General features: G+C 42.9%; 1 protein-coding gene across 1 annotated transcript; it reads left to right on the top strand.

Moving 5' to 3' along the window:
* Nucleotides 1-61,580: 61,580 nt before the first annotated feature.
* On the top strand, nucleotides 61,581-122,963 carry RSPO3 (R-spondin 3; the record flags this gene model as incomplete). Its single annotated transcript, XM_082307403.1, has 5 exons — nucleotides 61,581-61,677; nucleotides 96,255-96,446; nucleotides 97,941-98,087; nucleotides 100,483-100,680; nucleotides 122,552-122,963. 5 exons carry the CDS (start codon nucleotides 61,581-61,583, stop codon nucleotides 122,743-122,745), a joined length of 828 nt encoding a protein of 275 aa, XP_082163529.1. The 3' UTR covers nucleotides 122,746-122,963.
* Nucleotides 122,964-144,179: the final 21,216 nt, after the last annotated feature.

Here is a 144,179-nt window from a genome sequence, read left to right as displayed (position 1 = left end):
CTGCAGGGAGGGATTTGGTCTTTTGTCTTGAATTACATTAACCTAATGAGTAAAAGTTATTGATGCTGCAGTGACTTCCATGTTTTGAACAGTAATCTGTGTCAAATTTTAAAAGTAGTTAGGAATGTCATTCCAAATACAAAGTACACGTTGCAAGCCTACATATCTGGATAAGTCTGCTTTTTTGATTTTAACTTAAAATCCATGGGAGCGTGGCACTTTGTGAAATACGTCTGGCTGCTCTGTGACCCATTGAGCCCAGCACCTGTATCACCTGGTGTGCCATTCCCAGAGGGGTACTTGGAGACCTTCCATGGGGTTCCCCTCAGCTGCCCAACAGAGCAGCTTCACCAAGGGATCAGGATATTGAAGGCTGTAAAATAGGTGCACGCTGGAAGCGTGGAAGCTGGCAAGCTAACAAGAGAGCTTTCTGCTCCTGTGCTGCAGTGCTGTAAAAGGCTTCACACATCCCAAAGAGAAAAAAGCTGGGAAATGTATTACAGAGTCGCCCAACAGCATCAGTCACTTCTTACAGAGACACACCGCAAGCCAAGGAGGATACTTTTCTAATCCTCAGGCTTTCTATAGTATAAAACAGATGACCAGTTCTAGTCCTAAAAGGACCAAACAGACAGAGCTCAACTTTCCCCTTGCAGCAGGTTAAGCCTCCAGTGGCTCTGTCAAACTGCAACCTGAGCTCTGTCTTTTGGGGCCCCGGCCACCCATAGCATTATTTGTCCAATTAGGACAAAACTAAGCAGTTAGGAAAAGAGAAACACCTCTCGTATCTCGCCCCTTACAGGGCCTGTGGAAGTGCATTTCTTCCAGACAACTTGTGGGTCCCCCTGGGATCTCAAGAGCCAGCTGAGATTAATACATAATAACCACAAATTTGCTCACGAGGGCCTGACTTGACTAGGATTTTACCTGGTGCATTATTCTTAGACATATTCACTAGGTTTTATATTTGAGCTAAAAGCTATTCTGTCACGTATTCCTCTCAGAATCCTCTTGTTTGGCTTTTCTCTATGTTCCCTAAATCCATCAATGTACAACTGATTTAATTACTACCTAAAAACCAGCAACACTTCTAGCCTCATCTAATTGAGTATTATGTCTGTGACACATCAAAACTCACTGGTGAAAGACAACTTAGAAGAAACAACTGCTTATAGAAAAAATGTTTTCTCTCAGCTTTTCTGATAATCAGTGACTTGGGGAACTGCAGCCATTTGCAGTCACCTCCTGGTTTAACATCCAAGGCTTAATGTACAGAGTTCTGTATTTCTAGGAAAAAACAAGTCTCAAGGAAATGACTTGTCTGTGCAGCCAGTATAAGTTGTATATTTAGCTTTTCAAAATATCTGAAGGCAACCATGGTACAAAGAAGTATAAAGAAAGAGTGAAAAAGGTATTTTCTAATAAACTGTGTGTCAGATTCCCAAGGTAAAAAGCATATATTTAATTTCATGGGACATCTTAGAACAAGAGCAGTAAAAACACTGAAAATGTGCTGTGGAGTAATGTTGCATTAGCAAGGGGATGGTCTGCATACACTATTTCGGCTCTTCTGACTCTAATTTATCTGAGTCTACAAATTTTTTTTAATTGGCCTTTGCTTTCATCTCTCGCACTTTGCAGAAAAGCAAAGGATATGAACAGCTTTGGGGAAAGAGGGAGCTTGGAAGATTAAAATGCAATGTTTGGATTTTGTCTAGAACTAGTCCATAAGGATAGGTTTTTTGAAGACATCTTCAGTGGCATTTCAGTATTATGCATTAAGAATCCATACTTAAATATGCACACAGTTTTCTATGTCTTTTAACAACACTAAACCTAAACTGTAAGCTATTGGCAGTACCTCTTCTGAGCTATTTGTCTGAATTATTTCTGCAGTAAATCTCTAGAAATGTCCACTTAAACAGTAAGGGTCATAAATATCTCATGGAAGCCATAAAATACAACAGAATTTTGGAAGTCATAATTTTAATGGATAAAACTGTGCTATAAAAGAAGGGCCTCTGGGACCAAGGCTAAAGTAAAATTTATCTAAGCGAGCTGCGATGTTAATCCATCTGCAAGCGATAAATTATCTTATGTCCCAGGTGTGACATATTATCCAAAGGGTGCCTAGTGATTAAGGGCACAAAGGTATAGATGTGGCTGAGGTCCAAGAAAGCCCCAAGCAATTAGTGGTGAATGGAAATTGTCAACAATTGCTCTGAACGTTTGATAGTTTCCTCTGCGCTCAGGTTTGCCAAGGCACACCACACTCCCGAGCGGCTGTGGTCGGTTTCCAAAGCGTGCACAGGGTGCAGTGGCAGGGCCCGGCTGGGGACCCATGCAGCTCTGGGCAGGATGCTTACAGTCTTTGCGACAAGATACTACCACACCCCTCCCGGGCTCCTGTTGAAGTCAGAGGGTCGGGCCAAAAATTAGTAAAAAAAAAAAAAAAGAAAAAGAAACTGTGAGTGTTATTTTTAAAAGTACATAAATAGAAATATTACTGTTTGGTCAGAAACAGAAAAAAAAAACTTTAAGAAAGCCCTTTCTATTCTAAAGAAAACAAAAGTAATTCTTGGAAATGCTGAATTGCATTGTGGTATCATTATAAACTGCTGTGATTCTGAAAGGTCTTTCGAAGAGGCCAGCACAGTCCCCATAAATTAACAGCAATAAAATGTTTAGCCAGCAGGCAGGGTGTGCTGGACTGGATACCCAAATCGGTCCATATCATTATACAAACTGATTATGTTTCAAACAGTAAAAATGGTGAGCTGTTAACGGCAGCAAGCGTGTTTACATAACTTGGTGTCACTGGAGAAATCAGAGACAAACTCCTTGGATTCCCTTATTTGCAGGGAAGATGAACAGGATCCAGATGAACGGCTCCCACGGCGAAACCCTGAGCCCATGCGCTGGAGGAGCCACAGCGCTCCCAAAGCAGGCTGCCGCTCCGCCAGACGGCTTGGGTGAAGGCTTCATCTGGCTGATAAAACACTCATTTCTGGAACAGATCGACTGGATTATCAGCATTATTCAGGGGCTGCAGTGGGGGGAGGGAGAGCAGAGACATTTGGGGTTGCACTCGCCAGCCAAGAGCATCTGGTGTGAAGAAGGATGACATGAACTCAGTGGATTAGATGAAGCCTTCATCTTTGAAACCTGTGCTCCACTTCACACCCAAACCCACACTGCCACAGACAGCCAGGTCACACAACAGCCATTTTAAACCCTCCTTGTGCATCAAGTCCAACACGAGCCCAATCCGGGGCAGAGAGGGCTGGCGTGGTGCCTGCTGCGAGCAGTGCCTCGGTGCTCACCCCTTCTTCCCCCTGTTGCTCTCACCCAGTTCTCCCACTAACCTACAGCACACGGGCATGACAGCTGCAGCACTGCATGTGTGCTTTGGCCCTCGTGGAGCGTATTGCAGAGGGCACTGTCTAAAACTGGTCCTCACCACTTACATTCCCAAATCTCCATCAAACCAGGATCTGTAACGTCTACCATCTGTTTCCAGAACCCATGAGAAGGGAAAGCTTCAAAAGCAGCTCACGGGCAAGACATAACATATGATATTATGAACATACAAAGAGATAACACTGCTTCACTATATGACTAGGTTGGGCTAGATGCAGAGCTAGCTCCCAAACAGAAGAGAGAGTGCCAGATTCAGCCCCCGTGACAAGGTGTTTTCCACCCTTGCTGGAGGATTCAGGATACCCAGCAGACCCAGGATAACATAGTCACACTGAAAGTCACATTTGACATTTGGGAGTTCCCCTCAAACTGCCCATGAGCCTGTTGTAGCTCACAGTCTGGCCTCTCCTCGCCTAAATTGCTAGGTCTCTTCAGACCCTGCCTTAGCCATGTACAGGAGTGCTGACAGCCCAGTCAATGCCTTAACTACCAACCATCTGGCTGCTGTTATTCATCATATGCTTCTCTACCTTTTCACTTTTTACCTGAAATAAGTTGGTCCCTATTTACACAAGAGTATGTTATAGGTCCTATTAGAAGGGTTTGGAGCTGTTTAGCTGCCTTACTGTAGCTTCCCAAACCCCCGCTAACACTAGGGTTCTCATTTCCATACAATCACATAAGAGAGCTGTGCTCCTTCCCCAAGGAAAATGCTACCTATTGCACCGTTCTGCTCTTATACAAACAAAACCACCATCCATCTAAAGACCTTCTGGTAATTCTCACAAAATGGACTTAACTATGTTCTGTCCTCCTGGGCTTTGACATCCTTGTTGCTACTATTTCCAGTAACTTAATGTGGATTAGTTCACCCCTAGAAAAATTACTAGCATTTGAAAAGATGCCCTCATTAAACACTAATCAATATGAGGCTGTTTCTGCAGTCATTTTCCATTGAACTCTCTTTTTCCCCAATTAGTCTTGTTCTCTCCTTGCTGCAAACTCAGGGTTTTGATTAAAGGCTTCATTATCTTCTGACCTGTCATGGAGACAAAACCACACTTCTTCCCTATCCACTGAGAGTAATCTAGCACAGGTCAAGCTCCCTCCTGGGTGCCAGGGAGCCTGCTGTATGCCCCAAGGGGCTCAGTCACACGGAGAATGCCAGATATCGCGCAGTAATATGGAGAGGCTGAGGAGGAGCTGCTTCAGGGGAGAGCAGGGTCCATGGCTACCGCTCTTCTCTGCACCGCAGAGGAATTCACTCAGTTTTAGGCAGACTGCTTTTGCCACTTTGCTGAGTATGGGTGCCTTCTCTCACCTTTAGGGATCAGGGTAAAGAGGAGTCTACTTGGATTACTTTTGATGCATGTTTTAAATGATATTTTTTATAAGAAAATCAGCTTCAATGAAAATTAAAAGATCAAGACCCAGCAATTTCACCCTCCAGTCATCTTACTAGAACTATTTTTAGAAGTGACAGGCTGTGTTGAGGAGGAGAAGGACTCAGGGAGAAGAGGAGGGGGGGACTCTGTGTCCTGTCAGAGCACAATGGATTGCCACTTACATCCTGCTACAGTTCAGTTTATGAAATGCAAAGGGACCCTTCAGAGGCTCCATCTGAACCCAGTTTACCAGTATCGTCCCATGTCAAGTGGTTGAGACCTAATGAAAACAGGTGGGGGTCAGACTACTGCAGAGGGCTAAGCAATCCTCTGGTGCTGCTGACAATCTGCCCACTATGGAGCGGCGTCCGCCAAGCAGGGGGACAGGCAAAGCAAGCAGCTGAAGCCCCCACGTGAGAGCTACATGCAGCCATCATTGCTAATCAGTGCCTTTGACCAGACAGAGACACCCTTCTTACCTTGCCTCCGTTTGGTGTAGCTGTGGATATTGTTTGTTCATGCTCTGATACGGAGCTACAGGGTGGCTAAAAGAAAACTTATCAGGCTGGGTATCAGATCCTCACTGACAGGAGCAAAGAAGATGGGCTATAAGACTGTTAGAGAGGTTTCTTTGGGGTGCTTGCATAGCAACTGAGTTGTACTGGATATTTTGGCTTGCATATACCACACAGTTAAAAGTTAAAGATAATGTTTCATTTCATTTACTTCACTCCAGAAACTGGAGGGCTATGTGTAGACCTGAGTGAATGCATTTTTGGCAAATATAAAATATAAATATAAAATATATCGGCTTTGTAATGCAGCTATGAACTGAAAGACTTGCTGCAGTCAAAAAGATGAGAGGAAGATGTAGCCATTTCTAAAGTCTAAATGTTTTGTTTCAGTGGCCTTAAGACAAGAAAGTTTAATTTGTCATTTCAGAATACGAATTTTATTTTGATGTTGGGCTACAATTTTAAGTAAAAGAGATAAGAGTTCAATTGCCTGAAAGCAAAGTGTTTTATTTTGGGTTCCCACAAAATAATTCCTCTGGGTTATTTAGGGGCTGGTTGGCTTTGGCCAGGGACAGTAAACCCTTGCTGTCACTCAAGATCTGGGGAACTGGAATTGCCTTTGCCAGATCCTGGTTCTCCCAGCGACCTGCACAGGGACTCTTCCTGTGTCTCTCCTCCATTTTCTGCTTGCCTAGCTGGGCTGAGAGCTCCCTGGGGATGGGCACTGTTGCCACACACCTACTCGTGCACCTACTCTGTTTACATAGGTGCTGCTGCAGTGGGAGCACTTTAATAAATGTCTCCCCTTTCATATAAATGGTATTATAACTGCTGAGCATTGTAGAAAGTCCCACACCTGTCCTCTCCCAAGACTTGGAGAAAGAGAAGGGAACACGAACCAGCTGCAACTGGAAACCACAAAAGGTTTGATCAGAGTTCATCTCTGAGGTAGCAATACCAACCATGCTATTATAACCAACATTTGAACGTACATTCGTAAACAGAGCTGACATTTGTTCCCAGGAGAGGCTGCTGATATGCCATGCACACATGAGCCATATGGGTGTTTCTTCTGATTCTCACACGCTGGTTACAAAAGGCAAGTAGCAAATCCAAACTGATACCACCTCCCTGCTTCTGTCATGTAGATGCAGCAGGTGGCTGGTGCAGTTGGGTACGTAATGTTTGGATGTCTTCAGTCTTCCAGAATTAGCCATGAGGCTTCACTAAAAGACTCCCTGAACCGTAATATAAAAATAAAATGTCAAACATACGCTATACAAAAAAGGAAACAAAAGAAAGGCTGCAGTTATAAACGTAATATGAGCTTACCAAGGTCCGGGCTGCCACAGACATCACTGCTGTAGGTTTTAATGCTCTTTGAAATAGAAACCATTAGCATCTTATGTATAACAATTCTAAATATACAGTAATTTACAATCTTACCCCAGAGTCCATTGCGTAAATCATTAATGTATTTTACTGCTACTTTTTGTAGGCAGTGGAAGAAGGAATGGGATTCTCCTGCTCTCTGCCACAATCCCCATCACTACCACGATCTCCACGAACACCATGTGACAGAAAAGGACATAAATGGGGCAGACGAATCCAGTCTAAGCAGCTTTCACTCTTTTGGGTCTTTTATTTTCACAGCCTGTGACCCTTCTGCTTCTCCTAGAGCACAAGCACTGGCAATGGGGTCACTAAACAGGGCGCAAGCAGTCGAGGGGGCCCTTTCTCCTTGAGACCTCTGCAACTGCCTTTAGTATTTCAGCAAGTTGGAAAGTATGCAGTTGCAGGACTGTGTTTCAGTGCTCACTGTGGTCCCCTCTGCTGGTTTTGACAAGAGAGAGGAACAGAACAATCTGTCAAGCAGATCCAAAAATGTCCCAGGTCTGGTCCAAACCCAGAAACTCACAACTAAGGGTCAGACTTTAAATCTGGTCCAGAACTGCAGACTGTGAAAAACGTGGTGTGATGGTTGGGAGGAATGTCTGTGCAACCCCTGATAGGACTCTCCTGAAACCGCAAATCCCCCTCAAATCCCACTTAGACGATAAGGTCTCCAGACCATGGAGCATATCTTTTATATGACTGCAAGACCCCAGGCAAACTTATTAAAAAGCATGGAAAAAAAATCATCAGCTGTGGGATCTGCCATACCTATTTAATGAAACTTGAAATTGGAACCTTTGTCAGGGAAAACCAGGCTAGTGTGTAATATTACATACCCTACATGCTGAAAAACAGTGAAATGAGGAAACTTCAGTGGCTTAGCAAGTGACAGCTGTCACAAGAAAGAGGAGAGATATTGTTCTTCCATGTTTTTCCTGCGCCAGACCTAAGCAACCTTCCTCACAGGGTGGCACAACACGATGAGGTCCTTCTGCAAAAACTCATTGAGTTTTCAGATTCAGCTTTTTCCAGAAACGTTTCCTATTTACTACTTGTAAGATCCTCAACCCTCAGTCCACCGCTGCCATCACCCTTCCCCACGGCTCATCACCATGCTACCATCAGGCTGTTCTCCACCAAATCTCCTTCCCTCTCCCCAGCACAATTCCAGACCTCATTTCATGGGCTCCTATGTCACCTCCTCCAACACAGCTGCCAATTCCTTTCTCTTCTGCCCTGTCCACCCCTCACATCTGCCTTTCTGGCACTTTGCCTCTCCTGCTCTGCTCTGAATTCGGATCCCTCCCTTCAGCTGCTGTCTGAAATTCCTATGTCCTCTCCAAAAAGATTTCAGGGAACCAGGATTGCTTTATGCTGCCCTCTTCCTAGATCATGTCCCTTGGACGCCTATATCCCCTTCTCTGCCTGTCTGTACCCCTTTCCCCACCTCTCATCAGGACAGCCATGGTGGGCATGTTCTCTTCTACGTGGGATGTGTCCTCATGCTTTATCCTCCACACAGCACTGACTTGGGCTCCTCCCTGGCCACAGCTTCCTTCTACCTGCCCTTCTTCCAGGTACCCACTTCCCTCCCACCTTCTGGCTGCTGGTTCTCTTCCCTCCTCTCCAGCCATACCATTAAAGACCCAAAGAGGATCCTAGAGGGTCATTTCTTTCTTTTTTTTTCCCTGTAGTCCTCTGGCCCTGGTTTAAGTCCCTCACTCACCAGGAGTAGCTGACCTACAAATTCTGCTACATCTTATCAACAAGGACACAAGTTTGGGTGCCTTCTGAATAGTGCTAGAGTGCTACATTGATGATTTCAAAGAGAAATCACTGTTCAGCTCTAAAATTTATTGCTGTTTGTTTTGGTATGTGATAGCTAAAGACTATTCGGTACTAGTCCACTACAACTGACTTTTTGATTTTTTTTATGATGATGCAATCAGTTTAGTCATGTAGCCACACAGAGAGAAACAGTATGGCACATAGTGAATTTTGCATTCATGTAGGTAAGTAGTGGGCCAGACTGCAATATATTGCATTAACTGTGCTTGTCTGACAGCTCTGATTGAGGCATAAGTCAAAGATATACTCTGACTCTTCCCAGGTAAATTATTTCTGTAATTCGTTAAACTGCATGTGCACTTAAGTCTGGAGAAGCAAGAATTTCTGAATTTAAAGACTTAAAGAGAAGACTGCAGGGCAAAAAAGTTAAGTTGTCATGTGTAATGAAGATAAAGTACCTTTGCAATAAATTTAATTATGCAATAAAGTGCCAGTGTGGTGTGCAAGGAATTTGCTCAGGGTTCCCAAGGTAGGCTTTCATTCATTTTATCTTGCATTCTTGAGCACTAGCAGTCAGACTTCCGAGAGAATAGATTAAAGTATGTATATTACCTCCCTTCATTATTTGTCTTTTTAAAATGTACCAGAGACAACGTGTGCAAGTTGGTTAATGCAAACTCTTCAGTTTAAGAATGCAGAAGCCAAGAAGAATTCATTTAAAGGTAATTATTTATTTATTTGGTTTCTGCATAACATATTCAAATATAGCATCTCAGTTTCTTTGAATAAAAGTATCAGTGGTTTATGGCATTGTATACATACTTTTCTACAAACATACTGTCCCAAGTCTTTGGCACTCTGGTTTAGTAATACAGATGTAGATCTCGCAGATACTTTATCTGCATGACAAATATGATTCTAAACTCAGTGATAATGATTCTGTTTCTTGTGTATTCAGTCAGCTGCTATGAGTAGACAACTTGGGGAATGGCCATACAGCTTTTACAGAAACAAGATCGTAACTGAAATGGATGTGATTTTCCCTATTCATGTAATTTTTAACCACAAGACAACGACAGGCTTGTGCAAGTTTTTGGGTACAATGACCCACATTTTATGCTGATATATCCTGGCAGAGCCTCACTGCCTTCACTAGAGCTCAAATGAATTTGAACTTCCACGAAATTCAGCCCACTTTTCCCTAGGAGCATTTGTAAATATTCCCCTAAGAAGGCAAAAGTAGTCTCAGCATTTTCCTTGAACACAGTACCATGTGCTGCAGCCCCTTCTGTTACCTGTCATGTTGGTCATTCTAGAAGGTAATCAGGTGGTCTATGGGCATCCCACATTTCGTTCTGCGTTTGGCCTGCAAACTGGTGGTGTTCTGCTGTACAATCTTGTGGCTTGCTATATACAGATTTGGGCTTGGCTTGTACTCACTGTGGTCTAAAGTCATGTAGGAAGGATTAGAACCAGAGTCTCAAGTAAGAAGATATTTTAGAGCCCTATGGAGGTTTTCTCATGGAAGGGGAAAAAACCCTCCCACACAATCATCTCTAAAGAAGGGATTACCTGTTTTCCTTTACCACTGAAACAAACCCAAGCATCTCTGAGATGTTTTTGTGGCTAATGCACAGCTGGTATTGTGAGAAATACTGTAAGTTGTGGCTGAATCCTCCTCTCAGCAATGCCCATGTAAGGCTGAAATGACTACTTTTTGCTGAAGGACTAATCCAGTTTTACACCATCATAACTGAGGGCAGAATTTACCCCAATAGTTGAATGCCTTTGTCCCATCAAAGAGACTAAACACAGTCAAATCAAAGCAACAAATGAGTACTCCTCAGAGGCGTACTAATTTATATCAGTTAAAACTATCCTTCATATTAGGCCATTGCTCTGGAAAGTATTTGAGCATGTCCTTATCCTACGCCAGCTGAAGGCAGTAAAGCAGGTAAAACACATGCTGAATTTCAAGCTGATGCTCTGAGATTATAATGCTGGTAGTGAAGACTACTGATGAGCTTCTACCTGTGCTGCAGAGCAATGGAAATCAGGTAAATGTGTTGTGTCACTGCCTGCCCTCCACTCCTACAAAGCAACCACTGGACTGAGCACCAGGGGCCAAAGGGACTGCAAGTCAGTTGGAGCCAGCCAAGTCTGCAAGCATGGTAGGATCAGAGGAAGACCCTGGAGGCTGTGGGCAGGGCGGTGGCATGGACCAGTTCTGCCTCACATCTGTAACTGGGAGTGATTTGCTTGGGTTCATGGTATGTTCAGCATGGCATTACTCTGCCCCCTTAGAAAGTCTCTGTATGCTCTGTAGTCTCTTTCCAAGACCCCATTTTCTGGGCACTTGGGAAAGTGGTTGCTGCAAAAATGTGGCAAAAGCCATGTCCTTTTTATTTTCATATAGGACAAGGTATTTGGCTGTGTAATATGGAAAACTCTGTGTCACCCAGGATATTTGACAGCTCTTGCACTGGTGTGTGGGAGTTGGGAGCTGTATTAAACTGAACGTCCAGGCTCCATGGGCCCATGTTTTGACGCACAGCTGGGACAGGGTTCTCCCGAGCCCATATAAAAAGGAGTTGTTCCACTACGCTTTTAGTTTGGTTGCATGCAGGAAATATCCTTCCGTTGAGGAGCTGCATCTAGAACTAGCATCAGAGTAGGATATTGTCAATGTTATGTTCCCTGCAGAGCATAACTCACAACATGAGGATCATTCAGCTTTTGGTATTCAGCCTCTGAAACTCTTTGACAAAGATTTGCGAACCATGGATGTCTGTATAGTTTGGGAGATGTGGCTTTTTATAGATCCATAGGCTGAACTGTTGGATGGCTGTGTATCAATAGCTGAAAAAGAGTTTGCAGTCAATAATATCATGGTTCCTGTCTTTCCCCGTCACTAAAAACTGTTAGCGGAAGATATAACCCAGGAGTTATATCTTCAATAGTGGAAGATAACCCAGGTACTATGGAGGTTAGAGATTGCAGTGGGTGGGTTATACAACTTTCAAGAGTCCATAAAAATAACTAAATGCTTACCTACACTTTATATCTGAAAAATAAATATAATAAATATCTCCATTCCTCTGTGTTAAGCTTTTCCTGTTCCAGATCTCATATACTTCTCTCTTCAGCTGACAACATACAGAGATTTTTAAACAAATTTAATAGTCTTTTTGCATCCCTGCCTCTTTCCCAAAGGTGGACTTGACCCTTGTGTAGATGAGGAGCACTGCACTATACTGCTGTGCAGACATGCTTGCTGTGTAAGCAACATATCTACTTGAGACCATGTATGCTTTAAGTTTCATAACAGGACTGCTAAGGTCAGAGATAAAGCTTGCACACCATGCTGTTTGCAAAACATCTCAGAGTGCCTAGAAATGTGCTGGAACAGCCATATTATACCCTATGGAGCCACAAAGTTTTTCTTCCAGGAAGTTAGTCCTGCTTGGAACAAGAACTTGCACTGACCATTGTGTAGTAAATCACACATTTTTTCCAGCATAAACTTCATACTTTGGTTTTCCCTTGACACCTCTGATATTTTCACAGGCCGTGACCTGTTTGTGTATCTCATGTAGAGGACTAGTTTTATTACACATGTTAAAATGGTGTCATACTGACTAGGAACTTTTGACACGTGCTCTGAAACCAGCCTTTGTAACACATTGCAGTACCTTCTTTTTTCAGCACAGACGTTGTAGCAGCATACGGCCGTACATACCAGGGACACTCCTGGGACAGCACAGCACGACATGCAGTGACCGACCCAAGACAGTCCACGATGGGGTACGGTGGCTGTGCTGAAATCCTACCACTTTGCTAGAGCATCCTTTCAAAAACCTTCACTGCCTGACTCAAAGTCTGCTGGGAATCTTTTCGGGGTTTTGCATCAGAGCATCCTGGTTTGATTGTGAATTAAATGTGTTTAGGCGAATGTGCAGTATGGGACCTTTGAGAAAAGTCAAGGTACCACACAAGAACACCCATATCTATTAGGCAGTAGGCAGGATCAGCGAACTAACTGAACTTTAAGGAGTTACAGTAAAGTATGATTATTTTCACATACATGTTTGAAGGTAAGAAACTAGCTCTGTCTTTCCATACAAGGTTCAATGAGGAAAAAATATAATATATGAACTCAAACATTTATAAATCAGAGGCATCTTTTCAAAATTCCCTGTCAGAAAATTGGCAAAACTCTGCCTGTATGGATTTTTGTATATATCAAAGTGCAATAAGATGAAAAGTTGTCTTAGGATCAGAGAGACGGTTCCATGAAATCTCTCTGCAGAAATATGTGTTTTTCCTGAGAAATCCATGGAATAGATCACTTTGGAGTTTTTGATGACTTCTTTTTGTCCTGCTTGGCTTTAGCATGTACTCCCAGGTGCTCAGAGAGTGTTACCATATTGTTTTTGCCCTAGGTTGCATCACGAAAAAAAGGAAGGTAGTGTTGATGAATCCAGAACACATTTTGTGCAGAAAATTCCTCTCCTTCCCCTTCACGGTGAGGGAGCATGTTGAATTTTGAGGGTGTTTGAATGGCTTTAATGGAGCTGGTGTAAAGGCAGAAGTAGAGTTTATATATAGCAACTTAGAGCAGGGAGGGAAAGCAGCACATGTGCACTGGAGGGACAAGGACAGAGCTACCCAGAAACATCGTAAATTAACATGGTGTGATGACATATGAAAAAAAGGGACCTTGTTAACGAACCAAATTGTTATTGCAATGAATGTTTATATTTAGAGTTACAGGAGGTATGTTTTAGAGGTTATTAGTCAAAAAAAAAAAGAAAAGAAGCAGGCAGGGGATTTCGTTCAGCATCTAACCACATGCTTCTGCCTTGCACTGCAGGGAAACAAGGAGAGCATTGGATTTCACAGATAGCACCACAGACAGCTATTAAGGCCTAATCCAGTGTCACATTTCTGCCCAGTCCTGGCTAACTACCAGCCCAATTTGCTGGCTTCTCTCTCCCTGTGTTTCTTCATTGTTTCAAGCCATGCAGAGACTTATCCTAATAATGGGTCAACCCTCAGCCAAATGTGTTCAATTGAAGGCCACCATGGGAGAATGGCAGGATATTGTCTTTCCAACAGCAAGTGAATTTCAGGCAGCTTAAGGCGGTATCCATTTCACTATAATGCTGGTTTATGTTACAGCCCTTTTCAAACTTCTAATTGCCCTGTACTGCTGACATTTATAGACATCCCCGACTTTAAATGAAAACATAACACTGAGGTCAGGAGGAGGTTCTGGGACAGCAGAGATCCCAGGTGAGGCCAAGGGAGGAAATTACTTCAAAACTTCCAAATACCAAACATGTTGGGGTGGGGGGAGGAGAAGAGAGAGAAGAATAAAACCCAGAGGTGAGGGAGACCCTATTCACAGCCCCAAAGGTATGGATGTTTAATAGCAACTCTTACTTATCCACACATTCGAGGCCTGGAGCACAGCTAGTCCTCTCTCTCCTCAGTTTGGCCTGGAGCACAGCTAGTCCTCTCTCTCCTCAGTTTCTCCTCCCTAGGTATAATTTGGCTCAGCTCTTCAGCTGCATTACATTGGTGTAGCTCCAGCGAAGTGAGTGACTTTATGCCAGCAAGGAACCTGGTCTCACTGGAGTGAGAAAGTGCTCTGCCTATTACAGAGAAGAAAACTCCCAGATTTTCTTTCTTCTGTCCAGGTATCCTCACCTGAGGGAAACTGATTTAGCAGTGGCTGATGGTAGGAGATATTGTTACGTAGGGTGGTCCTTGCTTTCCAACACACTGCACAACCTGTCGGCCACAATATGAGGTGAAATCTGAGTTAAAGGGCCAAGGTGAAGAAACAAGTTGTGTCTCATTCACGCAGGGATCTGTTGGAGTGGTAGAGTTTGTCTGGTCCCATCACATTACCCCTGTGGTGTAAACGGCTCCATTATTCCTAGGTAAAAATATCTTGCAAGGACAAGATATGCTACTATGTTTTTGTGGAGTGTTATTTGTTCCCTTGTATCTACAACTGTTCTTATACATTTCCAGGGGGGCCGAAGCCTGGCCTGTGCTCCCCATCTGCTTGGCACCCCCGGGGCTGAGGGAGGCAGGGCAGGGTGGCAGAAAGTGGGGGCTGTACTGAGAAACACACTTTCTTCATTCAGCCTGTTCAAAAGATGCTTATACCTTCAAGGCATCATCCCATCATATGCAAGGGAAACTTGCATCAGTGGGAAATGGTAGGGAAGAAACTCTGCAGAGCCATAGCCTCAGTACCCAGTAAGAAAGGCTACAGCTCCTCGATGGGGCGCAGAAGCAGTGCATGATGCCAGGAAAGCTCACAGATCTGTGGAGCACATGCAAGGGGAGAAGACATGGCAGCTGCAGGGACCCCTTGGTGCTCTATCATGAGTGCCATGTCTCCTCAAGCAGTCTTAACAGGTCACCATTTTGTTCCTGCTGAAGGATTTCCTACTGCATCAACAGGCGATGACCTCTTCCTGCTACTGAACGGAGAGAAATTCAAGGGGAAAAGAAACAGAGAAGAGGCTGCAGAGATGATGACCTTGCTAATGCCACTAAGTGATGGTAGCCTGGGAATTTATTCTTTCTCTGTCTTTGATTTAACAAACACAGGCAGGCAAGGAATAAGACTGCAATCCACAGTTAGACTGGGAGGAAAGATTATGCCAGGTTGGATGGGGCTTTGAGCAACCTGATCTAGAGGAAGGTATCCTTGCCCATGGCAGGGGGGTTGGAACCAGATGGTCTTTCAAGTCCCTTCCAACCCAAACCATTCTGTGATTCTATGATTCTGTGGTTGAGATGTGAAAAATTCCTGTGCTGTTTGATCTGCTGCTTGGTGCTGTGCTTTATTTTTTCCCTTGTGTCACTCTCACCTTTTGAAAGACAGGATTATGAACTATGAGACTGTGATGGAGGATACATGATATTGGACTAGAACTTGGACAATAAACTCAGATTACTATTCTAGAACTGGACAAAATTAAGATAATTGTGTATCAATTATGTGAACATTTGCTAAATGGCAATGTAGACAGATGAATAATGGAAAAAAATCTGGCTTGTGTTTCAAATACTTTATTACAAATATGTTTAAAACTTTCAGTTACATAGTATTTTTTACCTGAAATACAGTCAAGTTTATATATAATTCTATATTTCTGTGATTACAGGTTGATATTACTAATGAATATTTATAATGTTTTTATATAGCAATAAAAAAAAATCTTCTAAACATAGTCAACTGTCTGCTGATTTTAAAGTCCTGTGTTTTATCCTGCCCATAGATACACTTCTACACCTTTCCTGGTGTCTTGAAAATTATCTAGTACACATGCACCAGATATTATGCAAGAAGTTCAATAGCTGCATGGTGGCAGGTTAGAGTACTTTAGGCCACTTATTTAGGTTGCTAATGATGATAATGGTTCAAATGCACCTCCAGTGACTTTCAGTGGGAGACAAGTGACAAAACGTTTTTGAAAATCCTGTGACAACTGTCTTAATGGGTTTGATTCTGTTGCTCATACATAGATACTTAGTGTCACTCCAGAGACCTTACAATATCTGAGAGAGGGTATCTGCCAGACAGGACTGGCAGACATAAATAGGACCGCCAAGAGAATCATACATTTCTGGACCAACAGCTTGAATATCTTTATGATAAGGGCGGAGGGAGGTACTCTCCTATGTTTAGGAGAACTGAGCCCTGGATATCTGACAATGCTTATAGATCTGACCTCTCCTGATCATAGCAAGTTTAAATTTGAAATTATCAACCCAAAGGCAGTTTCTGATAAAGAAATGAGGCTTTCATTGTGCAGAAAGATGTTCACTTACTTTTATTCCTCATGGAAAAGAAGCATCGGTGCCACGTAGCCAGCCAGTAAAATTCAGAGGAGATCCACTCACTTTAGTGGGGAGATGTTAATCTGCCACACTTAAGGAAAGGGCCTGGCAAGATTCCTCTTCCTGGGAGTTTTGCAATTATATAGAATCATAGCATGGAATATCATTCAACCTGTTGCAGGGATAGACAATGAGGAGAAACTCAAATTCCTTTGACTTGGTGTTTGCCTCGATTTTGGAAATGCAGTTCAAGTTTTAAATAATATCCTATTAATACAGTGAAGTTTAAGACCTCAGTGAAGTTTTTGACCTTATAAAGCAAACCTGGACCTAAAGTAGCTGTTTCTTCCTATGCTTTTATCTGTTCCTATCTCCAGGCATCAGCAGAAGATACTGAAGCACCTCTTTACAGAGAGGACATTGAAGTCCCATGGAACTGGTGTGGTACTTTGCAAGCTGGGACATAGGTTTGAAAGTGACTACTGAGTAGAATGCACAAGACAGTCCTCCTTCTCCTTCACTCCTGCAACACCTCATCATGCTTCTGCTTCTCACTTACAGAACTGAGACTTAAAAACCTTGTCTGTCTTTCAGCAACGCACTGTTGTGTCAAGGTTAGTCAAGTAACATTTGCGCTACGTTAAGTTTTCAGTGGCTTTTCTGCTGATACCTTGGAAGGCCTGGGCCACAGCAATCTTGTCCAGCTTTGCTTTCTGCCTGATCCATCCTTGCCTCACACTGCACAGGAAACTCCAGAGCTGGAGAGAGGGAAAGGAGAGGGAGAACTCTTGCAAGTGCATTCATGCAGTATCTCATCTTTGACTTTTTTTTCCAGAGTGGTGACAACCTGAGTCTGTGTTATTAGTAGATTCAGTGACTGCAAACAAACTTGCCCGTTATTTTATTTTATTTTTGTGACAGCCGATATTTCCGTTAAAATTTCTCCAACTCAAATTTATTACCAGAGTATAGATTACATTTTGTATTTTCTCTCTCCCCTCTTAATTTCTGCTAAGTGACAATACTGTCTCAGAAGGAAAAATGTCATTTTCCTAATGGGACATGTCAGTTCCCTTAAGCCCTAGTAGGTTTTAGTTGATGCTTTTGTTCCTTTCTTATTCTAGCTGTTCATGAAAAAAAGGTCTCTTCAAAACAATGTTTAACATAAAGATATTTATGAATGGGAAACCCATTTCTAATGCAGCTCCTTGTTCTTACACTATCATTTCTGAGCAGAAACTCTGACCTATGTTTCCACTGTTTTCAGATTTCAGCTTGTTAAGGGGAGTATTTGGTATGCAGCACAACGTTCAGCCAACATTTCATTACATTTTGGGATCCAATTACTCATGCAGAGGGTTTTTTTTGTAATTTGGTGTAAGTTTCCTTTTCCTGGGGAGGTTTTATTTTAATTCCCCTCAGTCTGCAATCTCCTACAAGTATTTAGTGATAATTTTTAAATCGTGGCAGAGCTACAAAATAAATATATTTTTTTTCCTTCCTTTTTTTTTTAAACAAACCTGGAAGAGAACCAAATCCAGATGAAATGCATCTCCAAGATTTTTGAGTGAAAGCAACATTAAAGGATATCTAATTAGACCTACAGTAATAACATCACCATCCTAGTTATGGGACATATATGTATCTAAAGGCCTGTGATCTGCTGAGTTAGGAAGTTAGCAAGCTGGAGGGTCTACCACAATTTCTGAGCGCCCAATCAGCTACACCACATATTACACACACCATGGAAATTATAACCTACTCTATAGCTTTTGTGTAATCAATTTGGAATGACCAGATTTGCTCTCAAAACAAGACTTCCAGGATGAAAAACCACAGATCTGAACAAAACCACAACTCCCTATATGCAAACTATCACATTTTTATATAGTACAGTGAATCTAAAGAATTTAAAACAAGATGCAGAAAATCTGAAATGCCAGCAAACTAGTTGTGCTGTTTACCTATGACCACAGAAAATTACTCTGGATGTCCTATACAGCCTGTAACTTTTTAAAGAACATTTAATGAGTACATAGGAATTGCCATCTATATATTGCCAGGCATATAGCCTCACCAAATCCTAATATAGCATCTCTTCTGCCTGCTGTTGCTTGGCTCCTGAATTCCAACACAATCTTGAAATGATAAACTTCCTTACTCTCTGAAATGTTGATCTGTGCTTGTGAATTTTAAGTAACATCTGTTCTTAAGAATTTCAATTACTTTGCTCAGCACTGATGTAAATTGGTTTTTTTTTTGTTTTTTTTTTTTAATTTTTCCCTTCTACTGCACCTATTTGCCATTTTATGCAACATTGAGTTTTGATGCTTTTATTAACCTTGGCAAAAGCCAGGAAATTTAATATCATAAATAAGTAAGTCTGGTCAATTTGGAATAGCCCATGACTGCCAGGCACTGAAGGAGGCATTATGGACCAGTTCTGTTCGAACAAAGGTACTAGGCAGCATCTTACCTTGTAAAAGCCCCATCTATTTTGCCACATTTGTTGCCTTATCCCATATGTTGTGAATATGGTGAAGTTAGTGAAGGGAAAAAGAACACCAGAGGATAAATTTATCCCAGGCATTGTGGAGTCTGCATTCAACCTATATTCTGGACTAAATCTTTTTCTGTTTAACATTTCCGTGCTGAGGTTTTAATAGGGAATGTTACTTGTTTTCACATCCAACAAAGCATTTTTACTCATTAATTTCTCCATAAATAATCATCTTCTTTCTTTTTCTTTATTTTTGCCTGAGGGGTCTAGATCTGAAGCCACCAACTTAAAGCTCCAAAGACCTGGACCTAACTCCCGGGCTCTTAAATAGCCCACTTGTATTGCATGGGGAAAATCCCTCTGTTTTTATGGACATGGGCAGAAACAGGGGAAGAATGGAGAATGTTGTCCTTCTCTCCTGCACCACACTGTCCTCCTTCTGGCATTAGGAGAGCTGAACCCGTCTGGCCTTTCTCTTTTAAAGATGCAGTCACTGCTGCTGCCTCAGAGGATAGACAGATGTACCTTTGCAGCACTTGTGAGTGTGGTTTGAAAACTGCAAATAAGGTCTAAGTTACCAGCACTGAGAAGGCTCTAAGGCAAACTAAGAGAGCTCATACGGACAGTCATGTCATCCCAGCAAGGAATGTGACAATAAGCTCTGGTGGTCTTGTGGTAAATAATTGACAGGGCAGCGAACTGATAAACTACTCTGGCTAGTTAAGTTAAAGTACATCTGCCCATATCCTTGGTTCTTCAAGCATAAATAGGAATTATGTAATTTTCCCTTCTAACACACATTAAGGATAGAAACTTTGATGCCTGTGGTGGTTCTGCACTACAGGAATAGCGACCATACTCACTTCTGAAGAGGTACATTTCTGCACAGCAACTGGCCCCCACAATTTTGAGGCCAAATTTTCAATATTCTAAATTCCAGTAATTCACATCACACTAATAGTACCCTCATTTTCAGACCATTTTATGCTGTCATAAATATTAGAAGTTTCTTAAGGTCATGAAACTCTAGTCATTTGACTATAAATATCTAAACGGTAGATATCAGTCCTTGAGCTGCCCATTCTTGCTTCCCTTTACAGCCATTTGGGAGGAAAAAAATATGTTTACAATGGATTTTTTTATGACACGTTTTAAAATTGCCCAAATCCCTTCTGCAAGGAGGGATAAGAGAGTGTACAGAAACTAGCTGGCAGTTGTCTTTATATATTTTATTATTCAAATCTTATCCACAGAGGCAGCTGGGATGAGGCTTTTGGAAGGGCAATGCTTTGAAGACAGAGGTAGCTGAAACCCTGATCTGAATGGAAGGGCTGCACAGCTATGGGGCCACAACTGCCTCATGTAATGCAGGACCATGTATTGGCCTAGCTGACGGCTCAGGGAACTAAAGCTCTTTCCTCTCACCTCTGTGATAAATCCATGCTTGCAAGTTATGGATGCTTTAGATCAGAGAAACAAAAGACAGGGAGCAATAAGTGTCTGGTTAGAAAAAATAACCAAGTAACCTGAATTAACTTGCAACAGAGAGGTGTCTATTTTGACACATAATAGCACAGTATTTATAGATCTTTTCTGGGCTCCAGGGAAATGTTCTGCTTTCTGTTGAGCTCATTGAAATAGATCTGGATGCTCTGCACCCCTCCTGTAACCACTAATGTATTTAAACATCTAACCCCTTATCTCCATCATGCTGTGGATCAAAATAACTGAGTGAATGTTCTGAAACTTTAAGCCATTACTCTGGAGTTATTAAAAAAAATATTTTCAGATAGAGCCAATAATGAAACAGATTTACCACTTTTTAGGAAAATATGATGGAGAGAAGGGGGCAAGATTTCCTTCAGTGTTTGATCCATACTGGGCCAAAAAATGGTTAAGCCCAAATCATCTCTTCCTCTATCCTGCAGCTATTTAGAGAAATCAGCACTTTTCCTGAGCGCTAACAGGAGGTTCTGATGGCTCACTGTTCTCAGACAAAACTGATTGCCCAAGTCTGGGGATCCAACGGTCTTGTCCTTGGGGCAGAGCTGTCAAGAAGGAAGAGAATTTGCAGAACACTTCTTTGTTTTGCTGAAAGTGTCTCAAATGCATTACATTTTCAAGAAAACAAGTGCACACATTACACAGAGGTCACTCTGCCATCAGGAAAATGTTGAAAATGTTGACCGGATGCATTCACAGTAAAGAACAAAGGCATAAAGATAAACAAGACCCTGACAAAGAAAAGTATTTAAACATTTTGAAGGATGTGTTCAGAGTTAAACATCTCCATAGTCACTTTGTTGAAGTGTATCCAAAATACAAACCTAACCTACTTATTTTTCTAGAAGTGAAGTTGGACAATGTGGTCCCAGTTTTCTTGCATGTCCTGTTATATCAACCACATAGCCCAGGAGAGTACAAAACCTCTGTCAGATGAGAACCATTGCATTTAACATGCAGTTTCAACCCATAGAAATATATCAAGCTCAGCAAACAGTTTTTGCATGCATATATGTTCAAACTCATCTAAACATATTCAGTGTACCTGTGTTTGTGTTACTTCCTAAGCTGTTGCAAGGCATACGAAGACAACACAGTCAAGTGGCCTACCATAGGATATCCCACTATCAAACAGAATGTGACATAAATAAAAACTGCAGTGTAGCTTCACACAGCTTAAGCAAATGCATTATTTAGTGGTGAATTTCCTGGGAGATCTGGTGGAGCCCTAAGGAGGTCCTAAAATTCCTCTTGCACCAGCACCCTGAGTGGTGTTTCCCGGGGTAGCAGCCACACCATTGATCAGTTTATTTGCTCCCACAATAGCTGCACACAGCACTGTCATGTCTCTTCTCTATGTCCAGACACTTCCTTTTACCTTGCTGTAATGTACGAAGAACACTCTAGTATGATTTTCATCCTACAAAGGCAAATACTTTAAGGAGATGGTCCTTGTGTAACCCATAAACTCTGAAGTTTTCCTACCACAGGTAGCATCTACTCATTGCGGGGGGGGGGGGGGCAGTCTGAACTGCAGCAACCACAGCTCAGTTACACCTTATGTAACCTACCCTTCTGTAGGAATATATGTGGAAAGATGTGAAGGTAATACGTGCAACCTTCCCTACGCTTGCAAACAGTTGCGCTTTCACTCACCCCCCCTAACTTTAGACATCTGCTTCTGGCACTGTTCCTCTCTCTCTCCTCTGACAGAAAAAGAAATTTAGCAAGTCTCTGCCCATAACTTAAGCACCACTGTCAAGGACCTGAAATAAGGTAGGATGATTCCAGGTTTCTGTGATGAACTGCCATGGTCCATCTCCACTTAAATTTCTAGGTGCAGCTTCAGTAATGAGGCATTTTAATCATTGAAACTGTCCTTGCCCTGCCAAATATTACACACTGTTACATACCTATTTGTTCATGATGGTCAATGCTGCAAATGAGCCTAGCAGGTAGTCTTGCATGGCACTTCATGATCATGCACCTTGGACACGTATCCTAAGACTTTCTCCTAGCTTTCACGCTGACACAGTAGCTAATTATAAATGCAAACTGTAAACCTATCTGTTTGCCCTTGCCTGTTGCCAAGTAATGTTTAGTTTGACGTGTGACAATAGTATCAAGATGCTTGAACCAAGGTTGATATATAATAAGAGAATGATGTTAAGAGGAAACAATTGCAATAAGTAACTTTCCTCATAAGGAAAAGAATCAGAAAACTGTACACAGTCTTAACATTTTAAATGCTCTTTCACTTTAGCAATAGCTTGCATGTTAGAGGATAAATTTTACTTCAGGTATTAAAATTACAACTATAATTTCACTTTCTTTGATGTTTATAACGAATAAAGAAATATGTAGCTCTCTATAGACTTACAAAAACCCTATAGTTTCTTGAGGGCTGAGTCCAGCCCTGAAAGATCAGGTGAAGGTTTTTATTTATAAAACAGAAGAAAAAGAAGAAGAAAATACACTTATAAACTATCCAAGTAAAGTTTTGGTTCCATGATTCTAGAGCTGTCTGGTTCTTTTGTCTGTGACTTTGATCCAGCCAATGTCTACAGCTATGCATAATTTTATATATTCTGACCTTCATGCAGCCAGTGACAAAGAAGATATGGCTAATGCAAAACCGATTGCAGATTCACATCCTAATCAGTATCTCAGCGCAGCAGAGATCATCCTTTTCACCTTCGTACACCTCTTTGAGTTGTGATAACCTGACTAAAATTAACATACTTTCTAAGGCATCAGAAAGCAAACAAAAATGAAGCCTTGCTCAGAATATGTAGGAATTTTTTGTCTTCAGGATTTCTGGCGAAAAACTGAATCTACCAATTCCAAAATTTCTGAAACCTTTTCCTAGTTTAGCCATTTATTTTTATATGTGTCATGTTTAGTTTTATATCCTAAACCCACAAGTTTTTAAATCGAGCCACTTAGAAGCATATGGGAGCATTGAGCTGGCATTCCTAGTAATACTACTCCAGTACTGAAAAGTTCCTAACATGCAATCTTTTGCTTTTTAAACTCTACTTGGTTGTGAAACCCAGGCATAGATTAGAATAGTCTGTCCATATATAAATTTCCTAAATTCCCATTCAGTTGATAATATCATATTCTTTTGGAAGCCCTGACAATTGAGAATAATTATTATTTTCCTTGCTCAGCAGTCAAAGGAAATCCCTGTGGCTTCTACTCAAGTCACTGAAACACAGAGGAGAAAAATAAGTGCCACTGTCTGATATTCATGTGCCTTTAGTGTTAGGTGATACAAGTGGATCTTGTTTGATGAAAGAATGGTACCAATATCAAGGTGCTGAATGCCTATTAATTTCTAATGGAGATGCACCGTGGCTTCAAAAAAAAGCAGGAAAGCAAATCTCTTCTTCATTCTCTCCGATTCATAACTGTTTCAGCTATTTATGGCTTGCTCTTTCCACCCAACCTTCTGGAGGAGTTTTTGTTCCTCCTGACCCTTCAGCACTTTCTCTGGATGCCTCTGCCTGTAAAGAAGAGTAGGATTGGCTTTTGATTTATCAGCTAAGTCCCTGATGGGTATGAAAATACTTTTGCTGTTGTGGGTGGAGCAGGAGTGCTTGCAATGGCTTGACCTGCCCTGACAGCTCTCTGTGTTTAGTAACTTGTCCGAAACATTTGTTTTGGGATGTCAGCCATTTATCTCAATCAGTGTTGAAATTTTTAATATGATACTACTGGAAAACAACCTTCTGTTAGAACTGTTGTACCTTTACGTAACAAGCAATAAAATACTTAACATTCATACGGAAAAATCTGAAGCAGAATGGATGATATATTTTAATATTTTACTAACATTATGTATTATTGGGCTGTTTCTAATTTAAATGAAAATCTGGGTCCTCACTGCATCCAGAAGAAAAAATACTTTCACCTCCACCATGTTGTGTACAAAGACACAATAGCAGGTTCAAGAGACAGTACAGTCTATTTCTGGATGGCAGATGCTCTGTAGTATAATCATTGTTCATTGGCTGCAGGGATTTTCAGGCAGGCTGCCAAACAGCCCATGTGCCTCTGCTTATTGCCACATTTCTTAAAGGTAGGCTTTTTAATTGGAAAAGAAAGAGATCATGTGTGATTTTCTATGCAGTTCTTGACAAGTAGTTTTTAAAATAAATTAAATGCTATGCTATTTTTTCACATGCAGGAAACTTTGGAGAATGTGATCTGCCTCTCCAACAGTCACACATTAAACTATAAACCTCCATAGAAAACAACTGTTGATAAGAAGAGAGGAAAACTGGGAAATGATTTACATTGGGCTGCAGTTCGGGCCTTTAGATAAGTGCATGCAAAATGTAATGCACATATCCACCATAAAGAGTAAGCGGTATATTCACTAATGCATTCCTTTTCCAATGCAAAGTGCTCTTACCAGCTACTCTTCATCTCTACCTAGACCTGTATCTTCATCTATACTTTGTACAATATACCCCTCCCATATGGCAGTGGATAAAACACAGATCTACAGATTAGTCTAATTCCAGGATTTGATGGGCATGACAAACATATGGTTTGCATCTTCTAGACCCTATCTAAGATTTTACAGCTGTCCAGACCACCAGATCCTTAGGTCTTGATCTGCAGATATAGGATGTAGCCCTGTAGGGACAAAAATATAGGATTTTGTCTTAGAGGAACTTGAATATGGTGAAAAGATGAATACATTTCCTCACTGTGAACTGAAAGGCCCAATTTTCACATTTGAATGTCTAGAACCCATAAATCCATTTTTAGCTTTTAGCTTATTTCAGGTTTGTAAGACTTGCTTTCAGCACCTCCAAGTGAAAATGTCATCCAGATGTATAGATGTCTTCATAGGTACCTAGTTGGGCTTCCTCTTACTTCATGTGTGTGTCAGCAGTGTAAATATGTACACCTGAGCTCGTCATCTAAGCTCTTCTTTTGGACAGTCAGAGGAAGAGGCTCCTGTAAGGCACTGCTCATCTCTTCCTGAAGTAGATTTCTAAAGTAAGTCTGTTAACCACACCCTAAAAATGCCTTTTTTTTTTTTTTTTTTTTTTTACATAGACAATAAAGAGAAGCTAGGGAACTAGCCCACATGTAGACATCTGCATTGCAGACACTGCACACACCTTGCATACTAACCCACAGAGCGAATGAAACACAACCAAGCTTAAAAACTGGAAGCAAGAGGGACTATCTGTGAGGAAAGACTAGAAGTGTTAACAAATTAACACAACCTGCTTAAGCTGTGACACAAGCCCTCCTTCATGTTCTTCAGCATCACAGGTACCAAGAAAGAAAAAGAAATTTTCCTGATGTGCTGGGGTTGCCCAGCTTTGTCTACATCAGCTGACTGGCAATAAGACTGAGCTCGCCTGCAGGCTGCTGGGATAGCCCAATCTCTGAATGTGGGAGGAAGGAGACCAGAGGGTACCAGCATCCCACCTGCACTGTAATGCAGCCATGGGGCCCTGTAGGAGCCACTGCCACCTCCTGTGCTTGCACCCACTCCTGGAAGCTCCCTTTCACCATCCCTCCTGCATCTATCTTGTGTTTCAGCACCTTATGAAGAGTTTGTGATACATCACCAGAGGTCAAGAAGACTGTGCTAAGATATGTAGCTAGAAATAATGAAGTAGAAATAAGAACAGACAGAATAAGGAAAAAAAACCTTCCTAAAGCTTCCTGACAGTGAACTCTCAACAGGTATAAAACAGAAGCAGCTCATTACTTACAGACATTTTCTTCATTGTCTTCAAACCTGACCATCAAAGGCGTTATGCAGCAGATGATAGACACACAGGGCACTCACAGATTTCCAGACCTGGTTGTGATCAAAAGGTGTGAGGTCCCCTGACACTTCTGAAAATATCCCTGCAGGTAATCTGCTGCTTTAGCTACTTTAATAACTTTAGATATCTGGCACTTTTCTCCACCTCCTTTAACCATATTAGTGCACCTGCTCAATTCTCTCCACAAGATCTCCTGTGAAGCCGCATTAGATTACTGCTTTCCACAAAATTACTAAGATATGAATAAAGACATCCTGACTCTCATGCTCACTCCCTCTCTGACTTATCTTCTCCTTTTAGGAAAGCTGCCTGACTGAAGCTATTGGTTTAAATTATGTAGACCAAATCTGCTAAGCTTCCAAACAATATTTTATGAATAGGTGTTGTCTTCCTTCCACTTGGAGAACACCACCTTGGTTTTCCTCTTGCTTTTGCACCCTGATTGTTAAGGTTAGGGTATGCCTCAACATAGATTTTTTTAGACCATGTGAAAAATTAGGTGTGTAAAGCCTACAAAGGACGGAGAAGCTCCATTGAAGGCTATGATGCTGAACTGTCACAGGATAAAGTCATAGTGGCCAAAGCTGGGCATCTGGGGGCTGCTGCGTGTTATTCAGTTAGCAGGGATTTTCATGTGTACATTATGGCAGGAAAGCATCTGACAGGTGAAGTGGTGGGACAGAAGCTCTTTCCCATCCTTCTGGGAGCCCAAGGGGGTATTGGGGCTGGCGAGGTATGGAAGGAAGAAGGGGGATGGACCCACCAGTCAGGAACATCAGGACCTCCAAGGTGCTGGCCCTGCTCCTCACTTCCCCTGCTAAATAAGGGATCTGAGATGTTCAAGAAGGAAGGAAAGGAACATCTCAGAACAAAAGAGTCTGTGAAATGTTCTCAGATGCCAGAGAAATCCTTGCAGAAAAAAATATTTTTTAAAAAAAAAAAAAAGGGTTGTGTCTGGCTTGAATGATTAAGCAGCTTTTTCCATCTCTAATTTCTATGACTTCATACTTGTGTGTTGAAGTCCAGACCCCACTGAAACTGATGATGAAACTCCCACTGAATTCCAGGAGCCAGGCTTTTATCTGCAGTGTCTAAGGAGAACTTATGCTAATGCTAAAAGTCCTAAGTGCTATTTGAGGAATTTCCAGCTGCCATAAAAGCTATTGTGTTCTTCCTAGTACTGCAAGCACAATTCCATTTGAAAAGAGATCTGTACAAGTATAAATATTTGTGCAGGTATAAGGCTCCCTTTCTGTTTCTCATTGGCTTTAACAAGAGATATTTCCACTAATCAGTCTGAGAGTTAAAAACTAGTTATCTTACAGATGGGTAAGTAAATGTTAATGTGATCAAAGATTGTCTCTCCAAGTCTATTTGGTCTGTATGCTACCTACCAGCTTTTTTTATGCTGACAGTTCCTGCTACTCACAGCTGACAGCCTGAAGTGAAGCTCTCAGGCTCCACCAGCCTATAGCTACAAAGGGAATAAGGGAGATCTGCAGGGAATTTGGAGAAGCCAGTTTGTTCCACACAGACGTGCCCATTGCAACTACTATGAAATGTGGAACGCAGGAGAATACTTTCGATGCTCTTTTTTGCTCTATGCTAGACTCTCTTCTCAGTACCACTGCAGCACAGATGTCCTTTTGGGTTTGGTTTCCTTCCCTGGCTGAAAAATGGTCACACCACGTCTCCCATGTTCCTGCAATTCTTTCATTTTTGGGAACTAATGAGGGGAATGCAACATATCATTTCCCTTTAGCTGCAGCAGTTTAACTTTTCATTTTAGGAATGAAATATTCATGAACATGGTAAGAATGAACCAGTATGAGTGCATCTCTGCGGTTTAGTGGCTCTCCCTTGATGATGGAAAGGAGAGTGAGAATACCCCCCTCTCAGGGGCAGGAGGGTATTCAATAATGCTCTCGCTTCTTGAATGCTGTCACCCACAGCACGTTCTCTGAAAAGGGTGAGAAGGACTGATACCTCTTCCAGTTGTCATGAGGGGGAATGGCTAAAGACACTGCCTTGCACAGACCTGGTTTGTGTAGGCATTTTCTCACCTTTGGGTGAGGAAGGCAAAGCAATGTCCAGCCGTGGATCCCAGGATGATTCAGACCATCAGTCACTTGGGCTTTCTGGACTTTCTGATTTTCTTAGAACACATATCCTTCTCATAGTGTTTCCCTTTTCACAATGGCAGCAGGCACTGGAGTATTTCCAGTCCATCCTCTGACTCTGGAAATGCTCGGGCTTCCAGTTCTGGAAGGACCCAGCTGTTGTGTGGACCAGCATCAGTCTCAAAAGGGAGGGCAGGCCAATGTTTCCTCATCTGTGCCCAGGTTTCCCATGCCACCTGGGCAGCCTTGGACAAATGATCTCAGCCCCCAGGAAGCAGCAAATGCCTAAAGCAAATCAAAAAAGTTAGGTGTTCTGAGTCATCCTAGTTTGTAATTAAAGATAACAAAAAATACATGTGTAACAATGTTGACACATTGCCACAGCTCAGCCCAGCACTGTAGGGTTGTGCTTGCTGTTGGCTTTATCCAGGCATCATCATTTGGTGGGACTCCTTTCCACATCATCTGTATGGCAGAGCCAACGTCACTTACGGTCCTTTCTCACTGTTGTGGTTTGGATAATATCTGCATAGTTTCACTCCTACAAAATACTAGTGGCTCTTGACATTGATTCTTTGCAAGACACTCTTCCAGGTTCTTTCATTTTTAATTCATTCTCTTCCTTGACTGCCTTGAAAGTTCCCATGTGCTTATAATTGCTTTTAGCGAATCCATGTTCCTTAAAAGAAGCATACAAGTCAGTACACTGTCATGGCCCACAACAAATGGATTGGAAAGTTGTGTTCAAGTTTGTTGTGGTTTCTTTCTTTACTGACAAAAGTGGAAGAGGATATATGAAAAGAGCAAAGCTAACTTCAGAAAATCCTTGTGACAACTGTTTCGTCCTGCAAATGCCAATTTAATATGCTATTTTATTCATCTGATACGTAAAATGGTGTAAAAAATGGATTTGGTCAGAACCATGTGCACAACAATATGAATAACAGATTATTTGAATATCGTTAATAATCTTTCTATCAAAGGCTTGGGGATTTTGTTCTTTAGTTTTCCATTTTATATAAATTACCCTTATTGCCTGTTTTTTTCAGACATCAAGGCCTCCTAAAAAATCCTTAGATAAGGATTGAATTTAGCAAGCATAAAGCAAAGCAGATACCTGTTGATGATGATGTAGAAGAAACACTGTTGTGCAGAAAAGAATCTTGTATTGCAACCAGCCTTCCATTTACATTTCCCCAGATAAATAACTGTAAGACTACAGTTTTTGACACCTCTGAATTTATTCTTGATCACCTCTTCCTTAGGTATTTAACATGAGACATATGAATTGATCAAAATGATACATATACACCAACCTTCCACATATTGTGAAATAATTAATCTAAAATGCCTTAGATTATCACCATATAAATTAGTAATATGTCATTGTCTCGAATGAATTTATATCAAGTTGGATGTGCTGCAAGTCTGGCCAAACAAACAAAAATTCCCTGCTCTGGGAAAATTCCTTGGCATCAGCTCTATCCATATTCTAAGAATAAGCAATTAGCTGCTTGTGTTTAAAACAGCAAAGAAAAAATTCATGGAAGCGAATAGCTCTTCTCCACAAATGCTTACAGACTGAATATTCATGAGACAAATGAGAATATTCAGTAAAATAGCATGAGACAGAAGAAATTTTTTTGGCCAGAAAAATGAGCAAGAAAACAACCAAAATGATCTCTTGCATGTAACAGAAAGCAGAAGTGCCAGGGAAGATTTTTGCCATATAACAGATTGATTTCTAGCAAGAAAGAAGAGCTGAAGTTTATGTAAATAAGTTTATGTAAAATAATTTACGTAAATAAGTCAAGAAAATAAAGGTTAATAAATTAAACTTCATTAACACAAAGTACAAATAAATCCCATATTTATATTTGAATGCTGAAAGAAGTACCGACGCTTAAATGAAAAAGAGTTTTTCCATTGCTATCAGTACTACAATACCTTAGCAGATTGCCTAGAAAATCATCCAGACAAGACAGCAAAGCCTGCCTGTGCTCACTGGAATCATATTTGCTGGAGAGAACTAGGGTCACGCTATTAAAGAGAAATAAACTGCTATGGCGGGTTTAGTAGCCAAACAGCAGAGAATACATTGGAAACGTATAGTGTATTTGTCAGCTAGACTGTGGTTTTCTGAATACTTCCAAACTATAGACATGGAAAAAAGCTTCCAGGAAATAAGATCTCAGTATACTTCCCAAAAAACCCAGACAAAATATGGAAAGACATTTATGAAAAGCTTAGATTTCCTTCTTCTATATATTAGTGTTTGGACACCATACCCCTGAGAAGCCCCAAAGAATGTATAGCTTACAAGCTAATATGCCGTCTTCATACGCAATTAATTATGATATGGATAAGTTTTGCAAATCTGTGTACAGGAAAGTGTACTGTGGTGGCATCAAGGTTGTCTGGGAGATCACTTGGCTTCCTTTCCCATGAGACTGTCCCTTCCCTGCAATCCCCTGCTTTGTCTACTACAAACTTGTCATATTCTGCAGCAAAGGAGCCAGGAACCCAAACAGATAAAAACTTTGGTCTTACCATATGATTCTGTTTCAATCTCAGTATACGTATGAGGGCCTGCTTAACCTCTTGATCTGGTTTAGCAAAAAGAGGAGGAAAGGAAAGAAGAAAAATGAAACAATGAAATAATTAAATGAAATAATGAAATGAAATTAAATGAAATTAAATGAAAGAGAATGGGAAAAATGCAAACTTTAGGTAGATTTCCCAGTGTCTTCTTTAACAGGCATCTTAAAGTAGCCATGTCTGGGAGAATTTTGGTTTTTTCTTTCCTTGTTAAGCAATTCTATTATTTTTTTTAAATTGGGATAACTTCACAGTAGCTTGGTTCATAGTGTGGACCCACAAGTAGCTTTCCCTGGCCTCCCTGAAAGAGTCATGAGCTGCAGTGCAGGATGAGAAGGTGTAATGAGGAAATGAGCGTGGGGAAAGGAAGTAGAGAGTATGCATACACTGGCTTCACCATCAAAACTGTTGTTCATGTAACTCTCCTGAGGAAGTATGATATTCTAACAATACATTTCAGAGATCCTTTAAAATTTTCTGAAGAAGGTGTTGTTTGTGTTGTTATTTTCAGTTCCATTCTCTTGGTGATTTCCAGATCTACAAGTAAACCCACCCACAACCTTCTGGGAAACTTGGACTCACCTATTCTAAATTACTCCCATTCTTGCTCTAATGAATAAGGCTGAGAAAAAACTGGTATTTCTGCTTTATAAGAAATGTAGAAGTTCTGTTATTAGCTTTAATTTAGAATTGCAACAAATGTATTTTTTAATTTCCTATGAAATGCAATTTTTAAAAAACATTGTGATACTTATTTTGTCAGCATGGCAAAACGTCATATCAGAAGTGTAAGAATTTTTGAAATCTTTACTAAAATTTGGGTTTAAGCAACACATGACAAAGCTCAATGGCATCTGTAATTTGTGTAAACCTAATAAATCAGTTGTGCCATACACGACAAACAGATACTTCATCAGCTTCAGTGAGACTTCCTATAAGAGTGGGAACTTCTTCACTGATTAAAGGAAAGATAAATACTGAGTGCTGTTCTCAGATATATTAAAACAAATCTGGAATGATTCCAGTTAAAGTCAATCAAATTACTTTAGCTTCCCAAAGAAGTCGCACTGTGATGCAATTGATATCATCACTCATGCAGAACATAAGAATACTGTCCACAATCTGCAAGTCTCTTCTAAAAAATCTATTCATACAAATCTATATACAAGTGGAAAAGATTTTTGAGGCTTGTAATTAATCATTTTGCTCTCTGAATTGTGAAGTTTTCCTGCATTGTATCATGGCCATGCTTTGCATACCAAGAGATATTAGTAATGGCCATCATTTAAAAAAAAAAAAAATTACAAAATCGCCGTGACATTTGACAGGATTACCATTTATAAGAAGAGAATTACACAAATGCAAGAAGCTGAAAGGGTGATTGCTTTCTTCATTTGTTCATATTAACTTCATTGGATATTAATCTTCCTAAGGTGTTTGCAACACAGGGAATTATGTGGGGGAGACTGTCAAAAGTGCTTTCTGCCTGCTATTAATTGGCTTCTGTTGATGCTCATGAATTTAGACATTCACTTTAATAGCAGACTTTGTCCATCATTTAGCATGTTTGAAAATTGCTCCTGCAAGTTACTAGTGACTGGGAAAAATGTTTTCCTCAGGCTGAGCCCTTCTTTGGTTAAGTATTGTCTCAAAATAGATCCCACAGTGGGACAAATGTGTTTGTTGCTTAGATATGGTCTGCCAGATTTTCATGTGGAATATTTCAAGCTGAGGAGGGAGAATGACCTGTACCGTGCAAGTTCTTCATGGGCGTTTAACACCCACAGTTTGAAACTCTAGCTGTGTTTATTTTCTCAAATAAAAAACAAGGGCTTGTTTCTGGGTCCTAGGTTTGGACCAGACCTCCCTGCCAGTGAGGCCTGGCAGGAATGACTGAATAAGCAACCGCTTTGGGTCATGCTAAAGTAACCCCGGGTTACTGGCTGGAGAGAGCAGCCAGAACTTGCAGTTGCTCCTGGGCTGGCTGACAACTGAAGCCTGTTGTTACTAGCCCTTCCCCTGACCTTCAGCTTGGCTTTTGGCTACCGACTTTGTTTTGGTCCCTGAATCCAGATCTTCATCCTAAACATTGACTTGGACCATATGCTTCCTATTGCTTAAACAAATGTCATGTGATAGGTTTTTCAAGTGCGGAAAGTAAATCTTAAGAGTCTCACGTCTTCACGGAGTGCTTCAGAATATGCCACCCCTGGTGAATTTAATTCAGGTGCTCCCTGGCATCTGGGTTAGCTGACTGTGGATGTCAACAGCTACAGCAGAAAGCCATCCTCTCATTACTGCATCCAGATGTGCACAGCTCTCATATGAGGTGCTAGGACTCATAAGGACAGATCCTGTGACTCACAGCGCTGTATGAAGTGGCACTACTCTGAATTGTTTTCATGATGTATTAGGAGAGACCCTGTTCCTTTCCAGATGCCTACGCTGAAGTGCTCACAGCCCACCAACTCAGTAACATTTCCTTCTTATTTGTTATGCTCCATATTTCTGTCTAGGATTTTTATTCTAACAGATGGCAAGACACAGACTCTACAGACCTGTTCTAGCTGTCATTTTGTAGCCCCAGAGCAGATTTCGTGACGTGAGGTGTACAGTAGAGCAACCTGGCATCCAAAGAAGGCAGCTTGGCTTTGTTAAGAAGATCACACAGATTACAAGTGGATACAGCAGGTTTTAATAACTACAGCATTTCCTCGTGCTGATTGTCAATATTGGAACAGAGTGCCAGTACTGTATCACCGTGCTTTCTCGGGTAGCCTTTAAGAAGCTGCATGAGGGACATGCTCCAACCCAGATAAGGACGCACAAATCAGAAAGACCCTATCAAGCCAGAAATGGGTGGTTATTAAACATCTCCCTAGAAATTGGCCTCTAAATGGCCAAAGGTTTGCAGTTTACAACAGTTTAGTGCTGAAAGTTGCAGGGATTGTAATGAAAGGTGAGCTATTGCTGTGGTATTGGTACTGTTGAAGACGTGTAAAATTCCTGAAATCCTGAAACAAATCAAATATCGGGGCTTCCATCTAGTTTGTTGAGCTGAACTTTGTGAGGGAAGAGACAAGGAACATCTTACTAGCCTACAGTACTAACATTTTGAGGCTGAGGTGGCACTGGAAGAGCTGAATTTAGCCAAGGAACGGGACCTTGGTAGGAGTATAGCTACCTGTGTTTGTACCTCTTATGAGATTTGATGACAGAGTACACTGAAGACTGAGGAAATTTGTATGTTACAAGAACACGCTAGAAGTTCATTCTCCAACATGCCGACTTGAAATTTTCTGCTGCAAAGGAAATTGCCCCGCACAACTGTGCAGGCAGGGATTGAAATTTGGGCTAATAGGAACAGGATGCTAAGTGAGGTTGCAGGAGCCCTGTTCATGGCAAGCTGCTGTGGGATTTGTGCACTTTGCAAGTGCTTGAGGCTTAAAATTATCTCACGTCAGCCAGCAGATTGAAATTACACACTGGGCTTCCAACCCAAATTTCGTCTGAAAACTCACGTGAGGTAAAAACAACCCACATGGATCAATACACCTATGCTTGTGCATCTTGCATTTTCACTTGCAAGAATTGCTGTATTTCTATCACTAATGCTTCTATTGTGCTCTGTTTGATACTGTAAACCACTTTTTACATATTTGAAAATATGGTTTCTCTACTTAGAGGTTGTCCTGAGTCCCATCTGCTAGGGACCAAGAGTGAAATAAAGAAAATGGAGGCCCTGCCTTCAACTAAAGCTTCATGTGAAAAACCTCACTTTAGCTCAGGGAATATTTTACACTCAAATAAGTGATTTGTCAGTACTAGGCAAAAGCTGGACCAGTTAATGGCCCCCCAGTAAGAGTAAAGACAGTAGTCTCTGGGTTGCTGTGTGGCTGGCTTTTCTCCATTGTCCTCTCCAGTCTGGTCTTCCTTCTTGTCCTTCCAAAGGACAAAGAATCCCAGTTTGGGGTTGTCTTGACTGAAAGCTGCTTACTTCCCTCTGGTCCCAAAGCTGCTAGTGACTCTTCTTGTCTTTCTGCTCCTAAATGAGTTTTAGTAACTACCATTTTTCAGAATGAAAATGGGCTTTCTTCTTGGGGAAATGGTAAGCAATTGGTCCAGCTCATCATTGTATAGATGGAATCTTAGTGAGCTACCAGACAAAACACTGGTCAGGCTTACGGACACCAAGAATGTCAGGTGCAACAGATTTGCAGGGGTGTACTGGGGCAACTCCAAGTGCAAGACGGTACAGGCAGATTATTAGGAACAGTTCTGAGAAAGTCTTGGATGAAGTTCAAATCATTGAAATGACTAATGCGTTTCAGATTTGGCCAAGAAACGGCATTAAGCCTTCATTTTCAACAGAAGGGCACCTACCATTAAACAACGTGTTCTCTCTGACACATCACTTTTTACCAACTTCACTGTTGCAGCAATTTAATCGCTGGTTACTTTTACTACCAAGGAAAACTGTTATGTGAGTTTTGTGTGCAGATAGGATGATTCGTTTCGTATGTCCAAAATATGTTTGCTGCAGGCTGGGTTTGCTGCTAAGTAGATAAACCACATCTGAAGTGCTAATGCTCTCATAAACTGGCTTGTGCTTTCTGATCATTTCTTTTAAACACAGCTTCTACTCAGCATCAAAAAACATTAGCACTTTTCAGAGAAACCAGATCCCTCAGCTTTGACACATGATTTAGCACTCTGATCATTACACAACACATGGTTTCAAAGTGTCTGTTGCAATTTTAAACATGTGTGATGCTACTTGAACTACACTGTCTTTTTCACAAACTGCCCTGGGGAGTTTATTGAACATATTTTTGACCAGGTTTCCTTGCACTTTAAGTATAGTTTTCTCAAATAGTAGGGAACGCTGAAGCACTACATGAAACAAAATAATGCAGTGTGGACTAAGCAGGTGCAACTTTCATAGCCTGTACTCAGAGGTGTTGTGAATTCACAAGTGTTTTGAGTTATTTCAAGTTAGTTTTGATCTGTCTTATCTCATTTTGCCATCTGGAGAGAGTCTGAAATTGAGTATAACACAAATGCCATGACTGCTGGAAAGCAACAAGAAGTTGCTTCCTGCCACTTTAATTTCCTCCTTCAGTATCCTGAGCCATTTATGGGAGGCAAACTCCTAGCAGAGGCAGATCCAGCACTTCCGAGGTAGCACTTGCTTATACCAGTATGGAGTTTTTCATGGTCAAAGGAGTGGGTGAGAGAGTTTAGTTTGCAGTGGGATGCCCTCTTTGATCCAGCTTACCACAGGCCCACATAAGTGCTAGTGACAGCACTAGGGAGGGATGTGGGAGTGAAAGACTGAGCCCACAGGACAGGATGAGACCACTGCTTTCAGCAGCAGATTAGATTTATACCAGATTCAAATGATCCTGGAGGTGCAGCATGAGTAATACCCATTGCTCATAGCCACTGAAAAACCAAATCAGCCCAGGCTATGCTTATTGCTGAATCAACTCCTGTCTTACAGCTTCAGAAACACAAAGCTGTGCTGCCGGCCAGCAACAGGAAAGAGCAAAACGTGGATCAGAAACTCCAGCCCGCAAGAGGATGAAGGAACTGGAGCTCTCTGCTCTCCCCTGAGCATCACTGACTGCAGCACACTGGGAAGAGGAGGCAGGATATTAGGGCTGATGGGAGCAGAGTCACTGTGTTGATCAGCAAATGCTGGCAAGGATTTCTCCTTGAGAGCAGGTTTCTGTGCTGGCTATCTTGACTGCTCATCCCTCCCAGTGACAGGTTTTTTGGATCCACAACACTGTGCAACAACTCCCATGCTGCAGGCAGCTGAGGCAACAGCCTCGCATCCCTGCTTCAGCAGGGAAGCTGAGTGGGCACAAGGGATCCCGGCACTGCCTTGTGGCACGCACCTACCCCATGGCAATGGCCTGGCTGGGGCTATCTGAAAGCCAGCTGGGCACTTCACAGCTGTGAATTGGGCTTTTCTAGCAAAACCTGTGTTCTGTGAAGCCCCTTGATTGTGTCAGCCTTGCTCACTTCAGCCAGACAAAAGAAACGATGGAACTTCTGCAAAAAAAACTTTTTCTGAGAGCACATTCAGTTCCCACCAACTTCAGTATCAAAGTTTGTGCTAAATAAGGGGCAGAATTTAGTCCTACCTATGCTAATTTGGGCAGGTACTATTTCCAGGGCTATTCCAAAGTAAATGGGGTACCTGCTAAAATATCAACCCCCTTCACCTTGTGATTGCTCCCTGGTGTGCCCCTGTTTCAGGAGGAGTAGGTTAATAAGGAAAGAGCCTGCTGCATTACCTTAACCAGCTGAAAGGGGGATACGGTGCCCTGGGGGCTAAGTCCAGTCATCCAAGTTTTCCTGCAGACACTAGTACTAATTGGCCATGAAACCAAAAGACATACCTATTCTGAAATGTAGCTTAGCGAGATGAGCAAATTGCCATGGGCTGCTTCAAACCCACTGTTCCAGATCTATAGACAGATGAAGAAAAACCTCTCCCCCTGAAGAACAAAAGCAAATCTCACCTCGTGGGTGAAAGTATGTAATGGTACCTTTGTCATTGGTATTTTACTAGACTAAGAGTTCTGTGTTGTGAAGGCTCAGCTGGAAGACATACACTTGCTTTTTTTGGAGACTGAAAAGATCTGGTTTATAATCACACAATAATCAAAAGTTGCAGAAAGATGAACAATTAATTAAATCCAAAATTCTCAAACACTCAAAAAAGTGTTGTTAGTTTGCATACACAAGTAGAATATGAAGGTCTAATCTCAACTGATTTTTACCTTTTCTTAGGCAAGACACATAGACCAGGGATCTGCCACTGTGAAACTTTGACAAAAATTGTATTTTGAGTCATGACAATAAAGTCTACTGATCAAGATAAGTTCTGGCACTTTTGAAACATGGTTGCCTGACCCTTGGAAGCACTTCTTGTCACTCTAAAACTTGTTATCCCACTCACACTGTTTTATTCTCTTCCGCTATTTGTCAGTAAGGCACATATCACTGTCACCAGTATGCACACAAGTTGACCTGGCATTTTGTTTCTCACATGGGAGAGCTGTTTCATTGTAGGCAGTCATGGTGATATAAGATGATACGGGGTTCAGAAGATAGCAATCATATCAATGGAATCATCATCTGGTTAAAGCAGAAAGCAAAACATATGTGAAATAAATTTTAAGCCAGCAGAAAGAAAATCCAGTGCTGTCATCACCCCAGTACTCTATCACCTGTACAGAAACAGTGCATGTGCACTGCGTGTTCTTGCCACCCACCTCATAAAATCGTGTGCATGCTGACCAGTCCTATCGTGCTATCATAAAACAGAATTTACGCATGCTACAGCAACTGTGGCAAGAGCGCGAACCATCCTCATCCAACGTGCTTTCAGAGAATGTGCAAAGAAAACAATCAAAGGCTTTGGAAGGTTTTGGGTTGGATTCCTGAGCAAGCAAGAAGCCTACATTCATGAGGGAAGTGTTCTTTGACATAAATAGCTATATATCTCTTGAGTCTTCTTCCCACCTTCATAACCACTTCTTTGCTCTTGAGGACTGTTACTGTTCTATGGGGAATCCAGCATCTGGGCAGTGGGGTTTAATTATGAGAGAACTACCACGTAATATAGAAGCAGCTATTTTTATTAAGCTTTGGTGTCAGGTGGTTTGTTTTTTTTTTTCCACAAGGGCTGCCGTAGGATGATTGTGAGGCTAATGTAAAAGCCCTGACTGAGTGAGGTGGAGGGCCAGCAGAGCACACAGCACTGAGACCCTGACCACAGTGTGTGCCTGGAACCGTAGCCAGCTCCTGCTCAGACATTTAACACCTCCACTCCCTTCCAAGCTCCTGCTGTGCCTGGCCATGGGTCCACAATGATAACACCAGATCTGAGCCCCCCCAGCTGATCCACATGCAAACATTTCATCTGGATCAAATGTGGAGATGCAACCCTTCTTCCAACACGTGAACTGGAGCCCATCATTTAAAATTTTTTAGTTTTATGCTTCCAAGGTAGCAATCACAGGACAGACAATGCCTGAGCCACATAAACCTAACTGATGGAAAGATAAGCCAGTGCAATTGACTCAACAAATTGGTATTAGCAAAATTAGTTTGTTCACTATCAAAGTTGATCAGTACTTTGTGTCATGTTTTTGTGGTACCTCTCGATCTCGTAGGAAGAACCCTTAAGATGAGGTTGCTGTATTGGCGAACCCCAGCCTCAAGCAAAGTATTGCAGTGCCCAAGCCATAATAAACCCTGTGGACCCCAGTATGCCAGGAGTGCAGAGCAGAGACCTTCATTTTGCCCCTGCATGGAATCAGAATAAGCTTGTCAGGGTTTATTACCTGGATCAACATTGGAAAGTGGCTGAGTGGCCTTGGAAGTAGAATAGCTGACTGACTTATTGTGAAGCCTGACTTAATAAATCCTGCTAAATTGGAATTAGTGATGCACGGGCCTGCTCTGGGGTTTCTGCACCCATGACACAGCTAATTAATAGTATAGGTAAACCATCTATAGATAAAGACTGGCAAGATCAAAGGTACCCATTTCAAATATCTGCTGTCTCTAGCTTCCTATTCATCAGTTTCTTGATATTTCCTCCCCCTTCTGCAGTCTCCAGCATTACTAGCACAGGCATGTGCAGCATGCAGTGCAATGCCTTTGGCATACTGGAGAAAGCAGTTGAGTGGGAAAAGACGTCTGGGCAGCACATCCTTCCTCTCCAGCCACACATATTCCCTGAGAAAAAGGAAAGGATTACTTTGGTACATGCTGTGTTGGCTCCATCTACGCTCTTCTGGGAGGAGAGATCAAATCTACAGGCCAGATTCTGCCTGCAAGCCTCTAGCTGAGCATCCCTGTTCTGCATGTTAGACCAGTGCTGAAAAGCAAAAGCTTACTAAATAAAGATTTGGGGTTTGTCTAATGAAAGGGAATACAAGAAGAGAAAGGAAACAAAACCCTCTGCATCCTACAGCAAAGACTGTTTAAAGACCCCCATTGATTTTGCACCGGCAGCAACGAGGGCTGTTTCCTCTACCGTTCTGCCCTGGGAAACGTAACTTCCAGACAGACCTTATGCCCTTGCCTTACCTCAGAGCCCACTCGCGTTGCTACATGGCACCATGCAGCACCACGCACAGAGATGAGCAACGATGCCAGAAACAAGATAACCAGCGCAGTGCAGCACTGCACTGAGCAGCTTCTCCAAGCACAGCTCATTTGCTTGGGTCCCGTGCCATACCGATGTGGTGACGCTGTTTCTGTTCCTGGAGCAACTTCATCCAGTGCCAGCCCAGACATCTGACACCGAATCTCATCACACAAGCTTGCGTTAACTGTGAAATTTATGAATGGTAGTTACCAGTCCACATTTCTAATTCACTTTACTACTTATGTGTCCACTAAAAACTAGGGAGGCTTAACCATAGGCCCCCATGGAAGGGTTGTAGTTGGACTTACATCTCTGAACCTGAAATTTGATGCACACAGTGAAGCTTCATGTCTGTTAATGTCTCTCATATTTCTTCTTCGACCCTTCTTCCTTCTCCCAGCATATGCTGGCCAGATCTTCTCATATAGGCACAAAACCACCCGCAAGAGGCACTGATGTCATTTGTTCATGGAGTTTGCAAGACTGACTGACTCTTTGGTTTGCTTATAGACACAGCAGAACCAGCAATCAATACGGTCACCAAAAACCTGTACCAGCCTGGTCCGTCTCAGCAGCTCCTATTTCTTATCTCTGAGGTTTCAACAGCACACATTCATTTTACCAAGGCAGGTTCTTTTCTCCATGACACCCACTGAAAACATATCTGTGACCAGGGCAATGCTCAGCATTGTTATGCCACAAAACATGAAAACATGTCCCTAGGGGATTTTGGCAGCAGTAAAGGCTTGAAAGCTGAAGGAATATATTTAAAATGTCACCTATGTGAGAGCCTCACTGGTTTACTGCCTCTCTGAGGAACCCAGCAACCACACAAGCCCAGATGAAGCAGCAGTCTTGAGGTGGACTCTGTCACCAAAGCTTTCTTTCCCCTGTTGATGGTAACGTGACTCATATGTCCTTGAACCTGAGGGCAAACAATCTGTGAAAACCTCTGAGAAATTCAGAAGCGGTGGCAGTGTTTTGCAGCATTGAATGCCAGCACAGCAAACTCATCTTTGTAAAATGTTCCAACTTCACAATATTTCAGCTACAGACTACTAGAAAGCATCTAATATTAAGCCATACATCACCAGGGGCAGAGGTTTCTCATTCCTTTGCTGCAAAGGCAAAAGTAGGTAACTTGTGTGTGATTTATAGGGAAAACCCTAACTAGATGAGTGCAACACATACCCCATGCCAGCAGTAGTAAATCCAAGTCCTCTGTGCTCTCAAGGGAATGTTTCATGCAGTAGCTTGAAAAATATGTGCAATGCCTTTGAAAATCCTGCGGTTGAGGGTTGGTAGAAAATTTCTCACCACCGTCCTATGTGGCTACCTGCCTGTGCTGAGAGACCACTACAACAGCAGCAACTGCAAAAATCAGGCCTTATATCAGACTCGCCAAATCACTTTTTCATATAGTCAGGTTAAAAAGTTTATCTATGTTTATGAAGTCTGTCTTACTAGAAAAAAGAAAAGAGATGATTATATCTAGTCTTGAAAAGAAAGACATTTTAATTGTAAGACTGAAATGTTTAAAAGTGTTACTCCAGGACTTTGGAAAAGTCCTGTTCAAATTACTAAGAGGAGAGCAAAACAAGCTCTGAGGCTGGTAAAGGACTAGCCTTAAAAGACAAGTATCAGTATAACGCATTTTTCTCCAGCAGGGTCCTGAGAATGTGGAACCAATGAGCAGGTAAATTGGCTGGAGCAGGAAGCACAATGTACTGGGGAGGAGGAGGAATTCAGCTGGCTATCATCAACTGTAAGTTGTTTTCCATTTTTATTTATGGAAATGGGTTAAAAAAAAATTTTTTTTAAACTCTGCTCAGACCTGAGTAAGAAAAGGAGCTCATCCCTTGCCATTTAAATAACGCCCACAAAGAGTGGAGGGAAACCTGGGAGGTGAATGACTTGTCCAAAGTCAAGCTGTGGGATAGCAGAAGAGCTAAGGAGCAAGCAGATCAAGCAAGCTGAGCATCCTGACGGAGGACGTGTCTCCACCACATCCAGCAGCCAGGCTGCAGCGGGGCAGGTCATCCTCGGGACGGAGAGGCAGCAAGGCAGCTGCCTCCCACCCTCCCCAAAGGAAAGGTCTGGCCCTGCTGGGTTCAGAGGCTGCTGCCCCCACTTCTGCTCCTGAAGCAAGGGTTTATTTCTCCCTCTGCTCAGAACAGACTGCTCCAGGTACAGTCTCCTGGGAAGATAAAGTAGACACCAGTCTTTAGAGTAATGGCCTTTGCCCCCACCCGGAGCAATATAACCCCTGCAAAGGGGAAGGAAAAATTAAACCACTCTCAGAAATCTGGGAGATGGCAGGTGTTAGACTCTTTAATAGGAGTAATAAAAATAATGACTTCTATTAATATTAGGTATCTGATTTCCAGTGTTGAACAAGAAAAGTGCCATACCTGCCATTTTAAATTACTCTGTCATGTTTTCATTCCTTCCTTTCCCCCTGGGATTTAAAAAATCTTGACGAAATGTGTGTGCACTCTTCAAATATTTCCTGAGGCCAGCAGGGTCCATATGTTCTTAGGAACAAGTTTTTCACTCTATGGGTCATTCCTGATGACATTTAGATTTTCTGATTGGTATATATTGGCAGCACAGAGCTAGAAGATGATGGGGATTTCCCCTTGCAAATATAATGCAGTATTTTATATAGTTTAAGGGCAGCGCAAAAGTAATATAGCATTTTACAAAGATTAAGCAGAACACTTCAGTGTTTGCATTTTGATTACAGCCATGGCTCCTAAATTAGAGTGTCATTGTCAAGGTAAGAATGATATTTTATTTAAACTGCTGCTGAACATATGGTGTTATTTATGCCTCAGATATCCACAGCAGAAAGAATTTTCTAAGTCTAATTTATGCTGTTAGCGAGTAGCCAGCAAAACGATGAGACCTCGCTGTTTTTACTAGCTAACAGAGTGCTGTTTTAGATTAAAATAGTTAAGGGATGTATTTTTTTGAAGGAAAAAAAAATTCTACACGGATTTGTACAGAAACCATGACTAATGTAAGTGTACATCTGTATCCTTCCTCTGCTGTCAGATCTTGCCCATGACACCATCTCTGGTTGTCCTCAGCTACCCATTGCACACCATAGCCTGTGACCTTCCCCTCTGTCAGTAGGTTTTGATGAAAGTATTATGTGAACAGGTTGGGGCGGGTTATGTGTGTCAGGGGATGGACATGTCCATATTCATCTGTGCACGTGTTGAGAATCATTTACTCTTTTGCTTATATGGAAGACGAAACTGAGCTGAAGTCGAATTTCAGGTCAACTTTACTCCTAAGTAGTGGCAAATGATGTAGGAGGTTTTGTGAGTCAGTGCACTCCGGGGAATGTTTTTTTTTTTTTTTTTTTCTTCAGAAAAACAGGAAATGAGAGAGTACTTTAGAAAAAGCCTTATTTTTTATAAACAATTTAAATATATTTCAGTTCTGAGTCCTCTCTCCCTTCCTCACCTTCCCAGTACCGAGGGAGGACTTGAGCCTGTATATTTCACCTTGATGCACTTCTTAACTCAGCTTTGTAGTTGGCCTTTAGAGCTACAAATCTCACTTCATTCAAAGCTTCATCCACCTAATTGCTTCCAGCAGAAAATAGATTTATTTTGTTTAAATGTTAGCACTTGCTCATATTAGAGAGCTAGACAGGGATCTGCAATACAACAGACAATGCTAAAGAAAAGCTTGATGCAAAGTTGCAATATTAATCATTCAAAGGAAGCTGCTAAGGGTGCAAACAGGTGGGAACAGACATAAGAACTTTACTTTTCAGCCAGAACTTCTAAGTATTATCTTGATTTACATTTTTTTGTATTTTAGTTATGTAGAAAACATATATTATATATGCATGTATTGAAAAAAAGTTTTAATTTAGGCTGTCCACCATACCATTCATTTGCACTATGCAGTGGCCAGTGGGCTAAGGAAGAGGGACAGGCAGGAGAGGCAACGAGACAGAGGTCCCTGAGCTGGCCCTGCCATGAAAGGTGTCCATGAAACTGCATCTCCTGCAGGGCACGTAACAGGTCAAGAGCTGGATTTGGTGCTGCCCTCATGCTCCCAGATATGGCCCTAACTTCTAGAGCAAGGGCTTCTAGCCCTTTTCCACTTGCAGGCTCACTGGTGGCCATCCCCCTGCCCGTGCACCGTCCCACCATGGGCGCAGGGAAGCGCCAGGCTTGCAGCAGGGCACTGCCACCTCCATCCTTGGCCAGCATGGAGAAAAGTCAGTGAGAACCAGCCAAAATGACCAGCAGGACTGGGTAGCTCAAAGTTTCTAAAGTATGTTTTGTCAAGAGAGCCTGTTCATAAAAAACAGACATAGCGTTTCTGCCTGTTGTTTAAAAGAAAACGCACATGTTATTGCCACTTATTTCAGCTAATCTTTGCAAAGTGCTTAAGTTTCATGTTCAAAGACATTAAGCACATGTTTATATCCAATTCCGCACCGTTATTAAGAATTTTCAACAGGACACGAGCAAAGTCAATAAATCTGGAAAGCAGCCATTTGACAAGTCCTACGACTTGCAGTAAGGACATCCAGTAATAACACAAAAAGGGGCTGTGATGCTTTCAAAGCCAGTGTACAGTAACACCAGACTACGTCAGTAGGTAGTGTTATTACCCCAACACCCACGTGGGCCAGCACACTGTTTCTTTCTCACAGCATCGAGAGATAAGGACTTTATTTCTCAAATTACTGTGTTGAATGAAGTGACTTTGGGCTAAATTCTCCAGTCCGTTTCTTAGCAGGCTCCCAGCTCCATCAGAAGTGGTTTTGCTCAGGTACCAGAACTAAGAGGAGCAGGACCGGACATCCCATCAACTCTGAGAATGAATCCAGACCTCACCTTATTGCTGCTTTTTCACGTTCTTTTTTTTTCCTGTTTGTTCCCCTATCCTCATCATTCTCCTTCGAAGCCTTCTAAAAAGGTCTTTTCATTTCTTTAGAGAGCATTTGTTCAAAATTCTAATGCACAGGATATGCTTTTCAAGTCACTTATCCTCAAATTCTGTGTGTACAGAGCAAGTGTGAGACACAGACGCGTGCCTGTGCGCGAAGCAGATGTACACCTGCAGACTTGGGCAGGGGAAGTCTCTCAAACTGGTATTTCACACACCATGGTCTGTGTAAAATGGCCAAATTTCACCAGAATCTGCAGTTTTATTTATGCCAAGGCCACTATCTTTTAAAATACTTGATTATTTTAAACTCTAGTATGTGATTATATTTTTTGCTGTCATTTAGACTCATGTAAGCCCCAAATAACTTCACTGAAGCAGATGTTGGTGAAAATCTGTAATAGGTCGGATCTGGCTCTGACAAACCTCCTTGGCTCTAGAGGTGAATAATGGTTTAATTCTGCCATGAGATGCCAGTTCCTCTGTTTGTTTCCCATGCTTTGATGAGTGGGGATGAATCCAGGGCTTTGTTCTGACAGCGAAGGCCTGATAGCGCTAAAGCCATTTGCAAACAGCCCCTGACTTCCAGCCTACAAAACGCGAGCTATTCCCATCCTGAACTTCTCCCCGGCAGATTTTGCCAATCATGACAAATTGTGTGAAATTTGTGGTGAATTTGTGATGTGGAGAAAAGTCCACTAGGGACTAATTTGACACCATCAGATGCAATTTTCCTTTATTACCCTAAGGCAAGATTTAAACTAGTTTCCAGGGGTGAGAGGTTACTCCATTAACCCACGGCGCTCGCCCCAGCAGGCTGCCATCTAGACAGTCTGCAGCATCATTAAGTGGATGTATTTCTCCTGTTTCCTCAGTCTTTTCTGGGGTTTTCATTTTAGGGTGGCACTTTTATTCTTAGCCTTCAGATGGACACCTCTTCTCATAGTCAGACCAATCTCTACCAAAGCCTTTTCTGCGGCCTTTTTTTGCAGGAGAAAATGAAGATTTAGGCTCAGTCATTCCAACAGATCCGGTTAACCCTGTGTTGTCTGGAGAGGGGAGTGGGGAGTGAGGAGGGTAGGGATGCGAGGCCCCAGGTGAAGCTCAAAATATAGGGAGGCAGAGATGGGAGAGGGTGTATGGAGACATGGAGCAGTCAGCTCAGGTCCCACGGCGCACTGTCAGCCATCCCAAACCGAAGCCACCTCTGCACACACTTACCCCATGACTATATGGGTGCCCGGCAGGAGACCAGAGCTTTTGCACCGGGCCAGGCTTCAGCTGAGCATCTGCCTTTGTGTGACCTTGTGCCTGAGGCACTACATCCCCTGGCGTCCTGGGTCAGCACCGGGCTCTCCAAGCAGGCTCCCCGCAGCACCAGCCCAGGCCCAGCAGGGCTTCCGAGCTTGGGGCTCATCCTCAACCAAAGCCACTACTTTGCTTCTGGATCCCAGCAGGCGCTGGAAGCGGTACAGCTGTATTCTCTTGAAATCACCCCTGAGTTATAAATCTTTAGCTTGGTGTTTGTTTGTGTGTCTGTTTATCCATGGCACAGTTACCCTGCTATCCACGTAAACTGCAGACCAATAACAAATAACTGTGCAGATATTAATGCTGACCAACAACAGGTGAGATTGCAGAATCATGTGTAATACCCATCTTATACCCATTCAGGACCCAGTTCCACCAAAGTCCACCATAGAAAGTCAATACCACAAGTAAGAATGGCACTTGCAAAAGAGCTCAGGTTGCATATGCTTTTTTTTTCCTTCTGTTTCTTCAGGGTTTTTTCCTCTTCCCTTCAACTTCAAAAAAGTTGAGTTTAGTTTAGTTCTGAGTCCTTGTTCTTCTCCCTTTCACACAGGCACTGACTGCCAGGGGACATGTTGCTTATGTGAGATTTTGCAAAGGACAGGGATTTCAGTAATGAGTCAGAAAAGCAAGGACAAAAAACGAGAACTTTCCCCTTTAAGCCTGGGCATGAAACAGGCACTTCTAAGGATGCTGTGTGTAAAAGTGGTTTAGCTGAACCAGGGACTTCTGGTGCAGCAGAGGCATAACTACCCGGAATCTGCAAATATTGCAGTGTTTGTCTTTGGCAATAATTTGGAAAAGGCACTGCAGAGGCAGGAACAAGAATCCCCAGGAGGGCAGATGCAACATTCTCCATGGTTTTAATAGCTGGCATAAATCCCGAATGGTGAGGTAGTTCCGCCTCTTTTAAAATGCCTTTTTAATTGTCAGGGAGAGCTGTTATGTGAATTAAAATGAGCTCGTTTTAAGAAATGAAATAAAAATATTTATGTAGGGCCTTGGATGGGTTTGATTTCACCTCTTTAACTAAATTAGGTGAAGGCAAAATGTTGGGGACTGATGATTATTGCAAAATAATCTGGATGAAGGCTGGTTATAAATTTAAAGTTAATTAGCTATCCCTAAATGGTTTTATACACACATGGACATTCTTGTCCTGAGGCAGACAACTGGAAAGACTCTGCAGGCTGGATCACCTGAGAGTAGATATCTGGGCCACAGTACTTCTGATGACAGCATCGCATTTCTATCATTAACTAGAACCTCATGGGTCTAATGCTAATCACTGTCCTTCGAGAACTGCCCAACATCCCCGATTTTTGCCACATGCCCCCTGCCTTTTTCCCCCTCCACGGCCCTGTGGGAGGCAGGTCCCATTGCCATGTAAGAGTGTGTGCAACACACTCCTCCAGGAGAGAGAACACAGGCTTGGAGGCATCTGCTTTCAAGATCAACAATTGCTTTGGGAGAAAAAGAAAAAAAAAAAAAACCCAAACAGGAAAAGCCATTTAAACTGAATTACTGGCACTACTATTTTCACCTCTCCACAACCTAGCCATGACTTACAGAGCATCCTGAGTAAGAGTTCAGAATTCCAGCTGAACTTAATGGGAGTATTTACACAAGAATTGTGTTGCAATAGCTAATAGGCTTGGTTGTGGGCAAGTCTGTTTTGCTGCGTCTGTACTGATTTTGGTCCAAAGAATGTTCTCACTGCTGCAGTTCCACCAATAGGTAGGAATAATTGTAACACTGCTGTGACTGATCACTGCTAATTCAACATCCATGCCATCTAATTGTGGCCCAGGGCAGACTGCAGTGTTTGCAATCCATGCTGGTGGCTGTTGCTGGCTTGTCCACACCAGATCTCCCATCATCAGTACCACAACAGAAGTTCTGCTGGTGCATAAGTTGCAAGGAAAATGTGATTTTTGTCAGGTCCTCGCTGTCTCTGTTTTCTTCATGGACACGATAGCAGTAATGATATTTCTCAAGGTTACTATGAAGACTAATGATTAAATGCTTAGAAAGTGCTTTGAAGATGAAAAGTGTGAAATATTCTATTTAGTTATAAATGCATAGGTGAGGCAAAGGCAGCACCCAACCATCTAATTTAAATAAAATATCCTTTTATAACATTATAGTGATGCTGATTTTTGAATGTGACAGAGGGCAGTCAATCTCTGCACATACACAAGACAGCAGGAGGTGCACTTCCTCTTCATGAACTTCAGAAACCCTGATCCATCTCATTTAATAACGAAAAGAAAAATAAGGAAAGGAGAGAAAGAAGGAGAGAGACAGAGAATGAAAATATGTTCTTTGAGCCAATATGAGGTGTGGGGTGATGTTTCATATTAACCCCAACTTCCTCTTCATCCAGCTGATTTCTTTGAAAAACACAGCCATAGTTCATCCACTGGTCCTACAGCCCATGTTGCTCCTCAGGGAGGCTCAATGTTATGGTTAGAAAGAGCTAAAGGAAAAGTATTGCTGAGGAATTTAACTAGATTTTTCAATCTAGCAGCTTTGTAAGAAAAGAGGATGCATTGAAGCTAAAGTTTCTAATGGAAATCGTGGGGGGTTTATTGATACTATCAGGAAAGTTTGGACAATTTCCAAGCAGGACCAGACAGAAACCTTTGGATTGCACTGGGTTGGGTTCAGTTGGATTGGGTTAGGTAGGGTAGGGTAGATTAAGGCACCTTCTGAGGATACAGAGAGCTGGAAATCAACCCCCTGTCCCTCCTGGGTCCAAACAGGAATACCAAGGTGGCTCTCCCCTGCCATAACCAGTGATTTCTGACCGTACTTCCTTTTTCCCAAATCAGCTAGGACTTTTCCAGCCAGAAGACTGTCACAGAGGAAGGGAGATCCTCCAGCCTGCAGTGACAGGGATGCTCAGCTGCCGTGCAGAGACCTGGTCACCCACCCCTGGTGCTGGTCAGGCAGGCAGTGAGAGCAACCGGAGCAATGTGCTGCTCTCAAAAGCTGGGAAGAGCATTGATGGTAAGCTGCAGATGATGGGCTGGGAAAGCCCATGTCCACGTGATGAACACTGTTAGGTAAGATGTCCTGTTCAATTTCTTGCTGCAGGGTCCATAGTAAATGTAATGGCAAAGAGGGACACGAGCATGGTTTTCCCACAGAATAGACAAGCACCCTTGTTACCCTAGGAGGCACAGGCATAAGAGGGGAAGAGAGCAGTGCTTTCCAGGGGTTTCTTCAAACCCCTGTGTGAAACAAAGCCCAAAACAATAATTTTGGAAATCAGAAATATCAATGAGCTAGAATTTAATTTCCCATACTCCACCAGTTGCCTGACCTTCCCTCTACACATTCCTTTGTCTATACACAACAGTGCAGAAGGGAAGTTATTTCATCTAACTTCAGGCATTTACATATTTTAGGACACAATTCAACTCAGCTTTTAGACATCTATCACAAGACAAATAAATCAGTTATAAAATACCTGTGTCTTTCCACTGACTACAAAAGCAGTCTAGATGACAAGTTCATATGCAGATATGTGGTCAGATGAATTCTAACCCCCACATCCTTCCCATTTCCCCCATGAAAAAATACAGATCCCCTCACAGCACAAGGCTCAGCACAAGCAGGGCTTTGCTTGCAGTCACACCAGGATGTGTTCATTGATGAGTGAAACCAGGTTGAAATTCAACTGCTAGCTCTGGCCTCCCATTCATTATCTCCGCTGGGTGTTTAGATCTCAGGGAATTTGTGGAGTTTCTGGGTTTCCAGATACCGGAGTCTTTTCCATGAGGCAGTGGGCGTAATTCCTTCAATGATTGTGGAGGAATCTCTAGAAGGGAACCTCATGAGCATTGCTCTCTCTCTCCTCTAAGGGAAGAAATTGAATTCATGGTTTTCTGACAAATGCTTGTTTTCTGCTGTTGTCAGAAAGCCAGGAGACATTTAGCAGCTGTAACTGTGGAAGCTAAATAAAAGCAGAAAATTTCCAGCCTGCTTCTACACTGGATACATACCCAAAGTGAGGTTAAAGAGAGGTAGCTCTGCTCCAGGAGAGACTGTCACCCAGAATAATTTTTGAAGTGGCACAGCCCTCCTTCCCCTCCCACCTCAATATAAGTTTAATTCTTAAAAACACTGTTCAGTGACCACTGCAAAGCAAGGATAGGTGCATATTCAAACCACAAAACATTGTTAAAAGTGGACTCACTTTTTTAAATAGAATATGTCCACAACCTTCACCCAAGATCCTAGTGTGTAATTGATGGGATGTTATATCTGATTCAGAGTTATGTTTCTAACATGAAGTTATCATGCAATAGACTTAGTGTGTCACCAGATACTGAAGTCATACAAAGCACTGTAGAAAATCATCTTCAATACAAGCAATACCTCCATTTCTTTGGGATGTGAAACTCTTCCACTTTCTTTTCTGCTTTTGTTTCCCAGGGCTCAGTTTCCTTCAAAGTTAAAACTGGTATTTGCTGGTCTCAAGGGCTATTTATTGCTGTGACAGTGACACATCACTCCAAGTAATGCCTCTTAAGTACTATTAGCACATATCTGATCTGAAAATGTACAAACACATTCAAACAAAAATGCTGTATTAATAGACAGCCCTAAAATAAATAAACAGGAAACAAACAGGACTTTTTAAAAGAAGGAACTGCAGTTGCAATACTTTAAAGACAAATAAACTTTTAGATTTGACTCCCTCTAGAGTATTTTTAAGGAAAAGCTTGGTACAGGAGATTCCTTTTTTGTTGCAGAAATTCTTGCACGGCAGTCCCGCCGAAACGTACTTCTCTCCAAATGCAATGACGCCTTTGTGCCCAGCAGCCTCTCTTCAGCAGAGGCCTCTGGCTGGTGCTGGTCATAGCCAGGCCCAGCAGGGCTCAGCCCAGAGCATCTCAGCACCTCACTGAGACCAGAAACCAAAGGAAGATCTTCTCTTTTAATAAGAGGTGAAAGAGCCATAATAGTGCATGCCTACATTTTCCAGAAAGGCGACCAAATCCTGCCTGTCTTCATCAACTAAAGGCAGTAGGAGGGCTTTCATTTGGTCTGTAGTGACGAGTCAGAACATGGTGGATCCATGTCTGTAGGGACCTGTTGTCGTACAGTTCTGTACTGTAGTACAGTTCTCTTTGACCCTTGCGGATTCGAACAAACTCAACACAGTGTTGCGACATCCGCAGATCCGAAATGTCTATTTTTTCTAGAAGGAGGATCAGTTACCTATTTCAAAAGGAGCAGTGACGGTGTAGTTACCAAGGTCTTCACAACCCTTTTAGTTAAACTCCCTCAGTCCCCTTGTGCACGACACAACAAGAAACACCAATGTTCAGCCATGCTCTCTATCCACTAATGCTCCCACTTCTGCTCACTCAGAGGGAGCCACAAAGGATTACAAGTAGTAGTGACATATTGAACAGTAGAAAAGGTAACACAGAAAAAGCAACTGAATTTTCAAGAAAGGGCCCAGTGGAAACAAGATACAAAGTCTTCCAAAGCATTTGTATCCATGTTTCTAATGAAAAACAAACAGAACAGCAAATACATTCCATAAGTTTCATATGTAATAATGAAGAGGGAATAAAGGACACGCACAATTTTTTTTCTCTCTTTGCCAGGCAGTAAGACGGAAAGATACCTGGAGGAAAAAAATGTGTAAATGTACTGTAGCTGTCTGGATCTGGAAACACAGAAACTGGATTTCTTGCTAACTAGCTCCGTCACTTCCCAGCATGTGATGGGTTCTCAGTTACTAGTTTTCTAAAGCCACAAAAGAAAAAAAAAAAAAAAAATACCAAACGCTAGCATCTTTTTAGCTGCAGAAATGTGTAGATAAATTCAGTCTGACTACAACTCATGTACTGCGCTGCAGTCCCTCCAGGAATAAATTTGGATCACTATGCCATAGACTCCGAAGGGTCAACATGACATATTGCATCATATCCCCCTACACGAAAAAGAATTCACTAACAAACATCACTTCCAAAAGTGCTCCTTTATTCCCCTTTCACATTATAATTTCTCATGAAATATTTTAGTGGATGTCTTTGGTGCTTTGCCACATTTCTCTCAATCTATTTATAAATGTTTGGTTGGAAAGAAAGTAAACATTACAGGACAAACACTTTATAAACCTTTGCTATTTTCATATAATACTCGAACTGGAATTGGTTTTACTTAAAAAACATAATAATGCTGGAGTGCTGTGGAAAATGACATAAAATCTCCCATGCTTGTTAAAATGCAAAAAGGAAAAAAATCAAAAAGCATAAATCAAACTATTTATATCTCATCTGAGAACACAGAAATTATGTCTTTCATGAGGAAAAAAAAAAAAAAGGCCTGCCAGGTAGACTCCATCCTGCATAGTATGTAGCTGGTAACAGCCTTCAGGGCAATCACTGCTGTTTGATTATAAGTAGAATTGACTAACATGCCACTAGAAAAGCGGCAGCAACAGTGACTGTGTGATTTCCCCCCCACACCTCCCGATAACGGATTAAACAAATGTTTCACACTTTAAGGCTCCGGCTGCATTTGGAAAAGCACAACTGGTTTCTCACAGGCAGAGAAGCACTGGCTAATGTGCATGCTGCTGCAGCGATGGCTGCTAATGCAGCCTTCCCACCCCACACACCCAGTGACTTGCTGCTTGTTTATTTAAATGACACTGTTGTTTGAAATGATGGGGGCTTCTTATCCTCTTGAGTCATGCATGCTCTGTCTGGGATCCTCTGTTTAGGCACTTTTAGCACCTCATTAATTACTAACTGCAACAAAGTCATGCTGTTTTGCAACTCTATTGCCTTTGTTAAGAAATCTCAATCCTGTGTTAGAATGTGAAAGGGGACTGTTATCTACCATATGCCCGGCTTGACTCCATATTACAAAATTAGCTTTCTAGTTCCTGAAATACATATACATGTGCTCTTTATAGCCATACCCCATGGTTAAACAGCCTGGCTTCTGTTAAATAGCCTGCCAGTAACAATTGTAGAAGCTACTGTTGCAGATAAAAACCACTCTTAACTCCACACGTTATAAATAAATGTTTTATCCAGGAAGACACAAATTCTTAACAATGATCGTTAAGTCCTGCTACAAAATGCTACTTTAGAGGCCTTTTTATGAATCTGTGGGTACTAAAACCCTCTCAAACAGTTAACTATTAAAGATAAGTAACTAACAGGTTAAGCAGTCGGAGATTTTATTTCACTTTTAGTTGGCAGGTTGGTGGGACAGTGTCACGTAAGGAACAGTGAAACTCTTCCCTGCAATGTCCTGCATGTTATTACTGTAAGTAACTCTGCAGGCACATTAAAGCAGGTTGGTACGGGGAGTTTGATCCAAACAGGGACTTTGATGGCTATGTAGAAAGCTGTGATCTAAGAATCATCTTCAGCAGCAGCTTAGCCTGGAAGCACCTAATTAAATTCAGTGTTCTTCCTTCTTTGGGGTGAATGCTCCTCGGAGTTCAGCCGCTGCAGACACCCAGAGCCAGCCCAGGCAGGACTCCTGGGTGAGCAGCTTGTGGGCCAAAGCTGAGCATAGCAGAGCTAAATTCACTGAGGAGCTAGACCCAGCCACCAGCGGGACCAGACCCCTCTCAGCAAGCAATGTGCAATAGCTTCTTTATGAAACAGGGACAGAAAAAAAGAAATGATAATGATAATGCCTTTGCTTAGGGGTTAGGATATATGCAGCCAGGAGATACCAGCTTCTGCTCATAAATTTCCGTTTAATGTGAAAAGTGCAAGCAATCTTAAAAGAAAAGAGATATAAATTAAGACTTCCCTTCGTGTGCTTTAAAATCTGTTCCTTCTTATGGTCTGATACCAAGAATCTGGTCTCCGTTGCTACTTGGTGGCATGGCTGCAGCAAGCAGCCTGTGGAGTGACCCCAGCTAAAGAATCCCCTAACCAGGAGCCTAGGGTGTGGGGTGTGATTGCACTCTAAATCACACTTACACTGAAGGTACGCATGGAGCATAGTCCACACTCTGGCCAAGTTTTATTGCCATTGGGCTTTTATACTAAAGGGGACTCTGAAAGAAAAGAGAAAGCTGACGCAATTCTTTGAAAGAAAGGATCTGAATTTCTCCTCTGATGGAGGAGGCTGGCTGGCTTGAGGCATGGCAGATATTCAGCTAGGCAGAAAATCCCAGCTGGGCTGGGTGTTTCCTTATTGCCAGCTCCTGCTGGCTCTCAGTTCAGGATGAATGTTGGTTCTCACAGCAGTCTAGAGGGGTGCACCTATTCCCACAGTTTATTTGGGGAGTTTAGGCACCTAACTGTCGAGTGCTGGATGTCACTTGCAAAGTCCTATGCCTAAAATATAAGAATTGTTGTTCCAAGATTGAAGATGCCAGCATTTATTTCATTAAACCTTGGGTTTCAAGTTGTAGCTGTCTGATGCCTGGTTTGTAGCTTGTTCAGTGTAGTAAATGTTGATACTAGCTTAGTAGGAGCTCCACATCACTAAATCATTGCTGTTCCACTATCAACCATCAGCCCCATAAGACAAAGGACTAAGTCCTGAATTAAAATGCAGAGTGGTTCTTTCCAGTTATGAGTAGTGGTCAGAAACATGCTGGAAGGTACACAAAAATGGTAAGGCTCTGACTGAGGAAGATATGTCTCTTTGGACAAGTGCAAGGGCTTATTTCAGTTCTGATGATGTCAACACAACATATGCATCTGGTTCATGCTCTCCAGGCATAGGGACTGACATCAGCTTGTGCTTAAAAGTTCTTCTCAACAGAGGACCTTGTCTCTGGTGCACCAGAGTTAAGCAGAGAACATCCTTCTTCAGGACTACTGTTTTGCAGTCTTTCAGGACCTTCAATTTACACCTTGAAATAAGCAACAAGAGCATTTGAGTACAGAAGTGCTTCTTGATTGCTCAACATTATCTGCTTAATACAATCATATGTTACTGAAATATCTCATAGAATAAGTATCAGTGACACATTTACCAATGTTTAGTGAAGGATCATCTCTTGTAACATTTTAAATCGCATAATAATTGTCTTCACCTGATAAAATTGTAATTCAGTGCCACAAAGTATGGCCAGTGGAACTTTTCCTCCTGTGCCAACCCTGATGGCTTGTTTAAGAAGGACAGTGCTGCTGTTTCACTATATTTATTAACATGGGACCCAAGACCCATTTCACGTTGCTCAGCCAGATTCCTGTTGCCCTTCCCTGCTAGCACAGGGCAGGGCACACCATGCTTGCACCCTCTGTGCCTCATGTTGTGACAGTGGCTGTCCAGTGCCTCATCAGAGCACAGCTACTACCAGCCTCGTAGTGCCTCTTATGCCTTCAGGTCACCTGGGCTGAACTGCTCCAGGACTTCCTGGCAACGGGATGGAGCTGCTGAGGACAGCTGGTACTGCAGCACATGAACTCCATCCACGCTGTGCACCATCGTCCTTCTTCACGCCCACCTGTTCCTTTATATGCACACCAGACAACACGCCCATTACCCACACTGGGGTGTGAGCACACACATTTAGAAACAGGCTTCTTCTCTACTCCCTGCCTTTCCAAAGGACCCTACATCTGTAATTGCACCTTCAGCAGTGAGATTGCTTCACTGACCCCTTTGAGACACTCCCTGCCTTTACTGTTTTACATGTCAGGCTTTTCATTCCCATTTCCTCATGGTGTACCAGATCAGGGAACAAAATCTGCTGGAAAAAAACTTTTTTTTTTTTTTCAGGATTTCATTTTTTCAGCCCGATATTTCCCTAATCCAGTGTACAACTGCTAACGCTTGCACCAGCACAGCCCAGGAAGTGGGAATGATCGAGTCCCTTGGGCAGGTGTGGCATCTACTTAGGCTGACATTACCACCAAAGAAATTCACAGGAAACACTGCTGAAGTGAGAAAACAGCTCCTAAGTTAGGTGTTGTGAATCACCCTCCCAAATACTCAAATCATAGAGAAGTCAATGCCTAGACAAATGGATGTGTTAGAGTCCTGTGAAACCTTTGTTGTTGGTTACTCATGTCCTCCAGCTTTACCCAGTTATAGTTCTACCTTATGGGCTGTCACCACAGGAGAAGTATACTTGGGCAAATTGATGTGTGAATTTAAACCAGTGCAGTTATTCTGGTACTGCCTTCTGGGTGGTTAAAGTTAGTCTAGACCAAAAGTTTTGTTTTTTTTTTTTTCAACTTAGCATACGTTACAAAAACACTTATGCTAATCAATTCTGTTCCAGGTTGAGTATTTACATCCAAAATACACAGACACTTCCATGGAAATGCTGAGATTTTTTCTTGTAGATACAGTTGCTCTAGGCACAGATTCTGCAAACACAGAACAAAAAGTTGGTCTGCATCCCAAAGGTTTTACAATCTGATCGCAAGTCCAAGAGATGACCAACTGATAGATGAATACAGGGAAACAATGACTTAGTGAGGTTTGATCATCCTCATATTAACTGCTAAAACTTCCTTTATGCCAAAAAGTTCTCAGTTTCATTTTGAGGCCTTCCTGTTGGACTTTCTTAACTGAACTGCATCTGGAAGGATTGTACTGCAGAATTTGCCCATGTGTTTTTCCCACAAATATGCTTTTTTTTCCTATGTACAATAAAACAACAATTCATCTGTCTTCCAGTGCGATCCAGAAGATCAGATCCAAACTTCTCTCGAACTGATGAAGGGTCAAGCTGACAGCAGCAGGCTTTGGACCCGGCCCAGGCTGAGGGATAGTCCAGACTGACTTGCTAATTCAGGGCCTGATGCTGCAGTCTTTGATTACACTGGAATTTTATTACAATGACGGAATTGCACAAGTTGGAGATGGGAAAAATCAATTAGGTCATCTACTCTATTTGTTGTCAGTGTAGGATTGTTCCCTACTGCACATTTTGTTAATGTTCTGCCATTACATCTTTTAAATATCTGAAGCATAAAGACATTATTGAAGATATTGGGACTGGATCTTTAAGAACCAGTTTATTTTTTTAAAAAGTACACATATTCTCATAGGTTCAATTTATTGTGAGCAAAGCATTTCTCATCACTCACTTCTTTTGGTTTATTTAGACTATGCAATTATAACCTTCTCTTTGTGATATTAACAGCTTTTGAAAATGCTCATGATGTTACAGAAGATTAACCTCCTAACTGAACATGACTAAAGCACAAATGGGTTATGGTAGGAAACACAGAAAAATGTAACAACTGTCAGATCTGGAAATATGGAAAAGAGTAGTAACAGACACACACACATACTTATATACATGTGTGTGTGTGTGTGTCTGTGTGTTTTGGGTAATTTCTTACATATTTGTGTCTCTGCATGCCTTGCCCACTCTGTGCCTGCTTCTAAATTTGTACAGGGTAAAAAAAAAACATCTGGGGCAAAGACTATCATGATTTGGGGTCCTGTGCAGTGCCAAGAATATTGTTGGTGTTTAACAACTAGTAGACGTGTCGGATTGTGCAACCTTTACTCAAGATGACTGCTCCAGTCCTCTAACCCTTCTCCCTTCAGCAGACATTACTGACCCAGGTCTGCGGGGACACTACCGTGGATACCTCCTTGGTGATGAAGTCTGACCTATGCTGTCTACACCCTGAGCAGCACCTGAAAAATAAGGATATTGTATTGGACATGGTATGCTTCATTTTCAAGTTATGTATCAGTGGTAATCCAGGGCCTTTATTTCTTTACTGTGTTTCCCAAGTTGAAAAGGCAAATTAGTGACCCTTTTGTTCACTTACACAAACTATTTCCAGTCTAGAGAAGAATGACAAAGGGTTAGCATTCAGCTGTCCTGTTCACATGGCTAGTTTTTATGACCAGGGTGCCATTTCAAGCAAGCATCATATCACCTATTATTTGGATATTATTATCTTATTTTGGATATAATCTGAGCATCTTGAGCCCATCTCCTTTTTTCCCCAATTTGTTAGCTATTCTGAAAACTGAAATTAACTTTTTCTAACTATGTAAAGTTGCACAGAGAAACCGCTGGGCAGAAATTGCAATAGTGAAACCATCACACACTATTCCTCTTCAATTAACTTCTTTTTTTTAAACAAAAAACCACCACTTAGCTGATTCTACAGTCTCCTGCTGCTGGTTTTAACGTGGTTCAGTAAAACAGAGGGCTCAGACATCTTTGACTTTCCGGCAACAATAATGACCATCAGCCATTCTCCCCCTCCCCACCGGCTTTAATAAACCCCAAAATAGAGAGGCTCACAAAACCACCCTGGGAGCTGTTTCTGATTCACCCGTTTGAGTCGCAAGGAAATACTACATCCAGCTCCCTTCGCCGTGTGCGCTGCTGCTGGCTCCTCACGCCCCCAGGCCTGGCGAGAGGAGGCTTTCTTGCAAGCCCCCCCAGCGCCGATGCCGGCAGCCCACCGGCCGCAGGCCCGCGCGCAGCTGTGCAGCCCCGCGCAGCCCAGCGCGGCCGCTGGCTCTGCCTCCCGAGGGCTGATGTCAGCCTGAACTTTGCCACCGATATCTCATCAGGATGAGCGACATAAACAGAGAATTGCACGCCAGAGTTTTGCTCTGGAACAAGCTCCTTCCACACATTTCAGCAACATAAATCTTCTCCTTTTATCGCAGAATGGCAGTAACTGTTTATGGGTTTGGTTTGTTATTGTTGTTGGGTGTTTTTCCCCCCCCCAACGGAGCTGGCTTGCTGGGGTAACCTGGCTCTCAAGCATCCTTTTGCCCTGCTTCTTTTCAGATCCCATCTCGAGTCAAGGCACAGCTTTTGTTTTCTCCCGGTCTATGCCTCTGCCCCTCTTCCACAGCAAATAAGCGACCTCTCCCCCCCGCCGCTGGTCACTCATGCATACCCTGCCCTTCTGCTTGGCCCTCGGTCGGCACACACGGCACAAGTCGGTTCCACCAAGGCTCTCAGGCGACCCGTGCAATCCCCGAGACTCCCAACACATCTGCCCCACGCGTCCCCGCTGTCGCGGGAACACATGGAAGGGAAGAGGCTAGAGAGGCAGCGAGCGGAGTTTCTCAGCCGTGCTTTGTCAGGGCAAGGAGAGGGAGTGCACTCTCCGTTTGTTTAATGTTTTCCTTATGTTTCTCGTGGAGCGTTTATTTTTTGACATGCTTTCTCTGCCCACTGGTGCTAATGCTGCTTGAGCGAGCTGGCTGGCTGGCTGCAGGTTGGCTCACACGCGTGTCCCGTCCTTTCTCTGCAGCCTTATTTATTTATGCCACTCGCCTGGCTTGCTCAGAAATTTCCACGCAGGCACTAGCACACGAGAAGTCTCCATCTCCAACAAAACAAAACACTGAGGTGAATGAGCTTTCTTCATGTCAGCGTAGCCCCTCGGCTTGTCTGCCGAATGACTTTTATTTTATGCCTCTCTGGCAATCCCACCCCATCCGGCTCAAGTATCCTGGATTAGAAAGACTTTCCCCAGAGTCCTTTTCAAAGGGAGCCTCCCACAGACCTTTAAATCCCCCACATTTTATGGTACAGATATTTAACAGCTCTGAGAGGGGGCAGCGGGGGGGAGAGACTGAGGAAAACAGTTACAAATAGAGTGGCTGCTCCTCACACCACTGAGGTTCCTGATGCGATCAGCGTCGTTTTATCCGGCTTTCTCTCTCATCCCAGCGATAGCCACCGAGATAAGAAACGAAGCAAGAAAGGGTTCAGAGAAGTCGCCGGTTTTCTCCTGAATCAGCTTCACCTCCCCCTTTCTAGCCCTCTCCTTCCCCCCCCAAAAAGAAACCCTTGCCGGAGAAAAGAAACGCGATACCCTTCTGTCAAACAGGCGGCTGTGCCTCGCCTAGGTGCTGCCGAGCTGCGCCTTTGCCGCCGGGCCTCTGGTGAGGGTCCCGCCGGCGGCGGGGAGGCGGCTGCGGGCACCCCCGGGCGCTGGCCTGGGCTCGGCTCAGCTCGGCTCAGCTCGGATCGGCTCAGCTGGGCTCGGCCCGGCTGGGTTCGGCTCGGCACGGCCCCGGCCCGTGGCCCAGCCCCGCGTCTCCCCCGCTGCCAGCCGGCCGTGGGGACGGCCCCGGCCCCGACGGGACTCGCGGCTTCGCTCTGCCCCGTCCCGCCGAAGCCACCCCAGAAGATGCCTGTCCCGCGGGGAAAAGGCAACAAGGGAGAAAATCCCGAGGAGAAGGAGAGACTGGAGTCTCCCCACCCCCTCCCGTCTCCCCGTCTCCGTTTGAGCAGGGATGTGGGGGCAGCTTCAGGCAGGAGGGGGGTGCCGCGCTGCATCCCCCTCCGCGGGGCAGGGGCCGAGCACACCGCCCCGTCCCCCCCGCCAAGTGGGGGGCTCCTCCCCACGGAGGGGCCGGGGCGCGGGGGGCAGCGGCATCTCCGCGGGGGCCCCGGGAAGGCCGGCGGCGGCGGGGAGGCGAGCGGAGCCCTCCGGGCGGGGGCTGCCAGCGAGGCTACGGAGCCCGGCCGCCCGCCCCGGCCCCGGGCCCGGGCCCGCCCCGCCCCGCCGCGGGGGGCAGCGCAGCCGCGGGGCCGGCGCGGAGCGGCGTCCCCCGCCCGGCCCCGCCGCTGGAGGATGCTCGGGCGCTGATGCCCCGAGGGGGCTCGGCCGGGCGCGGGGAGCCTCCCCCCGCCGTGCCGGGGCGCTGGGGCTCGCCTCCTCCCGCCCCGCCCCGCCCCGGGGCCTCTCCCCCGGGGCCCCGCTCCGGAGCAGCTCCCGCATGAAGCCCGGGGGCTCCTGGTCGGCGGGCGGGAGAGCCGGGGGGGCCCGGCCCACCTGCGCCGGGCGGCTGGCCGTGCCCGCGGCGCAGAGCGCGGCTGCTCCGGAGCAGCGGCGGCGGCGGGGCTGGGTCCTCCTCCTGCCCCCCCGCCGCTCCCGCCCTCGCACACTCCTCTCCCACCGCCATCCATCCATCCGTCCTGTCGGCACCTCGCCCGCCCGGCGCACACACGGGCGCGCACAGCCGCACGCACCCCGGCACCCCCACAACATGCTGCCGGCCACCGGCCCGGCATGGACCCCGGCGGCGGCTGCTCGGCTCCTCTCCGCTGCTGACTCCCCTCTGAGGTTTGCGGCAGGTAGCGGGGCGGACGGTTGGAAAGTGCAATAGGAAAAGCGGAGGGGAAAAAAAAAAAAAAAAAAAAAGGAAGAAAAAAAAGGCAAAAGCCATCAAGCCGGCCAAGCCCAGCTTTGGATCCCAGTGCAGGTATTTCTGCTGCTGTGTTCATCCCTTGCCGACTACCACCCCGGTTTATTTTTTTTTTTAAAGGAAAGAAAAAAAGAACGAAAAGGAGAAGTCGAACTCTCAAAGGGTTACTATGCAATTGCGACTGATTTCTTGGTTTTTTATCACTTTGAACTTTATGGAATACATTGGCAGCCAGCACGCCTCCAGGGTACGGCGACAGGGAAGAAGTAAGTGCGAAGAGATTTATACTTTGATAACTTCTGCCTCCTCTCGCTGTGCTGTTCACCTGTCCGGGGGCTCCTGCGCCCCCGCCGCCCCCGCGCTGGGCAGCAAGTCCCGCGCCCGCGGGGCGGCCGAGCGGCTCTGCCGGCAGCGGCATTGAGTCGGAGGGGCTGAAGGCGGTTTTTCATCTCTTTCTGCTTTTCTCTCTCACCTCACCGGGATGAGCAGAGCTGGCTCCGGGAAGATCTGCGTCTGCTCCTTTCTGGTTTAATGTCTGGTAAAGGGGAACGTCCTTTCTTAGCTCTTTCCATGTCCTAAAGGGAAAGCGCGGTGACACCACAGGTAACTTGTTGCCGTGACGCCTTTCTCCGCGCCGGTCACCATTTAGCGCCCTGGGGGAGGACGGAGAGAGAGAGAAGCCCCCACCCCAAGAAGCAGCGGCACAGATTATCGCTATGGGTTAAGCCTGGCGCCCGGCGATGCGGAGTGGGGGGCTGGGGTGCCGCGGCGCTGCCCGGCCCGCTGACTACCAGCCTTCACTCGCCACCAGTCACCTCGGTGGCAGCGTCCGGGAAGCCCCCGGGTCCATCGGCACTGCCCCGGGTCTGTGGCCCCTGATATTTTATGTTTGGGGTTCTTTTTAAATCCCACGGGATGGAGGGAGTTCGTCCCCTCTGACTTAGCCAGCCCCTGACCAGCGTCGCCTGGGTTGGCAGCCGGGAGGCCCGGGACCTCCCCGCAGGCCGGGGGCGAGGGTCAGTAACCGGGGGTGCTGGCAGCAGCTCCGCGGGCGCTGCCGTCCGGAGGAGGCGATGTGGGAGAGCGGAGGCGAGGAGAGCCCCCCGGCACCGGGGCAGGGGGGAACCCAGGCAGAAGCCAGCCGCCCCCTCGGGAAGGCGCTGTCCAGGCGGCGGGGCGCTGCCCGGGGCGGGCGGGCTCGGCGTCCGGCGCGGGGCTCCGGCGTGGCCGGCGGCACCGGGCGGCTCCCGGGACCCGGGTCCGCGGGGACCCCCGCGCAGGGCCGCCGGTCGGAGCCCTGCCGGGGCGCCGCAAGGAGCCGGCGGCGGCGGCGGGCTGCGGCAGCGGGGGGCAGCGGGACCTGCCCCCGATCCCGCCTCGGCACCCCGCCCGCACCGGACCCGTCGCCGTTTCTGGGGAGGCATTTTCTGCGCACCTCCCGCGGAGGGGCTGCTCACGCCTGTCCGCTGTCCCTGACAGCTGCAGATACCGAGAAATGTCACAAAACACGGCAGCCTGCGTTCGATCAGCGAGAAGTAACTGAGTTACTTCCTCAGGGAGGGGACGGGGCATTACTATTATTTTAATTTTTTTTTTCTCGCTCAGCGCTCGCTCCCTTCCCCTGCTTGGCATGGCTAGCCCTTGAAAGCCTCCTTTGTATGGTTTGCCTCCTGCACACAAGGTTTGATTCACCTAAAGTGCCCCTAAAGCGGAGCCGAGGACGGGAGAGACCGGGGCTCCAGCCCTCCCATCCCCACGGCCGCGCAGCGAGGGATCACTAAGGGCTAAGTAAAACATGTCAGGGCATCCGATTTATTATCCTTGGCAAGGGAGGGCTCCGCAGCCTCCATCACTTCCCACCCACTCCTTTAACCCCTGGCAGCCGCCGGCCCACGAGCTGCGGCTGCCCCCCCCAGCCGCCCCCCACGGGAGCACCCCGACGGGTGGTCGGGGGGCACAGCGGGGGTAGGGGGGCAGGACCCCCCCCTCCGTGGGGCGAGGGCCGGGGAGCGGGCCCCCCACCTCCGCCCCGCTTTGCTCCGGCACCTGGTGCTCGCCGCGCCGGGCCAGCGCCGGGCCGGCGGCGACCTCTGCTGTCCTGTGCCGCGGCGGGCAGCCCGCGGCGGCAGGTGCGGCCCCGCTCCGCTCCGCGGCTCGGCACGGCTCGGCACGGCCGCTGCCCCCCTCCCGCCGCCGTCCTTTCGGCGGGGGTGGGCAGGCCGCCCTCCTGCCCCCCGGCCGGTCGGGGCGCTGGGTGGGCGCAGGGCAGCCGCGATTTCCCGGCACCGGGGCTGCGGCGCGGGGGTGCGGGGCGGTGCGGGGCGCTCCTCAGGCGAGCGCCGGCCCACCTGGGCCCCCTCTTCAGCAGCGTAATTTTCGGGAAATAGAGGTGGAAGTGTTGGCTGCAAATAATTAGCTGGTTGGGACAACGAGGAGAAGGTACCGAGTACTTGCTCAAAGTTTTCCGGTTGAAATGCAAGACTTAAGTTAAATTCACAGCAGAACAAGTGGCTGAAAAACCACAGCTAGAAAGAGTCAGAATGGAAGTCTGGCTCATTATTTTGGCAGCGAAGACAAATAACCGTCAGAACACCTCACCTGGACGTGGTGTACGTCAGCCACTGGCTGAAGTCGTCAAAGCGGGATGGTTGTGAAACACGCTTTGGTATAGCTAGTGGTTATATGGTGTGAAGCAAAAATCAGAGCGTGAGTGTTTATGAAAGTTATTACAAAAGAGGTTACGGTTGCCACTTGCACTGATCATTTTGGCTTTAAAAATCTATGAATCGCTATTAGTGAATACTGGAACTTGAAAAAAATGATAGCGTGCAGATAAAAAAGACACCTGTCAAATTCATCTGTTACATGGGAGACTTTCTCTAGATTTCTATTTCTCCTGCCCAGTTAGACCCCTTTAAGCATAAGTCCTAAACCCATTGCTAGGGAAGTGTTAAGTGTTTTCAAATTTCCATTTAACTTATGTATTTTTAAATACAGTACAAACCAGTTGCCATCAAGCAGTCAGTGAACCAGTGTTCCTTCATTTTGTTTAATACTCAAGTGCCCCATTCTGTGTATTATAGACTCCCACATTTTAAGATAAAGGAGTAATGAAGCCTGAACTAATTCAGAATACGCTGGGCCAGGCTCTCAGCCGGTATAAACTGAAGTGTCTTTGTTAATTTACCCCATCAGAAGGACCTGGTCTTGAAGCATTACTTATTTTGTACCTATTGCCAAAGTAATCTGTACCAGAAGAAAAGTCTGGTCTGCAGTCCTTTCACTCCCCAAACTCCTGCTGAAGTTTCTAGTTTGAGCATCCTAAATTTCAGTCTCATGATCAGTAGTAAATGCGTAGTTGGCTGTACAGAGGCAAAACTCCTCTGCAGTCCACTACGGAATGCAGAGGATTGGATCCATAATTAGACATAGCAGAAAAGATCAATAAAAGTTCAAAAGCAAACATATCATAAGCAAACAGATTTGTTTTTATTCTGATAAGAGCAATTAAGATTAGCAAATTACGTTGTGTGTTGGGGTCCTACAAGAGAGGTTAATATGCAGCTGAGCATAGACTAGCATACCAATAAATAAGAAGTTCTATGTATCTGCCAGTGATTACAGTTTGCTTAGGAAAAATGTAGGATTAAGCCAATAGTTCCAAAATATTTTGGCTCCACAGGCCACCACCAACCCCCAAAACTTAGTACTGACAGTTGTGCACCTTTCTCATTGACCTTTTCACTGACGGAAATGAAGTATTCTTTACTATGGGTCTGTGAATGACCGGCAGACCATTTGCAATGACCCTGTGGACTACCAGTGAGCCACGGACTAAATTTGGAAGTTGCTAGAATAAGCAAAGTGATAGAAAATTCTGCATTTGTACCGCAACTCCTACATCTGGGAGTAAAACTACCAGTATGACTTAGTGGAACTGCAATTCGAATGTAGAGCTGCCATGATGTATATTATTGGTAGCCCATCAGTATCTGATGTTGGCAATCGCCTCCTGCCTTTTGCTGTAATGGCACGTTCATGATACCCGGTGTTCGTTCATTCCTTCGGTCGCTCCTTCGGTTGCTCTGTTGGTTCCTCTGTTGACATGGGACTGCAGGTCTTCCAGCATCTGCTTCTGGTCACAGTCACGAGTGGAGGGCCCCACCCTGCAAACCTCTGTCTCCCTGCCTTGGTTTGCATGCAACTACTCAGGGATTCAAAATTAAGCGGATGTGTAACAGCCCGTTTGAAAACATAGCTATATAAAATAAAACAAAACAGGAAAGAACTGACAAGACACAAACTGGTAAAATTATGCCTTCAGTTTTTTATACCCTCGTGGAGGGTGTCATTCACATGGAGGTAAAATGTCAACAAGAAAAGAGGAATTACGTTATTAGTTAAAATAACAGTGCATTTTGGAAGCAATTTCTTTCATAGTTCACTATCGCTATATATTACTGACAGCTACATGTATGTTTAGGGTTGGCATGGCACAGATGGTAATGCTACATGCTCTATATATAATATAGGTGTTGTTACCAATTTTTTGAGAGAGAAGTGATTTACTATCTGAGTGCAATAATTTAAAGCAGAAGTTAGCCAAGCAAGCAGCCATCAAGTAAACTGAATCTGTCCTTGGGCAGGATTATATTATTCAGTGTTAGTTCTCTTTCAAAGTATTTGTATGCCGCTGATAATTTTTTTTTTTTTCTGTGATGTTTTCGTATTAGTATTGTCAGGGTAAATACTTTGCTGGTGACAAGTGCATCTTTTTTTGCAATGAAATTATATTTCTTATTTTTGGATGAGATCCTGTTTGTTTCGAAATAGACTGTAAAATTCCTATTGCAGTCATTAGAAACAAAAGCAGATGGAGAACCGTTTCATCGTATTTTCATAAACTGTGAATGTATTTTGTTGTAGCAATATCTTAAATAATTAAATATTAGAAAATCACTACCCACTGCTGAAAACGTTAGGAGCATTTTAGGGATAGCCTGCTTGCGTTGTTTTTTTTGTAACTCTATGTGCCAGTAGATCTGTGCTTGAAGTATACCAGCTGCATGTGGAACGATACGTGTTATTATCCCAAGAGACTAAAGGACGTTACAGACCAGTTCCCATTTCATACCTGATATCTTAAAAGGGGATAATTTCAAATTTTGTTTCTTTCAGCTGCTGAAGACATTTCTTATACTATCTAAAATTTATGTTAAACTGTAAATATATATATTACCACAACTTCTCAAAGCCAGTGATGTAGGACGGTATATCAGCAAATATATAAAAGGTCCTATTTCTTTTTGCAGGCAGAATAAAATATTGCTATTATTAATGAGATGGTTTTAGAGCTCGAACCTGCCTCCTTTGCTTTCAGTGGAGAAAGTCCCATGGACTTCACTGGAGCTCGAGAAGGCTCTTTTTCTGCAGGACCTCAGGAAACATTTTGAGTTCGGAAGAATTCCTATGCTAGAGTACTTGCAAAATTGCATGATCCAAATATGTGCGATACCTATCTAGGAAAAAACAATGCTCTGTACCTTTCAAAACTGTGATATATAGCCTGCTTGGGAGGCAATCTCTTTCTTACGCATATGAAACTATTTTACTACTTCCACCTATTGAGCCAACTGAAGTCAATAAAGTTAACTCTGAGATTAATTTCTTCTTTTAAGCTTTGTTATTAGTGTATCAAGCCTTTGCAAATCCCCGGTCTGCTGCTGCTTCTTGCTGTAAATTTTTCACTGAAGATAATGGAAGTTATGCCTAATAAAATCTGAGCTAGGACTTAAAAATCAGACTTACTCATTATCTCTTGCTTAGCGTGCTCATTTTGCTTTCTGGTTAATAAAGCTAGTGTGCTGGCTTGACCACTGCTGTTTATTGCTAACATTAATAAGCTGTCTACTATTTCATATTCAATCATTTATAGACAGTGACTACTAGGAAAACTCATCCATTAAAACTACGGAGGTTCTTAAGAAGTTTTTTCCCCAACAGTACATTGTCCCTTTTGCTCTTGAAATTAAATGAAAAGTTGCGAAAGCCTGGTGGAGGAGATATAAAAGCTAATAAAAAAATAATATTTTTGTCTCATTTCTAATTTTGGAGTCTGAACTACTCAAAATCACTTTGCCAATTTTTTACCAAAATAATGCAGAACAAAGCAATCTTATCAGATGACAAAAGGCAGCTGAAACCATGTACGTTTTTATACAAAAGTCTGTCTGTCTGCTATTACCACAAACAATGCCACAGATAAAAATATTCAGAGAATATTTATTCATGAAAAACATGCTATAGCTCTCAAAAAAACCTCCAGAAGAGCTACAACTTTTTTATAAATAATTGAATAACTGAGCTTCTGGCAATGGCAGAACGATTACTTATTAGAGGCTTTGTTATAATAAAATCCAACAGATTTTAGTAATGATTACTTTAACCCTGTTTCTGTTGTTAGCAGTGAGCAGTGCGATGAGCAATGCTACTTAAAAAGAAGGAACGATTGTACTATGGTTATACGACAGCTGACTAATAAACATTGTAGTGTGTTTCGATTTCTAGATTATGAGCTATAGACCATGCATTTTAAAATGTCAGCGTTATTTACTTGTGTGATCAAAAATAGCACCCACCGAAGCAAAGGAGCCACAAAACTTATATCCCTCCTGTGCTGCTAGGGAAGAACTCAGCTATGGGGACCGGAGCTGAACCCCCACCTGCTCTGAGCAGCCCCCCGGCATTGCACCAATACTTCAGCTCCACACAACAGAGTAATTAGGGGGAAGAACATAAAGAAATGCATATAGTGATACTTTTAAATGAAAGTAAAACCCTGAACCACAGGTCTACACCAAGTTCTGGTAGCGCACTGCTATAAACATTATCCTTTCAAGCTTCTTATTGTGTGTCAGTTTTACGTCCTGACACATTTCATGTTTAAACTTGAAAGGTCCTAGATGGGATTTCAGACGTTTGATATTTCCTGCAGGGTAAAGCAGATTTTGGGGCACTGTAAAATAAAACAGGAGCTCATTGATGGGTGTTGGAATAGCAACGATGTGTGATTCCTGCGGCTTCCTGTAAAGCGCGAGGGCAGACACAGCAAGGCTCAGATCCAAGAACAGGACTTAGGTGCCTAAGGTGTGTCTGGGGCAGGATTTAAACACCTGAGACCCTCACCTTCAAAGCCCTGCTTAATTGCCACCTCACCCTTGACGCACAGGCATGTTTTGTCGTTTCAAACATGAGACTTCAGCTTACTGACATTGAGGGTCCACCTGGCGTGGGAGACTTCTGAGCTCAGGTCCCTTCTGCAGAGACTTTTAGATTTTCTCTTAAAGAAACCCTGGGTAAAAAAGGCAATAAATCGTAACAAATAATGAAAATAGCAATACAAAGTTCTTCCACAGGGAGCACAGGACTGCAGGCGATCGCTCACTGACACTGGAATATAGTCACATGCATCCCTGCTCCCATACCCGGGCCCCCCGAGCCCTTTCCTCTTCTGTGCTAACTAAAATGGATGCAAGCAAATGACCTGAGATTACTTGCAAATCCAGGTGATAAAAAGTCAGTTTATTAGAGCAGATCAACACAGGCTAGAGTCACACTAGACAGAAGAATTAATTTAACTTAGATTTTCTACTCCTGGCCGAATATTTTAGCTGCTAAGGTTTCAGATATGTTAAGGGCAGGAAGGCTGCTGCTCCCTTCTTGATGTGTTTCAAAAGAAAAGGGTGAGGTCTCCTTTTTTTTGTTAAAGAACATATTGGCTTGCAGGGCTGGGTAGCAGTGCCAGGGCACCTAAACCCCCTGGACAGCCAGGATTTAGAGATAGTTTCTGACCCCAGCATTTCCACGTGACTAGGCTGAAAATCCCTTGTTCAGCTTGCTGGGTTTTGTCCATCCCTTTTGGAGGCACCCAACTCTTCCCACTTACTGAAAGGCAACCCAAATGCCTCGCTCAGGGCTGCCAACTGTATTTGGATGGAGGCGTCGATGGAGGGCATCGCTACACAAAGCAGGGATGTTCAGAATAGCATAAATCCTTTATCGAGCACCAGCTCATCCACCCCACTTCTCTTCAAATAACTAACCAGGTGTGCAGCTTCTCTGGTGATAGCATTTTGGTGGGAAGTTACAGCAGAGGTAGGGCTTGAGCCCTTTTTCCTCACCTCCTCTACAAAGTGAGGTTCTGTTTCAGGGGGAAGGAAGAGGAGAAGGCTCTCATGTGAATCAGAAACGTAGGAGCAACCAGCTGGTGGAACAAGATTTCTATTGCATTTCTCGACTAACATTTACAATCATCCACATGAACCAGAGCTACTAAAACCTGACACTTTAATATGTTTACAAAGTTTATGTATGTTATCAGCACATGTAATACTCCCATTAGGATTTATTACAGGTTTCTTTAGCAACAACATTTTTTATTCATAACAGCTCAACTGGTCAGAGAGAGGAAAACAGCCAGTTTCTTCAGAGCGGGCCTCCCACGCACACTTGCCCTGCATTATTGCATTGCTTATTCATGAAGATTACAAACACCAGTGTCGGCGAGTGTTTCATAACCTTGTTTCCTTTTCCTAGAATGTTCATGATTAATTTCACTTTTTTTCTATGCCACTGAATAAGGAGTTGCTGGTTTTATTTTACTTTATGTTACACTGCCGAGTGAAGAATTACCCCTCCAATATAGAACCAAGTGGGACCAAAGGATATTTATTTATTTAACATGGGAGTCAGAAGATGTTAAGTGCATGTATTTAGCAAGTACCTGGAGATGGATGAAGATTCCAGAAAGTTTTAGTATAACACAGAACTGAAAGTAATCAACTAAGATGAGACCTCCTTGTGCTGGGCACAATGGCCACAGATGTCATAAAATCTAATAGACAAGATCTCGAAGGCAGAAAAGGTAAATAAATTACACAATGTGGTATTTTGCAAAAAAACAGCTTCTGTTTTGCCGTCCAAAATGAAGTCACACATTCGTCTTTTGTGTTTATGTTTTATGAAGAGTTGAGCAATAAACAAGTTTTAGAGTTGAGGGTGTATTAAAAGAGAAAGTAGAATTCTGTACAAGACTGTAGAATTTATAATTTGTGCTATGTCCTGGACAAACATTTTTAAGCCCAAGGCCACGGCTTTAGGAATGAAACAACTTAAATGTGCTATTTAAGCTACCCATTGAGGGGAAGTTTCAGTGGTGTAAGAATTTATCAGTAGGATTCAGTTGTGAGTGAATGTCAGGAAGAGGACATCCACATGGCTGCTTAGGTCATATACTATTTCCTAAGAAAAGACCAAAGTTATTTTGAGGAACAAGTAAATATAAAACCAAATTGACCTGGACAGATTGTGGACAAAAATATTTCCCTTTCTCTGTTGGCATCATTTATTTCTGATAACAACCTATAAAATTAGCATGATTTGAGAATGCTTATTGTCTTCCGTCACTGGCTACCATGTTCTTTCATCTGACTAATTCACACTTTAAACCCCCAGCTTCTTTCAAATGTATGTCTTAGAACAAGTAAGCTGTTACATTACTAACTCTGAGTTCAGTATATTTCAGGAAATAACATAACAAGTGGTGACATATATTATGGTTCTGTGGTCTCTTAGAGGTCAAAGTGGGCTCAGTCACTCCATGGACGTGGAAATTTTGGAGGAGGTTTCAAACAGGCTTTCTTTTACAATTTTTCTGTGTACTGTGGATGGATACTCTGATGAACACAAGTCTTCCCAAGCTTTATGGTGGTTAGAAGCACTGGGTGGGGAGCAACTGGAGTTGCGGGGGGTCTTATTCCTATTTGCCAGGATCTGGCTGGCCACAAAGGAAACTGTACCCTTTCAAGATGAGGACAGGCTGCTATTCACCTCTTTCTGAAATCACACCATTTCCCAGCTACCTAGTGAGCAGAGAAGGTCGTTTCTTCCTCAGTATAAATCACACCTGAATCCAGATAAATAGATTAATCCAGAGAGCAGTCTTTTCTTGCATTTCTATGCTTCATTGATTATGTAAAAAAGGAGGATTCTAACTACAGCTACCACTAAAAGACCACCAAGCATTATGAAAGTCAACCCACAATCCTTTCTGAAGCCTTGCATAGTTTGTTGAAAAATAAGTTATTCATCTATGGAACTTGCTGATTGAGCCTTCCACTCAGGTTCCCTGACTGACTGTGGTTACTGCTGCGTGCACCCAAAAAGGGCCTGTGTTTTTCATCTGGAAGTCCGCAGAGACCTTGGACGCATCTTGTCCAAAAGACATCAGCCACAGAAATTGCAGTACTGCATAAAAGAGAGCTTATTCAGAAGCATCTTCCATCTCATACTCCCTGACTCCTACATAACCCTTCTCCAGCTTATATACTTCATCCCCTGGAACCCCCTAAGCCTACAGCTGTAGTCCTAGAGCTGGAAAAACTCCTTTACTCAGCCTGTGCCCATGATCCACTAAAAAGACCTTTATGACCATCAGCGTATATAACACTTGACAAAGGTGTCAGAAAACTGTAAACCTACCAAAAGTGCAGGGTGGTGTTTAACACCGTTCATAAAATATTGACAAAATTCATAATTTTGATGGAAAATTTAATAACATTTTATAAAACATAAAAATATCATTATCAAATTAAAAATATAAATGATAAATAAAAAGAATATAAATGCTCATACATTTAGTCATCTCTCCCTTCTCCCCTACACATTCATATCTACATCTGTATATACACATTCACATATATACATACAAATTCACACAGACACAAGCAAGAATTAAAGGTCTTGACTTGTTCTTAAAGTATTTTCCCTTTGAAATTGTCTTAAAATACAGATAAAAAGGATACTGATAACACCAGACAGAAGAAGTTTTGTTTTAAGCCACACAAAGCCCTTTGGTTTGTCTGAAAACTCCATCTCTTCTCCCACTTCTTATGGTCTGTTCGGTCACAGAAGAAAAAAAAATCACTAGTTTTATATAGGTTAAACCAAACACTAAATTAAAAAAGAAATGCACGGGAAGCTTGGTAGGGGACCCTCTTCTCTTTCTGTTGAGCCTGGCATGCCTAAAACTACACTAGAAAGTTATATGGATCCTTCCCTTTTCGTTTGTGTACAGGTGAAATCTTTATGGCTTTTCATATGACATGTATCATTAGGCTGGAAATTTTTCTTCAGCCAGTGAGGAGGAAAATAATGTTCCGTAGGCTGGGCTCCGGGCAGGGGAAATCGGTGATGCCAGAGAAGAAGCATCTTTCTTTGCCCCCGCAACAACCCAGCAGCATCGCTGCTGATGTTCCCTGGGGGGATGTCCATGCATATGGGTGTATTTGTGTACCTGCATCTGTGCATCTGCTGAAGGAACAGCAAGAAGAGTTAATATTCCTCCCGTTTATCAGAGAACAGAAATGTCATGATCATAAGGCACATGCAGACTAATACGAGGTTTTCAATTAGAGCCTCTGCATTGTTTTTAACGGGAGTTGGTTTAGGCAGAATAAACATCTCGTAAAGGTTAAGGGATTGATTCTGCTTCTAGTTGCAACTCGTGTCAGGAAGCAAATAACTCACAGAGCTCTGCCAGCATAAAATTTGCATGTGCTCAGAATCCAGCCTAAATGTTTATACAAGGCTATTAAAAAAACATGATAGTTGGTGGGGGATTTTTGTTCTCACTCACTGAGAAAAGGAGCAGCATTGCAATCTGCACTTCTCTTCCCAAGGTGCTGGTAAAGGTCGTGAGGGTATTCCACCGTCTTTTGTAAGAGAACAGCTGCAATTTGCCACTTGAAAGTGTGGGATGGATACTTTTACTGCTTTCCCCATGCTGTACTTATTCACCCTGCCCAGCACCGTGTACGCATGAGCTTTCTCCTACTTCACCATCTGCTCAGTTACAATTGTCAAGCTTCCCTCTTCCCTCTTTTCCTGCAGATATTGAACTCAGGCACTATTTCTCAAAGTAGTGACTGAAGTAATCCACAGAGTGAGAACATACATCAAATCAGACTAGCTAAATAAGTAAGCACAGGGACAGACCCAAAATGCTGCATTTTCTGAAGTGGCAAGTGGTAGAGGAACTCTAGATCAGCTCCATTAGCCTGCCTGATTTAATACAGGCATGGTCCATGTCCTCCTCACTATCCATAACATGACTGGATCCAACCCAAGACCACTGGAAACAAGAACTAGCAGGTGAATGTATTGAACCAGAGCAGACCTGCCAGAATTCTCATGTGACAATGTTATGTAGGATATATGATAATGTGCCCTTTGTGAAATTATTTTTTTAAATAATTTTTTTCTCATCATCCTATCAATTCCTGTTCTTCCTTGGTGTCACCCCAAAGGAACACTCCCTTAGTGTTCCCTCTCCCTCACTCCCCTATTTGTACTTATAAGCAAGTTTCCTCCTCGGCACACTTTTCCCTTTTGATGCCAAACCACAACTTATTGCAACTTACAGTTCTGAGCCCAGGGTTTTGAGGAGAAATGGTGGAAAGAGAACAGATGCCCTTGAGCTGTGGTGTGATGACTTGATGATAGCAGTGCGTTTCTTGGTGAGAGAAAAGAAACAGCTTCTTTGATTTACAAAGACCCATTGTAAAAACAAGCTATGAATCTTTGCATATACAAATAGATGTGAATCCTTGGAGCCTTTGTCAGACATGGCCTGGTAGAAGTAAGGAAGGAGATGGAAAAGTTTGCATACTGTAATAGAGTACGTAGCCCTGAGGTCTATCAAATACAAGAATATGAAGGGTGAAGTTTGGAAAGTGGTGAACTATTCTGAATGTGTGAGTTGACATCAAACATGGCTATGGCTGTTTGACCAAGCACAGATACCAAAATGTTCACTCAGTTTGTCTACTGCTCTCCAAGCAGCAGTGCAAGACCCTTCAGGGACCAGTGGAAAAAGTTCACTGTTTGCAAAAATATTGGGAGGGGAGGAAAAGTCCCCTCCATAATGCTTTGCATTTCCCCACAACTTTGTCAGGGAGTGCCACGATGGATGGCAGGGGAACTGGCCTCAATTTAGGACAACTTACAAAATCCTCCTCCTCAGCTGCAGAGCTATGCAGTGTCACAGAAGGGATGGGCAGCAGAGTTCATCAGCCGAACTGCAATGCACAGCACTGCTTGCTGCACTCTATAAGCAATTCCCAGTTTCCTAATGTGTGATGGTCCTAACTTTCCCTATGGCATGCCCTTTCTCCAACACATTTAATTCCTCAAAGCTCTGCACATCTCTATTCTCTCTTGTGACAGCAGTTGAATAATGTCTACAAATGGAAATATCTACTCCTCCTCTTGGCTTGCTGTGGAGCCATAACCCCCTCCCCCAATATATTCAGTCTAAGTGGATTTACAGAGTTAGTCTGACAGTTTCTGAAATAGAAAGCTGCTGGTTAACAGCAGAGCCCAAGCACTGCTCTCTCTATAGGCAAGCCAGTGCTTCTTGCTTCTCTTTAATATGGACTCCCTCTGATGACGTGGGGACAGAGGGGATACCACAGCCCATCCAGCCGTCGGCCTCTTGCTAAGACAGCTATCATGACTGCCAGCTCTTCTTGAAGGTTTTACAACGCGTACAGTTTCAAACAAACATCAGATGAAAGCAATTTTGAGTCTAAACCAAGCACAGCCAGGTTTGCGTTGGTGATTTATTGGCGAAAATCATCAGCTCCTATTACCTATCTCTTGAGCCATCCAGTTCTTTGGCTTCCAGCCATTTCTAGGGCCTGATTCTGTTCCTGTTGAAGTTAATGGGAGGTTTTGTCACTGGTTTCAATAGGAGGCCTTTAACTTTCCAACTTTCTGTCTATAGAGGCTTGAAGTGCTTCCAGGTTTCCATCATAGTCTGCGGTTCTCCTCTTTAAGTCAATTGGATATTAACAGATTGCCTGGGCCCACACCTTGGATATAGGAAAGCTCTAGATCTGATTCAGCTCCCACTCACACACCAGCTTTATATCTCAGTGGAGTCCCTCCTGATTTATACTGGCAGGAGAGCAAGGTCCAACGTTACTTATGCCTGGGTCACTGCCAGCAGAACGCAGAGAGAATTCAAGTCACTTGTTATCCCCTTCCCTGCACCTCTCAATCACAGCATATATGTATGTATATATATGTGGATATATTAGAATCATCTGGACTCTTTTAAGTTATTCACCATCAAAAATGACTTCAAATTCAAGTTTTAAAGTTGAAATAACAAAGAGGGAAAAAAGAGCCAGAAGGGAGCCAGCTGCAAGGGTACTCACAATTTTCATCAGTCTACGGGACACTCCTAATAACATATTTTACTACTTTGTAGTGAACTTTCTTTGCTTCTGCCATAAATATATTCCCTATGCTGTAAATGAACAGCTTGCAAGCTCAGTAAAGTTAATATAGAAGAATAAATCTTAACTACCTAATGTCAGGTCAGAAATATAAATCTTATCTAATATGCCAGGTCAGAAGGAAAGAATACTTTTAGCTGAAAAAAGCAAATACTTTCCAGTGCAGAGTAGGAACTTATTTTTCTCTTTAAAAAAATATGCTGCCCCTAATAAGATGAGTTGAACAGTCTTCTTTTAGAATCTCCAAAAGAAAAATAAACACATAGAGCAGAGTTAATTTATAAAATGCTCCAAAGTTTATCTTGGCAGGACAGTTTTAGGCAGTGAGATTTCTCTCCCTCTCGCACATGCATTCATACACATACACACTGACACACACACACGTCTCAAAATTAGGACAGGCCCTTACAATAGCAAATACTACAGAAAACTTCTATATCTGGATAAATTCACAGGTCCTTATTCAGGCAAAGCTCTCACTTTCAAATCAATGGAAATTTTTCCAAAGCAAGACAACAATCCTTCAAGACTTTTTGTCTAAGTACAGACCTGCTGTGTCACAGTGGGAGATAGTGAGCCGCACAAGTGCCTCCTGTCTCAGGTCCCCCTCCCATGCGCCAGCACTTCTGCCAGCTGTAAAGCAGCGATGCAGCTGCCATCCCCTCCTCCTGCCTGCCCGGGGCCCCACTTGTTGGGCACAGCTGGATAGCCTGGTGGGTGACCTGCCAGCCAGCTGCTGCTGGCACATGGGTTCCCCCCAGGAGCCACAGGCTCCCGTTGCCGCCCATCTTCTTGTTCCTCCTCTGCACCTTCCTCACACACAACTTGCACATCAGAGCCAAGGCAACTTCAGAGGCTGTGGAGGTAAAGCCCACCAAAGGCTTGCTTTCAGCCTCATGGGCTTAGCTTTTTTTTTTTTTTCATAGTCTGTGCACCTGCAATCAGCCTGTGCCGGGGAGCCACAACAACAGGGAACACTGCAGGCTCCAGATCTAACAGCCAAGAGACTGCCCAAGTGCAGCCAACAGCAAACAGCACCGTGCCCTGTGCTGACACCCCCAAACAGTTTGGAGCTCCTCCACCTCTTGCAGCAGCCACTGGCCTTTCAGTTTATTTACTTCAGGGTCTGCAAAACAAACAGTCACTTCCCTCAAGATTAGCAAGAATAGAGGCAGTTTTACGTGGCTGAAGCACAACTCGAGGCTGGTGCGTGCACAATTCTCTGGACCATCCTTGCTCAATGCCACCAAGTTACAGAATGCAGACGCCGACTTACTAAAACCCCACAGAAGAGTGCAACCACAAGTAGGTTTTTCTCTTCTCTTCTCTTCTCTTCTCTTTCCTTTTTGGCTGCTGGGAAGTTGCCAGTAATTTCCAGCATTTGGTCTGACAACTGTTCTACTGTAAATATTTAGAAGAATCCATTAGAGATTAAACAAAGTGTAAGTAACTGCTCCTAAGTGATAGCTCTTATTAACGTTTGCAGCAATAGGCGCTTTACAAACGTGTATGAAAGTCCTGCCTCTAGGCTGCTTGTAGGAAAGGGCAAGATAGAAGGCAGCAGCCAGAACACAGTGTAATTTGAGCATCAGTGTGTTATCATTATAAATAATCAGGGCAGAGACAGCATTCTGTAACGTGTGCACCATGCTTGCAGATCTTCTAGACAGCAACGGGTAGAGTCTGCTATCCTGACCAATGTATTTTCAATGATCTGTATCAGGCTGCAAAAGTACTCAGAGTCCCAGTTTGGACTCCTTTGCCTTTCTCTGGTCTGCCCCAAAAATATTAAAAAAACCCAAACCAAAAACCCCAAGCTCCCTTCCACCCCAAAAGGTATCAAGAATCATTGTGTGTTACAGGGGAAAAGACAAGCACTGCTCTCGTGGAATTTGTAACTTTTATTGTATTCTAAAATTATCCTGACTATATGGTGTCCTAAATGTTCACTGCTCAGTGTGATATTAGTAGCAGAGAAGGGATAAACACTAACAGTGTTCTAGGGCTGACAATGAGATACTTAAGAAGTAACGCTGACAGAAGTCACTTTCCAGTGGACTCAATTTTGAGGATAAAAAAGGCTGTATTTACCACAAACTGAGATGAATGAAGATGTATAAATGCATCTACACTCCAGCCAATTCCTTTGCTGAAAAAATACATAATATTCTAGGAACACAATGAACATCAGGTATATGTCTATGCATGTGCATACCATAGCAGAATTTTGTATCCCAACAAAGGTTGGTGATACTGATTTTTTTTTATTTAAATTACATTATATATTGTCAGTTTGCAGTGAGTAGAGTGTGCTGGTTCCAATACAGAAGAGGTAAAAAATGGATCACAAGACTTTGCTTCAGTGTCCACCTTGCACTGGTTAGGTCCTGCAAGCAAAAAGGATGGTGCTTTCCTAGGGTGGTATGTCTGATACTCAGAAATAATGCATGTAAGGCATCATTTCTAATTTTTCAAGCTGGCAGCCCTCTTCTACTTTCCTGTCCCCTTTCTTAAAGAAAAGGTCTAGATAGTCTCTAGGAGTTACCTGTGTTGTTCATTCTTTCATTTTAGTTCCATAGCCACATCTGACTTTTCAAACTTAGAGTGACCATTTTCTGTATGCGAGTTTAGACCTTTACTGAAGAAATAAATAAAAGCAAGCTGCGTAACTGGGAGAGCTGGGTGTGAGCTGCTGAGGAGGAACATGCTGACTTGCCAGGTACTCCCATCACTGATCGTGGCGGCTTATGGAGTTGCTGGACTCAGTGTTACAGCAGGGAAGAAGAATGAAACTTGTTAAGGTAAAGTTTGGTGCTGCAGGTTTCCCATAGAAAGAAAAGGGGAAGATACAATGCTTGTGATCGCTTGAAGCAGGCTTCAGCAAGTTAAACAGAAAGGGTGGTGGCAAAAGTTGTTATTAACAGCCTCCTCACTAGTTCAGATGTTGGGCTGATGTCAAGAGTGAAGAGGACGGTAACATTTGCTCCAGCTTCCCCTCTGCACAGTCAACTAGTACCCAGCACAAGTGAAGTAAATGTGTTGTTATCACCGGTTCCCAAGCATGAGATGGACTCGAAGCATAGGCAGCGATGTGCCTGACTCCAGTGGGTGCAGCACATTTTTTAAGGTGCTGCTGAGGCAGGGCCATTTCTGACATTTGGCTGAAGTCAGTAGCCATCTGCCAGAGAATGACTGCTACAGGTTGGGTCTGGCCTTGCACCACACATCGTTCATGCCCAAAAGCAGGAGACAGAAAGCCATGAAATGTTCTTTAGGCCTTGGTCTTTCTGAACTTGTTTATAGACTTCCAGGTACTGACACTCTTCCACCTCTAGAGCCAGTAGCCAGCAGGAGGAGAGGGTGAGGCAGCCATCCTGAGCTTCTTGACAGTGGCAAGGATGATGAACATCAGGTAGGATGTAAGGCGATTTATCTTCTGTACCTCCATGTGTGCATACATGGGAGCTTCAGGAAGACAGGCAGAAGAGATGCTCGTGTTCTAGAAAAGCTACAGAGGGGCAGACTAGATGATCTCTTCAAGGAAGAGGAACATTAGTAAGCAGTGTTTCTAAGGCAGTGGGCTTGCATAGGTGAGAGCAACTGGAGTTGTTCTGCACAAAACTCCCCTAAGTGACTGTATTCACCTTGAAATAATAACAATAAGAAGCAGCAGCAAGAATGCACCTCTCAAAACCTGTACAAATATCAGTTCATTTTTCATATTAATCTCCTTGACAGGTTTGCAAGAGGGCATTGTCATAATTTTTCAAAAAGTGAAAAGGAGGTGGATAAGTTATCTTCCAAGACCAGCCAACTGCAGTGATCTTTTAAGACACACAGATCACTTACTTGCAAATCTTGCTAAATTCCAGGTGGTCAGACCTCTTATGTACCTCAAGGAACAAATCTTCCAGTGGATAACTTGGCAGGGCTCTGTTGATTTTTACAGGAGAGTGACATTATTTGACCCAAATAAATAATTTGGCCATCTCCCTTGACTGCAGGCATTGAAAGCATAAACACCAACAACTGAGCTAATCATTGGACATTACATAGCAATTTTCAGGCTATCTCACCCTTAGGCAGGGGTTTAAGATAATTCAGATGGACTGAGCCCTAGAAGTGTCTGTTTGCCTCCAATGATTACAAAATCTGGCGTCCCCAAGCCCAGAGGATCTCCCCCTCTCTGTTCATAGAAGAGTTAAACCCAACAAGACCTGTGTTGACGCTTGAGGAGCCTGGACAGCTGGATCAATCATGGATGTCCAAATCTTCAGTGCCTACAACCAGGGGAGATAAATCCCAGCATGGGTCCCTAAGTGCAGGCACCTTAATTTTTAAAATTAGATAAAAATCTCAGAGGTGCTAAAATGTATTTGGAAGGGAACCGAACCTCCAGAGCTCTTAATTCCTACTCTGGAGCCATGCTTGAATGTTCAAGGGTAGCAGACATTTTAATTATCATAATTTCGGGAGACTGATGGGATATCATTTCCCCTCAAGTTTGTGATGCTGTGGGCCATTCCCACTTATCTTACAATGTAACCATCATGATGAAAACAATCGTTTCTCAAAATTTGCTATTCCATTGCCGTATGGTCGGTTACAGCACAAGCACATGCAATTTGAGTGTGAAACTGCCGACTGAGAATAGAAGCACTTTATGGCCACTTAGCCCCGATATGAATGCATACCCCAGGGTCAGCAGGAGGGGCTATCCAGCCCTACAATTCCAGAGCAGGAGCCACAGCGCAACGTGGAAAAAAGAAAAGTGTAAAAAGAGAGGCTATAATAATAAAGGTAATTTTTCTTCTTTTGCTCACAGCCAAGCTGGCTGAGGGGATATGCTCTTTAAGGCAATGGTGTCTCCAAGTTCTGTATAAGACAGCACCTTAAGCATTCCTCCCAGATGCTAGTTTGAAGAAGAGTGGAATGTATGCTGTAGTTCAGAAAAGACAGGAACAGTGAATAACTTGGCTTGCTATTCCTTCTGCTTTTTGAAAGAGGAGAAGTATTCCACCATTTCACTCCATTTTTACATGAAACAACATTCCATCTTTACATCCTCTTTAAAACACTAATTTATTAGTGCTTTCTTAATTTCCTCTGATATAAAGAATAAACAAACTGAGGAAGAGACCATATTGCTGGAGAATTTTAGATACATGTTTAGGTTTTAAAAAAAGGGAAGGTACTGTTAATTTTCTTTTGTTTTGCCAGTAATTTCATATGAATATTAAACTGCATTAGACAAGTGGCTAAGGCACAGCAAGAGAAAATTTTGTGAAATCAGAAGGATACTTTCTTGAGATTCTTCCCTTCTCTATCCTGCACAAATATATCGTGGTAAAATCAACAAGTCTCCAACCATCTGTTTGCTTACACTGATGCCTCATCCAGCAGATATGCTACATTGAAACCTTATGAGACATAAAAATCCAATTTTGTTCATAAGGCAACAATGTGGAGTTTGTTTTAAGGAAACTGAAGTTTATTTTATTTCTCAAAACTCCTGCGAAGCAAGTAGTTCTCAAATCACAAAGAAAATATTGGATCATCACCCTATATTAAAAATACGGTATTTTTATTTGCTTTCATCCACAATTATTTAATTCTTTTTTTATGTCATCAGAATCAGATTGATAAGCATAACACAATTCACTGCGAGTGAGAAAACGATGATATTGCTGATACTATCTTAAGGCAAAATGCTAACAAACGGCTGGCTCGTCAGCACGTGCAGCCCCTCACCAGGGGTGCAGTGGCAAGGGATGTCTGAAGGTACCTAGCAAAAACTGTAGGACCCACTCAGTGCTTGCTTTCTCAGGCACAATAATTTATGGTTAAACTACAGCAGGCTTCTAGAAAGATGTCTGACCTCTTATTTGAAGCATACATGTGACTGAGATTATACTGCCTCCCTGAGACTGTTGTAATGATTTAACTGCCAAGGCTTTCTGAAATTTGTCTTGGATAAATGCAGTTGAGACTTACTGATGCCCATTTCCAACCATTGATCCGTTGTATCTTTACTTCCAGGAGCAGATAGCTTTATAGAATTTCATATTTTTAGGGGGAACACTTAATTACAGACCGACTTTTTTTTCCACCTAGAGAAAGAAGTGTGCACACCTAGAATGTGCCTTGGGCAAGGCTGGTTTTGGAGAAAACACTCCACAAAGCTAGGTGCAGTTTTCACTATGCTTTTTTATCTCTAAGAACAGGCATGACTGAGGCTTTAATGTATCTGATCTCAGCCCTGTTCTATGCCAGTGTAACTCTTTTGGTGTTAAACTTTCACAGAGCTGTTCTTTACTTACAAAGTCGTAACAGAAGAGTTGGAGCAGGGTCTACCACAGTGCTGTTCCTATGCTGTGACCAAGCAACTGTGTTCTTGATGGAAGCGAAGACCATGAAGACATCCCAGTGCCACTTTGCCTCATGGCTGTGCCCCATCTGCCACCAGCAGCTCTCAGGAATCAATGTAGCATCAACACACTTCAAAGCTTAGCAATCTTCAGAGGAAGAAAACAGCAGTGAGGTGATGCACTGACCCTTCTGAATCCCAGTACTGACCTATTGCTTCAGCATGGGCATTGGGATGGCTATGCCTCCTCCTTGCAATATAAAGCGGAATCAGACCGATAGCAATCATGTTGGGTTTGCTGATAAAAGCCACAATTTGAGCTCCAGAGGTTCCCCAAATGTCTCAGTTCAGACTGGTTATAGCAGCTTTCAAACAGGCAGTGCATTCCCTTTCTTCTCCAAACATGTGTTGTTAAAGAGCTGCTGCAGTCACCTAAGAGAAAGGTAATATGATCCCTAAAGCATTTACTTACATCATGGAGCTGCATCTTACTTGATTGCTATAAAGTGCCTTGAGGACCACAGGGTGAAAGGTCCTACAGAACTGCACTTATATTTGGAGTCTTACTGTTACTGCTGCTGTTGCTATTTGATTATATCGTGATCTCGGGGTTTTTTAAGGATGGTTGAAATTACAATACAGTTTGCAATAATTATATTTATTCTCTTTTTCACATGTCCATGAAAAACTCTGTAATCATTTTCCCTGATCATTTGGCCTCCTTTTCACTTGGCTTCCCTTTGAACACCTCTTTCTAATTTTCTGTGAGAACACCTTTGTTGTACTGGCTTTTTTCCATATGGAGTGTTACATATGATGTTGGTATGGAAAGTATTACATAGTAAACAGCAAATTTAAGCTGAAAAAGATACTTTAGAGATTAATGAATGGGCTTTGAGTCTCTCCTTTCATAGGACACCAGTTTGATTCTTACTGAAATCAAAGCAATCTGTTTTCCTTCATATCAGGATATAGTTTAGTAAGCCCTTATAAAATTATTTAATAATCTCAAAGTTGAAAATCTTTATATTAAAAAAAGCAATGAAATTATCATCTGTGTTGGGTCTCCTGCTGAGACGCAAAGAAACAGGGCTGCTAACTCCAAGCACTGTAGGAATCTTACTCCCAGATACAATGGCAGTTATTTAAAATGCACGAACATTAATTTTAAAAAGTTAATAAATTAAAGTAGTACCAGAAGCCTTTCATAAGCCTTTTGGATTCACATAGCTATGCTTTTTTCTGCGGAATTAGGGAAGAGAATTTATTCTTTTAATCTTTTAAAAAAGGAGAAAAGAATAATGTTTTTTCTCTCTGGAACACCATGAAAACATAGTCATTGTGTTGAAAATATTTGATATTTTATTTTCTCTACTACAAAATTGCCTAAAAATATTGAAAAGTAAAAAAAAGAAAAATAGTTTAAACTTTGAATTAGTTAACGGCTGAGAAGTTCAAGGCATTATTTTCAAAGTTAGCATGTTAAGAGTTAGGCTGTTGCCTGCTTCAGGAAGATATGTGTCTGCTCCAAGCACAAGAGCCTCTATTCAAGAATGTGTCCTTAATTTTAATCAGGTATTTAAGTCTAATTGAAGTCAAGGGGTCTGTAACACATGTGTGAAGGTAACCATATGCTGATGTGCTTTTTCAAATGGGGAGGAATTTAAGCATGGGCTTATATGGTAATTGTTCGGGTTTTCTTTTCAGTTGGGTCTGGGTATGCAGAAAGTAGCATAAAAGGGATCAACAAACATTAAAGCTTGTTAACTTGGTGCTCAGTATAGAGGAGAAAAAGGGCCTTTTATTTCCCTGAAATTTCTGACCTTTTTTGTTATTTTTCTTCTCCCTGTTGCTCTTTGCTCACCAACCACAGCTCTCGTTTGCTGTGGACAATTCCCAAAGGGAACATTCCTCGCTGGAGTAACTTACCCTGCTCTTTTCCTTAATTTACAGCGGGTACAGCACCCCTTGCAGAATGCATAGCAGACCCTTTGGCCTCAAGCCAGTGCTAATAGCATGTTTTCCAATAATCTAATCTCTTCGGTCACAGAGCAGAAATCAGAAAGTTAAAAGAACTGGCTTCTCAACTTGTTTCGGTCCGCCTTTGAAATCTGTGCATGGAAAGGTTGTGCGAGTGACTACAATAAATTGTTACCACACTTGCACCCATAACTCAGTAGTTCTGTTCATAACAATCATCTGATGTATATGAGAGAATCCCGTATAAAGCAAGGTTTAATGCGGTGCCAGGAACAGAATCACACATGAAGGCTTGCATGTGCAAAGAAGCCAGGAATTTCAGCCAAAGCTGAGGACATATTGTAAACATCCATGAATTAAACACCTCAACGCTCCTAAGAGATAGGTATCATTTCTCCTTTGCAGATGAAGAAATCGAAGCCCAAAGATGACAAGGCCAAAACTTTTAAGTTTGGCTCTAGAAGTGAAGCAGCAATCCTTTGATTGGACTCCTAAATAAATAGCTGCGTTTTCAGACCTCTGACCATCTGCATCTTTCATAGGCACTCTGAAAATCAGGTTATGTATGTAGGAATGAAGCAGGAGTTTAGTTGTCTCGCTGGAGGCCCTGGGTTTGAAAATGTGAATGCTAATACTTTTAACTTTCCAATGCTAGAAGGGGACCATAAGCAGGCAACTTCACCAACCTTCAAATCCAAGAATCCCTAACTTTCTCCAAAAGCACATAACTCAGTGGTGCTGTTAGGAGGGTTTCAAATATAGGGAAAGACAAAGTAACTAGATGTTGAAAGTTCACCTACTGCTTTTATTTTCTTCCCCGCTGTTTGTTTCTTTTTTATCTGTACTGGACTGTGTATATGTTTGCTTTGGTGGTGGGGAACTGATACCATCGCAATCATTTTCCCTCATTTCTAACATTATGCAGACCTCTGGTGGTCTACAGATGACAGGTTGATAACTGGGTCCATCACTCTACCCCAAGACAGAATCCCACGTACATACAACTTTGCTTGCTGTCCTTGGGGGCACGTACTTGTGGGCAACTTCTACGGCTCTGTGAGAGCAAATTGCTTGACTTGCTTCATGCAACTCCATGAGGTCAAGGAGTCAGTTATGAAGGATGTCTTCATACTAGGGCACAGTTCAACCTTTCCTTTCACTTATTACATTTTGGCATCTGCTTGTGTCATTTTTTATCACAATTTTTGCTGCAGCAGCCCGGCATTTGGAGTGGTGGTGTTGCGGTCATCTCATATCCGAGCCCTGTCTCATGGCAGCCCAACGTGGTGCCGCAAGCCACTAGCCACCAGTCAAGCTGCCAAACATTCATCATATTGGATGCTTTAAAAATAACTGCTGTGATTTCATGTTTCTCTAATATCTAGGGGATGTTTGGTTTTCACCGAAGCCTAACTAATTGTTGGTATAGCTTATATTAGACAGTTCTATTTGCAGTAACGGGTTCTATTTCTATCATTTATTCTGCATCAGCTTAACTTAATTATTTTACAGCATGACAAAACAGAACTGAACAGTCCTCTCTCCCTCATTACTGTAGTTTTTAGAAAAATGTTCTTCAACAGAGCTGTGTTGCAAAGTGCCAAGGATATTTTGCAAGCTGGCTAAGGTATCTGACACCTGAAAAAGCAGCTCTCTCAGGCCACGAAACAGCAAATGGATCATTTCATTGTGCAGCAGGTTGGGTAGAAAGAGTTGTCTCACAAATTTGTACTTGCATGTGCAGCATAAAGTTAAATATGCGTGCTCAGGATGCTGCTGTGATCCAGCCTAAATTATGTGACTCCTACCATTGTTATTGGTGAAATACTTTAGCAGAAGTCTATTTTTAAGACCACTTGTTCAATTGTGCATAAAAAGTGTCATATATCACTTCGGATGTGCATCACCAATATTAAATTAATATATCAGACAACTAAAAACCAGTCATCCCTAAAAGTTATAATTCATAGATTAACCATTAATCTTTCCAAATGTTTTTGTCTTCAGTTTAGGTTAAACTGGTTTAACGATACATAAGGCTTTTTTTTTTTTCTTTTTTTTTTTGCTGTTGTAGAAAAACATTAAAGTGGCTTCAAAACCTTTGACTTTGCAGTCCTTACTATAAAATGTTTAATAACACTCACAACACTAACGCTGAAGTTCCTAGATATTTAATTCTTGGTTTTATATATAATTATATAACTTTGTTTGCTTGTTTTTCTTTACCTAGTCTTGTCAATAGGTGGCCTCAGTTTATTTTTTTACTTTAGAATTTCCTTTTTCTTTTAAATTGAAATTCTTTATCTTCATTCCTTATCACCTTTTCATTGTTACTATTATTATTTCAAATTAAAGCCACTTGGAGAATCACTGACAGAACAAAATTCCATTAGAACACATCACTCTTTAAAAATAGAAATATTTTTTAAAAAAGCTTTGACATAATTTTGTCAAAATTTTATTTCAAATAACTGAAACCAAGTTTTCCCAACAAAGTGAAACAGATTATCTTTTAATCTTTTCTGGAATATTTCACAAATTTTTGCATTTTATGGCAATTTTGCACGAATCCCACTTTTGAAAATCCTTTCAGCCTTAGGTTGCATGGGAGGTGGTGGCCATGGGCCTCCTCTTAGCAGGAACAGCGTGGGTGAAGGTGGGTATGGGAGACCTGGCTTCATCCTGCGTTGACCCAGCAGCCGTGGGGGGGGGTGTTCAACATTGGAGGTGGCAGCAAGGGGACAACAGGGCATTTTGGCCTCTGCCCGGACCTCTTTGTGCCACTAAGGCACACAATAAGATTGCTGCAGGCAAACTAGCTTTAGAGGGAAAGCTGTGATCCATTGGCTTACTGGCCATTGAGGTGATAATGGCACTGCCTGCCATTTACCTGTACGGCGCTCGCCCGGGCTGCGCAACCGCTGGCTACAACGGTCACTAACAACCCCACACGGTCCGCACCTTCTATTTTCAACTACAGCCTGTGCACAAGCCTTCAATTAATTTAACTGTCTATCTATCTGGAAGGTTTGATGTGTCAGCGTTATCCTGTTAATTGGTTTTGGGATAAAGAACATATTTTTTCAGATGTTACATTAAAAACAAAAAACCCAAGCAGTATTAGTTAATTTTAATTCATTTTCTCTTGCGATCAACTGAGCTGATTGGCGCGCAAACCCTCAGAGAAGTGGTGGTACGCCACCACATAAAAAATGAACTATATCCCTGCTTAAGCACAAAATAGACGATAGCCTTGATTTAATCACCAGCATCCCAATAATTCAGCTCAAATACTTCCTTGGCATTAGCTCAACTGTAAACTGCCTGCTGTGTATCACTGCAGTGATGTTAGAATTATTACGGTTTTGGGGAAGTGAATGATGCTTGGTGTGAGCACTAAATTTCTTTCATGTGGGTCAGCGTGTGAGGCAGCGAAACCGGTTGGGAGGGGAAGGCTCCAACTTCAAAGGGAGGGCAGCGCACAGAAGGGGTGATGAAACAAGCCCTAACTACGTGACATTCGTAGTTACTTCACAAGAAAAGCCAGGCATGCGGAGCTGTTGAACGGAGTCAGTTTCTCGGGAATCAGACGCCTACTTAAATCTTGCCCATCTTATTACTTAATCCCAATCAAAATAGACCATCCAGTCATACCACCCTCTAAAAATCAGATAACTGTACTCCAAACCATGGACTACCCTAAAGCTGATTAACAAATTAGTGAAATACTCACCCCCATCTCTTTGCAGGACTTTTGCCTTTGACTTTGGTGGGCCAGGACTTCCATCAGTGAGTCCAAGCTGACTGGTGATGAAGTCTCTTGCCCGTTTTCCATCAGAGTTGAATTCAATTTCATATCATACTGTTCATGCTTTGCGCTCAAAAACCTTTGACTTCTTTTATTTAGACTGACATGGGTCCCAGTGGCATGAGGGAAAGGCAAAAATAGTTGGGTCATCATTTGCTGAGTGTTGATAGCATATGCATCTCCACACAGCACTACAGCAAAGAAGCAGTCACTAGAGCTAGTATTATAATCATTAATTTAAACTTCAAATTTTGAACAGTATTTTGTGTCACTGACAGATGGATGGTCTGGTCAGCCTGGAGGATTTACCCTTTTTCCTTTATGAAAATTTGAGATCAGAGTTTCCCCTTGTGACAAATTGTAGAAAACAATTTTTAGAGACCTTCCAGCACTGTGATACTCCTCAGTATCTATACTCTGGGTTCAAATCTTGATGTAAGACTTGAATTTAAAGAGACAGGTTCCACTTTAATGTTTGCAGGCATCGGTCCAGAACAGTTCCATGGCAAACAACATACTTTGGGGCTTTTAGTTAGCTTCAGTATGGTATGAATTTAATCGTTACACAGAAAAAATTATTTAATTCAGTACAAACTTTTGATCAGTTCCACTTAGGAAAATACACAAAATTGAGAGGATATTAAGTAATTGACCAAAGGCACATCTGAGCAATGCCAAGGCAGTGGGCTGGCTTGCTGTCTGGCTTATTAATTTTTTAACGCTGTAAACATGGTAGTAGAAAATCATAGCTTCAACATGGGATTACAGGCTTTTGCTGTCTAAACCCTTCTTCCTAGTCCCCAGCATGGAAAGTAAAATCTGTTACATCCTGCTGTTTTTTCTGTGGTTTCTGAAACAAAACTTTGAGAGAAAAACTCTGGTCTCAGAAGACCCTGTGGGAAATGAGAAACTTGCAAATGCTACTGTAGTTGTGTAATGTTGACAGTATAAGCTGAGTGATCCTTATACAGCTTGGAAGTACAAGAGCATCTCTGTAATACGCAACAATAAAAGTTTCCAGTATGTTAAAGGAACAAAACAGGAGAAGCAAACAGGGGTGACAGGCTCTGGTACCACCAGGACAACCTGAGCACCAAGGAGCTTTGTTAGAAACACATAAATGATAGATGGAACGCTAGCATCAAGCAGCAAATCAAGCAGAAAGATTGCATATTTCAAAGAATGAGCATGTGCAATATACAGCTGTGCTCTTTTACTTGATAGACGTATGCATCTCTTGTAGGGAAGAGATTGGGGAGTCATGGAATCATGGTGATGTTGACAACTTTGGTTTTAGAGTTCTGTGTGCATACAAACAGTGTAAAATCAACTGGGGATCTTCATGACGGCATGTTGCAGGATTAGAGTATTAAAATACTGTCTAAATATATGTGCATGAAATATAATTTCTTTCCAAAACTCACACCTCCTTTTTTCATCTCAGCACAGATGCTTTATTTGCAAGTAGCTGAGTCTGACAAGTGTCATGACGTGTTGGTTATACAACTATTAGGTTATACAACTATTAGGTTACACAGCTATTAGGTTACTACTCTTTATAGATCCCATACTTTCCCTTCTATAACAGGTCATCTTATCTAGACAATAAGGAGGAGATAAAGTAATTCAGTTTTCCATTTTTAGAGATTCATAATGGATAGTCTTGAAGGCTGAGTATTTGGAAACAACTACAGCTGACTCTAAAAGTAAGATTTGTAGTTGCTTATTGGATTTCGAACTTGATGTGAGAAGATATTGCGTGACCTGATCCTACCTTTATCAGCACTACCAGAGTACTTAAGGCAACTTGCCTCAGGGATCCTCTTTGGTTCCTATACTGGTTAAACTTCCTGGATCCCTGTATTCTGGTGGTGCTCTGTAGTACGTGGGAAAAAAAAGTCTATTTCCCTTCTCTCTCCATGAAAAGAATTTTTCAGTTTATTTACAAAACTCTCTGGAATGAGAAGGAGCCATTTGTGGTTGCTGTGGCTGATTTCTGTTGTGCTGAAGATGCTAGGAGACTGCATAAAACCCTGCACCCCTGGTGAGATTTTTCAGCCTGTTGATGCTCTTTCTAACCAAATTCAGGGGAAATGTGTTCTGGCAGCCAGTATACTTAATTTTCAGGATCACTTTGCCAGACATGTGTTTAATAATGATGAGGCATTCTCCAGTGAGATCTTGGCCATTTGGGCTGAGGGCCTCCTTGCTCGTAGACACCACTACAAAATGGTTACAGATACTCCCTGAGCCTGTGGGACAGCTCCATACTCATGTTTCTGTTGCTCTTTAGAACTGTTGACACTTGGTGAACAAAATAGGTTGTTTTCTTTTCCCTCAGATGGGAAGTGCTTCTTGAGGAGGAAAATATTCTGTCAAGCCAGGCAGATGTTTGAGGAAATTTTTTTCAGTCCTTACGGGATCTTTTTCCTTCAAAACACAGGAGGACACTTGAGGATCTTCTTTGTTATGTGTTTTGTGCCATAGAAGGCAGCAATGCTCTGAAGTAAAATTGAAGTCAGGCAAATCTCTGGAGGAGTTACCATCCTCTTAGAAAGAAATCTTAAGGTGTTTGTGAAGCACAAATCACAAAGAGAAACAGATGTTAAGCCTTTAACAGCTGACTTGTAGACTGATTTTTCATCTTTGCTCCTTTTGCGGCTGCCTGTCCTTTCAAGACCACCTCAGACTCCTGTAGATCCCGGGGAGGCTGGATGGAGAGTCCACATTCCTCAGCTATCACCACTGGCTCCATTGCATCCCAGAAAACTCATGGACAATCCAACGTAGCAATTGCGATGTATGGGTCTATCTTCCCCACAGAGGCCAGCTGCTGCCCCATCATGACACATCAAGTCTCTTGCCTCCCTGTGGATGATTTAAGGCAAAGCAATTAAGCAGAGCTTAGCCTGCAAGACTGAGCTCAGGTTTCATGCTGGCCCAGGCTGACTATCTATTTAGCAGTGATAACACAAACTTATCAAAACGTGTACTTGCTCTCCCAGTGCTGTCCCACCACTCCTGGGCTTTCTCCTTGCTCCGCACTGCATGCTGCCTACACGTTGGTTCAGTGTTTTTGCCCCGCCACTGTCCGTTCTGCTTCTAATGCATTTCCACGCAGAGAAACACTGTCCAAGAAAGCATCTGAGGAAATACGTTGTGGTTTGCAAACTGAATTCCTTAATGACTTTCTCATTAGAAGAGCTCACTGCCAAATGCTGTTTGTGTTTGCCTAAAGGACGGTCTGCATGATTAAGAATAGCTCTGCTTTACATGAAGTATTGTTTTCAGGCCGCTGCCACAGGCAGCTGCTTCTCACTAGGCGAGAGAGAGAGAAATGAACGCCAGTGAACGCGTGGAGCAATCAAGCAACGTGAGAACCCATTGGATATCCCATCCCAAATCCCCCTCACCACAAGGGCTAATGCCCGCGTGGGTGCCGCGTGGCGGGTAAAGCCAAGAAAGGTCCTGGGTCTTGCGGCAAGGGCAGCCCAAGCGGGTAGATTGAATTCCAGAGCAGCTCTGCTGTGAAAATATTTCCTGTGAGAACGCGCAAGCCCAAGAAACCAGGATTAGCAGTAGCTCTGTAGCAAGGACGGATTTCATTTGTCTAGCACATCCATTTCAAGAGCAAGCCTCTAAATGTCCTTCTTGTCATTGAAGATTGGTGATGAGACTGCATCTCAGCTGCAGCAAACAGGCAAAGAATATTCTTCTACCCCGAGGTTTTCCCCTGGCTGTCAGAACACATGCCCACCTGGATTGCTCCTGCATTTTCTTATTTTCTTTTTTTGATTCCATAAATTTTAATCTATATGTAAAGTACAACTGATTGATAGAAAAAATTCATTGCAAAGGTTTTAGAATTTATTTGCTGCATGCCATCAAAATCTCCTATCGTTTCATTATTGAAAGTTCAGATTCAAATTCAGCTCCTTGTCCCTAACTTTCTATTTTTAGCAGAGAGACCACAACTCATTGTTTCCAGAGCAGGGCTCTGGAAAATATTCTGAGAAAGGAAAATCCCCAGTGATTTCATTTGCTAATGAGGCTTAAAACTAATATCTGGACAAAGAGCTTGCACAAAAAAAGCCTCCAAGCCAAAAAGGACTTAAAGCTAGGCAGAGGAAGAGAATCAAGATTAACTTAGTGTCTTCTCTGATCTCCAGTACTTAGGTTTTATAAAAAGAAAAACGGAGGGATGGATTCTGGACCTAAAGCCAGTCACGAGCCTACACATACGTACTTTGTACCTGACAAATCAGCAGGCCTGGCTGATGTTTGTGTAAGAGATGGGGAAGAACTTGTCTATGGGTCTCTGTGCTCCCACCACTTGCTTTGCCCATTGCTGTGCTGTATTTTCCATCCTTGAGAGCCTAGGATTTCACTCTGCTCAAAGAGTGTTCAAATACAAGAGGGCAGACTGCTGCATGGCTGGTAGGATCACCTCTAATGATAGACACTGCTCCTAACAGCCCATGAATAGAATACTTCATCCTCATCAAAGTCAGTTCTGAAGGTTGTGGAGAATTTTTTATATTTAATTTTATTTGTCTTTATGATGGAGCAGGTTGCACCAAAGACCAAGTGGTTACAAGCGAGAGCATTTCTTGACCTATTCGCAATGCTAAAGCCCAGACCTCCTGGTTCTGCAGCCAGTGCCTAACCCATGAGGTCACAGCACCTGCCCCTCTGCCAAGAGACTGGACCTCTCTCTGTCCCACTTATCACATCTAAAACTTGTGGCTAACAAACAGGAGCGGTCTGCACTCTCCTAGTGCTTTGTCACATGTAGACTTCAAAGTGTTACTTAAAGTGGCTATGCATTACTTACCCATTTCTGCTGCTGACGTAAGTATAGAAATTTTTAGCAATGCCTACACCAGGTGTACCGTGGCCAGATTTCACCAGATGGGGTTTATGTTCCCAGCTTGTTGCAGCACATCACTTAAACTCTGAGCTCACAGTGTCTGATATGGGGAAAAAAAGGGGTAAAACTTCTGTTTGCTTCCTCATGGTTATGGTGTGTAGTTGCTGAAGTGCTTGAGATCTGCAGGCACTAACACCTTATTGAAATGAGAGAGGAATAGTAAGGGTCAGTTCTGTACCCAGCAGTGATAAGCTTCCTCCCTGTGGCAGAAAGATGTTTCAGAGCCTGAGTTTGCCCCATTTCCTTCTGGAAGCCCTTCGATCCCACTTGGCCTCCTCAGGAGGGGAGGGACTGGCCCCTACATCGCAGGGATCAGGCAAGCACCTGGATCTGAACCAGAGAGGGAGGAGGCTGAGAGGTAACGGGAATGAGATCTTCAGCTGGAGCTTGGAGATGCCTTATTTCAAACATGCCATCTCATTTCCTAGCCACAAATATTTTTCCTCTACCATTTGTTTTCTCCCAGGTTCAATGACAAAGCCCAGTGCTGTGCTTTCAAACAGTACCAATTTCTGGAGCACTCGGTTGTCCCTGCTTTGCTTCTTGCCTGAGCCAGAATAAGGGTCTACCTAGCATTCAGAGCAAGCACAATGATGAGAGACAGTTTTATTACACAGATACAGGGCTCAAAGAAATGCCAGGCACAATAGGAGACAATCAAAAAAGGATCCCTTTAACAGCTTTTAAGAGGAAAAAAAAAAGTCTTTCTTCATTTAAAATGTCAATTCTGACTTTTCAACAAGATCTTGTTCTATGCATTTCCAAGAACAGGAGCTTGTTTTGCTTCACACGTTGAGTTATAACATGGCATGAAATCAACCTTTAAATGGAGCCTGACTTACGTATTTTAACTTCTTCCTTGCTCCGTAATACTAACAGTATGATTCTCCATTTGGAATTACAGTCTTTCTCTTTTTGCCGTGTAATTTGTATGAGATGTATGTGGGATGCATGAAAGGAGGTGGAAATAATGAAGATGGCTAGGAGTACACTTTATTTTATACTTAATACTTCTGGAATTAAAGGGGAAATGGAAATTGGCCATGTAACAGATCTTAGCTATAGAGAATTATCATCTTTTGGTAATAAAGTATTGCCTGTCTCAAGGGCTCACACACACAGCTTGACCTCAGAGCAGTTGCACATAATGTTTTCTCTGTCAAGAGAATCTGTTCGTAATGATGTGTCACAGGTGCTCACACATAATATGTTTCCCATCAAAAGTGATCATCCATATTTTATACAGCAGCTTTGATGACAAATATTTTGTACTTCAGCTGCTTTTTCTTCCCTCTGTCAAACTTAATGAAGGAGAGTCACGGATAGTTTTTAAATAATGTCAGCTTCTTAGATCACGTTACTGTGTCCGCCTTTGAAAGTAGCTTCATGCAAGAGCCACAAGACAGGGGAGAGAGAGACAAGGACATTTTCATTTACTTAACCTTGAAAAGAAAGCCATTTTTTTAGGCTCTTAATTTCAAAATCAATATACTCTGTATCTTTGGAATCTTCTCAGAAAAAAATAGGCTATACTTATTGAGTAGTCAGTATTTTGAGAGTCAAGTGAAAGCAAGTCTGATAACTGAATTGAGGTTGCAGTTTCTCACTATGCAGAATGATGTTTATTCTCATAGTAGTGGTGTGTCCTGGTGGTAAAAACACTTTCCTCCAGGTTGTTCTACAAAGTGAGTGCCTCAGGGGGCACAGATAATGAGGTTCTTATATTCTCATTGAAATTGTTTGTCTGCAGCAGGGCCAAAGTTTGTTCTTCTCCTATGTGTTCAGCCCTACTGAAAGAAACAACCCTCATTCCTCATTCTATTAATGAAAGAGGAAAAGTGAACTTGAACTCCCTTTGCAGTTTCTCAGATTGCGGGACTGGTCATCGAAGCCTCAGAGCATAGAGGAATGCTTTTCCCATTCATGGGGCATGACTCTTCTGCCAAAACTATAAGTGAACAAAGTACAGAGGTATTTGTGAACTTCCCTGCCACCAGGCAAACTCCCCTAAGCTAGCAGAGAGTGGTGGCTTTCAACCTGTAAACCATGGATTCATATGGGCTTCTGGTCTGCCTCCAAGGGATCCACAGAAGGGAGCTGACAAAAGCAAGTTCATTGTGTATGCAAGCTATTTAGCAGTGTCTGCAGATAAAAATAAAATCAAAACACTAAAATAGGCAAAGTATGGCACGTGCATATTTATAAAATTATCACTGGCCTGAGAAGAAGGCAGAACAGGAAGCCAATAGTATTTACAAATAGGATTTACAAACGTAAATGAGGACTGGGTTTCTCTTACATATGAAATATAACCAGATGTCTCAGGTTGAGAGATGAAAGCTTACACTTAGAAAAATACCTGGGTTTTTCATACAAGCCAAGGCCAAAAAAGAAGGGACATAGGGTCTGGAGCTATTTGATTCTTAATTATTTTTCAGATCCAACACCTATTTAAGAATGCAACCAAGAAGGAATTAAAAGTAGGTAACAACTTCTAAATTACAGGAAGATGCAAAACATTATTCTCTACCACTGAGAAGTAATACACTGATTAATGCCTGCTACTGAAAAGACAGTCTGCAATAACATCCTCTTTTCTGCTAGCCCCAAGCCCCTAAAGAAAAACTGAATAGTGTTAAGCAGTGAGTGTAATAAGTTTTCCTTTCCTTGTCTGAAGAATTAGAACAATTCAATTGAAAGGCAAATATAATCCTACCTATGCTCCATGCTGGGACTGGAGCAGGGTAAATCCCACAGTTAAGTCTGAACATCAGGTTGTAATTGTCAGAGATTAAAAACATGCCAGAGAGAACATTCCAGGGAAAGAAGGAGGGTGAGAAGGATGGCTCTCCTGTGTCTTTTTATTAAGGCAAACTAGCAGCAGATCTTACAGGGGCATACTCCTGCACAGCAGAACTCAATCAAATGGCATTTAGTCAATGAAGGAAATTATACACTGGGTTGATTTTTAATCATCCAGCTAGGAAAAGCAAAGATAAGTGAACATGTATTTATCTGCTGAGCCAAATGCATACAAGGCAGAAAAGCCACTGAAAATAACTAAAAGAAAAATAACTCTTCTCTAGGATGCTGCTGTTCCATAAAATCTATTTCAAATATAATTTGCTGTTAGCTTTTTCTGCAAGATGTGAGCACATCAGCTGGGCTTCTCATTTTTATGCAGATGAAATAATCACTGAAATGAAATGTCAGGTCATAAGAGACACAAGAAAAAATGAAGCAATCTTTAAGAGCTGTCAGAGAGGTGGATGGTCCACGCTTCCAAGTACAGAAGAACCATTATTTCACAGCCTTGACTAATATCTTGTTCTCTCACCGTTTTGTTTTTCTGGTTTTTTTTGTTTTTTTTTTTTTTTTTTTAATTCTTTTCTTCTCAGTGCATCCTAACGTGAGCCAGGGTTGCCAAGGAGGGTGTGCTACATGTTCTGACTACAACGGATGCCTGTCATGTAAGCCCAGGCTCTTTTTTGTTCTGGAGAGGATTGGCATGAAACAGATCGGAGTATGTCTTTCCTCGTGTCCAAGCGGATACTATGGGACACGGTACCCCGACATTAATAAGTGTGCAAGTAAGTGCTGGGGAAAGGGGAATCACATGGATTTGTTTGTTCTCTCTTGAATGCTGTGTCCCCTTAGGAGTCAAGTCAACAGAGAAGCAGACGGACAGCCCGTGCCTTTATTTGTTCACTTCTTTTATAGTAGTGCAGTAAATACTAACCCAAGCAAGAAGTTAAGGTGAAAGATCACAAAACGGCCTAAAGGTCAGGGATCCTGGCTCTGCATGAACGACCTGCCTAGGACCCAGGTGATGGTCTCTTCCTCTACACCCCCATGCGAAAGGGAAGTGCCGGTGGGTGCCAGGCATTGCCCTCCAGCAGCAAGAGGGAGCGGCGGCAGCTCCGAAGAGCGGGGGCCGAGGGACGCCGAATCTCGGTGGCTGGAGCCATTTAAGCCGCTGCCCTTACCCGCCTGACCCCTGTGACAAGGAGAGAAGATGGCAGGTGGCATTCTTTGGAGATGCGGTTTGCCCTGGTCTCTTTATAGCTTGTTTTACACTCAGTGTAGTCCTCTAAATGCCTGTAGCAGCTGGCCAGGTTTCAGCCTGATTTGGGGGAAGTTACCGATTCATGTTGCCTCCCAGATGGGAGACAGAGAACCCAACTCTATTTACCGCTTGGGCAACATTTTGACCCCACTATGTATTTTGAAGCACAAATGAACTGGAAAAGATCGCAATGTCCTCTCCACTCCTCTTTTTGTTGTTGAATTCACTGTTTTTAATCCCACAGGTGATATAAAAACATAAGAGCGACGGCCAAGCAACCCTCCCAGTTTTTACCTGGTAATAAAAGTTATTTAATGAACGGACCCCAGAGTAAAGTCTTACAGAGTAACTTTACACTGTAAAGTATTTGCTCACTTCTTAGCAGTGTGTGGCCTTGCATCTCAGACATGAGCTGTGCCATACACTAGTTTTTATGTATTTCTTTTAAAAATATCTGAGAACTGGGAAATGTACCACTGATGCTAATTTGGGTAGTCATATAGAGAACACATGAAATACTACAGGACATCTGATTGAACATCAGGGAGTCATTTAAAAAAAGAAAAATATGTTGATGCAAAACAGTCTTAAGCAGATTCTGAATTCTGGCATATTTTTATTTCTCCTGGATGAATGGAGATAGATGGTGTGGAACTGGCCCAGTACCTGTGCCCTGTGGGGTTAATTAGTACCTATGCTGTGTCAGTGTAGGGCAGAAGCAGTATATTGTTATTCTGATGTGCTGTGCTCTGTCTTCCATTTGCATAGGTCTGCAAGAAGACAAGCAGTGTGAGGCCGTTCAGCATCAGGCCATCCTTATTTAATCCTCACTCATGCCAAGGTCACTTGCGGTTGGCCTCACTGTGTGTACAGGCCACAAAGAAGATCTAAATATAAATTGTTTCCTTTGAAGATTGCTTAACTTTGCTAGAATTGTGTGATTCTCATATATGTGAGAGAGCCCATGGTGTTTCATGGCAAAGAGCAACAACATTGCTGTTTACTGTTTGCATTTCAGAATGTAAAGCTGACTGTGATACCTGCTTCACCAGAAACTTCTGCACAAAGTGTAAAAGTGGGTTTTACTTATACAGTGGAAAGTGCCTTGAAAAGTGCCCTGATGGGCTGGAAGCCAACAATCACACGATGGAGTGCACTAGCATCGGTAAGTCCGGTCCCGCATGTCCCGCCTGGTTTTCTCACAGGGGATGAGGGATCTAAGGAGGGCATGAGTTGCAAGATCAGCTACACCACCAGGGAAGTGCAACTTAAAATGGAAATGTTCTGCATCACAAGATGTATTCCCAAGCACAACAAACTCAAGGTATTTCCCAAGTCTGCTATTTCACAAGAGGCACAAGCTCAGTTGTGCCCCACAAACACAGCCTTGACGCTAAGAGCAATTCTGCCTCAGGAAATACGGCCTGTTTGGTCTGCCCTGAGGTAGAATGACATCCATCTCTTACTTGCTCTGTTACAGTGTTATGCATCACTGCTAACATCAAAGGTTCAAAAATCCTGAGCCAGACCCCACATGTAGTTGAAAGATTAAAATACTAACTGCTTTGCTTTAGCTCCCTTGTGCTACCTGAGCCTTCAAAGCATGCGTGCATCAACATTTTGAAGCTCACCTTCACAAAGGTGAAGGCTAGAAACTAAAACATTAAGGAAAAACAAAACACAAAGCCCCAAAAGACCCAAAATGGTATATGCGCATAATCACCTGACTCCAGAATTTGAGGATTAAAATAAAACACCAAATGGTGTGGCACTGTCAGTCAAGGAATGAGATAGGCGACACTGGTCCTGTGACTCACTGGCTGCGGAGAAGAGACCTGCTTTTGTATCTCTCCAGCCTCTGACTCACAAGCTCCGATTATTCACACCGGAGCAATTTTGGAGGTCACCACACCTAACTGTCCGCTCCATCCCTCTGCCACCTCTCTGGCTGAAAGCAGAACGAGTGATATATTTGCCTCCGGGATGCTGCAGCTGACATCCCCTGCCATGGGCATGCCGAAGCTGCGGCAAGGTTCAGCTTATTTTAGTACGCTGGCTGTGAATTGTGGTGGCTGAGGGCTGCGAGCTGCGGTGGAAGCGGTAACCTCTTCAGCCACCAGCAACCAGGGAGCACTTAGGCGCAGTCTGGCCATGATGGAAATCTCCTCCCCCACAGTATCATGCACATAGCTCTCCCTGGCATTGCGTGTTTTGGAGGGGAAATAATGCAGGAATAAAAATAATGTACAGTAGTTTGGCATTTTCCTGCTCAAATATATATTAGTTCAGGTGGTAGTGATGTTTTTTACAGTTTTGTTTTCAAGCAAAGGCTTTCATCTATGAAAGAAATCCAAGGGATCATTTTTGTTTCTTGATGGCTGTTTCCAAGTGCTGTAGACTTAGCTGCTTTAACAATGAGTCAGTCTCAACTAGGAAAGCCATTTAAAGCTGCGGAGGAAAAACAGAACCTTTTTGTGCACGTGAAGGCCAGTTATTTTAACAGGAGAGCTCCAGTGTAATATGAAAAACAAAATGACCCACATGACAATTCACTGGAGGAAGGCTCAGAGATTGCCTGCGGTCAGTTATATTTTTAGGTTTTGAAAAATTTGGAAGTAAATTCTGGAGCTGGAAAAATGTTGACTTACAAATTCATCCTTATAGAGGGGCTGGAATTCTTTCCTTCTTCAGCAGTGGTTTATAGTCTTAAGCACACATGTGAACAAAAAGTAAATATAAATGTTTACTATCTTTTATCAAGAGAAGGATACTGAGGAAATGGCACAAAAGAAGGATAGTTATTAAAAGCATGTTGTTAAGCTTCCAAGGTTACTCCCATTTTTGTCTACACTGTCTGGACAAGTGTCCAGCTGTACACCTTTTGAGTTCCCAGTAGTATGGGATGCACATTCAGATCACTGTAGTTTATAAACTGTAACCCACACTTTTCTGAAAAACTTTCACCCCCCCAACCCAAATGCACCTCTGCTTTGCCTACTTACAGCTTGAATATGCTACAGATGATGGCTCTTTCACTATTTAAGTTGAATACCAAGCAGCAGATCACCAAAGATACTTGATTCTTAATGTAATGCCTTTCAATATCAGTTGGTCCTTTATAACTCTATTGATTTCCAAATTCAATACCTTTGAGACCAGCTGCAGCAGCATGACCCAGTGACTTCACCTTCCTCTCACATAGGCATGACCAAAGTTTAATTCCACTGAAGCTACAAGGATTTATACCTCCACAAAACCAAAGCAACCTCAGAACAATCCCCAGTAACTGATTTCATTGAGACCAATTGTGGTGGTGTTGCCTCGTTTCATGAATGGAATTACAAAAGGGTACAAAATAGTAACTGACATAATTATTTGACATTATTTTGTGCAGTATATCCTCAGCAGTTCAATTTCTGTCAATTCCCTGCTGAAAATCCTGATTAATTCCATTAATTTTTGCCACCTTTTGGCTGCTGCAGAATAAAATTGATGTACCATATTTATCGTGTATACAAAAAGATATTGGCCAGGCTCAGCTTGTCCTATGTTTATTGCAGTGCACTGTGAAGCTAGTGAGTGGAGTCCATGGAGCCCTTGCACAAAGAAAGGAAAAACATGTGGTTTCAAAAGAGGAAATGAAGTAAGGGTCAGAGAGATCGTACAGCATCCGTCAGCAAGGGGCAATCCTTGCCCAGCTACAAGCGAGAGCAGAAAATGTATTGTACAAAGAAAGAGATGTCAGAAGGAAGGAAAAGGTACAACATTATCATCGTCATAATTTGAGATTGGTATTGTGCTTGTTTAATAACTCACATCTGAATTGCCAGGCCTCGACTGCAGGCTTCAACAAAGATCCCATTGATGTGGTGTTCTTTGGGCTGGAGAGAGCTGTGCCCTTGCCTGAAGTAAATAAAGTACTAACGCTGCTCAAAAAATGCGCTTTGTGTGATCTAGAGAGGACAGGGTGGGCTGGATGGGAAGGCACATCCTCTCTCTCTTCTGCTGAAAGAGCTGCCAAGATGAGGGGTTGCATGTGGAGCTCAGAACAAAGAGATCCATTGTAAAGGTGGGAGTTGTTTGTTGGGTATCAGGCAGCCAAGTTTCATGCTTCAACCATGGGATTCCTCCAAACCGATTCCTATTTCATGCTTCCCTACAGGTAAGACCATAACTATTGCAGTTGCAGCGCTGTGGCCTCTCTCCCACCCTGAACTCTTTCTACCAGCTCTGGCTGAACAACATGGCCTGATTCTACCATCTGCACCAGGCTGATGGAGTCCCAGCATGGGAGAAAGACCACAGCACTGTGTGGCAGCCAAGGGAAACTCCACTTGGTTCTACCCAGTAAGCAAGAGTGCCAGCAGAACTGCCCCTCCATGCGAGCCAGCTTGTTGGACTTATTCCCCATCATGGCACCTAGTGAATGGCATCCCACATGTTAAGAATGGGAGATGCTTAAGAAGTCTATGAAATAATAATTTATAAAAATTCCACCCAGTAGAGATTGTTGTTCCATTGTTCCTTTTTCTCCCCTTCTTGCAGCAGGGAAGTTACTTGCTCTGTCCCCGCTGCAGTCACTCTGGTTGGCACAGGAGTGTCGATGGAATATTTCCTTTTCCCCCTCCCTTCCATTTTCTCCATCCTTCCCATTTCCCCATCCCTTCTATTTCCACCTTTCCTCCCAACTCAAAAGCAAGGTTTCACCCCTTTTGAGGATGAGTGGAACAGGTGGAGCAGCTGCCTCTGTGTGAACATCTGTGAGCCAGCATGAGCTGCTGGTACCAAGTAGTAACTTACTGTTTCATTGTTAAATAGCCGCTAGGGTTGCTGCAGGTTACTTATAGAAATGTTAAAGGGGTTTGGAGCTTGTAATCCTTTTGAAGGTTGGCTTATTCCCTGGGGATATACCTCATCAGAAGGGAAATAATGTTAGAAGGAGGATCTTATGAACCAGAGAGCTACAGGTGCCTCCCCCTCACCCACAAACTCGCTAGATGTACTGATTTATGGGAACCTATGAGGTAGATGTCACCTCCTCCTCCTTGTGGCAGGCAGTGCCTTGAAGAGGTAGAGAGGTGTATCTGCCTCAGGGGAGCAGCCAAGGCAAGCTATTTAAGGATTCCCTTATGCTTAGAATCTATGTCCAAAATGTCCGTGCTTGCTTCTGCTCCTGCACAATGGCACAACTTGAAACACAGCCTCTCATTAGCCCACTGGAACTGGGGGAAGAGTCCTTTTTTTTCTACCAGAGCTAATTTTGCCAGAGCTGAAAATACAGGACTGAACTGTAATTTTGGAACTGAGAAACTGGGTTTTTTTGAGATGATAATGATGCTGTGTATTTGCTTATGGCAATTTGGCAATCTCTTCAGATTGGACAAGACATTTCTCTTTGAGAAGTGCCTGCTGTTCCTGGGTAGTAAATACTTTAGAAGAAACTACTCACGTATTTTACTGTCAATTCTTATTTCATGGGATCTGAGCCAAACCATACTTGAAAAATACTGCACACCACAAGAATTCGTTCACCATTATGATTTTTTTTTTTTCTGCAATGTGCATAAAGGTGTTTTTTTTTCCTTCCTTTTGAGCAAGTCACAGACTGTATTCTAGCCTGTTTTACACTCAGTAGACAATTCCTTCAAAACCAATGCAGGCAGATGGAACCTGTGTTCCAGCTCTACCCGTGCCCTTGGGATTTGTATGTCTATGTCTGACAGCCATTTTTTTTTTTTAATGTTCTGAAATCCACCATTACATACTCCTCAGTATCCACAAAAGTCTGTTCCATTCACTTTTATACACCTTCACAGGAAGACGAATTTAAAATTTTTAAAAAAAAAGATAATTCTTAACAAAACTGGGGAAATTCACGCATAAAACATTAGGTTAAAATAGCTTTAAGGGATGGATTATGGTGACAAGACAGGAAACTGAGAATTAAGCTAAAAGTTTTCCTTCTGTTGGAACTGGAATGGGGAAATGAAGCTTTCGAACTTAATCTCCAGGCAACTTATCTTCCCTACTGCCACTGTCCCTTATTACACAGAGAGAAACTTCTTTTTCCCTTTGAGCAATAGAATACTTGCACAAGAAACCAAGCCAGGCTCTGTTCTTCTGACTAGCTGTGTCCAGTCAGTGCGTGCAGAAGGAGGTAACAACAAAAACACTTTGGGAAAGAGAGGGGAAAGTAAATATGCTTGTATTCACTGTTCAGAAATATTGAAAATGCTCTTTTGTATTGTACGCCTCCCCATTGCCGCTCAGGCATTTCTTTGGAGTTTAGCTTTCACGGCATTGGCTTTTGAAAGTCTAGCAGCAGATGCAGCAGTTACCAGCAGTGCTGCTAATCTTTTCTCTGCGGCCATGAGGAGAGGGTTAGCTCAGTCAGCCTCTGCTGTTTCCATGTTGAATAGATATCTGTGGCCGAGGGAGTTAGGGCAAAGACCACATGATGACGGGGTATGCTCGTCACAGATGCCTCAATGACTTTGCTCGAGAAGTTGAGGTCAGAGACAGGATGTTAGTCAGTTAGGTCGCTGCTATCACACAGAAGCAAGGACATGTTTCTGGAACAGCTACGCAAAACAAGATAAAATGGATGAAGAGGGGTTTTTTTTGTTTCCATCTGCTGTTGTGTCATTAAAGCTGGTGAGATCTATTACAAATCTTTTTTTCCCTCACTGGCTATAAAATTAAGTTTTACGGGGAGAAGGTGCTAGTATTTTCAGAATGCATGCAAACAAATGGGAATAATGAGGATACAGATAGCCCAACTAACCTAAAAGGTTCTTTTTACTCATTTTAGCACTAAATTAGTTGATCCCAGTGTGTTCTGATGTGGTAATTCCCATGTGTTTCACATACAGGCTCCCTTTATAGTTCATTCCCATGCAAACCTCACTGTAATTTATTTCATAATTCTCCTCTTTTAATCCCATGATGGTGAGTTCTTTTTAGTCTGCATGACTATATGGTTTTAAGTTCCAGTTTTTTCTTCCTTTCTTTCCCTCACACTTTTTGTTTTGTTCCCCCGGTGCAGTGCACTGTTACTTTTACCTTCCCACACTTATCTTCTTGGCTCCTACTTTTCACTGACAGACATACGTTGAGAGTCACATGTTTCCTGTAGCCATGACCATTAATGGCAAATAGATGTACTGGAAAAGCATAACTTGCAGAGCTCTTCAAACACTGCAAATTATCCATCAATATTATTTCTTTGCCTTAATAAATGTGCTCTGGCCAAACACAACTCCCTGTGGATTGCTGTCCACAAATGTGTGAGATGATTGACTTTTACTGTCCAAAAGACAAATATCAGAATTGCATACAAAAGTATCTGTGGGGAAGGAATTGCATGTTCTCATGCATGAGTAATTCTGCCAAGAAGAGAACATTCACCATGTGACTTTCTGTTGAGTCCCAACTAAACCCCCCAGAGAGCAGACAGTTTTAAGTGCTTTCAGAGAACATGTTCTGATCAGTTTGAAGAGACTAAAAAAACTCACCAAAAGACTAAGTGCATAGTTACGAACAAAGAAGACATCTTAGAAAGCTGGGTATTATGCAAGCCAATAGACAGGCTACATTGGTTACACAGTTGTATTGTTGTAAACAAATAAATAATACATTTCAGTTGTTGCTTGTTCATATATTGATTCATTTGCATGCTGGTGGCATTTAGATGTTCAAAGGAGAGAACCAATGTTAACTGCATCCAGTTCTGTGCAAACACAGACCAAAGAAAGTTCCTGTTCCTGACAGGCAAAAATTCAAGCATTAGACATGAAGATGTGGTGGGATGAATGTAGAATAGCCTATTTCTTTTTCACTGTGGAGTGTAGGCATTGTCACCTTGTAGAGTCTGAAAGCAGGATACTGTTATGAAAGAAAGAGGGGCGATTTTAGTCAAAATTCACAAGACCGCAACCCCCTGGAGGCAAGGTAGCTTGTCAGTTAATGGTTTGTGCTGTAAGGAGAATACAGGTATTATGCTGTGATTTTTTTTTAGTGTATGGCAAGAATAAGAGAGAAAGCAGTGTCTTTGAGATGAGGAGATGAATTCTAGATGCAGACTGGTGAACAGAAGGGAACAGGATTTGTTGTTGAGTAGTTTTAATGAGGAAGTGTATATATTTTTGGGAAATAAAGTAAAATAAATGCCCCTATCCTGCACTGCATACATGTGAATATAAAAATCCAGATTTTATTTGAACAGCTTAGAGAACTGAGACTCATGTAATCTCTGTTGTTAATTTGAACTCCACCCCTTATTGCTCTATGTCCGCATAATGCTTCAAACATATTAACCAGACCATGTCTGAAAATGTCTCCAGTTGGCTATGGTGTGAGGAAGGAATCCTATCAAGGCATCCATCAGATTTCCAAAACCACCACTCAGCTAAAAATCCCAAGCCGTTCATCAAGAATTTAGCTGAAAACAATGTAACTTAATACTAACAAACTTAAAATATTAGGCAATAAACTAATTTAACTCACTTAAACTCATTGAGTTACCCACCCTAATGTACACGCTCTGATGCTGTATGGATCCACGTAACAGCGGAGCACAGAGGGCTCTGGAGTCTAAACTAAGTTGCCCCTTTAGTATTTCTCACAAAGAAAAGTTTCTGCAGTTGATCTGCAGTTGAGATGCACTAAATTCATCAACAGCCAGTTATGCTGTCCCAGGCAAAACAGAGAAAGAAAAAGAGAGTCCCTACTAAAATAAAAGATGTGTAAGTTGCATTACATTTTAAAATGTACGTGGATGTACAGTCATGAAGGAAGCCATTTGAAATCAGTGGGAGTTTCACCACTTCTTTGCACAGGTTTTGAATCGTGGCACATAAAATCAGGGTCTTCACAACCCACAGAAACTCCTGTGTAGCCACTTAAGACTTGCCTAAATATGTGCCACATCAATGTGTTTATTCATGTGGTAATATCCCTTTTTCCCAAAAAATTCTGGACTGCCAGGTCTCTGGAACAATTGCTTGTGCATTTTGTTAAGCTCTGTTGTCACACTGGACAATCTGAATTTGACGTGGATGCAATTTTCACAGAGAGGGTTTTGCTATCTGAGAATTCAGACAAGGAATGACAAGCTGGGACTCCACTGAGCTTATGTAGGCTTGGCAAGAGCATGATGGGATTCACTGCACTTAAGCTGAACAGCTGAAAATTAGTTGGTTTTGTCAAAGCAAGGGTCATGTTAACGGTGGGGTTAATACTGCACCTGGGGAGGGTGATCTGTGACACTGTAAGATGGATTCTAAGATGGGCAAAATAATTTGGCTCCTGAAAGTGCCTGTTTTTTCCAATGACTGCTAAGGACAGCCTAGTATGAGTGATCTGGACTTTTACCTGTTAACTTTTAAATTAAAGGGCACATTTTCTCCATCTGCACAGTAATGACTTCGCAACACTACAAAATCTAAACAAAGGTTCACCCAGGCTGACTCTCTAAGCAAGATGAGCATGTTTTAGGGGATCCATGGGTCAGCCACAGTAAAACAAAAAGTGGAGTTGAAAAAGACTCATTCCCAATACTAATTTCATCTAGTGTTGGCAAAATCAGGATTAGAGCAGCATTTTGTTGTGTTCGTTGATAAATATCTAGTAATGGCTGTACACCTGCCTATTCAAAGGTGAATTGCCCTTTACAGGACAAGCTATGAATAGTCGGTCCCTATACACTCCACACACCAAAGATAAAAGTCTCTTCCCAGGACAATGGAGGCCCATACCAGTCCAATAATTCCTCAGTGTACTATTTTTAAACAAATATTTCTGTTTTTTAAAAAAAAAGGAATTGGGGGACATTCTGGATATTTTTGGTACTGAGTATTTTTACTTAATTACATTTAAGTCCTAAGCATTGCTACATGGGAAAGTAAGATATTCCAATCACAGCTCATCCCAAAAGTCACATCCTCTCCCTCATGTATAGCTCAGTGGCATTTAAAACAAGAGGGCTGGAGCATGTGAGCCGGAGAGACATCACAGTGCACAGTTCGCTCGTATAACTGTGAGAGATGGGGTGTCCTGTGTGAAGGTCACTCGTGTGGTTATGGTTAATGACCTTACTCCATGGCAGGTCACAGGACTTCTGAAGCCTCAAGATGAACACAAAGCTAATTACTGCATCCCTGTGTTTACATACTGCATACGCCAATGGGTCATAACTCTGTCCTCTGCGAGCCTGAGTTACTATAATTGAGGAGTCTGTCTTGTGAAGAGTTTGGTTGTTTATTTTCTGTTTGGTGCTGCCAAGAGGACCTCTCATTTCCTTTCCTTACAGGGGTTTTGACTCTTTAACTTTAACACATTTCCAGCCTCCAAGAGTGAGGCTGTTGAGACTGGGAATCCACTAGTTGCAACATGAAGTGAAATGGTGTCCTGGGGATACCTTGAGCAAGGCACGGCGGGGACAGCACAGGGCTGCCCACCGCTGCGGGCCAGCAGACAGGGGTGTGATCTAGAAAAGAGATCCGGGTGAGAAAGGTTAAGAGGGGAAAAACAGGACCAATATGAGTCAGAGCCATTTGTGAACCCAAAATAGCTAGTAGTAGAGGAAGTACTGGCTTTACAATTCAAGGGCTGAAAAGGTTGGAAAAAGGCCATTTTTAAACTTTAATCATAGCATTTTCGAAATTTAATCACAGGCAGTTTTGAAAGTCTTACTGGGTTACTACCAGCAAACTGAGACTTTCAAATCTGAACTAATTAACAGTAATATTGCTTTTTGCTACAAGTGTGTTTATTTTGTTTGTGTTAGTGTGAACATTAAATTCTTATCACACCTCCCAGTTGTGACAGACATGTATCAACCGTGCAAGCAGGTAATACATACATGCTATGTGCCTCTGCACATACGGTACTATACATGTACGCACGCAATGTGTACATGTGCACCGTGCCACAGTTGTATTCTCTGAATAATATGCATCTCGATGAACAGTCAGGCTGAAAATGGCTACGGCTATACACCAACCTGTCAGGCCCTCACGTATCAAGATTGGTTTTAGCCTTGCAGGGTGCTGAGCCGACGCTGTCTCTGTGCTCCTTTAGAGATGTTCTCCTCTCCTGTTGCCAGCTCCTCTCTTGCCACCTTCCATCTCCTCCCTGTCCTGGGGGGCCTGGGAGCAGAGGGGAGGTTGCTCAGCTGCCCTGAGGTCCTCTGGAGCATGCTATAAAAAACGTGCTGGACAGGCTGCTGCTGGTAAACAGCATCAACCTCGTATTAACAGGAATGGTGTCAAAGCTGAGAAAGCAGCGTGTGGTCAATTGCTCCCATAAGGGAAGTGAATCAGAAAAAAGCTGATTGCATTCTTCTGTTAAAATGTGAACGATGTGAGAGCTGTTCTCCTCAGATCACTAAACCAAATAAGGGATAGAAATCAGCTCTTTTTCTCTTTCTGATCTTCCCTTCTGGTGCCTCCTTGTGCTCCAGAATTGGCTGGCTGACTATCTTGTAGATGCCTGAGCTCTGTAGGAAAAACAGGAGGGAATACAAACCTCTCACAAACCCCTCTTCCTGCCCCTTCCAAAGTGCCCATCAGGTATACGTTCAGCACCAAATTTCCAGCACCTGCCTAAAAATCTTCCCTCTTGAATAAAAATGTTTGGGATTGAGAGGAGCAGCTCCAGCTTTAGAAGGTAAAATCCGCAGCTATGTCTATACTGCTAAAGAAAAGCAGGCAAAGGTCCACTCCTTGGCCACAAGGCCAAGGGCCACCTTCTGGCTTGCATCCAAACTAGCTGGGGCTATTCCATCTGCAGCAGACTTGACTGGGGAAGAGGGACGGCTGTTGCAGGTCAAACAGAGTCCTAAACCAAACTACCAGTTATGCTGTGCAGACACGCAGGGGTCTGCCTGGTCTCTGGCCTTTTTCCCTAGTACAGCTGTATTTTATTTATTCATGGCATCTTCACCTTCAGCGACTTCACATTGTTGAGTTTCAGGGAGAGACAAATAGGAAACCGTGGCTTCTCTCCCCTCTCAGCGCAGGGCAGAGACCATGTGCAAAAGAGCAGAGTATCGTTTTCTCTTACCCCACGTCACTTTCTTGCTCTGCCTGCACGTCCTCACATACTTGTCTTTCTCTCCATACTGGTCTTTCTATCACTTCTCACAGTCGATGCTTCCAAAGTCCTTGCCCTAACTTCTAGTGCTTTAAGGAGCTCTTTCTGAGGGAGGGACATGTTTGTCACAGCTGGAAGAGGAAACGAGCCTCTTCCAGGCTGCGTGCCACAGCAAGACATCTTGACAACTTCTTTCTCTTGATTCTCCAGAAGACCACAGCAAGGTGTTTTCTCACCTTTGGGCAATATTAGCACAAAGTAAAGGCAAAGGGAAGTGGCTGCTGACAGCAGGGCTCCCCCAGCCCTCGCCACCTGGAGATCTAAACCCCTCACTATTTTGCCCTGTGTGTCCTGGAAAGAAGAACAAATGCAAGAGAGAAGTTTGCTAGTACATCTATCAAATTTAGTCCAAGAATGCAAAACATTTGGGGTATGTGAGCTACAGAGTAAATCAGGCAGTGGATGTTTCAAGTCTAATGGTGACACAAGCAGCACTGTTTAATCAGCTAAATCCTGGGCTGTGGAACACTTCCATGTATAGCAATGCTGTTATAACACTGCCGGTCATGGACAGCAATGGCACTCATTCACTATTGTATTATAGCTGCCCTTCTTTTAAAGGGTCCGATCCAAGACCCACTGAAATCCCATTGACTTCAGAGTACTTTGGATCTAGCCGTAAAGAAGGGATTTTCAGCTTTCCTTTGTAACAAAGTGAAAACAAAGAAGCACTTTTTGGCTGCTGTTTCTCCTCATCTTACTGGATATTTGTCTGTTCTTCCCCACCCAGGCAGCTCTGTTTGCTTTTCCCCACCCAGGTCTCCGCATCTCCAGTCTCCTCGTCTCTTCTCAGCTCACTCTCCCTGCCAGCTCTGACACCTGATGTAGCCTTTGGTCTGCTTAGGCTGCCACCTCCCAGCTCTCTTCCCACCTCATAACTTTGAAAAAGAAAACACTCACTGCCGTAGCCTTCCTTTATAAAGGTCCAAGGGAGCTTCAGAGCATTCCCAATGAGACGATAACATCCAATGTTATTGTCAGAGATAGTAAAGATCAGGAGAGAGGTTGTGGGAATCTCCATCATGGAAGATTTTTAAGGAGGTTAGACAAACATCCATCAGAGACAGTTTAAGTATAGTAGTTGAGCCTCATCGCCTTGTAAGGGACCAGATAACGCTTTGAAAGCATTTCTAAAATTGCTACAAAATTTCCACAAAATTTTTTCTTGCCTGTTGCCTTCTGTAAGCCTTCCACAGAAAGACAGTGTACTGCACATTTACAGAGCACAAATCCAAGTATCTCTGTCCATTGATATCAGTTTAAGGCCTCCTGCTGTCTTTATCAAGCTCAGACTTTTATTTGGGCCTGAGTCAAGGAACTGAAACCAACTTTCCTTTCATTTTGTCCAGTTCAGTCATTTGCAGTGCTAAGATATCTGTTCATGTTCCTCTTTGCATTCATCAGCTTTGAATCATTGTTATAGGAAGAGTATAGGGCTGGATATTCTTACAGAAAATTTCAGTGAACTTGTTACACTAATTCACCAGAGATATAAGCTAGCAACTCTCTGCCAATGAAGCTATATATACTTTAAGAGCAGATGAAGATGTGGCCCATGAGGGTAAAACTGCCGTATGCTTAGGCCTGAAAAGAATAAGCTAATTTTAAGGACTGATGCAAACAAATATTGTTTTTCAGTAATTTTTGTTGAAGCAATTTTGCAGTGGCAAGAAATTAAAGAAAAAAATAAACATTTATCAGTTAAAGATGCAGTGGCCTTGTAAAGTGCAGAAAAAGCATTTCCTAAACTTTCTATTTTTAGTTTCTTGAAATCCAAAATGATAGAAAAAGAATTAACCAGCAGTCCATGAGTGACACATATACAGGTGATATTAAGGCTAGAATTTAACGATCAACTGTGGGGATTTTTCTATTGTTTTTTTGTTTACAAGCAAAATGACCCAGTAATGAAATTTCTCAATTCTAATCTAATCCTCCCCAATATCCACGGCAAACAGTAGCCCCAGTAGAAAGATTTACAGCTACAGTTATGTCTCTGCTTTGTTCTTAAGCATGTATTTACTTCTGCCCATTTGCTTTCCGAAATTCTCTCTCTCATTTGTCATCTGAAGAACTCTGTTTAAAAGGAAAACAGGCTTCAGACATGAAACACAGCTACATTCCTGAAACATGAGATGAACAACCTTTAATTCACGCAACCTTTCATTTACAGTAATGTTTAATGGATGGGCCAGTTTCATTATGGACAGTGCCTCTCCCTGTTATTAGCCTGCAGAAAGGTCTAAAACTCTTAAGCATTTAAAGGAACACTGTTTCAGGCTCTGTACTCTCTCCTTCCCTCCCTCCCCCGCTCCCCATCACCCTTTCTGACCGCCCTTGTTCTAAGTGCATAATCTAAACGCTGTACTCTGCAAATTGCATTTATTGTTGGCTTCGAGCTTCGAAGGACCCTTCTGAACACTTTTTATACAAATCCTAACAAGGTCAGAGTTGGAAAAATCTCAGCTGGTGGACTTGGATCCCATGAGCTAGTGACCATTTATAATTAATATTAATGAATGGCAGACGACAGATGTTTATTGCTTAAGTAGAAATGTGCATTGCTAAACCAGAAGGATTTAGTTTAAATCCAGATGAACTGACTTTATTTCTTGTACGGATGTGGGTGGTGGGAGGGAATGCCAGTGGGTGATCCAGCCCCTGCTACCTTTAAGCATGAGCAAGGAAATGATACTCTGTAAAGAAGGATCCTGAGCTCTCTATTTGATTGAAGCACGATGTTTGGTGCTTCAAAACATTAACTGAAGTAAGGAGGAGTCTCTCTGTCCACTTCAGTGGCTTTGATTTGCACCAGTAGTTGTTTTCATCCATAGATCCCAAAGCACTTACCAAAATTAAGGAACTGTCATCTCCATTTTACAGTTGTGGAACATGAGGAAGTCATATGAAGACTGTATTATAAAGAAAAAAAAGGTTCATCACTGAGACGAAGGATCACATTCCCAGCTGCAGTCTATTTTATGTTGCTGTATTTTTTTCCTAGTGGTCTTAAATCAAACTAAAGCTACAATAGATAAATCTCTTAAGTTTAAATGTGACACAGTGGAAGATGCAATATGGAGATGGAAGAGTCTTTGTGAATCCCTCTGAATACTACAGGGCATATTCACGTTTAAGGTTGATGGAACCTCTGTTTTCTAACTGAAAGCAACTCACTCTCTCAGAGCACATAAATTAACTTCCCGGACACAGAGACATCTTGGGTAACATTTTCAAAAGCACATGAGCAAGGTACTTAAAAGTACCTTCTTAGAGTTTATGGCTGAGGTTGGGGTAAGGGTCTATTTGCTCTGGATTCTTTGGACAAAGCATCCTGCTCCTTTTAGTATCTTACTACAGTATGTATGCACCAACTGTTTGCTGTTTTCTTGCCCCAGAGATTTCTACACTTCTGTATGACAGTCTATAAAGTATTTCTGAGCATGTCATACCAGACCCTTGCAAAATATTATTGGGTTTACAGGGTTGGTCTCAGATGTTATAGAATAGTGCCTAAGAAGTTGCTAGAAAAAGCAGGTGACCCTCAGATTTGTAGAGATAGTGAGTAGTTTCTCTTTTTGACTAACATAAAAGTTCTTGGAGCAGGCAGGAAAGTGATTAGTTACTCGATTTTAAAGAGAAGCATGAACATATTAGTTGACTAGTGTACAGTGGGCTTCTTTATCTGGAGGCAGGAGGCAGCTGCAAAGAGAGACTGCACAGTCCCAGTTTTCAGAGGCTAGAGAAGGTCCTGACTTGCAATACATTGTAGTACAGAAAATATCACTCACTGAACTTTTGCTTCGGGTTCCCTAGAACCTTTTTGCAGCCCTATAATTTGGCTCCTGTAACCAGCCCTGCCATATGGGCCACACATACCCCACAGGAACACCTGGAAATGTAAAGCCCAGGATTGCGACCAATTTACCAGCATTGCTGTAGCACTCTTAAGACACCAGCCAAGCACCAAGCAGAAAAATAAAACATGCCTATAGCAAGTTTTGCTGAGCTGCTGTTGTATACTGCTCATAGGAACGGTGCTAGACAGGACGGAGGGCAGATCTCCTGGTCGGATTGCTAAGGGGTTACAGACTTTCCTTAGGACTTGGTGGTGCCCTCGGCCATGAGGATGCTTTCTTATCTCAGTAGGGGCTGGATCTCCTCTAACCTTTGGGCCATCCAACCTTGTTCGTATCCGGTCTAAATGGTGTGGTGGTCGGTTTGTAAAGTATACTAAGTGAAGCGGACTCCAGTGATGCACTGTCACATGGCATACTCATTCTTCACATTCCACTTCAAGCTACTCATAAAGTCGGCTGCTCACTTCAGTGTGCAAAGCCTGTGTTACTACAAACAGCTCTAAATGCACAGTTCATTCCCAGAGGGATTTAAAAAGAATAAACTTATCACATTCTTGGAAAGAAAAAACGAAGACAAGACAGCCTGGATAAAATTTACATGGACAATTTCGATCTGTGATTCATTTTAAATTGAAGACTTACGGGCAATGTTAAAATATTTGCATTCAAGTTTTTTTCATGCACGTCCTCCATGACCCCTACTTAGAAATCTTTTTTTAATATTTTATAGGGCTGAATTTTCCAAAGGAATGGAAAATACCAGATTACCAAAGTCATCACATTTCCCAGAAACTTGCTGATTTCAATGAAGCCAGTGGAAAGTAGGCAGGTTTTGAAACAACTTTGCCTTTGTGTTAGGTTTCTGCCTAGTATCCTGCCAGCTTGTCCATTGGGTTGGCCCTTGGAAACCCACCTGGCAGGCTGACAAGGACTCCAGAGCCTGAAAACCTGAGATTCCTTTGACAGCATCTTGGTCACCCGAGCCCCCAGAACTTCCTAGGACTAAGCCCTGAATCACTTTGGCATAAAAATTTCCTGAGCCTTTTTCAGGGGCAGTCCAAGAGTCTTGGTCATCCCAATCCCCTTCTCCACAGGCTGCTCTCTACCTGGTGAACTGCCAGGTATCCTCTGAGTAGGTGAGAAAAACTCTTCAGAAACACATGGAGATGGCCAAAGTGATATGTCATGTCACACTTCTTGAAAGGGGACCTTTGGAGTCCCTGTATGAAACTTAGAAACCTGACCTGTCATTTTAATCAGGATGAAAATGTATTTGGAAATATCGGCACTACCTAGAGAGAGGAAGATCAGTGCTTCGGCCAGCTGAAATAGTACACACACATTGGAGACACGAAACAGAAAGAAACATCCGTTTTTCAACACCTTGTTTTGAGAAGTATCCTTGAAAGCAAATTCTCCCTTCATGTACACCAGAGGACAACCTTGGTGACCTCCGTGTGTTTGAGCAAGTACAAGAGAGGGCAGAATCGGGCCTCTGGTGAATTTAAGTAATAGCACCCTGGCTCTGGGCTGATGGTTTTGCTGAGTAGATCCGTCAGGGGCTGCCACCCCCCTGCGTGTCAGCTACTGCCGACTGGCTGATCCATCCGTCAGGCTGGCCTGGGTTACCTGTGGGGCACGCACGGGCTCCCGTCTACCTGTCAGCACAGGTGTCACCCCAGGCGGGAAGGCAAACAAACTGAGCTTAGAGCGGAGGGGACAAGTGAACCGTGCAGAGCGGGGCCAGAGGTGCATCCTGTTGACTCCTCATCTTCCTTCACCTTCCTGGCACATCGGGAAACTTAAGGAGATGTAAGGAGGGGGCTCCAGGGGGAGCGTATAGCTGCACCTATACCAGCAAATGAAACAGTGGAAGATGCCCAGGTTCCCTGGCCCTGGCGTCTAGCACCGAGGCAGAACTGCTGGCCTGGCCCAAGCGCTAGTCGGCACTCACAAATCCCCTCCAGGATCCGTATTCAGTCATCAGTATAGCCCAGCTCCAAGCCGTGGTCGTTTAGGGAAAAAGGCATTCTTATGGATGCATTCAAACATTGGGGTCATATGAGTATCTTCTGAATTGGCAGGTTACATTAATGCGATCGGTTTAAGTAAAGCCAAGGAAAACGGCTTCTCGCATTTATCCCTCCCTTCAGAGCACTCCGAGTACAAATTTGAGTGCTAAAGAAACAAGTTTCTTTGGGTGTTTTCTCCTTTTTACTATTGTACTAGAAAGAGTTCAAATGTCTGCTGAGGCACTAGCATCTGTCTCTTATCATGTATAACTTTTCTTGATTATTTCTAGAGAGGCAGACTAAACATGCAGCTCTGACAAAATGCAGCATCACATTTTTATTTCTGGTTTGCTCAAAAGCCTGCACCAGCTGAACTAAGTCTCTAAAAGGGACTATATTTATGACCCCAATCTGGGCTAATGGGAGGGCTTAGATTATTGGTGCCTGAAAGGAAAACAAACTATTATCGATTTCTGCCAACATCCTGATGCTCTAACAACAGGGTAAGGTTTTTTTGGTACCAATCGCTGCTATTGCCAACCTTTGTATTGGCATCTGATTCCGTTCTTAAAAGAGGCATGTACAGTGGACTTGGACACCCACCTACCTTTTTGCAACTCTTAGGAGAGCTGTAAAAATTAAATCCCACTCAGAAGCCATTGTTAAAAATCTCAAAGCAAGCTCGGCGAGAAAACGCCACTTTCCTAGATACCAGCATGGTGTGTGTCACTTCCCGTCCTAAGCAATGCGGAGTGGTTTTCTGCTCTCCTAAATAGACTTTGCTTTCTTTTCTTTGGAAGCTGTGTTCAAAGTTTATAAGCTGCAGGACCTTATAAGATGAAAACTGTTATGTAATTATAAAATTGCTGTTGTTAGCACAACATTAGTCCTGATTAAAACAAGGCTGCTAACAAATTCCCTTAGTCCCAACAGACAAGTGCAAAGGAAATAAATCCCCACAGGCTCTGGTTTGAAGAGACAGCAGTAAATGTCTCCACAAACAGTAAACAGAACTCATTATAGAAATCCTCCTCCTCTGGCTGCTTCTTTGACTGGAGGATATTCTTGTATTTTCAGGCACTGGCAATGTCTTTTCTATGGCACAGGAAAGGCAGATCCAACCCATTTCTATTGCAAAGAGGTCATCACAAGATAGTTAAGCCAGGGACTTTCCATAAGCCTTACTTATGAGCTCATGAGTGTAGGAGTGTCATTTCCCAAGCAGCCCATGGAAGAAATGATCCCTTCCTACTTCCCATACACCTAATGGGATACAACTTGCTCTTTATCTGCTACAGCAGCAAAGCCTGACCTCTCCTGCCTCAGCAGAGCTGATCTGCTCAGCCTCCTCTTTCCTCTCTGCTTGCTTTATGCAAACGGCTGTTGCGCAGGCCTGATCTATTCTGCATTTAGACACAATGTTCTCATTCCCCCAGACGTGCCTCCCTCAGCATTGCCCTTTCTTGCAAGAACAGGCTAGAACACGCGACATAAATAAAAACATTTTCCAAGTGAATGCAATTTAGTAATCCAGATCCTATTTTCAGAGGCAAATGAAGATCAAGGACTCCAAATCTCATGGAAAGACTACTGTAGGTCTCAGGCTCCAACATCACCTAGAGTCTGCATCTAGAGATGTATTTCCATTTTCAAGAGGAGATAGGCACATAAATTAGTCACTAAGTCCCCTAATGCAGTTGCTCAACCATAAGTGTCGATATCTTTTGAGGTATCTTGGGTTATCTAAGATCACCCCATAGGACTGTGGATATGACACATGTCTTAAGACCTGTATCCACCTGGACTGGTATGTGGAAGTCAGGTAGGCTGTTCTCATGCATCTCAACAGCAGGAGAACCTATGTTTGGCCAAATTAATTGCTACTTGAATGCCTTTGACCTTAGCTCCTTTAAAATTTTTACCCAGATTCACTTCAGCAGCTGGCGCATCTTCAAGAGAAAGAAATGCACTGAGCCAGTGTAGTACCTAGGTAATTCTGAAGTTGTTGACCCTCACCATTCTGGTCACCTGGAAATCTAGCGATTATAAAATGGGGCCACTATAACTAGGAAAACAATGATTGCTGATAAGAGAGTTATGCTGTTTAAACTTCAGAAGGACGTACCAGATGAATCAGCCACGAATGGCTTGTGAATGAAAGGAATGTCCTTTGCATCACTGGGCAGTTGGGCGTTTGGAGGCTTGTTATCTTGGCAAGTAGCGTGAGTACATGCTACAGCCTGTGTTCCAAAAAAACAGGTGTCGCTCTTCTTGAAAATGAGAGCGATCTACTCATTTGCATAATACGACATGACCGTATTGTAGACGGAGCTGTAGTAAGTGGTTTGAGAGCCTGGGGCATGCTCCTCTTACTGGTATCTTTGCTCGGCACGGCTTCTTCTGGGTTGTCATGCTGCTGTTGTCCAGGTTGCGTTATAAGGAAAGGGCGACAGACTTTTAGTCTAAGAGGACTAAAAAAAGTCTCTGAGAAGGGTGTGGGTAGGCGGGAAGAAGGGCAACACAGAGTGGTGGCACTTAGCACCCAAGTTTTGTCCCCGTACCTCGTGGGGTACGGAGGTGTTGGAGCACCGGTGCTGGAGCACTGGTGCTGACTGTGCTCCAGTAGCTGGGAAAGTGCAGAGAGGTCAGCCGAGGCTGTGAGGGGTGTGAAAGAACACTGTGGCACGTTACAGCTGTGGCTTGTGGTCTTTTATTATAGCTCTTCAGCTTATTTTGTGGTCCGTGGTGACATGCACAGTAGAAGAGCCAGGACCCTCCCAGATAGGGGCCTGTTATGTCGGTGCCTGCAACCCCACCAGGCGCAGTTCAGTGACTCCTCTTGCCCCTTCTGCTCTCCCAGGGTAAATTTCTTTGTAGGAGTGATTTCTCCAAAAGAAATACGATCATCCCAAATGCCTGACGCCAGATTCTCATCCCTCTGGGGTTTCCATGAGACCTTCCCTGTGACACCCCGCCCCCCCCAAAAGCGAAGGAGTTTGCACAATCAGATTTTATGCTTTCCTATGGTGGTTTGGGGTTTCAGTGCCCGTGGAAGGGAGAAGTGAACAAATATGCTGCTCTGAGCGCCCTGTAGTAATTACAGCTGAATATAATAGGGTGGGACTAAGTGATAATGCCTAAAGTAGATGAAATCTGGAACCTGCGGTAGTTAATCCACGTCAGCTGTGATTTTTTTCAGTAAGTAACTCTCCCTCACATGGTACTCTTAAGTACCGAGTTCTCCTAAGTCATCACCAACCCTTCAGCCCTTTACTCCATAAAATACAGCTATAGGTCTAGTGAAAACACCACATCTGATGCAATAACGCAAAGACTTCTCTGAAATACCCTGGCTTGCATACTTAAAGATGTATTCAGACATGGATTGCATAAATACAGACGCAGGGATTTCTTCGACCAGGGGCTATAAATTAGATTTACGAGAACTCAGCAGCTTTAAGCTGATTTGACATGTAATTATATTGTTCTCTGAATTAGTTTCATGTCTGCGTTTAATTTGAACTACCACACTTCTCAGAATTATAGCACGTCTGTAGATTTTCTTCAATATACAAAGTTGGTGTTATTAAAAGTAGTAAAGTATCCTCTATCTACAAGCAAATTCACTGGGCAGTGCCTACAGACTAACTCCTCCCGTACAGTTGGCTGTATGGTTTCAGTTCTGGAATAAAATCTATTTTAATGCCAAATAATTACTTCACAGAGCCATTAGAATCCCGTGAATCCACATCTTCATGAGCAACACTTTCTTTTGGAAAATATTTTACTATCTCCTATTTAAAAAGATTTACCCTCTTTTTTCTTTTCTGTTTTTTTTTGTTTTTTTTTTTAGTTTTGAAAGGTTTTATTGAATCCATAAGAAGACATAAACGCTCGTAGCGTTAGCGCATCACTGCAAGAGAATTCTGTAAGCCACTAGGAGAAAGAGCGATGTTCCCATGGCGTGGCACAACACGCTGCCTTTTTTTTTTTTTATCTCCTCTTCCCGGCATACTAAAAAAAGTTGATCGCGTACGCCGCATAAAGCAAAGGCAGACGCTGGAGCAGCAGGCACAACGCGGAGGAAGGGGCCTGGACAGGACACCCTCCTCCCTAACCCCTCCAAACCCCACAAGCGGGGGGCAGCGAGGGGGAAGCCCCCCCCCCCCCCCCCCCCCCGCGGGGGGGACCCGCTTCCCCCACCCCGGGCCGCCGGGGGCCTCCCGCGCGCCGCCGGGCCCGGCGCGGCACCGCGGCGCCCCCCTGCGGGCGGCACCGGCACCGCGCCCCCCCCGCGCCCGCGGCGTAGCGCACAGACGGGCGCTGACAGACGCACGGACGGACGGACGCGGCACGCGTCGCGTGCTCAAAGGCAGGGGGATCTTCTAACCACAACATGCTTCGGTGGAAATTTTGGGAGAATCTTTTTCTTCTAAGTTACATCGCTTACTGCATCGTTTATGCCTTTGATGAGCTTCCGTTTTAATGCTGTTCTTGCCTTTTCTTCTTCAAATGCAAAGTAGTTCAGAGATGAACTTGTAAACATAATGGCCCGTGTCATTTTTTGCGCTTTTCATTTCACAGATAGCCAAATGCCCAGATTTCCAACGAATTTCCAAACTCCTGGCGTCCAGTTCAATGTGCTGTTACGAAGTGGGCTTCAGCAAGTAGTAGTAAGAAGGCAAAATATTCAGGAACAAGTCTCTGGGAAGAAGAGAGCAGGGATATGAACAGGGAGAGAGATGCATGCAAGAATGTGGCTCCAGCTACACCCCAATGCTAGCGGATAACTGTGGGTAGAATCTTCCCTTGGGTCTGAACTGAACCAAGGACTGACTGGAACTAACATACTGTCATATAAAACCTCACACTTCTTAAAATAGTGGTGAAAGGAGCTAAAGAGCCAGCAAAGATGACCCTTTCTGTGCTTTATTTCATTACCAGAACAGCACAGGTCTAGAGGGCAGATCTTTTCACAAATGGCAACAGCATGGAGATGATGGCATTAAACTGTGTATAAATATTGCACAGAGGACTCCAAACTAGTTATCCTCAGAGCAGAAGAGAATTAGGACTGAGTTTTAAGTACTTTCCAGAGATCAGTTTTGCTTGTCCTTTATAATGACACCAGTCTGATTAAAACGGAAACAGTGAAGCCATGCCTAGATAAGTCTCTAGCTAGACAGAGAGAGTGTATTCTTAGTATATTCACACACATACATATAAATACATACATCCTGATCCATGACTGAACGGGAAACCATTAAATGTCATTCCAGCATACTTAAAGAATTGTGGCTAGGAAGTCACAGCTGAAGGATTTTGGCTAATCACCAAGTGAACAATGTCAAACACTGAATGTCTGGACAGTTTCCATTCAAATAACATTTCATCTTGCGCCAATTGTATTTACAAACCACTGGAACGAAATTCCATACTGTCATTATCCATTAGTAAGAGAGAGCATTACAGCTGGGTAAGATGCACGCTCACTTCTGCATGGCGCTCTCCCAGCCCTGCCGGCGGCCGTAGCCCTCGCTCAGCCTCGCATGCCTGTTCTGCAGGTCTCCTCTGCTCACCTCTGCGCGTCTTAGATGGCATTGCCAAATTCAGAGAGGGATTCTGCAGGTATGTGGGCATAGAGTGGGGTGATCTCTGACTGGTTGCCTACAATTTGAGGAGCCATTTTACATTTAAAGCTTTACTGCATGTTTCAGAAACAACAGATGAGAAAGGCAGATGTTTGTCCCTACTTGACTTAACATCTGTATCTAAACCTTCCCCTGCTCTTCGATCTCAGGCAGTGATAGTAAGGAATGGAGAAGCCATAAAATAAGCCCATAGAGCTACACAACAAGAACAGGACACAGCACATCCTCACACCTTGGTTTTACTCCTTGCTTTCTGCCTTCTCATCACCTCCTCTGAATCTCGCTCCCTTTATCTGACCTGCTCCTCCTTGGATGGTCATCTGTTCTCAGAACGAAGCCCCCGCCCCTGCACCAACTCCCCCACGGTGTCCTACTCCCACAGAGCCCATTGAGGCATCAAAAACTCCCAGCTCTGGTTTTGAGTCTGGAATGGGCACAGTTCCCTGCATTCAAGCACCCTCAACAGCAAGAGCTGTTGCCAGGTTTGTGTAACCCCCCCAACGTTGGTGTAGGAAAGCCTGGATTCTCTCTGCTGATATTTAAAAGCAAAAAGTATTTTTGCTGTAACAAAGAGGGATAGATTATTTTCAGTAGTATCATTACCAGGACATCATAAAACAGAGTTTGGCCAGATGCTTTTCAATACTTGTCCAGAAATTTCTCCATGTAAGGAGTCATACATGTCAGTATGACATTGTATCATGAAAGTCTGAAGCAAGGTTGCTTTTGAAGACATCATTGGGATTCATCTAACCACAGGTGAATTTCAGCTGCATAGCTCAGTAGATGAACCAGCTCCACACAGAAGAAAATCTAATCTGCTTTAGGCTTGTGTGTACATACAAGTTTGATTCAATGTCATGCCTGCATTGGTTTGTAAAGCAAATAGAAGGGATAGAATCATAGAATCACAGAATGGTTTGGGTTGGAAGGGACCTTTGAAGATCAGCTAGTCCACCCCCCACCCCCCATGCCATGGGCAGGGACACCTTTCACTAGACCAGGTTGCTCAAAGCCCCATCCAGCCTGACCTTGAACACTTCCAGGGATGGTGCATCCACAACTTCTCTGGGCAACCTGTTCCAGTGCCTCACCACACTCAGCATAAAGAATTTCTTCCTTATGTCCAAGCATAAATGCATTATACAATATCATCTCCACAGCCAATACACAAAGTTTTAATATTCCTAAGGGGACGGGAAGCTTTATTGGAGAAGTCTGTAGCAGTAACAAAATCCTCAACGTCTTACCTTACCTTATTGTATTTAAAGCAATAAATTACTTGAATACCTAATTTTGTAACAATGGTCTAAAGCTTGACTTTAGACTTGGAACACCATTTTTTTAGTCTGAAGAGGGTCACGTAGCTGTGCTGGAGTTGACACTTTGTCGTGGGATTCATGTTGCAATACCAAGAATCCCCTGGGATGTGGGTGTGGTGGGGGTTAAGGGAGGGGAGAGGGATTTTTAAAAGACAAAGACGCTGAGCATTGGCAGTGAAGGGGAGTAACATGATGGCTAATTTCCTCTCACCATACGCTCCGGGTCCCAGCCCAAAATAAATTTAGACCAGTCGATAGTTAATGCTACCTGGCTTCAGCTATAGATATCCCCAAACCAGCTGCGTTTTGGTGGAGTACATGGAGCTGTGCCCCTGGCTGTGGGAGACAGGCTATGAGTGTGTGAGATATTTATACCAGCTCTAAAGCACCGGGGCTCCCCAGGGACTTCTCGGCCCTTTGCTTAGAGTCAGACTGATGGGAGGTGCTAGTCCAGTGGCCGAATTTAGTAGTTTGATGAAGAGTTGGACACTTCCAAACACTAGTACTAGTGTCCAGCTTCTAACAGGAGGTGCTAATCCAGGGCCGGTTTTACAGGCTATGGCAAAGTGAAGCAGGCAGAAATTGCAACAGCCTGAGCAAATCTTCTAATGTGCCATCATTTTTATTTCAGGGAAAAAAAATAGGGAGGAGAAAAGAAAAAAGTCCAACAAAGACGAAAGCAAGGAGACAAGACAGGAAAGCAAAGGGCGAGCAGCCCGAAGACAAAACAGAGAACAGAGGGAAAACAACAACAAAACGCAGCCGAAGAAAAGAAAAGCCCCAAATAAAGAACAGAACCTGGCACCCGTCGACACTGCACATTAACAGCCCTCCATGATTGTTTAAGTCTTATGATGCTGCTATCTCTACCAGATCGCCCTGACAGGTGCTCCAACTGTTCAGGCCGCAAATGGACAATGCTACCAGTTATTATTAAACTTTAAACAACATTCCAAATACTTCCTATATTCTCCAAGCAACCATAGTTTATTAAAGAGATTGACATGAGCCAAGACAAAAAAAAGTTTAAAAATGGGATACTTTAAAACTGTTATATTATATGCTTCCAGGCATCTGTAAAAGGCAATTAAGAAATTTTGTATATATAAATAATAGGGTATAAAATATAGCAATATAATAATGAATGACATTCAGATGAACAATGTTCTTTTTCTTTGTAAAATATTTTTCAAGTTATTGTTTAAGTATGAGGCAAGAGATATGTCTAAATCTAAGACGCAAATCGTATCCCTTCATATATTGTACATAAATATTAAGAGAAGGAGGAAAACGTTTCTGAAGAGCCAGTAGGAACCCAAGGTTTTATAACCTCTGGTGGAGCAGGATGGGATTGCCCTGTGGTTCCCTGGTCCGTGCTCCAGACACGGGTGAGAAACACCAGGGGAAAGCCAGCAGGGCTTCACAAGCTGAGGGAAAAGAAGCAGAAGCATCTCCAGCTTTGAAGACTGAATCACTGAGGCAGAAGGCAATGGAGCTGAGCTTGAATAGTGCTTTTATCTGTGGGACAACACAATGTTTTCTGGTTTAAACAGTGGTACCGTGTGTGCTGTTTTATGCTTTTTATACCTATGTGTAACTTAAGTCTACATTTCAAATCTTCTGGTGAATGACAAATCGTATTTGTAGGAGACAATGTTGAGTTAATAAAAAACAGAAAAATAGATGATGTAAGTATGTGTTTTTCACAGTGATGGTGTCGCCTCTTCCACCAGGGGAGAGAATAATTTCATAGCTTCACAGACAGAAGAGGACACAACCTACATCCACAATGTGCATCTAGTGAAAGGGTATCCATGACGATAAATCTATTGAAGGATAGAAATTACAAACTTCTGTCCAATTTGACTTAAATTCTTGTTCTAGTTCTTCTCTGTGACACAGCAGAGGTGAAAACTCCACTGTTCAGAGGACAAACCAAACCCCTTGGTACCATTCTGGCTATATTAGTGGCTAGAGCGATCCACGCGTGAAGCACAGGCTATGCTGTACGCTGACTCTTTGCTCAGAAATGGATTTACCCTTTACAGAAACACGTTGAGGAACCAACATACTTGATAGTATGTGTTTTGCTGCCGTGCTTTCCTGAAGGCCAGTTGTCACAGGGCTAACAGCCTGCCCAGTGTCGTGTGTGGACTAGAAAACATGGCAGGTGAGCCTTCCCAGCCAGTTCCCATCCCTATTCACTACTTCTGTTTCTCACAGTGAGTTTGACCTTAAAAAAGACTCTGCCCAACACTGAGGCCTGTCTCTCAGGCTGAGGAATCCTGAGCGACAGGCTTCAGTGACTTTTGGAGGAACATCCTAATCATCCAGACATGGATGCAGGATAGTTTCCTACATTTTGCTTTTTAAGAGCTTGTGTCTCTTAATGATGCCTGTATAGATGTAGTAGTCTAATAACACGGGTGTTTAAGGCTCCCACAGCTTGCCTTCAACTTTCATGAGACTTCTTAGTCAAAACTTTCTGTAACCAGTCCCCGATTATATGCATATATTATATTTTTGCTGGTGAGAAGACCTCAATGCTAAAGAACAAATTTTAGAGAGATGAATATCATACGCCTGTAACATTCAATCACATGCAATATGAAGTGTGAACAGGTGAGACAGAAAAGCATGGTATGCTGAATGCCTGTGAGAAGCACCTAACAGTGGGAAACTGGAGTGGGGGTGGCTATCCGTGGGCTCCCAGCTCTATCACATAACTTGTCTCCTCCAGAGTGAGCTGGTCTCAATCTCCCACTACCGATCCTGGCAGCAGCAGTCATCTTCCCCCACCAGCATCTTCCCACCTTCTTGGCAGCAGCAAGTGAGGAGAAGCTGGTCTCAGAGAAGTGGAGGGTGCAGGGATTGTGCTTAGCACTGAGGCTCTGGGTGATGCTGAAGGGAGGCACAGGGAGGAAAGAGGAAACCCTGCTGCTGCCAGACTCAGAGGTTGGCACCAAAAAATGAGGTGGAAGCAGCAGTTCTGGGCTGAGGGGTTGGTATCACCACAGAAAGAAGCATTCGGTGCTTCAAACCCTCTCCTGCAGCTGTATCCACCCATCTGTCTGGGGTGCTGGTGAGCAGACGGAGATGTTCAGCTGCTCAGGAAAAATTCACTGCTCCATTTACTTCCTCCAGGGGCAGGTTGTTGGCCAGATGAAGTATCCCTAGTTGGATTCAGCAAACTAGACCACCAGCTGAATCACATGGATAACTGAATCCAGAGGAGCTTTGTCTACAACTCTTAAAACTAACCGGTAGGATTGTGTCTTTTCCCTGCCTTAATTAAATATAGGAGTTAAATGGCCAGGGGTTTTCAGATGGGAGACAGCTCTTGATAAACGCACAAGCAAAAACTATAAAGATGAACAAGGGTGTTCAGAGGGGAATTAAAAAGAGGAAAAAGCAGAACAAGGAGCTAAACCCAGAATGTCCCTGACCTCAGTTTTTCTCTACTGCAACATTTGGAGGAGTCAAAGGAATGCCATTTATCTGGCAAAGACAGACAGAAGACTGGAAAAGCAGTATCAAGTAGTTCAAGAGCTACAGATTGAAGGAAAAACAAGAGGGTGAAAGGAAAAGAAGAGAATTTAGGATACAAATGTGAGCTTTGTTATATACCGCCACATAAACCTTTATTACAAACTCCAGTGTGCCTCTCCCTGCTTACGCAAGTGGCAGCGACAAGAGAGACGGTTTGTCTTACCGAGAGCAGGACTTGGAATACTATCACCTTTCAGCAAGGGATAAAAATGTAAAAGGAATTTGGCTTGCAGCAGTAATAATTCATAGCAATAGTACCTGAAAAACCATGATACAACTTTTCCTGGAAATGACCAAGGAAGCTGCCGTCATGTGGTTCCCTCCCACACAGGATAATGTTTGATAATATTTCCTGTAGCCATGGTGAAGCACTAAAAAGTACATCCAACTCATCTGGGCAACTAAAATTTTCTCCAGTCCTGTTACTGAGTGTAGACTACCCTGATGGCAGGTGAACTACTCCATTGGGACTCCCAAGAAACTGAAGAAGAATATGGACCTTTGTAGGTCAAATACATGCAGTGACGCTTTTTGCCCACCCAGTAATAAATATGTGAAATCAGGAGTCAATGATCTTACTTGCTAACTGAGTAAGATCTAATGGGGACTCATACAACCTTACTGGAGAAGTTCTGGTAAAATACTGCAAGTAGCTGTCACTACATTTGTGTGAAACTTCTTTCCTGACAATTGCTTCCCAGTTAAAAAATACCTCAAAACCTTAAGAGTCAATTTTAAGTAATTTCCAGAGGATTATCAACAGAGTAGGATTATGAACAATTTTTCTTAAAATGGGAGCTAAATTGAATGAGTGTTAATTGTCTGCCAAATTCATAGTGTGTTAATTATTAAAGAACAGGTCTGGAGTGAAATACTAAATATCAGTTACGGTCAGTAGATAAACACAAATGAGGTGTTGCTTCGGACAGTTAAGCTGCTCAGGGAATTATAATCAGTAACAAAGAGGCACAGAAATGCAAAAAAGCAACTGTTATGGCCCAGGCTTCAGATCTGTCTGACCAAGCTGTAGCTTGTTCTCTCACCTGGCTCCGTGTTAGTGAAGACCTGAACAAGGGAATCCAGTGTTAAGGTATCATAAACAGTTTAAGTTCTGAACTGCTGAACCCTTAATTGAAATTGTCCCAGCAGCTTTATTCTGAGCCACTAGAGCAGAGTTGTCAGGCTGATCAATGCACTAAATAAATGACAGGTTTTGCTACACCCTGTAGCAAAGTGGCAGCAGAAGGACCCGTCAGCAGAATGGGACCATCACCAGTCTTCCCCCACAATGAAGGTCTTGTATCATAGCCTCTACCAGCTGCCTCTGGATACTTGTGGCTGATACGCTGATGGGAAAGCAGCACATGAATATTGTTATTAATTCAGAAGTGTTCCTCTACAGCCCTCATGAGTCACTGTCATTTATTTTTTGTTTCTGTTGTTTTAGGCTCTGAAACTTATTGAAGGCTTAACTTTATGATGCAGCATGAATGTACCATGACTCTTACACTTAATTGCTATGCATTGTTATTTTCAGAGACAGCACTGGGTTTCGTTCGCATGGCTCACATGAAGTTGCAAGAATTCAAACAAAAAAATCTGCACAGCATGACATAACAGTTGATCATGGGAGCCACTCTTCACAGTGACATTCTGCAAGCCTCAGCTGAAGCTGCAGTTTCAGGCTTGCCTAAGTCCAACAGGGAGGGCTTGGGCAGTACTGTCACATTTTCAGGCTCAGATCTGCTACTTCATTGCTGTTACTTAGCACAAAGTTTACACGGTAAAGACCTCGCACTCTTACGCGGCAAGTGTACTCTGCAGTTACACATCTTCAAATAATTCTCCCATATGGCCTCGTTAATGGGGGATTAGATTTTTCCTACTATTTTGTAATAAGTTGGCATAATTTAAAGAGAAGTTAAGTCAGCATGTTTGTTCACCATTATAATAACCCGTCTGTTCCTTCCATCTTCCTCTCCTAACTTAGCATTGACATTCCTAGTGGATTTAGGCTTGCTCTTTCAGATCCAGAATGCTAATTGCATTTGCCTTTGAGAAACAGGAGTACCCACTGATTGGTTTGGCACAGAAATTTCTGTTTTTTCATGGGTGGATGAAATTTTTGTTGATACTGTTCTCTAGAGCATTTCAGAGTACTAATAATGTCCATATTGATCCCTCACACACAAGACAGTCATTCAATTTCTTAAAAAACAACTCTCTGCACTCCTGCAGAAAGCTGGTTGGAAGCGCATCTTCCCTGAAGAACATTTGTTAAACATTTTTTTAGATATAAAGCTGTCTGAGAAAGATCAGACGGAACTTTAAGGGTCTTTGAAATTGGCCACATGGTGCTGCTTGTTAGAATTTACTAAGTATTTCCTAGGAGTAGTCTTAAGACGTATTACAGCACCTTGTGGCTCTGTTTCCATCTCAACCTTACCTCATCCAATCTGGGTTGTTCATGGAAAGGTGAATTACAGGTACAGTAATTTCCACCTTCTCTCAATGCACAGGAAGGTCTGCACTTCCACTGTGCATACATCTAAATTACTCTGTCCTGCTCAGCTCACATAGATGCTGTAGATGGATTTGGTTTTGAGTCATTAACCATTCTCCTTTCTGGCTGGCTTTTCTTCAGTTAGCTACATGTATCTTTTGAATTTCCTGTCTCCAGCTGAACTTCTGAAGCTCTGGTCATTGTGTTCACACATAGAAGGAAACCGTGGTCTCACATTCACTTCTATTCTTGCTTCTTCCTCCTGTCCTCTCCACTTTCCGTCTAAGTGTCCTTTCCTCCCCCCTCTCTCCTTCACTACCTCCGTTCCTCTCCTTCTTCTAATCCACCTTGGGTATTCTCACTGACAAATCTAACTGCTACCTGAGTGGCAAACTGAGTGCATTTGACTTCTGAGTCTCCTCATCTTCATACCTCTCCCTTGCTTATCTTACTTCAGTTGTTTCTTCTTATGAAGGCAATGAAGTAAAGTGAAACCAAACTGCCTCACTACCAGACATGCTTGTAATCATGGAGCCTCTGTCTGGGGAAAGGAGGGTAGGGTGAGCAGCCTCTCTTGGATAAAATTGCAGCACTTTTTCTGTAATCAGTACTGTGGGGGCAGAAGAAAATCTGCAGGTACCACAAAAATAGGATGCAATATAACAGGGACAGGAGGGAAAAGAGCTATCAGCTGGTCCGCCACCTTTAAAAGGATGATGTGAACAAAATTAAACTAGCAACAGCAACTGCTTTTTCTTGTATAAAGGGAATAAAGCACTAGGATAAATGACCCCAGAATGAAACCAATAGGTTTCAATTTATTTAGGTCTTGATGTGCCTATAGGAGGATATCGGAGATGAGCAAATTGATGACGGATGGCTGGCTGCAGCGAAGCGAGAAGCTGAAAAACATACTGTCAACATTATTTAATCTATGCATGAAATAATCTCTACTTATTCATAGTCTACTCCAGTGCACCTATGGCTAAACAGGTTAATAAAGTTCTACAGATGTTCGTACAGCCATTATCCAAGGGGAGCCAGTACAGCAACCAATACCTTGCACTAGTGAAACAGGTATTTTCCCAGTGCATGAGATTAAGGAACTGCTTTTGTGATTTTGTTTTTTTTTTTTTTTTTGTGACTGAAAAACAGGAGGGCAGTTCCCCTTTCTACTTTATACTATGGTGCAAAATACCTGGTTTCACAAATGGTTTGATCCTCACTAGATTATCAATGTACCGTATAACTATACATCAGTCCATAAAATAGGCTTCTATGAAAAAGGAAGATGTGGATAAGATTTCTTAGGCAAGTCAACATAACCTGCTCAAGGGTATGTTCCTTTTTTATAAGTCATGACATATTGTTTTATTCTGCTGTCAAAGTTAAACAATGGTAGAAACTTTGAAAAACATCTTACAGCAAAAGCATAATTCAAAATTATAAAGGAAGTTGTTTTTCATGATGTTTTGTTCATAAAAGAAACCTCCAGTGAGTAAATGACAACAAAATCTGTCATATAGCTACTCTAATAATTCTGTTCTCTGGAAACAGGATTTACAGTTTCAGACAGCAGGAGGGGACTAAAAATGGGTAAATTATCTCCACATGACACTGACAGATATCAGGATACCCCGGCTAGTTATTGGAAAAGTAATGTCCAAAATAATAAATAAACCCAAGGTCATCCTTTTATCACCCCTTTCTCCCCACTGTTAACCCTCAATTAGCTGATAGAAGAGCATCTGGTTTTGCAAGCCAGAGACCGAATAGCTGGGCAAGGAGCTGTCACTCACTCTGTTTTTAAACCAGGAGATTTCTTGAACAGCCGCCGAAGTACACAAAAAATTCTGTCACTTTTGGTGATGATGCCTCCATGTCAGATGCTTATGTCTTGCTGTCACGCTATTCACTAACAGTATCTGAGATATTACTGCTCTTCCAGTGTCTCCTTCCCATTGAAGAGTGACTTTGACTATTCCCAGAGTGTGATGAGCTTCTATTTTTTTCCAGATTCTAGTTATTTCTTTCTGAAACACATTTCTACCCACCAGCCCCTGCCTTCTGTTCAGTAGATGCCCATATGTAGGATAACTAACCCAGTTTTGCTGAGAACAAGATCATGTGATTTGGATGTCTCCTGTGCATATGTATGTGCATTGGGGTCAGAGATGGAGGACTGGAAGAGGCTAGATTTTAGATCAAACCCCTCTAAAAGAGGAGGACATTAGATGAGCCACCATTATAGCTTTAAACACCTTGAAAGCCTGGGAGGCAGCATTCACACATCTTAGTCTCTTGTAGTCATCCCTGAAATTAACACCAAGAGCACAGCCTGACCTCTTGGGCTACAGGTTTGGCTCATTTCTACATGTTTGCAATATACTGTGTGATTTCCCTATCACTCTCCTCACCACTGATGCTCAGCTCACTTCCTCATGGGATTTGTAATAAATGAACAGTCTTCCTGAATGTTGTTTATGTTATTGTTAATGAATAGTGAGGGCTGAGCCACTCGCTGTTCTCCACCCTGACAAATCCTCTTCAGAGTATCTTTTGGTGATAGCTCTCCAGATCATCTTAAGTACAAGTACATATTCTACTCTGTATGAGCCCTTTTACCTTACCAGTGTTATCTGAGCTCCAGTAGCGCATCAAGTGATGTAATTAGCATCTCTCATCTGCGGTTTCTTTTCATATCCTGTTTCCTACGACCTTGCATATGCTGTGTCTAATACACTACTGAAGTCTAGACATATTGTGCTTGCTGCTTAGAGGGAAGGAGAAAAGAGAACCAAGGGTTCTCATGGTAGTGGAAATCTTGCTTGAGAGATCAATTTCTTGTTTTGGTTTGGTTTGCTTTTTTATACAAGGGAGAAATGTCAACATAAGACAATTTCTTAAGCACATGCACCCTGAGACTTACATTTTCAAAATTAATTCCAGGGGAAAGAAAAGAAAGGTAATTAAAAGTAAGTATTTGAAAGTCAGCTGGGCACCTTAATCTGAGATTCTGGTACACCATTAGGGGGCCATCTCAATATAAGATCTTAAGAATGAAGCTTTTAGAAAGACTTAGAAGTTTTATTCAGCCAAGAAACACTTGCTCAGGGATAAGTAAGAATTCTTTGCAATTTTCTCATGACTCCTGCAGAACCCTAGGAGCAATTTCATACATTAGGAAATGCAGGTCCACTGCACTTTAGTGACTGTCAGTGGGTGGTTAAAAAGCACAATGTCCACATTGTACCTAAGCTGTAATTAAAGAGGTATCAACTATTTTTCAATATAGAAAGCTTTGTCTTCTGACCACAAGAATAAATAAGTCATCGTTCAGGAATGCTGGATAGTCATAATTTCTGGCCTATAAATCATACTTAGTGTATTTTGTAACCAGCTTTTACTGAAATGTTACTTCATAAAAAATCACACTAGCAGCACCACGCATTGTATTATTTATTACTATGAGTGGGAGCTGCAGAAGCATCCGCATCATCCTTCAGCTATCTCCCCCTGGGGGAGAGCAATAACTGCCATGTTTTGAGAAATAGTTGACAGTATCATGAGGAATTTCAATATTAATTTGAAAAGTGGACATTCTTGGCTTGCTATAAGGCAACAGACAATGCAAAGCCTCTAGATAAAGTAGCTAATTTTTTTAGAGGATGCACTGACACCACTGCGTATTTTCTTAAACAGCTTTTAATTTGATTTTTTAATACAGTGACACAGATATGTAGTCAAGGTGTCTTTGCATATAATTTTTCATGTAAGCAATAAGACTGACTTATAATTCCATATAAAGCTGTCAGTGCAAACGTGTTCCCTCGCATGAGCTCTGCTGAAGCCAGTCTGAAGCTCAATCTCTTTGCTCAGCTAAGCACAAGAATGAGTCTCTCAGAAGGCTGCAGTCAAAGGCTGAGAAGGTTCCCATGAGCTGCTGTGAAGCAGCAAGATGAAATTCAAAGGGGAGAATGCAGAGCACTACACGAAGGCAGGAATATACAAACTCACAGAGTAATAAGAAAAGGCCCCTTAGGCAGCAGAGGTAATTCACAGCTGAATGCAAACAGTGTCATGATATCACAAAGAAAGCAAACATCATACTGGGACACACACGCAGGCATATAGCCTGTAATATAGATGAAGAAATTCTTCTGTTCTACTCAGTACTGCTAGAAGTCTCAGCTGAAGTACAGTGTCCCCTTAAGGTACCACAGTTCAAGAAAGAGGTAGTCTAACTAGAAATAGTTCAGGCAAAAGTACTGAGGATGGTCAAAGCTCCAGAAAAATGAGCCCCAGAAAAATGTTCCCACACCTACTTGTATCTATGAAGCAGGTAATAGACATACAGCAACACTGCCAAGGATGAGAGGGATATGGCCACAAATGGGAATCAGCTGAAGGAAACGGAACTAAGGAATTCTTTATATGTATAAATTTCCCCTTTTCTGGATATAATAAACAAATAACACTCACTGAGGGCAGATAGCAAAAAAAAAAAAAAAAAAAAAAAAGCAGCACATGGCAAACACACAGAAATCTAGGTAGATAAAACTAAAATATCACTTCCATCCCATCTGTAGCCAGTTCATAATTTTACCCTTTCTCAGGATATGCAGTGCTTGCATTCCTAGCTCCCGTATTCATACATTTAGATAATAATAAGGCCTTACCTATTCTTTTCCAAACAAAATTTACCCTCCTTGCTTCCCAGTGACTCAAACGAACACTGAAGCTTCCAAGTTCAGAAGACAAATACAAACCATAAACTTTATAATCTCCTTTCTAGAGGAGGAACAGAACTTGTGCTGTCATGCTAGCCACCATGCTGGGCAGGTAGCTGTCCCAGCAACTTTTCAGCTTGCTGGCCAGTCTCACCCTGATTTGGAAAAAAAAAAAATCCAAGAAAATTAAGTTTGTACAAGGTAGGCATTTGACAGACAAATCCTGGGCTGCCAGTCAGCAGGTACAGACTTCTAGACCTGTCTGCGAGGGTGCTGTGGGGAGCATGCAGCAGAGGCAGGGTCACTGTGGGGGAAAAGGAAGGGTTGGGGCTGGAAGACACAAATCCAAAGGAAAACCGGCTTCCTTATTTTTGCTTCTCATTGACTGACTTCTTTTACTTTCTAAACTTAAAATTTTTAATTCATCTTTATGATTTTGGGGGGAGGAAGGGCGCAGGCAAACAACTTATGATTTCTTAAATCCTCAGTAGAATAGCACTATTTCCATACAGAAGACGTGCCACCGGATCAGTGGTATCTGTTAGCAGCCAGGATTGCAGCTTTACATCATACCTGAAGGACGATGCTTGGAAGAGCAGAGCCCCCTCTAACATTACACATGAGCCTACCCCCACGTTCAGCAATAGGAAAGCAATCTCTGGAGGACCCTGTTAATGGCCAAGGCATTACCTTGTGCCACACATGCTGCCACCTTGTCTAGCTCAAGGAAAGCTTCTCCAGTGTGGACTTGTGCCCAGAAGACAGCTAAGCGCTGCAGGTCGCTCCAGCCGGCATAAGTGTGAGGGAAGAGACAAGAGAGGGAGCACATTCACATCACCACTCCACCGGCTCCTCTGGGCACCCACCTCTGTGTGCAATCCCCCCAGTGTCGCTCAGCAGAGGAGCTGATGGGGTATGGCAATGCAGAGCCACCCCAGTAGTCCCCCTTTAGGAAGACTGACAAGATTTTAAGAACTGTGGATTCTGCCATCTTAAGATATGCATATATACATTGTATTTAAAATCAATGAAAATGAAGGACTGTCCTGGATTGCTTGAAAGCCTTGGAGCTAGATTAGAAATCCAACGCCTTCCTTCCCTGTCACATATGGCACTTCCCAATATCAAGATGGTTTCTGCCCCTGCAGTGTACCCTGAAAGCAAGGTCCCTACAGGGATCCTCAGAAAGCAGAGCAAAGAGCTGCCTAACACAGTCAGAATTCAAAAGCAAATTTTGGGACTGAATCCCCAGCTGGGTGCATCAATGCCTACATCCACCCAAGCAGGTGTGTCATTTCATGCATATGTTGTGGCCTGGAAGTCAAAGAAACACATGCAAAGGGAGAGACCTCTACTCCAAATACCAAGATCCAGGACAGTGACATTTCACCGGACTAGTAGACAGCTGGGTTCACAGCTGAGTGTCCCAGTTTGGAGCGGAGATGGGAGCAGAGCATCACTCCTACCGCGCGGCTGTCCCAGTTTAGGCCACGCACGCTAAAGCAATTAGGATCACATGGCCAGGAAGTAAAGGAACATCTACTAAAACAAAACCCAACTGTTTCAAGATCTCTTGGACACGTGGGCGGCCTCAGCACCTCAGCAGCGTTACATATGCTTACCGGCAAAACATGGGTGTGCAGGGCAGAAAGTGATGTGGCTGGAGAACTGAACTGGGCACAAGTAAGGAGCAGTTTTGAGGAAGGCAGTGGTTAAACGAGCCACTTCAGGAGGCAAAAAAGAGCCTAGTTACTGTTTCAAGGCTGTGTTGTTCACAACTCACTGTGAAGGCTTATAGATGTTGGCAATGTACAGTGTTAATCTGAGGCAGCGGAGCTGAGGGATGGACGTGTTTATGCACTTGAGCAATCACTGACTTTTCACAGCACTCTTGAAAAGATTACAATTTCTCTAACACAACAAACTTCCCGGTAATACATCCTCTGCCAAAAGACATTTCCTTACATCATAACTGAAGGATATGAATCACAGGAGACAGCCAGTGTCCCAGATCAATACTTATCAGCTCTTCGGCTGGAGGAAGTATTGAGGAAGAATGAAGCTACATGAGTAACAGATGGGACAGAAAATTTGGTGATAATATGCTGGTAAAACATATTTTACCTGGAACTTCTTTACTACTTGCTCTGGATCATGTTTTTCCCTCAAAGTTTCTCTTACAAAACCAAAAAAGAAACCTATTCATCTTGCTTTTGTTTTGATCCTACCCATACAGGGTATTCCATACTCTTTGCTTAATTAGTTTCAGCCTTAAACCTGGAGATAGGAAGTGAGTGAGTCATGTTAACATTGTTCTCTGTATTTTCTGACTCGCTGCAGTTTTGTATTTCAAAATTTGAAGTTGTTTTTGCACCATCAGCCATCTTAGATAATGTAGCAAATTCCTTCGCTGCAGCATTCTCACTCATTTTTTTTCTATAGAAGCTTAGGTGATACTGAACACCTACCAAGGGACTTCTTACTAACTTTTACTATTTGTCACTGTGTCCAGATCATCTGAACAATGTCTTCTTTTTAAATTCAATGACGCATTAATAACACACATGAAACATAAGATTTATGAAGATCTTGGCCTTAACACCTGACAATAATAAGGATGTGGACAAGTACCTACATACACACACACCTGTGTATTCTTAATTGTAATTTAGAGGGCCTGCTTTGTGGTAGAAACCTTGAAAGATCACCTTTGTCTTTTTTTACTCTATTTTCCATGATTCTATTTAGACACAATGACCAAGACCAAGCTGCACCCAAAGGAAAGTGAAGTACAACCCTGAATAAGGGCATCAGGAGTGATTTCAGCCTATTTTTATTAGCTCAAAAAAAATCTGTGACCACTGTTTAGCAGTCAGAGGGCTCCTGTATAGTTTTCTGGTTTCCAGTAACTAACAGAGCATAAGTGACCTCACAGGGTATTTGAAGTAGATCCCAGTGAGACTTTGTCTTTCCTGGCAATGTCCTGCTTGGCAGGTGGGTAATGAGAGAAGCGTTAGTGACTCAGCTGGCCCATGGGGTGATGCCTCCATAACCAACAGAGAGCCAGGCGAAGCAATCCTTATGTGGGAAAAATCTGAACCACTGATTCAGGGGTTGCTAATTGGGGTTCTGAGACTCAGAGGGGCCTAACACTATCATTTTCTTCATTCTTGTGTTGTGGACTCATAATAATAGCTTAATTATGGTTTTAATTTTGGAAATACAGATTATTGTTCTTCAATGCACAGGCCAGACAGATAATGATTTCTTTGTTGCAAGTCTGGCAGAACACAATGCTTCTTGCTTATAACAGCAACTGGATAATTTATTTGCATGCAGGAGGTATTTTGTTCCACTGGATACCCTTTAGCCTTTACTTCTCTATTGTTCAGAAATAACACAATATATTACAATTACAATTATATTACAATAAGCCTTCAATTACTGGGTAAACCAATTTAATCAAACAAGAGCATGGCTCATACATAGCTGTAATTACCTGTAAAGTTATGTGTCCTGGCAGTTAACAATACTGTCTTTCACTGCATCATGAGAAATGGCATCTCCTAATTTAAATATGCTCAACTATCAGCAAGACTTCCATTGTTAAAGTATATTATCGTAATTAGTCTATTATGGTGTTATTCCACCTTACTACCCACAGACAGACACTGGAAAGATGAAAACTTTGGTGTCCCTTGTATATGTTGTACAGTGCCCTCACTGCCATCATAGAGCAGAAATTTTTATGTATAGCTCATTATATATGAAAAAGATCACAAGTGTAAGCTCGTGTGATGCAATTCCTCAGCAACTGCCATCAGGGGAAAAAAACCTTGGCAGCCTTGGCCAATGCAGCAGCTATCATCAGCCCTATTAGCAACAGCCTCTCTTTTGCTCACAGCTACCCTGAAGACCTTTGGCTTCTACCAAGCATGCAAGCACTCAGGTACGGGCAAGCATAACTGCCAGCAAGAAATGACAGTCCCAGGAGCAGGAGTCGGTGACTCACCAGGGCAGAACCCTTTGGCCAAGTTGGACTCTGTGCGTGACCTGTCTGTTCCAGCGCTGAGGGAAAGGATGAGGTTCAGTCTGAGATGAACATGCCTAATTTTCACTGTCTCTGTGGAGGTGCCTGCACAGGTTAAGTGTCTGAAGTCCTGTTACTGACAAGGGAGAATTGATGAACACAGCCAGTGGAGCCTGAGGGTTGATTCAGTTGTCCAAAGGCAGGTGCCCAAGGCCATTTTACATTCCTTATCAGATCCCATCTGGCTTCCAGACAGCACTCCGGAAAGGGCACAGGTCTCCTGTAAGGCCTGTGTCATATCTGCAATGATGCATTGTTCTCACATACCCTCTGTAATGGTATTAAATGTCACAGCAACTGGTTTCCACCTTTGGTGTCTGCTTTAGGGTAAGCTGAATTGATTCAGAGACTCTTCCAGCTGTACTGCCCAGGAGCTCAGTGCAGCTGCCTGAGCACCACAGCTGAGATGCCATCTGAGATGATCTCGGACACCCTGCCTGGAGTCCAGCTACCACTGCAGGGGGACACGGGCCAAAAGGCCCTGTGCCATATCTGCCAGCCCCAAGTGGGTGCCTCAGAAACCCTACAGCATCTCAAAAGGCACAAGACATCTGTACATGGGCACCTGAATCCTACCTACATCTCCACAGACTTAAAATGGGTGGCTAGACATGTGGTGTATCTATAGACACCTATGCATAAAGGCTGAAGTGTGTTTAAGACTCATTGAATCTCACCCAGTGAGCTTTGACCTACTTCCTTCTAGTTTAAAAGTTTATACAAAGACAGTTCTGGGCACTCAACGGAGAGTATCAGCTCTTAAGCTGTCATAACTGGATTGTGTGTCTAAATAGTCTAAACCAAGTTAACAATTTTAAATGAGTTTAAAATACGAGTCTTCCCTTCTCAACCCTTCTCAGTCTACTGTCATCCCAGGTGCCTCTCCAATATGAGCTTTCATATGTTCCAGAGAGATCTTGACTGTTACCACGTCTTATCTGGGTGACCAGGTAAAGAATGTTCCTTTATAAATTCTTGCTCTAGGTAAAGCTGGCTCTCTCACGCCCTTATTTTAGCTACGAGAACTTTCTATCCCATTGCTGGAGATAATCAAAAAACAATGTCACAGAATCTGAAGAAGATTCAGCAGCTCTTCAACTAATTGAAGAGGAATGATGATAGATACCACGCACCTCACTGAAGAATGAAGCCTGATGATATCAGGTAAAACTCCAGAATAAGTAATTATACTGCTGCCAAACTTTTCAGCAGAAATATCCATTTTCTGCGCTTATCCAGCAATCCCAAACTGTCCACCACATCTGTCCAGCTACCCCGAGTCCCCAGTACTCCTCTTCAGAGCTGGCAAAGCTTTCTGCTTCTCCTGCAGAGTTCTGTAATTTATCCCTCCTGATGTCATTTTACAGCAAACTAGAAACTGAAGGGGGAGTAATGAGGAATAATAAGCTAGATAATGCAAAGAATTACTCCATCAACACAATTAGTTGACATCACATCAAGCTGAACCAAAACCACTAGTGCTAATTTACCTACACCTACAGAGAATGTCTGCTTTGCTGGGCCTGAGCATCACAGAAACCTTGCCACAGAACACAAAGCGTGAAGTATCCACAACTGTATACATGAGGACGGATACAAGAGCACACATTTCTTAAAAATGCATGGATACCTTCCATGCTATGGAAATGCAAATGAAAGTGCAGGTCCATTCATCATCTTCTCTCAAACCAACCGCACTATGTCTCCTATAAAATGTACTGCTTAATCTTTGAAATCTATAGCCTTGTGGAGCCTGTGGTATGAATCAGAAGTAAGTTAACTCATTCATCCATATCTGATCACTTCTTCTGTCCTTACTGCTAACTCTTAAGACATTACAGTCTGATTCAACTTTGTTTCACTATCCAATTGTGTTGGAGTCTTGGATGAAATCATAGGAATTAATCTGTGGCAGGTGTAACGCAGTGTCAGTTCATTGGAACTCAAGGAGTTATACGTTCTTACAACAGCAATTAATTTAATCCATGCTCAGTGGAACAACATAGTCGCAGCATACTGCTCAAAATGAATAATGGGGGCAGCTCTGAGCCCCCAGGTAAACAGATGTCATAAATTCAGCCCTCGTATAAATCCAGGAATTTATACTGGGGATGGATGCAACCTAGTCATCTTGCCGTTCACATGCTCTGTAGTTTAAAGGTTACACATTATTCATTGCTGATGTGAGTAGCTGAAAGCCTACTAAACTCCATGGGGAACTGCACTGAGCTATGCTAGCTGTCAGCATGTCCTTATGGCATGATCCAATACACAGCTAAAGTCAGCAGTGTCGAATGGTGACACAAAACGGAGACATGCAAAATGAGATTTTTCAGAGCTCGTTTCAAAGTTAATGGAAATCATGTAGCCACTTACTTTACGTGAATTTAAAGAAGCCTATCACAACTCCCTTGGAGAGAGGACAATGGCAGTGGAAGAAGTGATCATTGTACATCTGAATGAATTAACTGAAATTGGTGAAACTAATTCTAGAGTAAAGTACTATCCAGCAAGAACAAGGGCCAGAGCTGAGCCCAAAGTAACATCCTGTTCAAAACCAGGAAGGGTGGTGAACTGAGACTCCTTTGTTTCCAATATGAATGCCTCGTGGCTTTTATCAGCACTGCTGGAAGTCAAGAAACAAGAACAGCTTATTCCATTGCCCCTTCCCTCAGCTTTCAATGCTCCATGTAATTCAAACACTTCTAAAAATGCAGCTTGTGTAAGAAAGAACTTAGAATAAAATAACAAAATATCTGATCTATTTACCTTAGCCTTCAAAAGAATGCCCATTCTTGTATATTAGTGATCCATTAATGCATCAGAAGCTTTTCAGGATTATTAAAACGGACCTAAAACCACAAAAAACTCCAAGCTAACATTACTGATGCACCAAGAGACCTAATTCACACAACAAGAAGCCCTGGAATAGCACTCTTTATCTCACTTAAATTCCAGCGAGACCAGTAATTATGAACTGATGCATACAAAGGCTGAGGCTCAGGTGTAGCAATCCCCAGGGTAGCATCACCACAAACGGAACAAATTAATTTCATCCTGAGATCCTATCAACCTAACTAAAGAGAAAAAAATGCAGTAAAGAAAATCCAAGCAGATATAAACTCAAGCATGTATAATAGACAATAAATGGTAAGTAACCACAGTTTAGAAACAACTGCTTTCCTCAGAGGGTCCCCTGATGACACTTAGGAACCTGGAGAGGATTGTGGTGCCAGCACTCTCCCACCTTCAAAGGACTGTAACTAATGAATCATCACAAGGCCCCTGTGAGACAGGTAAGTATTATAATCCATCCCACAGGTAGATAAGTTGACTACTGGTTTGGTAAAGCTTATGCCAGAGCAGAGATTAGAAAGCTGTACTTCCTGAACTTGGGATCCCAAAGGTACTGTAATCCTTCTGTGAACTTTCCTTCCCCGCCTTCCGCTTTCTTTTGCCTGCCCTCTTCTTCTGGGTCCAGAGGAGGAATATAGTATTGCTGCAGCTAGTTTTTGTCATTCAGTGAAATCCACAGAACTGATATGCACCCAGTCAGAACAATTAGGACTACTAGAGCAAACACGATGAGCAGGAAATGTCCGAAGTTAAGGCATGAAGCGTACAGAAGGAAAGGGTATTGCACTCTAGACTGCAGAAAATGCATCCCTTCCCTTGAGATTACAAGTCATTTATCTTCTACTGGACTGCCTATGTCTTCCTGATAAATGGTGCTAGCAGGGCAACCTGCTCATGCCATTTTTAAAGTACTTTGCCAGAGAACTCAACCAGGATGTAGATTTGTCCCTCTCTTCTCCTTGGGGAAGATCTACACAAGGTTTAATTGCACTCTCATGTTTTCAAACCCTTTCTTGTGCCCTTCTATAGGAGAAGGCACAAAACCCTTCATATGTGCCCTGGGCCAATCCAAGCAGATTGCAAGGCAGCACGCAGTTAAACACACACAGATATTCACTTGGGCAGTCTATCCTGCTAGATCTAAAGAAACTACTTGCAAGCATAAATGTAAGGTTGTGTGTAAGTAAGTACTGGCTTGGGGGCTGTGTGGGTAATCAGAATTATTAACTTTTGACTTTATTCTTTTTAACATTCAAATGGTTATTTTGCAAGCTATGCTGAACATCCCTTTATCACTGCTCATGGATGCTATTTCCCTTCACTGAATTTGTTAATTAAACTCTAAGATATAACAGGCATTGCAGCATTACTGATAAATGCATGCCTCAAATCCTCAATGAACTCCTGTCAGCTCAGAGTACATGCCACTAAGAAATGCACTTTTCTGTGCTATGATGTCATACTGTCTGAGAACACTTTATAAAACACATGCAAAAGCAAGTGATACTGCATTATTTCCATCTGCAACATCACCTTTGCATTAACTGTCCCATCCTGTGTGGCTCTTAGAGGTGATAGTCATTAAAATTGCAATTACAATATTGAAGGTGATGCGATTATTTGAAGCATTAATTGACATGAATTTCCTTCTAAGATTTTGTCATAACAACTCCATCTTCCTTTCATTCTCTATGGAGAAAAGGCTGGTGAAGCCGTAGAAAGAAACTCCTTCTCACAGACATTTATTTAGTCTACACTATCGGCATTTAAAGATTCAAATAAGGTTAAGAAGCGTTTCTCCACAGCAGTACTACTTCAATTGCAAAGCTGAAAAGTGCATTACAAGTCTGACCTAATCCTGCATTCTTTGTAATATCAGCCATCATAGGCATCTCACTGGGAGACATGAATGTACAAAGAAAAAGAGACTAGACTTCAAACGGGAACATTTACCCCAGTTATTTTCTTAACATCATGGTTTTAGTCCTTACTCAAGAAACAAAGCAATGCTGTCACACTACACGGCTACCTGTTGTAGAGCAGATGAACGCTTCTTCTGGGTGGCATAGCTACTTACGCTCACTTTTCTGTACCATAGCTCTATATATGTTGAAAAAACATTTTCTCTTGCTGGTCTTAAGTACTACAAAAATTCATCTGTTCCCTGTGCCCAGAAACTGAAACTTGCTTTTGGGGGGACTCCTGTTCCGCCGTGGAGATTGTAATGGAGGATGGTGCTACGTGCCTGAGACTCTTCTCCTCGTTCACCACCTTGGTGCAATGCTGGGGGACTACAGGCCACGCAGCATGGCCCCATTCCTCACTCCCTTCCCTCCTGAGATCTGTTTCGTCCCACTCTTCCTCTCCACTACTGGGGCAGAAAGGGCACACCACCCGAGAGCACTACCCTGCCAAACTCTGGGAGAAGACTGGGGGGAGCAAAGGCACAGCAGGGTTGGGCTGTGCAGAACAGAGCCCTGCACACTGACTCCTTCTCCAAAATGTTTCATGCTACTGTGGAAACTGGTGACACTGTGAGAAAATGTTATGAAAGCTTCAGATGATACTGCCCACCATAATGAAAGGGTCTCTCACCCAGAAAGCCACAAAGTCTAAGCACAGGAGAGACCAAGGGAATGCAAAAAGCACAAACCACCAAACAGCAAACTACTCTCTGAAAACTGGGCGCCCTTTTTTTTTTTTTTTTGCTAAAAAGCACTAAGAAAATTTTGGCTCCTATATGAAACAGGAGAAATAAGATTTAACTGTGGAATTGTGTCCATAAATCTTGCTCGTGTGACCCTTTTCACACAAGTAAAGCCTAGAGGACAGAGTCATCCTGAGACATTTTAATTTTGAATTGAAAACTTTCAAACTAAAATGTCATTATCATAATTGGGAAGTGGAAATAGCTCCATTTAAGTTGTTGAACTGTTCATCCAAATGGAACAGCATAAAATGCTCTTGGTTCTTTTATAAAATCGTAGCAAAACCATCTCACTTGTTAATCAAAACTCTGGAGTGCTTGTTAGCTAGTGTCTTATCTGTTAGAAGACTTTTACGTCCTAAGGTTGCAGTGTTACCAGGTCCTAACAAGAGCTCAGGCAAGGAAGCTTTCTCGAATCATGTCAGCCTTTTAATGGAATCAGCAGGACAATTTTTCTCAGATGCTAAAATTCACTCTGATCTTATTATAATTTGGGGGCAAAGATATGTTAATGGAGTTCATTTTTGCTGTCCTTTGCTTTTTTGTCCTATTATTTTATTTGTTTTCCTATTCTACCTATTTTTATTCCTTTTGTTTTCTTTTCTGATTGCTATAGGAGATGCTGTTTTTATTGTGCCACTGTAGCATTCAAAAATAGTACCTGCAAAAATAATAATGTGTGCAAAAGTAGCTGTTTGCACGGCAACTGTACGATACAGGCATAACTAAAATTACAAGCCTAAATTTCCATTTGCTCTGGCTCGGTAAGGACTTTTACACCTATCGAGAGCTCACCAGCAGGTAGCTCAGAGGGACTGATACATGCAGCTTGAAGACTTTGCTAACTTTCCAATAAAGCGTGGGTGTTTTCAAGCGTTTCAATACAGAGTTCCTCTTTTTAAATACAACCCCGAGTTAGCGGCCTAACTAGCGTGCAGTTTCCCAGAAAACATGAGCACAGAACCACCCAGGAAGTTTTGCCACTGACTGCAACAGGACCCAGGTTTTGGTACAACAAGAAGCAGCAGCTTCAGTTGTCAGGAACAGCTTTGCAGGCATTTCCTCTGTAAGCCAGGAGCCTGGTCAGTGCAATAGCTGCATCGGGAGAGACAGCAGCACCTATGCTCCATCAAAATTTTTTTTAAGAGCTCAGCTTCCCAACAGTTACCATATACCATCTAGTGATACAAAAGGAAATTGCAATTTCTAATTCATTATTCTTTAAATGAAAGACGGAGATGGCAACAACATATTTTTGATATTTTGCTTTCCTTCCGCTAAATAAAATGTAGTCCTGAGTGTGCTACCTCCTCTCTGTGACTAACAGTTTTTCCATTTATCAAGAATCGCGTGACTTCAGCTAGTTTTCAAGAAGATTTAATTTCTGAAGATGTATGAATATACAAGAATCTCAGCTTCACTAAAGTTGAAACAAAATCTGCCTCATAGCTACAGAACTGAATTTTATATGTAGTTCTAAGTTATTGTAAGGCCTACAGGTGTAAAACTCAGGGGCCAAATTTAAAAGAAACCCAAAATCTAACCTTGCAATTTTTGTAAACTTCATTATTTTGAAGATCCCTTTTTTTTTTTTTTTAAATATGAGGTTAATATTCCCTGTTGATGGGGAGGAAGTCAAAGAGAAAGAGATCCTAGTGGTCTTGAGACTAAGGCACAAGATTCGCTATTGGGAAAAGTAGGCTTTAATCCTGGAAACTCTCTGCCTGGAAAACTAAAAGATACAAACACACTGTATTGTAAGGCAGTAACTGTTTTGCGGTGGGTTTTTTCTGTTTGTCTGCATCACCATATGGATGACTTCAA

This window comes from Platalea leucorodia (genome assembly GCF_965183815.1).
Source record: "Platalea leucorodia genome assembly, chromosome: 3".
Taxonomy (NCBI): domain Eukaryota; kingdom Metazoa; phylum Chordata; class Aves; order Pelecaniformes; family Threskiornithidae; genus Platalea; species Platalea leucorodia.
Note: the sequence above shows the minus strand (reverse complement) of the source record. Positions and strands in the feature narration are given on the sequence as shown.